This window comes from Balaenoptera acutorostrata, chromosome 5 (genome assembly GCF_949987535.1).
Source record: "Balaenoptera acutorostrata chromosome 5, mBalAcu1.1, whole genome shotgun sequence".
Taxonomy (NCBI): Eukaryota; Metazoa; Chordata; class Mammalia; order Artiodactyla; family Balaenopteridae; genus Balaenoptera; species Balaenoptera acutorostrata.
Window position 1 is genome coordinate 29,758,431 of NC_080068.1, and position 121,896 is coordinate 29,880,326.

At 39.1% G+C, this 121,896-nt stretch overlaps 1 protein-coding gene and 1 non-coding gene across 2 annotated transcripts; one reads left to right on the plus strand and one right to left on the minus strand.

Annotated features, from left to right (window-relative positions):
• The first annotated feature begins 49,926 nt into the window (after positions 1 to 49,926).
• Positions 49,927 to 120,029, plus strand: EDNRA (endothelin receptor type A). The gene is made up of 8 exons (XM_007189385.2): positions 49,927 to 50,322; positions 54,502 to 54,991; positions 92,288 to 92,415; positions 105,417 to 105,615; positions 109,827 to 109,979; positions 114,513 to 114,646; positions 115,073 to 115,181; positions 117,506 to 120,029. Exons 2-8 carry the CDS (start codon positions 54,572 to 54,574, stop codon positions 117,644 to 117,646), a joined length of 1,284 nt encoding a protein of 427 aa, XP_007189447.2. The 5' UTR covers positions 49,927 to 50,322; positions 54,502 to 54,571; the 3' UTR covers positions 117,647 to 120,029.
• On the minus strand, positions 60,475 to 60,581 carry LOC114238756 (U6 spliceosomal RNA). The gene has a single exon (XR_003624041.1). It is a non-coding gene; the product is annotated as a U6 spliceosomal RNA (small nuclear RNA).
• Positions 120,030 to 121,896: the final 1,867 nt, after the last annotated feature.

Genomic DNA, 121,896 nt, shown 5'->3' on the forward strand with positions numbered 1-121,896 from the left:
CTTACAATGTTCTAGACACTGTGAAAAATAGTACATATGCATTGGATCATTTGATGATAATTCTGTGAGGTAGATACTATTATGATCATCTACATTTTAAGGATAAGAAACATAATTTGTAATCCTTGTAACAACCGGACTAAGGTATTAACTACAGCAATGGCCTGCTCCAAGAGCCATGTCTCCCTGTGTCCATGCCCTGGCATCGTCCCTCCCACAGTGACTCTGGGTTTGGCCATGTCACTTCTTTTGGAGAATGAGATATAAAGCACACACCGCAAATAGAGGATTTCCCTCTCTCTGCTTTTGAAATCTTGCCACAATGTTAAGAAACCTTCACCCGCTGAAGATTTCAAGGTCAGCCAACAGCCAGTACCAACCACCAGACATGGTGGGGAGGGGAGGCCAGTTGAGACCATCCAGCCACTGCTGAGCTCTCACATGATTTTAGCCACATGAGTGACCCCGGGTGAGAGAAGCAGAAGACCCACCAAGCTGAGCCCAGCCCCAGTGCTCACCCACAGACTCATGAGCAAATGAAATGGTTGTTTCAAACCACCAAGTCTGGGGCTAGTTTGTTCTGCAGAAATAGATAATAACCTTATGAGAGTTTTGTTACATCTAATTTATACATGAGGATTCTTAGGCTTAGCTAAGTAGTTTGTCTAGTGGCAGAGCCGGGATTCACAGGGATATAGTAATTTTAAGAGCCAGCATTCTTCCACTCTGTGCCTCTCCACTCACCATTCATCATTGTAAAGTTTAAAAATGAGAAATTACAAACAACCGAAAAGTACTTTAAACAATCCAGGGGATTGTTTCGGTAAATTATCATACAGATACAAAAGAGGATACAATCAAATACCACCAATGATAGAATAGAATGCAATTATCCTCCTAGCCATCATCTATTGTTGAGATGAGAAGTTAATAAAAGTTCACTTGGGTGTTACTATGTGTCAGGCATTGTTCTGGGTGTTTTTTACATGCTCTATTTCATTTGCTGTTGATGACAACTCTGTGAATAGATTGTAAATTATTTTCATTGATGATTATCTCAGTTATTCCCAGTGCCCATTTCCTTACAAATAAGGAAACGAATGCAGAGTAATTAAACAACTTGTTCAAGGTCACATAGCTTATAAGTGGCAAAACTGAGATGCCAACCCAGGGAGTTGAACTTCCAAAGCCAGGTTCCTAACCACACCAGGCTGTCGGTTTTTCCCACAATATATTTTTCTGTGAGAAAGATCAGATTACAAAAACAGTACCTGCTTCCATTTTGGTGACAGAAAAGAAAGTGGAGATGGTTGCGGCATGGGTTTATGTCGGCACAGAAAAGAATATGAAGGGTCTTCTAGGCATTAGTGTCAACTGAAGTTACTCCTGAGTGAGTGGATTATAAGTGACTTATTTACTTCTATATTGTTTTCTGCGTTTTCTGATTTTCTGCAATGAACATTTGTAACTCTGATTATGGGAAATAGACAACTCTATTTAAACAAAAACTTCAACACTGCAATATTTTAAAATAAATTCCCACGTGACCATGCAAAGAAGTACAAATTGTTTTGTAACTTTGGTGACAGATCTTAACCAGACTTATTTTGGTGAACACTTTGCAATATATACAAATATTGAATCACTGTGCTCGACACCTGAAACTAATATAAAGTTAGATACCAATTATACTCCAGTTTAAAAAAAGAAAAAAGTACAAACTAAAACAATCAACTAAAACAATTCAACAGTTAAAACAATTCATCTTTTTCACCAAATGGGCATCTTTTAAATGTTAATCCTCAGTGCTTGCTAGGGTCCTGGGATGCTATTTTCAGCTACTGCCACTGGGAACATTATTGACACAGCCTTTCAGGAATTAAATTTAGCAATATGTATCAAGAAAGAATTCATATCATGTGAAACAGTAGCAATGAAGTACTATTTATAATGCAACAAATTGAAAAACCCCAAGTCCAACAATAAGAAGATGGTTCAAAAGGTAATGCAACATCCATCTAATAGGAAAGAATACAGCCATTAAAAATCCTGTTTTCAGAAAATATTTAATAACATTCATTATCCCATATTACTTTATTTCTCATACTAAAGAGTAGAATATTAGTAAATACCAATATAATTCATATGGAAGTGAATATGTGTGTGTATATGTGTAAACGCCCCCCCCCAAAGACCTTTGAAATTAAATACACAAAAATTTAAACCATTATCTCTGAGTAGTGGCATTTTAGATAACTTCAATTTTCTGCTGCATAGTTGTCAAGCGCCTAGGATAAGTATGTTGAAATCAGTTGATACTAAGAGGCATAGAGGTTACTCACATTCCAGGTCAGGCTCTCTGGGCCAGTTCTTGGTCTGGGCAGCCATTGCATATTTGAATCATGGTACATTGAAGGCCACCACAGGTGCAAGCGCTGGGAGAAGTTTTGTGGGTATGAGTAGAACCACACTACAGTTAAAGAACCTATATCACTGAAATTCTCAAGGAAAGGAGCTCACAAGGAAATCTACAGGTACTTCAGGGGAGTCAGATATATACTGGACCCCCAGTCAGAGCACAGGAGAGTCTTTTTAAGCTCCTTCCATGTTGTTAAGTCATTTTGGAATTGGGCCTATTAAAGAATATCGCCCACAACACCTGCCACTGATAAATGCTTATATGAAACATCTGAAAGCAGAAACTAGCACACCATTGTAAAGCAATTTACTCCAATAAAGATGTTAAAAAAAAAAAAGAAACATCTGGGGCCAGATCACCCCCAAATCATAACATTTCACCTTGAATGTGGCTACAATAATCAGAATCTTACATTATGGGTGCTTGTAACCTGCCAAGCCACCTCCTAGGAGGAGAATAGGAGACCTCATCCTTTCTGAGAGACAGCTACTTCTGAGTCAGTGTTGTTATCTCGTCTGTAAAAATACATGAACAACCCGGGATTCAAAATGTCAGACTGCAAACCTCAGGCTAAATTTTAACCTAGGCTTTCAGTCTTCTCCCCATCTGCTCCCTATTAAGATTATGGAAGGAAAGCATTGTACTAATATTTGCATACAGAGTGTGCTTAACCTAATGGAGTGGATGAAGCCATGGGCCTGATGGCAATTCCTAATTTTGATCCAAATTAACTAAATCTTGACTTGTAATCCAAACAATCATTTGTTAATTTTTAGCCCCACTTTGTTACCAAAAAATAGCTTACAAAGATGCATAAAGTGTAGCAAAATAATATGAATTAGAAGTAGGTGAGAAAGAAAAGTGAACACAGGTAGGGACACAAAAAGGTACCAAGACTGAGGCCAAGACAAAATCACAGCACAACATCCTTCTATGTTCTTGGGCGTTCGTTCTTTTATAAACTTACAGTGGCGTTTTAGAGTTGTGCCAGTAAAACTCGAAGTCAGCATGATTTACTACCTAGTATCTCGTTATGTCCTAAAAAGACAGGACAGCTTTGGTATAAGTTGCTTTACATGACACCCATCATAGGTCAGAAAAGTTTAGTAGTTCAGAATAGTTTTTAGAACCTAACTAATACATTAACATGGCTTGTGGACCAAAAGACCGTGCGGGACTCCTAACAGCAGTTATCTGACTTTTCTATCACACTGGCTGTGGTTACCAGTGCCTACAGGGGATAAAGATTTAATTTAAAATCAAGTAAATGTTAAATTCACCACCTCCAGCCTCGATTATATGCTACAATTTTCACTCCCCAAAATAATGATAGAACAGTACAAACATATAGCATTCAACATGTATTGTATGTAATGCTATTAGTAAGATATAATTGATTTGATTGATAGTAAACAGAAAACCAATGCAGATGTTGATTTGTACTTTGGAGAGTTCTTTTATCAATGAACTACTGATACATTGCATAAGAGATCACATAGCACAAGTAGGAACTTATTCAGAAGCAATGATTTTTCACTTTAGGAAAGTCCTAAGATTCAAACATGCTACCCACTCCCTACTCCAAGACAGCAAGAAAAAAAATTGTTTGTGAGCAGGTGTAGCATCTTGAAAAATCAAAAACATGTGTAGAGAGATTCTAATACTTCCCCTTAAAAGGTCATGCCAGAACCAGGGTTGGAGGTGCCTGAACTCCAAAATCGAGTTTGGGAGGAATGTAGAGAGGGTCCTCAGAAGAAGTCACACAAATGATTTGGGTAAAATCTTCACCACTTTCCCCCCACCTCCATCTGTGAACTAAGACTATGTGGTTGGTTTAAATCAGTAATTCTCAAACTTTAATGAGCTCATAAACTGAGGGTCTTGTTAAAATGCAGATTCTGATTCAGAAGGTCTAGGGTGGGGCTAGTTTCTACAGAAACTGATAGACGGTGCTGACACTGCGGGTCCGAGGACCTCAATTACAGGAGTAAGGCTATTTATTATATTTTTGTCAATAATTTGATATGTAGAAGGAGACTTGATTTTAGTTGGTATGATGGTTAATTTTATGTGTCAACTCGACTGGACAAAGGGATGTCCAGAAAGCTAGAAAAACATGACTTTGGGGTGTGTCTGTGGGAATTTTTCCAGAAGTGATTATCATTTGAAGCAGTAAGACCGAATGAAGATCACCCCTCACCCCTGGCAGGTGGGCATCATCCAATCCATTGAGGACTTGGATAGAACAAAAAGGTGGAGGAAGGACAAATTTGCTCTCTCTGCTTATGCCGGGACATTCATATCCTCCTGCCCTTGGACATCAGCCTCTCAATTCCCAGGTCTTTGGACTCAGACTGTATTACAAGCACTGGCTTTCCTGGTTCTCCAACTTGCAGACAGCAGATTATGAGACTTCTCAGCCTCCATAACCACATGAGCGAATTCCTATAATAATCTCCTCTTACCTGTATCTATCTCTATCTCTATCTCTATATCTCCTATTGGTTCTGTTTCTCTGGAGAACCCTAACTAATACACGAGTAAAAACAAACCGAGTCTTGTATGTATAACTGACTCACCTTGCTGTACAGCAGCAACTAACACAACATTGTAAATCAACTATACTCCACTTTTTAAAAATTAATTAAAAAAAAAAAAACTGGATCTCACAACTTTCCAAGATGCTCTTCCCTGGTTAAAATCCTCAAATTTGGCTCAAATAAAATTTTCCAATTCTTTCTTTAAAAAAAATACTGGAAATTGATGTACGAAGACTCAATTGGATTTGTGCTGTGCAATATGGTAACTTCTAGCCTTGTGTGGCTATTTCATTTTAAATTTAAATGACTTTAAATGAAATAAAATTTAAATTTTATTTCCTCAGCCACATTAGCCACATTTTAAGTACTCAACAGCCACATATGGCTAGTGGCTACCATATCAGAGAGCATGGAAGTATATTTCCATTACCATAGAAAGTTCTATCAAACAGTGAGATGGTTCAGTTACCAAGCAAAAATTTAAAGAATAAACTATAAAGTTTACTCCATTTTAAAACAAATCAAAAAGTGAAATCTTGAACTGTCATCTGTAAAAGTCCAGCCACCTTTGCTCAGAAAAAAAAAAAAAAAAAAAAAGGAAGGATAGGTCAGGACAACATGATACCCATTAATAAAAGCAGCTTACATTCTTTCTTCCCAGCAAAGAGCAGTACAGCTCAACCTCAAATGGAACGTGACATTCATGGGCTAAAAGGGAAAGATGGGTAACAGAGAGCAGCTGAAGCTTAACAGAATAGGCCCCATACTCTGCATGCTTCATTCCAAAGCCGTTCTCATTACCCTTAACTTTTATCAGTCTATCTCATGACCTGATGAGGAAACTAATACCGTTGAGAAAAAAAGTCTAGGTATGTGGAGCACCACATTATGTTCAGCTCTCTCTGAAATACTCAACTCTTGACTATTTAATACAAGTAACAACCACCAAAAAAAAAAAAAAAAAGACTGTATTAGTCAGGGTTCTCCAGAGAACCAGAACAAATAGGAGATAGATAGATAGATAGATAGGGTGCTAGAATTATATATATGAAATTTAAATTTTATATTCTAATATGTATTAATGAATAATTGATTTATTATTAGAGAGAGGGGATTTCTTTTGAGGAGTTGGTGCATGTGATGGTGTGGACTAGCATGTCTGAATCCACAAGGTAGACCAGCAGGCTAGAACCCCAGGGAGAGTTGATAATGTAGTTTTGAGTCTGCAGGCAGTTGGAAGGCAAAATTCCTTCCTCTGTGGCAAGCCTCAGGCTCTACTCTTAAGACCTTCAACTGATTTGATGAGGCCCACTCACATTATGGAGATATCTACTTGACTCAAAGGCTATTGATTTAAACGTCCTATGTAAAAAATACCTTCACAGAAATATCTAGACTCGTGTTTGACCAAACAACTGGGCACCATAGCCTAGCCAAGTTGACACAGAAAATTAACCAGTACAGGGGCACAGAGGTTATATAAAATCTTTAGCTCTGGGTGCCTAGCATTTGAGGCTTCCCTACCAGCTCCCTTTCTTGCTTCTTTTCTCCAACTCAACAGCAACACCAGTGGAAACTGTAATGATAATGATGCTGTAATCAAGGCAGACTCAGCTCTGGGGGCTGCCTGTCACCTGTCCAGTTCAGTTTGTGGGCAATCGCAAAGTCGCCATGAGCTTTCAGGTGGGGACACCTGATGTCAGCACTGAGACTGCTCTAGGACAAGGGGAGAATGGAAAGTGTTGGCCTTTCTCCTTTCCCCAAACTCTCCCTTGCCAAAGCCCACCCAAGACACTGAAAATTGAAATTACATTTTGCTGATTATATGATCACTTGGGAAATCTGGAAAATAAATGTTTGTCAACTACTCTGAGCATCTCAAAACACAAGCACTGATGAAAGGAAAAAAGGGTTTTCATTAAAAGAGCCTTTCCAGCCTGCTAAACTTGAATTTTTCCCTGGCTTTGGTATATGGAAGAGAAGGGAATTTGCTCATCTTCTAGAAAAAAAAAAATAATTCTTTCAGACCATGGAATTCATGGTCTATGAAAGATATGTTTATACTCCCACTACAAAGTTCCTTCTACCTTTATTCCTAATTTTTTTTTCAGAACTGATGAATATATAGACTGCAGTGGTATTATCTGAGAAGAGGAAATTAGTTATAAATCTATAGAAATCCTTCCTCCTCACGATGATATTAAATATTGAGTGAGCAGGTTTCTGGACTGATTTCCTTTACCACTTATTTCAAAGTCTAACCATAAACTTTGTGAATCACAGGTTCTAATATCCAACTTGCAATCCAACTGCAGTTTTTTTGCCATGCCTTGGCATAATCCTTGGGGCGTTTTTTTTTTTTTTTTATTCTAAGCATTTTGGTCAGATACAGAGCCTCACTTGGAATATTACAAGCCACATTCCTTGCATCTGCTTATTCCACAAGACACCACTAAAATCCATGATTACCAGTTACTCTCAGTTGCTAATGAGAAAAGATTAGCAAAAGCACAATTATTTAAAATCATAAAAGCATCGGTTTGTTTCCACTCCATGCAGACTTTGAAAGATTCCATGGACCAAATGCCACCATAATTGGGTTTCATAGGAAGTATAAGAATTGTATATGATTAAAGGGACTTAGTTTCCAATGGTCAATGTAAATTCACTGAAATGAAACAAGTAGTAAATTCATTCATATGGGGTGAAAAAAAAAAATAGAATATGCCCATGCTACAACTTGGCCCTCTATCCACCTTTCTATATTCTAGACTTATCTCCTGCTACCTTCACCTACCCTCTCAAATTCATCCTTCCCTTTGAATTAATCTAACTCATTCCCATTTTTAGACCCATCAAAAGTCCTGTCTGCTACGTACTTACCACTCAAATCCCGTATCTTCCATAAGCCTTCTAGATCATTTCCCTATCATGTCTCTAATCACTGAGAATTTAATCTCTCCTCCTCTGTACTCTCAGAATGCACTGTCTTTACCCAAATTAGAGCCTTTATCACATTTCAGATTGGAGTTCCTTGTATCCTTCTCATTATTTGTGAGCTCTGACTCAAAAAATTTACTGTGTGTCAGTTTTTTTCAACATCTAACGACCCACGCCCAAATAAATGTTTAAGATGTCATGAGATGGAAAAGGCAATAGCTCCAAAGAAGGACAGTTTCAAAAGCCCAGGTTAAGTTTCTAAAGCAACTTTTCTGAAGGCTCAGGGATTCCATAACATAGCACAATGTCATTAGCCCATGGGACCCTAAAGACCAGGGAGAAAATGTCCTTAGGGAAATGACATAGAGAAGTAGAAAAGAACAGGGGTCCAGTGAAGGGGATAATTTAGCAAGAACCAAGGTGTACTCACTCTCCCGGAATTGCCTCAAATTCCTTATTCTTGCAAGAAGAATCTCCTAACTCTGCTACTGAATCTTCCCCAGCCAAGTGCAGTGGTCAACTATGAGTCCCCACCTGCCCCATCACAGACTATAATAAAAGAATAAATTGAGTTTAAAGCTCTTCTGCACACACTTCCACATTCCATTCTTATGTACCTTGTGAGGGTAGTTCTTACTCATTTTATAGATGAAGAAAGAGAATCTCAGAGATTCAGTAATTTTCCTGAGGTTCCATAAGTAGTTTATGGCAGAGCAGGGACTGTAAGTCAGGGCTCCTTTATCTCTGTTTTAGAATTGGAGGTGCTATCTACACTCCCACTTTTGTAGAAGTAAGATTTCCAAGCCTTGACTACCACTGAACATTTGGGGGTTGCAGAGAGGAGCAAGCAGCTCCAGCTGTGGAAGCAGGAAAGGCTCAGGCAAGGCAAGAAGGGGGGAGGAGGGAAGAGGGTGAGCCCCGAGATTTGGGTTTATTCTATCAGGGAAGTTCAGATAGTCTGTTGGATCTTTTCCTCTAGAAGCAGAAGCTTTGTTCTTTTAAGTTAAGATAAACCCTTTAAAGAGAATCAGTCATCAAAATTATCCAAGTCAAGTTAAAGTAAAGGACTCTATTCCAGCTGGTGGGCTGGAATGAGAGAGCTCCTGGGACCCATCCAGGAGTCATTGCTCCAGAGAAGGAGGAAAAGGGACTGTCCACTTCTCAAGAAGAAAGAAAAGGTCAGGGTCCCTTGATCTCTCAAAATATGCAATCTTGAGACATTCGATCTTGAGAGAGAGTGCAAGTATCTCCTTGACTAAAGTCCACGACAGTCAGCCACAGCCAGCAGACACTTCTTGTGGACAAGAGCTGCTGACAAGGATGCCGAATTCAATGCTGTGTCATTTGATGGGAATTAGCCCAATACCACGGTTATCTGCTAGTGATAGGCTGGGTAGGAAAGGTGTTCCACAATGCAAGGCAAGGTTATTTATCAAAACTTTTTGACTTTGGCATTTGGTATGAAGCCAACATTAACATATACATTAAGCCAACGTGGAACAAATGTAAATGATACAGCTGATAACAAGAGAGAAAAATAGCTAACCAAGATGACGGAAAGGGGTGAAAACTGAGACAGAAAAAAAGCAAGGCTCTATAAATATGAACATCTGGTCATCAAAAAAAGATTTTTCTCTTTAACATAGATTGTAAGAATACTATTTCATAAATTTATTTAAATATAATTCCATTTTGCTTCAGTAGGTTTAAAGTATGCAAAAAGTTTGGCTTTTTAAATAGAAATATTGAAATATAGTATAATCTACTGAGATGGTAGGACTGGGAACACTTTTTAAGTTTAAATAATTCTAATATTGTTTGGAATATGTATGTGTGAATATGTATAAGTGTGTGTGTAATATATATAATTACACCTATATTATATGCATTTTGTATATTATGTATAATAAAATATAAAAGTATATATATATATATATATACTTTTCTTGAAGAATACTGGCGAAGACTCAGAGATTGTAAGCAGGTTGTGAACTTTGGGTTCACTAGGCTAAACAGAATAATAATTTAGCTAAAGAAACAAATTTTGGGAAGAATAAATGACTACACTGATAGGGGAATTTTCTCCTGGCTGGTCCAGAAAGATAGCTAAAGGGAAAGATTGAAAGAGGGAACTTGCCCTCACCCACTCGCATACCCACCACCCCCAGATGTCAGCCACTAGGAAGTGAAGCAGAAAAGAGCGTCACCCTTCAACTCAGAAGAGGGGTCTTTGAAAAGCTAGAGGCCATGGCTAATTCAAAGAGCTAAACAGAAAAACCTCTTCCTCCTTTCCTGATCAAGAAGAAGAAACTTAAGACTTGGTTACAGGGTTGTTGTATAGTGTGTGCATATGTGTGTTATACTGCAAAGTTAAATCAAGTTCTAAATGACTGTCAGACACGTAGAACGTAGAAGCACAGTTTTGACTCTGAAAGAAAAATCCAAATGGACTGTATTTTATCTGAAGAGGTAAATCCATTATTATTTATGTATTATTACTTCTTACCTAGTCAAAAGAGGGTGGGGGGATTTGATATAGCTTTTTGTTAAAGTCGGGCATAAATACTGTTGGAATAGAAATTAAAACCAGAAAAGGAGAAGGAAACAAATATCCTAACCACAAAGGATAATACAGTTACTGTGATTGAACTCCACGCCTGGCCCCAAGCTTCTTGGCAGTCAAGACCAAAAGGAAAACACAGTGATTTATACAAGGCCGATGAAAGAAAGCATACAAATGCTTCAAGGGAGAAAACCTTTGTTTCTGGTAATAAATTTTCCAAAAGGCATTCGTCACTAGATTAAACAATAATTGATAACAGTTGAGGTCTCGTGGAAGGAGCCTGCATTTGTATTTCTGAAAGAGTGCTATTTTTTTATCTTGGCATAAATGTATAATTCATCTCTTACTTATGAGAGGTTAATATGTCTGTGACTGATGCGACAATTGTATTATTGTAGAAAAGTGTATAAGAACGTGGACAATATCTTAAAGTCTTTCCTTCTTTTAGTTTTTTATAAGCAAACTTTACCATTTTCATCAAAGCCAGATGCCAGTCCATGGTGGCACCTGGCAGAACTGGTTTTCATCTTCAAATCTACTAAGGGATACAAGGAACCATCTCTAGCTTCATAAATAAGTGAGCATTCTCCAGAGAATAATAGTTCCAATGGAATTTTAAAATAGCTTAGATATTTTACTACAGTCCAAAGCTTTTTGGAGTACAGTGGGTTTGTTTCCATTTTAATGTCAGAAGTAGAGGAATGGCTTTACTCTTCTTCCTTGGAATGATGGAGAAAAGTGTCTCCATCAAAGCCTAACACTGGCACATGGAAAAGCATTATAGAAAAGATTAAGAAGTGAAAAATAAAGGCTTATAGCAAGAGACAAAACAAGGGAGTGCAGATATCAAGGGAAAGGGTGCCAGCTATGAGGGACACAAGAAACATATGCAGGTAGATTTTCAAGGAAAAGGTAAATTTTAGAAATGAAAGTTGCTGAAAATCCTGCTTTAAAAGCAGAACTCAAGAACCAATAGGAAGAAAAACTTACAAAGACTACAGATATTCTGGAGATCCAAGGGGTTACTTAGAGTTTAGGGGCATAATTCTAGAATATATAATAGATCAAGTGTGTGTTGTGTAAGAACAGGAATAATTACATCCACATGAGGATTTAAAGCCTGTCACTATTGCTAACACAGCCAAAGTGGAAATAAAAGGGATAGACAGGATAGGTGATTCGGTACAGAAATAAGGAAAGAAGAGAGAAAGACAACGTGCAGAGCAGCAGCATAGAAAAGCAGATAGAAAGAGCCTGGATTTGGAGTTGGATGCACTTGGATGTGAATCCCCTTTTACCACTCACTGTTCTGTGATATGGGACAAGTTACAAAACTTTTCCAAGCTTCACATTCCTCATTCGTAAAATAAGGATAACAACAGAGTTCTGAGGAGAGGTAAGTGGCATAATACGAAAAAATACCTAGCACAGTGCCTTCCACAAAGCCTACTGAGGCAGGGACTTCACTGTTGGTCCAGTGGTTAAGACTCCATGCTCCCAATGCATGGGGCTTGGGTTCGATCCCTGGTCAGGCAACTAGATCCCGCGTGCTGCAACTAAGACCTGGTGCAGCCAAATAAATAAATATTAAAAAAAAAAAAAAGACTACTTAGGCATTTACAGGGACTGGGGGTCAGGGAGGACAGAGAAAGAGTTAGAGAAGGAAAAAAGGAAGGAAGGGTGGGGGGAGAGGAGTGATGGAGAAGAAAGAGAGGGAGGAAGGAAGAAAAAGGGAAAGGAAGGAAGGGAGGAAGGAAAGGAGGGAGGGAAGGGAAGGAAAGAAAGAGAGAAAGGGAAAGAAAGAAACAAAGAAAGGGAGAGAAAGAAACAGAGAAAGACCAGGGGACAGAAGGAAGGAAGCAAAGAAAGAAAGGAATCTCTACTTAGGGAGCTCGAAAAGAAATATAGATAGCCAAATAAAATAGCAAAGAAAGCCCCTGCTGTTATATACTATTGGACATGGTATAACGGAGTAGCCATGCCCCTCAGAAATTATTGAATTCAACTCCAGTTTTATAGATAGTTAAACTGAGGCCCAAAGTGGTTCAAACTCAAGACCACACTGTGTGTTTGCAATAGACCTCTTCTCTGGAAAAAAAAAACCCAAAATAATCTATTATAGTCATTTTAGAAAAGAAAATTCATGTCAGGCAAGGCTGGGTGATTACTTATAACCATAAACAGGGGATAAGCACAGCCCTGGCTGACCTAAATTTCCAAAATGTATTACCTGAATTTTTTACTTGTTTTTGGCCTAGTCACTTGAAGACTTTCTCCTAAATGTAAGGAATAGTGTTTCAGATTCTATTTAAATATAAACCTAAAGAATCTCTTGAACATTTTATTCATTATAAGACTGCCAAGACTGAGCATGTTACTCTTTGAAGTAAATAAGTATTACCTCTTTGTTACTGTAACCACTGTCTCTGAAGACAATTTAGCCCAGACATGACAATTAATACCAGAATCATTAGTTCCTGGCAACCAGTGCTTCTTGATACATTTTCCCTTATTCTAGCCAAATCCTAGCAGCTATAATAACATAGATCCTTTTCAATGCTTTATACTCTTGGTTGTTATTTTTAAATTGCAGCCAGGAAGTGTATTTCTCAAATGAAAAAAAAAAAAAAAAAAAAAAAAACCTTTTTTTGTGAAAAAAAAAAATTATATGTTCCAGCCAATGAGGCCTATTGTTGAATACTTGCAGGGAATATAAGGATATGTTTCAGTTCTTTCTTTCATTGTTTCAAAGTTCAAACTAAAAAGTCACTAAAAGTCACTAAAAAATACCTGGAATGGGATTTTGGTTTATGTTTATTTTTGACATCAGCATATGCCCCAAGATCTACTTAGGAAAATGGCAGAGGTACTTGGTTCTATTTTTTAACCAGATTTCTTGACTTTTCACTAGGTGACCACTATCAATCTCCTTTCAGTCCTCAAACACTAGCTATAAGATGTTTTTAGACCCTTTTAAATCTTTACAGAGTAGTGTCAGGCAGATTCTTCCATTTTCTTGAAGGAGTTTAGCATCTAAAAGAGGAGATAATACTTAAATAGTTTAAAAGATAATTACCAACACAAGAAAAGACATCATTCTGCCAATTACTAAATGAGTAATTTAGTCAGTAAATGCTGAGTTAAGAGGGGTGACGTAAGATGCTCAAAGAAGACTTGTTTGTCATCGTGTCATCGTCATCCTCATCAAACTCGCCATCACCACCATATATATATCTAACATGTGAAAAGTGTTTATCATGTGCACTGGCTAGTTTAAGTACTTCATACATATTAACTCATTTAATATTTACAACAACTTGTGAGACAGGTGATATTATCCTCATTTACAGCTGAGGAAATTGAAGCTCAGAAAAGTTAAGTGACTTGTCCAAGATCACACAGTTAGTAAGTACTATACCAAAGCTGAGATTTGAATCCACACATTCTGGCTTCAAAGTACAAACCCAAAGAAAGTAAGGTTTCATCTGGGCCTTGAAGGACTGATAAGATTTCACTAAATGGAGAGGAGATTGGTGGGGAAAGGGATGAGCAAAAGCAAAAAGGTGAGAAAAGTCACAGTTTGCCAGAAGTGGAGAAATATAAGACTGGAAAGATTAGCTATTGGTAACAACAACAAAACCTCTGAGACTTTTAAGCAAGAAACAGAAAAATCAAAATGACATTTTAGAAAGATGACTGACAATTATGTGCAAGATGGATTCAAACAGCTAAAGGACTAGTTAGCAGACCTTCATTATAAGTCAGGTTTGCAGATATAAAGATTTGGACAAGCAGTAATGAGAAGGAAGAAATGAATGAGAAACATTACAAAAAGAAGTGTCAGATCTCACTGAATGAACCTGAGGGGTCAGAAAAAAAATGAAGAACAAAAGATGACTCTGAACTCAACCTGGACAAATAGGAATATGGTGTCAGAGTGACAAATTGGAGAGTTGATTTTACAAAGACAATGATGAATTAAATTGACCATTTGCCTGAAGTCACTGGTTCTTCTACACAAATGATTTCTTCGTTATATTACTTCTGTCTCCGACACTCCATGTTTCTATTTCCCAAGGCTTAGTCTTTGACCCTCTTTTCTTCTTTTCCATCCTTTACCCTACAGACAGCTCATCCATTCTCATAGCTTCAATGTTAATTTGTATGTTCATAATTCCTTAATTCCACATCTCTATCCAGCCTCAGTCTGTCTCCTGACTTCATCTCCTCTAATGGGCTAAGGTTTCCACTTGGAGACACTTGAGACATCACATATTAATATGTTCTCTGATAAGTAAACTAATGGCACAGCAGGCAACAAAGCGAAAAATGCAAGCCTTTACTGCCAAACCATATGGTCAGTGAATCTTGATCCTTGCTACACGTTAGAATGAACTATGAAGCATTTAATATTCACACATGTCCAGTCCACACCCCAGAATCTCTAGGAGAGAATCTGAACATATATCTATGGAAAGGTCTTTCTATTGTGAAATGAGGGTTGGAAATTATTAACCCATGATGAGATTGATCAGCAGAGCTACCGCTCAAGGTCTGGAAAAAGGGAACGGAACAATCAGAAGTTGGAGTCAGGTTGTAGCACAGAGCTCAGTTTCTTGGGTGAAACAGTCCCAGCAAACACGTGGAGTTGTTAGTATAGCAAACATCAAAAATGAGTTGTCAGCTGAACATCAGGGGTAGTGGACAACAAAGTAATGAGAAATAGAGGAGGCATTATGGTCTGTACCAACCGTTCTGTGAGTGTGGTCCCAAGACCAGCAGCTTCAGCATCGCCTGGAAACTTAAAAATGCAAGGTTCTCAACCACACATGACCTACTGAATGCAAAACTCTGCATTGGGGCCCAGCAATATGTGTTTTAACAAGTCATCCAAGTGGTGCAGATGTACACTAAAGTTTGAGAACCACTGGTCAAGAATCTCATAGAATAGACAGAAAGAAAGGACCTAAGTAGAGAAGATGTCTGGAGGCCTTAAATGTTTCCAGGATCTCATGGAAATCTTAATTAACCATGCCCTATACTACAAAGGAAGTTTCATCTAGTACAAAAGAATTGATATTACAGAGATAGTATTCTCTGACAGCAATGCAACAAAGTTAAAAATTAATAACAAAAAGCCTGTAAAAAATACAATGAGAAACTAAAAACCATACTTCTAAATAATTAATTGAAGAAATACAAAGTTTACTGGAAATTACAGAATACTTAGAACTGAATGTTGACAAAAATACTACATATAAAACTTGCACAATGCCAATAAAGTGATACTTAAAGTGGCAATTATAATCTTAAATATGTATGTTAGAAAAGATTGGGATTAAGTTAATGAATTGAGATTCCAAAGATAGATGAAATATACCATTTTCTAAGTTTACCAAATGAACTTGAGAAGAAATACTGAAATGGAATAGACTTGCAAACATAATATCAAGGGTTCTCAAACTGAGAACCCCAGACCAGAAATAACATCACTTGGGAACTTGTTAGAAATGCAAATTCTCGGACTACACACATACTTGCTGAATCAGAAACTTAGGGCGGGGCCTAGGAAACTGTGTTTTAACAAATTCTCCAGGTGATTCTGATGCAGCTAAAACTATAAAGCCCACACTACAAAGGAAGCTACTAAAATCATTTCAGTTACTTTTATCCCTGATTAACACCAGAGAGCTTGCTTATGATCATCATGAAGGTTTGGATAGGTTTTCGTAGGTGAAATTAGCAATAGTCATGATAATGTGGATTGCACAAAATATCTTGCTCCCACTTTGCATGAAGATGGTATAAAAGAGTGGTCCCCAACCCCCGGTCCGTGGCCTGTTAGGAACCAGGCCGCACAGCAGGAGGTGAGCGGTGGGCAAGCAGGCGAAGCTTCATCTGTATTTAGAGCTGCTCCCCATCGCTCGCATTACTGCCTGAGCTCCGCCTCCTGTCAGATCAGCGACGGCATTAGATTCTCATAGGAGCACAAACCTTACTGTGAACCACACATGTGAGGGATCTGGGTTGCGTGCTGCTTATGAGAATCTAATGCCTGATGATCTGAGGTGGAGCTGAGGTGATGCTAGTGCTGGGGAGCAGCTGCAAATACAGATTATCGTTAGCAGAGAGGTTTGACTGCACAGAGACCATAATCAGTTGCTGCAGACTCATATTAAAACCCTATCAGTGAGTGGCAAGTGACAATTAAGCTGCATCTGGTGGCAGGCTTTATAGTGGCAAGTGAGTTGATGTACTTCAATTGTACAGCTGCATGTGGTGGAGGCTTTAAGTCAGAATCCAACACTTCTTTTAGCCCACGTGTGGCCCATCCATTATTTTATTTACCACTTCCATCCACACCTCTTTTCTGCACTGCGCACTTATCTCAGTCACGGTTTTGGTAAGCCCACAAGCTAACCCTAGCCAAAATGAATAAAAAATAAACATCGCTGGAGAGCTTCTTTGAAAAGGGGGAAAGACCCAATGATGATGAGACAGCAGAAGACTCTAAGACTGCCAACAAAAAGAAAGTTGCATTTAAAAGAAAATACCAAGAGTTCTACTTAAGTTATTGGTTCATTGCAACAGGTGATTCACATTCTCCAAGCCCACTTTGTATAATATGTGGTGACCAGCTATCCAACAAATCCATGAAACCTTCAAAACTGCTTCAGTGCATGGAGACCAAGCACCCTGCATTAAAACACAAGCCTTTGGAGTTTTTCAAAAGAAAAAAAAAATGTGAACATGAAGAACAGATGCAATTATTGAAGGCCACCACTTCATCAAATATGTCTGTACTGAGAGCATCATTCTTAGTGGCTAACCACATTGCTAAAGCTAAGAAGCCCTTTACTGTTGGTGAAGAGTTGATCCTTCCTGCTGCTAAGGACATTTGTTGTGAACTTTTAGCAGAGGCTGCAGTTTAAAAGGTGGCACGTGTTCCTCTTTCGTCTAGCACCATAACTAGACAAATTGATGAAATAGCAGAGGATATTGAGGCACAATTGTTATAGAGAATTAATGAGTCCCCGTGGTACGCAATCCAGTTTGACGAGTCTACCAAAGTTGACAACAAGGCAACAATGCTTGTTTTTGTGCGATATATTTTTCAGGAGGATGTGCATGAGGATATGTTATGTGCACTTTTGTTGCCAGCCAACACCACAGCTGCAGAACTATTCAAGTCTTTGAATGATTACACATCAGGAAAACTGAATTGGTTATTTTGTGTCAGTATATTACAGTCAGAGAGGCTGCCATGACTGGATGGCTTTCTGGTCTCACTACTCAGGTCAAAGAGGTCGCATCTGAATGCGTCTATGCACTATGTCATCCATAGAGAAATGTCAAAAAATGTCACCTGAACTCAACAACATTTTGCAGGATGTAATTAAAATTATCAACCCCATTAAAGTACATGCCCTTAACTCATGCCTGTTTGCGCAGCTCTGTGAGGAGATGGACACAGAGCACACACGTCTTCTCTTATACACAGAGTAAGATGGCTTTCTAAAGGTAGATCCTGGCCAGAGTTTTTGAGTCATGAGAGACGCTCCAGAGGTTTCTTTTAGAAAAACAGTCACCACTGGCAGCACATTTCAGTGACACAGAATGGGTTTCAAAACTTGCTTATTTGCGTGACATAGTGAACCTGATCAATGAACTCAATCTGTCACTTCAGGGGAGAACGACAACTGTGTCCAAGTCGGCAGATAAAGTGGCTGCATTCAAAGCCAAACTGGAATTATGGGGGCGACGAGTGAACATTGGGATTTTTGACATGTTTCAAACATTAGCAGAGATTTTGAAAGAGACTGAGCCAGGGCCTTTTTTCTCCCAGCTGGTGCATGATCACCTATCTCAGCTTTCAAAAGAGTTTGAGCATTACTTCCCAACCACAAAAGACCCCCGAACTGGGAAGGAATGGATCCACGACCCATTTGTGAATAACCCAGCTGAATAGACTTTGTCTGTGCTAGAAGAGGATCAACCACTTGAGATCGCAAATGACGGTGGCCTTAAAAGTATGTCTGAGACAACTTCAAATCTCCATACATTCTGGATTAAAGTCAGGGCGGAATATCCTGAGATTGACACAAAGGCACTGAAAAGCTTGCTTCCATTTCCAACATCCTATCTTTGTGAAGCAGGGTTTTCTGCAGTGACAGCAACCAAAACGAGATTATGGAGTAGACTGGACATAAGCAACACACCTCGGGAGTCACTGTCTCCCATTGCCCCCGGATGGGACCATCTAGTTGCAGGAAAACAAGCTCGGGGCTCCCACTGATTCTGCATTATGGTGAATTGTATAATTATTTCATTATGTATTACAATGTAATAATAATAGAAATGAAGTGCACAATAAATGTAATGGGCTTGAATCATCCCAAAACCATCCCCCCACCCCAGTCCATGGAAAAACTGTCTTCCACGAGACAGGTCCCTGGTGCCAATAAGGTTGGGGAATGCTGGTATAAAAGTCTGGCATGCCCTGTAGCCTGTACACTTCAGGATATTACCCTCGCCAAGATCTCTAATTGGTCCTGTGTCCAGCTTTGAGTTCGGGGGATTCTAGTTGTCTGAACAGTACCTCTAGAATACTGTCGTGTTTGCCTTAATGATATTTCCAAACAAGCTGTGATCATAACACCTAAAAGTGGACAAAGATTTGAGATTTATGTACCCTTTTTGTGCCTGCTTGCTAATAAGTGTTGCACATGTGTTAGGATTTGTTCTGAAATTTGTTTTCATTGTAACCTGGTAGTGAGGTGGTGGAGGAATGCAAAACCCTTCTTGCCTGTCTTGATGGTTGCCATTATGTCCCAAAAAGAAGCGAATCATCATATATAACCAATTAGTCTGGGCTAGTTCACATTATGTGGATTTAAGAGAGAATAGAGAAAGAGAAATTGGAGACAGTGAGTACAGACAATTCTTTCAAGACATTTTGTAAATGGAACAGAGATTTAGGGCTATGATTGGGGGGTGCTGGGGGAGTTAAGTCAAGAAGGGTTATTGCATTCTTTCTGATTAGTCAATAAAGTAATCCTCCTTTTTTTCCTTTTTTTAAAAAAAAATTCCCCCAATACATTAAAAGTATCGCAAAGAAAAAAAAATTGAGAGCTTGTGATGCTCAAAAACGCATGAAGGTGTTCTAAGTTAATTCACATTCTTAATCTATTATTTTCTACATTTGAATGTGCACATATGCAATCTATTTATTATCCCAAAGAGTTCGGCAAATTAAGAAGTTTATTTAGACCAATAAAATCCGTTTTTAAACTTTTAACATTTTAGCCACTGAGAAAGAGGACAGTCTTGGACTTTCCATAAGGCATCTGTTATTGTTCCATTTCTGTGGCATACCATTCCCCTTCAACCACCACAAACAAACTTTCAACAGTATTTGTTCTTTGGAGCATTTTGTTTCCATAACTTCAGGTCACAGGAAGGTTGGCTAGGAGAGAGAGACTTTTTGTTAATGAACCCCTCTCTTTTTCCAAAGGCTTGATCCTGACCCATTAGAATGCTTAATTTTCTTCTACAATAAATATACCCCAAGGTTATTTTCCCTGGCGAATTAGCTGGGTACAAATGAATCCTGAGTTTTCATGGCCTGACTTCAATTCTTTTTCTTTTACAAGTCTCTGCCTGGCAGAATTCTCAAATTGAAGACTGACTCACGTGGGCTGCCAGACTGGGCATTCTGATTAAAAGAATGAGTCTTTTCAGATGACACTAGTTATTAGGAGAAAGTAACCAAGGAAAGGTGAGTCCTAAATATCTATTCGAGAGAAAAGGCTTAGCCAGCCAAAATAAGTACACTTAGACAAGGCACATTCTAAACATTTCTAACCCACTATCCAGATGTGTCTATGAAAACATCTCCAAATTGGTTCCTTTTGGGAAACATAACTTTGAAACACTGATGAAACCTCTATTAGAAATGAAACCTCTATTTTTCAGCAGATCTAATGAATTGTTCTACTTTATTAAACAAAAAACTTACTATTCTGCATTTGTCTTTTTCCCAGAAAAAAAGGTCTCATTTTCATAATAAAAAATAATAAATGTTTGAATTCAAGTTGTCCTTACCTCGAAGGAAGTCAAGAATTCTATTGATTTTAAAAAACATCTTTGAAGCTAGTCATTGGTAAGGTATAAGAACATTTAATAACTGACTCACATTTACTTAACTTTGTTTTCTTAAAGGAGCTTCACCTTCATTTTCTCAAAACCTTCGAGATAAGGATGAGCAGATATTATCGTTACCATTTTGCAGATGGGGAAACTGAGGTTCAGAAATTTAAGGGACTTGCTCGAGGTCCCAAAATTCAGAATGCTAGAGGCAAAACCCAATTATATGACTTCAAACACCAACTCAACAGCCTTTCATGACATCACTTATGTCCCCTTTGTGTATCTGAGTAGAAGACAGTGGGATCCACCTGTACAGTCCCTGTTTCCAATGGGTTATATATCAATCCTCTCTCAGCTGATTTAGTAATTGAATTCCATACTGGCCTTACTGAATGGACTACTGCAAAGACCATAGCATTTATAATTTTTTTTTTAAATGTTTAAACCACAAAACTTGTATTGCTCAAATAAATTCATGGTTCAAACATAATAAGGAGTCTAAAGATTTAGAAGTGATTAAAAGAAATATCTCTAGTCAATACTTCATTCATACCATAATGTTAAACCATAAAAAAAAAACTCTATCTAATATTAACTTCCCAACAGTTAGAGAAAAAAAGTGTATGTTTGTTAGAAAAGAGACTGAATAAAAGTCTAATAAAGTAATAAGCAATTATACAGAACTCACAAAGCTTTCAGTTCAAGGTGACAGAAGAAACACATATGTTTACTTTTCATTCCTTCCCAAAACCCATTTGAAAATATAAAAAGATTTTTTTTTAAAGAATAAACCCCTAACAACGCTGGAAATAAGAAAAAATACAATCAGTAGACCAGAAACTTTGAGGAAATAAAAAGCAGATGAGATCAGACTGATGGAAATCCAAACCAGAGAAAACTGAAACACAAAATAGGTGTGGGAAAGACAACCATGAAAGAGACATTCATATCTAAGGCCTCGTCACAGAGAAATTGTAAGTTCTGAATCCAGAAATGTGAGGGGCAGAGTGGATGATGAGGAGATTATCAAGGTAAGCAATTAAAGAAATACCTATAGAATACGTGAGCCAGCTCTGTCCCTGAATCTTCCTGTCTATGGAAATCTTCTGGCTGGATATTTGCTTCCAGAAGATCTAACTGAGCAGGGCTATTTGCATAGGGCAAGAAACAGAAGCACAGCCAAGGCTGAGGTAACTCCAGACACCCACAATCAACACACACACACACACACACACACACACACACACACACACACAGGAAAGGGAGCAACTTCCTCACCCAAACATTTCTTGCACTGGCAAGCCTGGGGTCTCAGCTTGCACAGCTGCTCCCAGCTAACTTAGTCTAAAAGAAAGCACGTCTGCTTACACAGAAATTTTAAAATTCTGGATGAAACACTATGTTCCTAGAAAACATAAATATACAGAGTTCCAGAAGAAGTTGTAAACCCAAATTAGATAATAACTTTAGGACAAATTAAATAAATGTGTTTGCCCCCAAAAGGGCTCTGGGTCCAGACCATTTTATGTGTGAATTTGTCTCAATAAAACCAATAAACTCTATTTAATTCAAATTGTTTCTATACATTTTTTAAAAAGCCTCCTAACTCATTCCGTAAAGCTAGCACAAACGCATACACAAATACTAAATGCTACTAGCTGAGTTCTATGGGCCATACCTGTCTTGCCAATGATTATGTTTAGATAGCATTTTTTAATGCTGAATACACATGTTATGAGACACAACATCCATTCTCCTATTACTACAGTCTCCACTTCTCTTTGTGAGCCTCATCTACTCAATTTTTTTAGACAAATTTGGCTCCTCTAGGCATCTGAGATTACAGCTCTTACCATAAACCATAAACCAATTTCACTTGTGAATGTAAATTTTAAAATTCTTACTAAAATATTAGCAAATCAAATCTAGCATATATTTAAAAGAACAAAGCATCATAATTAAGTATGGCTTATATAAGGACTGGTATATCATTAGAAAATTAATTCACAGAATTCAGTATGTTAACATATTAAAGAACCATTTGATAGATGGACACACACACACACACACACACACACACACACACATACTTTATATCCATTCCTGATTCTTTTGTAACTCTTAGTAAGCTAAGAATAGAAGGAAACTATTTGGAAACTATTAATTTCATAAAGAGAATATATCTGAAACATAAAGCAAAGGATGTTCTTAAGGGTAAAAGATAAGAATTAAGAAAAAGACAAATCTTCACTATTATTCAAACTTATTTTGAAGGTCCTAGATAATGCAATAAGACAAGAAAGGAAATGAAGCAGAAATATTAGAAAGAAAATAGACAATGCTTTGAATTGTTATAGTTCAAGATAATCAATTAAAAATTATTGGAACTAATGAGAGAGTTTCCTGAAGGATCAATATATAAGATACATATACCAAAATAATTACATTGTCATAAATCAATAATACCATTAAATGAAATAAAAAATCATATTCTTACATTTATTCTTATTTTTAAGAATAACCAAACCAAAAGGTGTAAGAAAATTATTAAATATTTATGAGAAACTTTTTGAAAAATCTGAATCAATATCAAAATAATTTATTCTTTTACACATAGGAATATTCTATTGGTAAATGTATCCATTTTGGCCAAATGGATAGCTACAAATTCAGTATGATTCTGACAAAAATCCAAACTATTTTCAATGACACTTGAAAGATCGATTTTAAAGTTTATTTGTAAAGTAAATGTGACCAGAAAAAGAGCTTAACATTGAAAAAGAATAACTATGAGAGACTTTTCCCTAGCAACTATTAAAACAAACTATAAAACCGTATTAATTAAAACAGCAAATTCTTAACCACTAGACCGCCAGGGAAGTCCTCAAGATACTATCTTATTCCAGTTGTAGTACTGCTGTGCTAATGCTCTAGTTTTTATTTCTGATCTTATAGCCTGGTAACAGTATTTATAGATGTCAATAAAGGGTGAGGAGTCTTGATATCTGATAGCTGTCAGTGAAGTGTTAGGAGGTCCAGTGTTTCTCAAGGATGGATGCCTCCAGCACCTGCTATCAAGCAACCACACTTATAACTTTGAATAAATTGAGGAAGTTGAAGAGAGTAAAGGTGAAAGTCACTGGGTGTTATTTTTAAGAACAATTCGCTGCGAAAAAAATATGAAAGCATTTTGTCAGGTTTTTTATTGAGAACCTACTCTACGGTTTTTAGAATAGCTCTAAGATATGTGGGAGTTTTTAGTAAGGTAAGCAATCTCAAAAGTTAACATTTTCTTTTTTGGGGAAATAGGACGTCCTTACAATGATTCATCTTATGATACAGTTTCCAGAGAAACTCTGGTAAGAAAATAAGATTTGCCTATACCTGCCCTATTTTTCTGATAGGAATGCTATGAGGCTTAAAAATGTTGGCTATAAATGCAATTTGAAAAAGTTAAGTGAATTCAATGCAAACTATTACCCCCCTCAAAAAAAAAAAATTCCAATCCCTACCCTGGAAATATTCCATCCTAAGGTAGGCAGCATGATTGTTATGCATGGTCATCCTTTTAGCTTTTAAAATGTGTGTGTGGGAGGACCTTCAAGATGGCAGAGGAGTAAGACTTGGAGATCACCTTCCTCTCCACAAATACATCAAAAATACATCTACATGTGGAACAACTCCTACAAAACACCTACGGAAGGCTGGCAGAAGACGTCAGACTTCCCAAGAGGCAAGAAACTCCCCACGTACCTGGGTAGGGTAAAAGAGAAAAGAAAAAACAGAGACAAAAGAATAGGGACAGGACCTGCACCTCTGGGAGGGAGCTGTGAAGGAGGAAAGGTTTCCACACACTAGGAAGCCCCTTCACTGATGGAGATGGGGGCATGGGATGGTGGGGGAGCTTTGGAGCCATGGAGGAGAGCGCAGCAACAGGGGTGCAGAGGGCAAAGCGGAGAGACTCCCACACAGAGGATCGGTGCCGACCAGCACTCACCAGCCTGAGACGCTTGTCTGCTCACCCGTCGGGGCAGGTGGGGCTGGGAAATGAGGCTCAGGCTTCAGAGGTCAGATCCCAGGGAGAGGACTGGGGTTGGCTGCGTGAACACAGCCTGAAGGGGGCTAGTGAGCCACAGCTAGCCGGAAGGGAATCCGGGAAAAAGTCTGGAACTGCCTAAGAGTCGAGACCATTGTTTTGGGGTGAGCGAGGAGAGGGGATTCCTCTCCACTGCCTGAACGAGCTCCAGAGACGGGCGCGAGGCGCAGCTATCAGCACGGACCCCAGAGACGGGCATGAGATGCTAAGGCTGCTGCTGCAGCCACCAAGAATCCTGTGTGCGAGCAAAGGTCACTATCCACACCTCCCCTCCCGGGAGCCTGTGCAGACTTCCACTGCCAGGGTCCCGTGATCCAGGGACACCTTCCCCGTGAGAACACACAGCACACCTCAGGCTGTTGCAACATCACGCTGGCCTCTGCCGCCGCAGGCTCGCCCTGCAATCCGTATCCCTCCCTCCCCCCAGCCAGAGTGAGCCAGAGCCCCCTAATCAGCTGCTACTTTAACCCCCTCCTGTCGGGGCAAAGAAAAGATGCCAGAGGGCGACCTACATGCAGAGGCGGGACCAAATCCAAAGCTGAACCCCAGGAACTGTGCAAACAAAGAAGAAAAAGGGAAATTTCTCCCAGCAGCTTCAGGAGCAGCAGATTAAATCTCCACAATAAACTTGATGTACCCTACATCTGTGGAATACTTGAATAGACAATGTATCATCCCAAAATTGAGGCTGTGGACTTTGGGAGCAACTGTAGACTTAGGGTTTGCTGTATGTGACTGACTACTTTCTTTTTTTTTTTTTTTTTTTCAATCACTCATCAATTTTATACACATCAGTGTATACATGTCAATCCCAATTGCCCAATTCAGCACACCACCATCCCCACCCCACTGCGGTTATCCTCCCTTGGTGTCCATACATTTATTCTCTACATCTGTGTCTCAACTTCTGCCCTGCAAACCGGTTCATCTGTCCCATTTTTCTAGGTTCCACATACATGCGTTAATATACGATATTTGTTTTTCTTTTTCTGACTTACTTCACTCTGTATGACAGTCTCTAGATACATCCACGTCTCAACAAATGACTCAATTTCGTTCCTTTCTTTGGCTGAGTAATATTCCATTGTATATATGTACCACATCTTCTTTATCCATTCGTCTGTCGATGGGCATTTAGGTTGCTTCCATGACCTGGCTATTGTAAATAGTGCTGCAATGAACATTCAGGTGCATGTGTCTTTTTGAATTATGGTTTTCTCTGGGTATATGCCCAGTAGTGGGATTGCTGGGTCATATGGTAATTCTATTTTTAGTTTTTTAAGGAACCTCCATATTGTTCTCCATAGTGGCTGTACCAACTTACATTCCCACCAACAGTGCAAGAGGGTTCCCTTTTCTCCACACCCTCTCCAGCATTTGTTGTTTGTAGATTTTCTGATGATGCCCATTCAAACTGCTGTGAGGTGATACCTCATTGTAGTTTTGATTTGCATTTCTCTAATAATTAGTGATGTTGAGCAGCTTTTCATGTGCTTCTTGGCCATCTGTATGTCTTCTTTGGAGAAATGCCTATTTAGGTCTTCTGCCCATTTTTGGATTGGGTTTTTTGTTTCTTTAATATTGAGCTGAATGAGCTATTTATATATTTTGGAGATTAATCCTTTGTCTGTTGATTCATTTGCAAATATTTTCTCCCATTCTGAGGGTTGTCTTTTGGTCTTGTTTATGGTTTCCTTTGCTGTGCAAAAGCTTTTAAGTTTCATTAGGTCCCATTTGTTTATTTTTGTTTTTATTTCCATTACTCTAGGAGGTGGATCAAAAAAGATCTTGCTGTGATTTATGTCAAAGAGTGTTCTTCCTATGTTTTCTTCTAAGAGTTTTATAGTGTCCAGTCTTACATTTAGGTCTCAAATCCATTTTGAGTTTATTTTTGTGGATGGTGTTAGGGAGTATTCTAATTTCATTCTTTTACATGGAGCTGTCCAGTTTTCCCAGCACCACTTATTGAAGAGGCTGTCTTTTCTCCACTGTATATGCTTGCCTCCTTTATCAAAGACAAGTTGACCATATGTGTGTGGGTTTATCTCTGGGCTTTCTATCCTGTTCCATTGATCTATATTTCTGTTTTTGTGCCAGTACCATATTGTCTTGATTACTGTAGCTTTGTAGTATAGTCTGAAGTCAGGGAGTCTTATTCCTCCAGCTCCGTTTTTTTCCCTCAAGACTGTTTTGGCTATTTGGGGTCTTTTGTGTCTCCATACAAATTTTAAGATGATTTGTTCTAGTTCCATAAAAAATGCCATTGGTAATTTGATAGGGATTGCATTGAATCTGTAGATTGCTTTGGGTAGTAGAGTCATTTTCACAATATTGATTCTTCCAGTCCAAGAACATGGTATATCTCTCCATCTGTTGGTATCATCTTTAATTTCTTTCATCAATGTCTTACAGTTTTCTGCATACAGGTCTTTTGTCTCCCTAGGTAGGTTTATTCCTAGATATTTTATTCTTTTTGTTGCAATGGTAAATGGGAGTGTTTCCTTAATTTCTCTTTCAGATTTTTCATCATTAGTGTATAGGAATGCAAGAGATTTCTGTGCATTAATTTTGTATCCTGCAACTTTACCAAATTGATTAGCTCTAGTAGTTTTCTGGTGGCATTTTTAGGATTCTCTATGTATAGTATCATGTCATCTGCAAACAGTGACAGTTTTACTTCTTCTTTTCCAATTTGTATTCCTTTTATTTCTTTTTCTTCTCTGATTGCCATGGCTAGGACTTCCAAAACTATGTTGAATAATAGTGGTGAGAGTGGACATCCTTGTCTCGTTCCTGATCTTAGAGGAAATGCTTTCAGTTTTTCACCATTGAGAATGATGTTTGCTGTGGGTTTGTCATATATGGCCTTTATTATGTTGAGGTAGGTTCCCTCTATGCCCACTTTCTTGAGAGTTTTTTATCATAAATGGGTGTTGAATTTTGTCAAAAGCTTTTTCTGCATCTATTGAGAGGATCATATGGTTTTTATTCTTCAATTTGTTAATATGGTGTATCACATTGATTGATTTGCATATATTGAAGAATCCTTGCATCCCTAGGATAAATCCCACTTGATCATGGTGTATGATCCTTTTAATGTGTTGTTGGATTCTGTTTGCTAGTATTTTGTTGAGGATTTTTGCATCTATATTCATCAGTGATATTGGTCTGTAATTTTCTTTTTTTGTAGTATCTTTGTCTGGTTTTGGTATCAGGGTGACGGTGGCCTCATAGAATGACTTTGGGAGTGTTCCTTCCTCTGCAATTTTTTGGAAGAGTTTGAGAAGGATGGGTGTTAGCTCTTCTCTAAATGTTTGATAGAATTCATCTGTGAAGCCATCTGGTCCTGGACATCTGTTTGTTGGAAGATTTTTAATCACAGTTTCAATTTCATTACTTGTGATTGGTCTGTTCATATTTTCTGTTTCTTCCTGGTTCAGTCTTGGAAGGTTATACCTTTCTAAGAATTTGTCCATTTCTTCCAGGTTGTCCATTTTATTGACATAGAGTTGCTTGTAGTGCGACTGACTACTTTCTGATTTATATGTTTATCTTAGTTTAGTTTTTAGCGCTTGTTATCTTGGTGGATTTATTTATTGGTTTCGTTGCTCTCTTTTATTAAATTACTTTTTTATTTTAATAATATATTTTTTTAATAAATTTATTTATTTTATTTTTCTTTCTTTCTTTCTTTCTTTTTTTCCTTTTCTTCTGAGCTGTGTGGCTGACATGGTCTTGGTGCTCCGACCAGGTGTCAGGCCTGAGCCTCTAAGGCAGGAGAGCCAAGTTCAGGACATTGGACAGCCAGAGACCTCCCGGCCCCATGTAATATCAATTGGCAAGAGCTCTCCCAGAGATGTCCATTTCAAAGCTAACACCCAGCTCCAAACAACGGCCAACAAGTTCCAGTACTAGACACCCCATGCCAGAAAATTAGCAAGACAGGAACATGGGGCTTCCCTGGTGGCGCAGTGGTTAAGAATCCACCTGCCAGTGCAGGGGACACGGGTTCGAGCCATGGTCTGGGAAGATCCCACATGCCGCGGAGCAACTAAGCCCGTGTGCCACAACTACTGACCTGTGCTCTAGAGCCCACGAGCCACAACTACTGAGCACACATGCCACAACTACTGAAGCCCGTGCCTAGAGCCCATGCTCCACAACAAGAGAAGCCACCGCAGTGAGAAGCCGGCACTCCACAACAAAGAGTAGCCCCCGCTGGCTGCATCTAGACAAAGCCTGTGTGCAGCAAAAAAGACCCAATGCAGCCAAAAATAAATAAACACATAAAATTTTTTTTTAATAAAAGGACAGGAACACAATGCCACCCATTAGCAGAGAGGCTGCCTAAAATCATAATAAGCTCACAGACACCCCCAAACACACCACCAGATGCAGTCCTGCCCACCACAAAGACAAGATCCAGCCTCATTCATCAGAACACAGGTACCAGTCCCTTCCACCAGGAAGCGTACACAACCCGCTGAACCAACCTTACCCACTAGGGGCAGACACCAAAAACAATAGGAACTATGAACCTACAGCCTGCAGAAAGGAGACCCCAAACACAGTAAGTTAAGCAAAATGAGAAGACAGAGAAATATGCAGCAGATGAAGAAGCAAGGTAAAAAACTCACCAGACCAAACAAATGAGGAGAAAATAGGCAGTGTACCTGAAAAAGAATTCAGAATAATGATAGTAAAGATGATCCAAAATCTTGGAAATACAGTGGAGAAAATAAAAGAAACGTTTAACAAGGAACTAGAAGAACTAAAGAGCAAACAAACAATGATGAACAACACAATAAATGAAATTAAAAATTCTCTGGAAGGAATCAATAGCATAATAACTGAGGCATAATAACGGATAAGTGACCTGGAAGATAAAATAGTGGAAATAACTACCACAGAGCAAAATAAACAGAAGAGAATGAAAAGAATTGAGGCCAGTATCAGAGGCCTCTTGGACAACATTAAATGCACCAACATTCGAATTATAGGGGTCTCAGAAGAAGAAGAGAAAAAGAAAGGGAGTGAGAAAATATTTGAATAGATTATAGTTGAAAACTTCCCTAATACGGGAAAGGAAATAGTCAATCAAGTCCAGGAAGTGCAGAGAGTCCCATACAGGATAAATCTAAGGAGAAACACACCAAGAAACATATTAATCAAAGTATCAAAAATTAGATACAAAAAAAATATTAAAAGCAGCAAGGGAAAAGCAACAACATACAAGGGAATCCCCAAAAGGTTAACAGCTGATCTTTCACCAGAAACTCTGCAAGGCAGAAGGGAATGGCAGGACATATTTAAAGTGATGAAAGGGAAACACCTACAACCAAGACTACTCTACCCAGCAAGGATCTCATTCAGATTCAACAGAGAAATGAAAAACCTTTACAGACAAGCAAAATCTGAGAGAATTCAGCACCACCAAACCAGCTTTACAACAAATGCTAAAGGAACTTCTCTACGCAAGAAACACTAGAGAAGGAAAAGACCTACAATAACAAACACAAAACAATTAAGAAAATGGTTATAGGAACATACATATCGATAATTACCTTAAATGTAAATGGATTAAATGCTCCCACCAAAAGACATAGACTGGCTGAATGGATACAAAAACAAGACCCGTATATATGCTGTCCAGAAGAGACCCACTTCAGACCTAGGGACACATACAGACTGAAAGTGAGGGGATGGAAAAAGATATTCTATGCAAATGGAAATCAAAAGAAAGCTGGAGTAGTAATTCTCATATCAGATGAAATAGACTTTAAAATAAAGACTATTACAAGAGACAAAGAAGGACACTACATAATGATCAAGGGATCAATCCAAGAAGAAGATATAACAACTAAATATTTATGCACCCAACATAACAGCACCTCAATACATAAGGCAAATGCTAACAGCCATAAAAGGGGAAATCGACAGTAACAAAATAATAGTAGGGGACTTTAACACCCCACTTTCACCAATGGACACATCAGCCAAAATGAAAATAAATAAGGAAACACAAGCTTAAATGATACATTAAACAAGATGGACTTAATTGACATTTATAGGACATTCTATCCAAAAACAACACAATACACTTTCTTCTCAAGTGCTCACGGAACATTCTCCAGGATAGATCATATCCTGGGTCACAAATCAAGCCTTGGTAAATTTAAGAAAATTGAAATCATATCAAGTATCTTTTCTGAGCACAGTGCTATGAGACTACGTATCAACTACAGGAAAAAAATCTGTAAGAAACACAAACGCATGGAGGCTAAACAATACACTACTTAATAACCAAGAGATCACTGAAGAAATCAAAGAGGAAATCAAAAAATACCTGGAAACAAATGACAATGAAAACACAATGACCCAAAACCTATGGGATGCAGCAAAAGCGGTTCTAAGAGGGAAGTTTATAGCAATACAATCCTACCTCAAGAAACAAGAAACATCTCAAATAAACAACCTAACCTTACACCTAAAGCAATTAGAGAAAGAAGAAAAAAAAAACCCCAAAGTTAGCACAAGGAAAGAAATCATAAAGATCAGATCAGAAATAAATGAAAAAGAAATGAAGGAAACAATATCAAAGATCAATAAAACTAAAGGTGGTTCTTTGAGAAGATAAACAAAATTGATAAACCATTAGCCAGACTCATCAAGAAAAAAAGGGAAAAGACTCAAATCAATGGAATTAGAAATGAAAAAGGAGAAGTAACAATGGACACTGCAGAAATACAAAGGATCGTGAGAGATTACTACAAGCAGCTATCTGTCAATAAAATGGACAACCTGGAATAAATGGACAAATTTTACAAAAAGCACAACCTTCTGAGACAGAACCAGGAAGAAATAGAAAATATAAACAGACCAATCACAAGCACTGAAATTGAGACTGTGATTAAAAGTCTTCCAAAAAACAAAAGCCCAGGAAAGATGGCTTCACAGGTGAATTCTATCAAACATTTAGGGAAGAGCTAACATCTATCCTTCTCAAACTCTTCCAAAATATAGCAGAGGGAGTAACACTCCCACACTCATTCTACAAGGCCACCATCACCCTGATACCAAAACGAGACAAAGATGTCACAAAAAAGAAAACTACAGGCCAATCTCACCGATGAACATAGATGCAAAAATCCTCAACAAAATACTAGCAAACAGAATCCAGCAGCACATTAAAAGGATCATGCACCATGATCAAGTGGGGTTTATTCCAGGAATGCAAGGATTCTTCAATATATGCAAATCAATCAGTGTGATAAACCATATTAACAAATTGAAGGATAAAAACCATATGATCCTCTCAATAGATGCAGAGAAAGCTTTCGACAACATTCAACACCAATTTATGATAAAAACTCTCCAGAAAGTAGGCATAGAGGGAACTTATCTCAACACAATAAAGGCCATATATGACAAACCCACAGCCAACATCATTCTCAATGGTGAAAAACTGAAACTATTTCCACTAAGATCAGGAACAAGACAAGCTTGCCCACTCTCACTACTATTATTCAACATAGTTTTGGAAGTTTTAGCCACAGCAATCAGAGAAGAAAAAGAAATAAAAGGAATCCAAATCAGACAGGAAGAAGTAAGACTGTCACTGTTTGCAGATGACATGGTACTATTCATAGAGAATCCTAAAGATGAAACCAGAAAACTACTAGAGCTAATCAATGAATTTGGTAAAGTAGCAGGATACAAAATTAATGCACAGAAATCTCTTGCATTCCTATACACTAATGATGAAAAATCTGAAAGAGAAATTAAGGAAACACTCCCATTTACCATTGCAACAGAAAGAATAAAATATCTAGGAATAAACCTACCTAAGGAGACAAAAGACCTGTATGCAGAAAACTATAAGACATTGATGAAAGAAACTAAAGATGATACAAAGAGAGGGAGAGATATACCATGTTCTTGGATTGGGAAGATCAACATTGTGAAGATGACTATACTAGCCAAAGCAATCTACAGATTCAATGCAATCCCTATCAAACTACCACTGGCATTTTTCACAGAACTAGAACAAAAAATTTCACAATTTGTATGCAAACACAGAAGACCCCGAATAGCCAAAGCAATCTTGAGAAAGAAAAACGGAGCTGGAGGAATCAGCCTCTCTGACTTCAGACTATACTACAAAGCTACAGTAATCAAGACAGTATGGTACTGGCACAAAAACAGAAATATAGATCAATGGAACATGATAGAAAGCCCAGAGATAAACCCACGCATATATGGTCACCTTATCTTTGATAAAGGAGGTGAGAATATACAACGGAGAAAAGACAGCCTCTTTAATAAGTGGTGCTCAGAAAACTGGACAGCTACATGTAAAAGAATTAAATTAGAACACTTCCTAACACCATACACAAAAATAAACTCAAAATAGATTAAAGACCTACGTGTAAGGCCAGACACTATAAAACTCTTAGAGGAAAACATAGGCAGAACACTCTATGACATAAATCACAGCAAGATCCTTTTTGACCCACCTCCTAGAGAAATGGAAATAAAAACAAAAATAAACAAATGGGACTTAATGAAACTTAAAAGCTTTTGCACAGCAAAGGATACCATAAACAAGACGAAAAGACAACCCTCAGAATGGGAGAAAATATTTTCAAATGAATCAACTGACAAAGGATTAATCTCCAAAATATACAAGCAGCTCACGTAGCTCAATATCAACAAAACAAACAACCCAAACCAAAAATGGGCAGAAGACCTAAATAGACATTTCTCCAAAGAACATATACAGATTGCCATCAAACACATGAAAGGATGCTCAACATCACTAATCATTAGAGAAATGCAAATCAAAACTACAGTGAGATATCACCTCACACTTGTCAGAATGGCCATCATCAAAAAATCTACAAACAATAAATGCTGGAGTGGTGTGGAGAAAAGGGAACCCTCTTGCACTGTTGGTGGGAATGTAAATTGATACAGCCACTATGGAGAACAGTACGGAGGTTCCTTAAAAAACTAAAAATAGAACTACCATATGACCCAGCAATCCCACTACTGGGCATATACCCTGAGAAAACCATAATTCAAAAAGAGTCATGTACCACAATGTTCATTGCAGCTCTATTTACAATAGCCAGGACATGGAAGCAACCTAAGTGTCCACCAACAGATGAATGGATAAAGAAGATGTGGCACATATATACAATTGAATATTACTCAGCCATAAAAAGAAACGAAATTGAGTTATTTATAGTGAGGTGGATGGACCTAGAATCTGTCATACAGAGTGAAGTAAGGCAGAAAGAGAAAAGCAAATACTGTATGCTAACACATATATATGGAATCTAAAAAAAAGGAAAAATGGTTCTGAAGAACCTAGGGGCAGGACAGGAATAAAGACGCAGACGTAGAGAATGCACTTGAGGCCACGTGGAGGGGGAAGGGTAAGCTGGGACAAAGTGAGAGTGGCATGGACATATATACACTACCAAATGTAAAATAGATAGCTAGTGGGAAGCAGCCGCACAGCACAGGGAGATTAGCTTGGTGCTTTGTGACCACCTAGAGGGGTGGGATAGGGAAGGTGGGAGGGAGATGCAAGAGGGAGGGGATATGGGGATATATGTATACGTATAGCTGATTCACTTTGTTATACAGCAGTAAGTAAGACAACAATGTAAAGCCGTTATACTCCAATAAAGATGTTAAAATAAATAAATAAATTAAATAAAATGAAATGAAATAAAATTTGTGGGACCAGGGACTGTATCTGTTATATTCTTTTCCATTATAAAGCCTAAATAAGAAAAACCAAAAAAAAGGGGGGGGGGCAATAAATAAGCATTTAAGTAATCTAGAAGACAGAGAAAATGGATACATTCTAATCCCTGCAGTAGTAAGTGTAAGTGGACTCAGCTGGCCACATGTGGAAAGAGCTCACAGGTGAGGTGAGTCAGAGGTTGCAGTGGAAGAATGAGTGTGCTTCTGAAAGGACCTGGGAGAGCACTCTGGTCAGAGTGGGTGGTAAGTGCCAAGGCTAGACGGCAAGAGAAGGCGGAAATGGAGAGCCTTGCTTGAGAGTTGTCAAATATATTTGTCTGACGAAATTCAGAGAACATGTAGTCTCAAAAGTAGGCCCAGGGTTTATCATATTAAGTGAAGTAAGTCAGACAGAGAAAGACAAATATCATATGATATCACATATGTGGGATATTAAAAAATGAACTTATTTACAAAACAGACTCACAGACATAGAAAACAAACTTATGGTGACCAAAGGGGAAAGAGGAAGTAAGGGAGGGAAGAGATACATTAGGAGTTTGGGATTAACATATACACACTACTATATGTAAAACAGATAACCAACAAGGACCTACTGTATAGCACAAGGAACTCTACTCAATGTTTTGTAATAACCTATAAGGGGAAAGAATCTGAAAAAGAATATATAGATATAGATATAGATATAGATATAATGTATAACTGAATCAATTTGCTGTACACCTGAAAATAGCATAACATTGTAAATCAACTATACTTCAGTTTTTAAGAAATGGTTTAAAATAAATAATAAATGTTAAAAAAAGAAAAAAGAAAAAAAGTTAGGGTCTGACCTGTAACAAATGATAAATACAGACTAGTAGGATTTCAATTTGCAATGCTATGGAGAGATAAGACCAGAGATAAGGTGTTTTAGTTTCGCGTAGTTCAAGGTAGAAGACAGTGAAAATCCTCACAGGGTCCTGGGATGAGAGTGTAGATGGAAGTTAACTATATGTGGGTCTAAGGATGTAGAGCTGGCTCTGAATAAAGACAGGAAGAGGGGATGGGGTGGAGTCGTTTATATGACTCCTTTTTTTTTTTAATTTATTTATCTATTTATTCATTCTTGGCTGTGTTGGGTCTTCGTTTCTGTGCGAGGACTTTCTCTAGTTGCAGCAAGCGGGGGCCACTCTTCATCACGGTGCGCAGGCCTCTCACTATCGCTGCCTCTCCCATTGCGGAGCACAGGCTCCAGACGCGCAGGCTCAGTAGTTGTGGCTCACGGGCCTAGCCGCTCCGCGCATGTGGGATCTTCCCAGACCAGGGCTCGAACCCGTGTCCCCTGCATTGGCAGGCAGATTCTCAACCACTGCGCCACCAGGGAAGCCCTATATGACTCTTAAGTTAGTTCCTACCAGGTATCAAAAAAAAAAAATGTTTTAATGTTCTGGGGAAATATTACCACAGCCCAGAAATGAAAAACAAAAGAGTATCTCCAAGGAATAAAGTAGGCAAGGGCTCAATATAAAAGAGCTTAAAATGCTGTTTAAAAAAGCAATGTCTAAAATGCAATATCCTCCAGGCATAATTTTTTTAAAATCTCACATGGACAGAAATCACAAAATTATAGCATGAATAAACTTTCCCTGTAGTGACTACCAGCCACATAGTATGACTAAAATGGTGACTAATGACATCACCACATCCTTGAGACTCACCTAACACCAGCATTTCCGAATGCGACTTAACCACAGAACACTTTGCCAATGATAAAATGTTGATGAAACACCCACCTAGAAGATACTCTGCACACTTGACTAAAAGGGGACAGCAAAAAATAAGTGCATCAGGAAAATATCAAAATTGAATTCATATGTTTGAGAAGAAATAAACATTTAATAAAATTGCAAATAAATTCTTCCAATAACAGGAAAAGATTCTTATAGTTGAGATAATCAAATATTTAGAAGTGAAGGTTATGATGTCTATAATTTACTTTAAAATACTTCCGCAGAAATATATACATTTGTGAAGCACATAAAGCAAACTGTGAACATTTTTCTTTAAATCACTCACACCCAAAGGGCAGTACATGAAGCAGCAAGTGGGAGCAAGACCTGGAACGTAGGGGTTCCATGGCTGCAAAATCATGCTGCCATTCCAAGACACAGAGTGCAAGCATTAGATGCATTTATGGACTGAATTTTGTCCCCTCTAAAATTCATATGTTGAACTCCTAACCCCCAACAACTGTATTTGGAGATAGGGCCTTTAAAGAGGTAATTAAGGCAAAATGAGATCATATGGTGGGCCCTTATCCAATAGGACCAGTGTCCTTGTACGAAGATAAGACTAAGACATACACGTACTCACAGAAGGAAAGACCATGTGAAGACACAGCAAGAAGGCTGCCATCTGCAAGCCAAAGAGAGAGGCCTCAGAGGAAATCAAACCTACCAAGACCTTGATCTCAGACTAACAGCTTCCTGAACTGTGAGAAATAAATTTCTGTTGCTGAAGCCACCCAGTCTGCGGTATTTTGTTATTGCAGCCCTAGCAAACAAATACAGATGTCCGCCCAAAAATATTCAAATCAGAAAGCTGTCGACAAATGTCCTTGAGATGCTGTCTAATCCATCCACCCTCCTTTAGGCAGAGCCACCTCTAAGTCTTCCAGTTGAGGGATAACAAGAGAGCCTGAGAAGGAGACCTCATCCATGAGAGATGACTGAGCTGCTGGTAATGGCACATTGAGAGAATTCTGAAATCTGAATTCTAAATTCTTTACAGCACAAAACCCATCACCCAGTTTTCGACATCTATTTCTAACTAGTAGTCCTAAAGCCTTGCTTGACAAATTAAGATGAAAAAAAATGGAAAGCTTTGTGACAGAATACACTCTGCACTAAAGATTACTTAAATGTCATCAATAAATATACATGAAAGCCTCAAAGAAGTCTCAATTATTGGTTTTTTTCTTGTAGTATTTTTTATGGTTTCATTCTTTACATTTAAACTCTTGATTCATCCAGTGTTTATTTAACAAATGAAATAGATGTAAAGCATGTCCCCAATGTTTAGTCATTCCTCAGTTAGTCTTTTTCCCACTGACCAATGATTTGTAGCAGATAATTTATTGATACCACTGAGACTTCTGGAGTCAGACTGCCTGGTTTCAACACTTACCAGTAATGGCTCTGGGTAATGCTGTAAAATCAAGATAGTCATCGTGCCTAACTTACAGCGACTTAAATAAGATAACCTGAGAAATGGCTCCAGTAGCTGACACATAAGCACTCAGCAAATGTGAGCTACTATGATTATTTAAACACTTACACATACACAGCAATTTCTGGATTCAATATTCTGTTCACTGGTAAATCCCCCACATCTATTTGATCCAGCCATTAACACTCCATAACCCAACTCACTGTCCCATCTAATGGCTCCTTTTTCCTCATTTTGAAACCAAGCAGGACCCTGTGGGGCTCCTGGGCACAAAAGTCTTCCTGTGTTCCCATTTCTTTCTTTCTTCCTTTTTTTTTCCTACTCTGCGCAGCTTGCAGGATCTTAGTTCCCTGAGCAGGGATTGAACCCAGGCCCCCCAATGAAAGCACTGAGTCCTAACCACTGGACCACCAGGGAATCCCATCCCCCCCATTTCTTGATTACAGGAAATAGGCTTCATTCAGTCTCCATGACCTTCCCTGCATTCCAATGTGCAGGTTCGAACAGTTGCTAATCAGGGAAGGGAGGAGATGCGGAGACAAGGGAGGAACAGTCAAGAAACAATAGTGCAGCCTTGGGGCAAGGCCCTGGCTCCCCCTCAAGGGATATACATAATATCTTTGAGCTGTTTTGCAGATACTGAAACCCCTACCAGGTAAGAGAAGTAATGGTATGCTGCCCACAGTCACGTAGACCCCTGACCAGTTGGAACCAGCAGGTTGATGATGCTGACTCCCGCTTACCTCCCCACCAACCAATCAGGAGAATGTCCACGAGCTGATCATACCTTCCTTTTTGAACCATTACTATAAAACTCCTCACTACCCCCTCCAGGTAGGGACACACAGTTTTGAGGGCATTAGCCTGCTGTGGCCCCCTTTGCCTGGCAAAGCAATAAAGCTATCCTTTTCTACTTCACCCAAAACTCTGTCTCGGAGATTTATTTCCGTGTCGGGGTATGGAGGCCAGATTCGGCATCAATTTCAACAAAAAAGGTCCTATCTCAGTTGCCTTTCTAATCATAACTGGAGACTGAAACTGCTAACCTTGGTGGGGCGTGCTGGCTGGGAACAAGCCCCAGCTGCACGTTTCACTGAGAATCAAAATCCAACCAAGGCACCAAACACACGTCGGGGAAGGCAGGGTGTCCAGTTCTCCCACCTCCTTTTCTGAGGGTTGAAACCTCTTTTCAGCCCTTGGCATATAAGTGAGGTTCTCAAAGACTAGGACCTGTCTTACAACTCTGGTTTACAGCCTACAGACAGATGGTTCACCCTGTTACCCACCGGGGCCCTGAACTTGAGGTCACACTTTGGAGATTTGGAGAGGGCAGCACGGGGAAGGATTCACGCCTGAGCTCTGGTCCTGACCTGGCGGGTTCCTCTGGGCTGACGGTGGGTGGCAGACTTCAGAACCCATGAAATCTGCAGTCTGGCACGAGGGCAGGCAGGGGTGGTGGCAGAACCTCCATTGGAGCCCTCACAGAAGAAAGCGGGAGGAGCCGGAAACGGAAAGGAGATGCGAGAAATGGAGGGAAACCCGAGGAGATGGTGCGTGGGGAAGGGACGAGGGAGAGCCACTTCCCTGCTCAACCGCGCACGCGCGTCCCTCTGGCTCCCTGAAGCCCGTGCAGGTCCGGACCTTGCGTCCTCTTTCGATCAGGGCATCCCTGTGGCTCTCCCAGGGCCCTTTCTCATCACTGCTGGGGCCCCAGCCTTCCCACCTTCGTTGGCTGCTTCTCCCGCCTCTGCCTGCTGGCCTTCTCCCTCTCTCAGTTATTGTTTCTTTCTTTTTTTTTTAATTTTTAATTTTATATTGGAGTATAATTGATTTACCATGTTGTGTTAGTGTCAGGTGTATAGCAAAGTGATTCAGTTGTACATATACGTATATCACTTCTTTTTCAAATTCTTTTCCCATTTAGGTTGTCACAGGATATTGAGTAGAGTTCCCTATGTGCTATTCAGGAGGTCCTTGTTGATTATCTATTTCATATACAGTAGTGTATACATGTTCAGCCCAAACTCCTAATTTATGCCTCCCCCCCCCACCCTTCCCCTTTGGTAACCATAAATTTGTTTTCTTAGTCCATGGCTCTGTTTCTGTTTTGTAAATAAGTTCATTTGTATCCTTTTTTTAGATTCCACATATAAGTGATATCATATGATATGTCTTTGTCTGATTTACTTCACTGAGTATGATAATCTCTAGGTCCATCCATGTTACTGCAAATGGCATTATTTCATTCTTTTTTATGGCTGATTAATATTCCATTGTATAGATGTACCACATCTTCTTTATCCATTCATCTGTTGATGGACATGTAGGTTGTTTTAACTTAGCATTCAGATAAAGCCATGGAAAACATATTCACCTTTTAAAAATGTAAATTAGAAATTAGCATCAATAAAAGGCTTTACCTGACATGCAAGCTTCCTTGTCATTGTTCACCTCCATGTAAAAATAGAAATAGAATTATTTCCCAAGAAAATAATTTTCCTTTTCCAAAAGTTACCAAGAGATCTTGAAAAAAAGGCTAATGTAGCACATGCTAATTATAGATGGTGTTGATTTTTCTTCCACCTATTATGAAAGTAAACTTAGCAAAAAGATTTATACTCACTACTTAGCAATGTTTCTGCATGTCTTTTTGCACTGTTTCTAATTACTAAGCTATTTTGAATGTGTGTAAAGCAGAAAAGTTTGCCTAAAGGCTCAGCTTGACAGCCTTAGAACAATATCCCCCTTATTGCCGATCTCCGTGACCCATTCCCACTCTTCATTCCCTTTGACCTCTCTTGACCATTCATTCATTCCTGAAACTCTCTTCTTTCTTTGTGTCACAGACACTGCCCTTCTTCTCTGGTCCTTTCTCAGATGATTCTCTCTGTTTGACAAGCTTCTAACTGAATGCTTTGTACAAAGCTCATCCTCGTTTCTTTGCCCTTTTCTTTTTCACATTCTGTCTCCAAATGAAATGCATCCAACTCTTGGCTTCAGTTACTGATCTCTACATGCTTTAATTTCAAGCCTGAAGCCCTCATATGCCCTTAGATTCAAGCTATTTAAAAACTGAATTCTTCTTCTTCCCACATAAACCCCTCTTGCCCCCCAAACCTGGCTTCCCTTTCTAGGCACCCTAACGGATTCACTGCCCATCTTTCTCACCTGGTCACTTTGCTTACATATTGTCTAGGGCTCCTTTTGTGCGATCACAGCAGAGTTCACTGGTTGTGATAGAGGCTGTAGGGTCCACAGAGCCAAAAATACTTACTAGATATCCCTTTACAGAAAATGTTTCCCAGCCCCTTATCTAGCAAATAGGTCTATCCTAACACTTACTGTGTTGTTTTTAAGCTCTTGATTATCTTTTCCCCATTAGACCCGAGGCTTCTTTAGGATAGGGTCATGCCTTATTTGTTGTTGCTTTTTCAAATCTCTATTCCTAGCACAGAACCTGATACACAGGTTTTACTAAATAAATATTGATGAACCGTTCTGAGCTCACTCCAGGAAATGTTAGAGTCATTTTTTAGTCTCTTCTAACTTCATCCCATAGATCCAATCTGTTCCTCACACCCCCCCACCCCCCACAAAAAAAAAAAAAAATTCTGGGTTGCATTAGATTGTTTGCACAAATGATTGCAATAATTGTCTCTGTCTCTTTTCATGCCCTTGGCTAGTCTCCTCCAATACTGACTCTGGGCTTGACCATGTTACTTGCTTTGGCCAACAGGATAATAGCAAACATGATGCCAGTACTTGAAAAGTACATGATCATTGGGGCTTGCTCTTTCTTGCTGCACTTGAAACACTGATACCACCAGGCGAATGAGCCAGGATAACATGCTGGATGATGAAAGACACATGACACTGATAACTAACCCCTTACTCCAGCCAAGAGCCAAATATGTTAGCAAGGCCATAGAATGCTGGGTGACTGCAGATACATGAGGACACTCTACTGCATGAATGAGCCTGGCTAAGACCAGCAAAAAACCCACCCAGATGAGCCTAGCCCAAATTGCTGACCTACAAAATCATGAGCTAGTAAAAAAATTGTTGTTTTAAGCCAACAGGTTGTTTTGGGGTGATTTGTTATACAGCATAAGCTAGCTGCTACATCAGTCTTCTTCATTTTAAATGTCTCTAGGATTTGTGCCTTAAACATTACCCACAAACCACCAAAGCAGTGTTCATCACCACTTTATTCTCTACCGCATGCTTCATACTAAAATAATACACCAACCTAACCTGTCTTCTTGCCACTAGTTACTATTCAGATATGTGAAACACTTCTGACAAATTAATCTTCCAAAAACTTTTCTTTCACATATCCTGATCAATAATAAAGACATCTTATTTCCTAAATATAAAGTCTATTTTATATCCTAAATACCCATTTTGATCCTAAAGTCATTATAAGATAATCATAGAATTATAAAGCATTAAAAACACCTATAGTTAATATGATCTTACAACTTCCCCTTACATATGAGTAAACTGTCTATCCTATGCCTATCTCCCCACTGTATTTTGGAAATACATAACTTGTCTGGTTTCACACATTCACAGCAGGAGAGGAATTTTGTCTCAGGGCAAATCATACCTTAAGTCTCACCCATATCTGATTTAGATAACGTTTAAGTGAAACTTTGGACCTTAGACTTTAGAATTGATGCTGGAATGAGTTAAGTCTTTGGGGGCTGTTGGAATGGAAGGAATGTATTTTGCATGTGAGAAGAACATGAATTTTGGGGTGGAATGATATGGGCTTTATGTCTGTGTCACCCCCATTTTCATATGTTATAGCCTTAACCTCCTATGTAATGGTATTTGCAGATGGCACTTTGGGAGGTAATTCAGATTAGATGAGGTCATGAGGGTGGGACCCTGAGGATGGAATTAGTGTCCTCATAAGAAGAGACACCAGGGCTTCCCTGGTGGCACAGTGGTAGGGAATCCACCTGCCAATGCAGAGGACACAGGTTCAAGCCCTGGTCCAGGAAGATCCCACATGGCGCGGAGCAGCTGAGCCCGCGAGCCACAACTGGAGCCCGTGTGCCACAACTACTGAAGTCCATGTGCCTAGAGCCCATGCTCTGCAACAAGAGAAGCCACTGCAATGAGAAGCCCACGCATCGCAACGAAGAGTAGCCCCCACTCTCTGCAACTAGAGAAAGCCCTCACACAGCAACGAAGACCCAATGCTGCCAAAAATAAATAAATAAATTTATTTAAAAAAAAGAAGAAGAAGAAGAGATACCAGAGTACTCTATCTATCTATCTCTCTCACTTTTCTTCCCTCTGCCATGTGAGGGCACAGCAAGAAGGCAACAATCTGTAAGCCAGGAAGAGGGCTCTCACCACATCTTGAGCATAATGGTCCCCTGATTTCAGACTTCCAGGTCTCCAAAACTGTGACAAAATAAATTTCTGTTGTTTTAGCCACCCAGTTCGTGGGTATTTTATTGTGGCAGCCCAGCTGACAACATCAATATCCACAAGACAAGAATCACATCTCTACCAGTCAAAATTAATTTTCATTTCTACGGACAAGAACCACTTGCATTTCTGTCAGTTTTCTACAATTAACAGAGTCATAAAATAGCTCAAAGATGAGGAAAGGCATAGATAACACAGAAGAGTGCACTAGACAGGACACCTACCAATCTTTTCTGCCAATGTCAAGGTCTATCATGTTTCCCTGACATATCTAAACAAAAGTTATAAGCTAATTGCCTTTCCCTCTCCTGATCTGAAGTTACTACACATGAGACCTGCTGTCACCTTGTATGGCCAGGCCATTCAAGACGGCTGTTCTCTTGCTCTCTGTACATCCCCTGCTCGACCCATCCCTGTTTCATTTACACTCTACTCACATAACTGAACTTCCCTCTTAATCATAGAGCCTAATCAGTAAATACCTACATACTTGCCCCCAGCCTGAGCTAGTGACTGTTCTAGTCTTTAGATCAGAATGGCTCCCCTACAATAGTTTACCAAGGGACTTCCCTGGTGGTCCAGTGGTTAAGACTCTGCCTTCCAATGCAGGAGACACAGGTTCAATCCCTAGTTGGGGAACTAAGATCCCACATGCCGCAGGGCAACTAAACCCGTGTGCCACAACTACTGAGCCTGCGTTCTAGAGCCCTCACCACAACTAGAGAGAAGCCCTCGCCCCGCAATAAGGAACACTCGCGCTGCAAGAAAGGATCCCGAATCCTGCAATGAAGATCCCATGTGCTTTAACTAAGACCCGACGCAGCCAAATAAATAAATATTTAAAATTTTTTTAAAGTTTATCAAAAGGAAGACCTCTGCCCATGAAGGTACTTAGCCCGAGGGTCTAAGAGGGCCATGCCCCTCTGCTGATTTACCTGGTAACCGATGAGTCAATTCCCCCTATAAGTAGTAGTCTCCCTATTCCTCCCAGGAGTGAAGATTGCTGCCGTGTCCTGACTGCTGTCTGCTGTCCACAGTGGCGTATCACTCCAGGACCCTTTCACTCAGACATGTAAGATTCCCATCTATTAAACTATTGATGTCTCTGTCGCTGACTCCAGGCTCTGTCTTCGGTCTCAAGGCTGGGCAAGTACAGGGCTTGCAGGCCTGGCGGGAGCAGCCCAATGCATCTCTTTTCACTGTCTCCTTCATTCAAGATCAGGCTTTTTGTTTGTTTGTCTTCTTCGATTGCAAGTGCAACCCACAGTTCCCAAGCCCACATCAGCCTAAGGAACATTCAAGAGTCAGAGTCATAATGACCTCATGATAGTATGCATTTTGGCCTGTCCTCACTAGCAGACCTTGGAACCCTCAGGCCCCTTCCTTTTTTTTTTTCTTTTTTTTTTTTGCCTCACCGCGCAGTGTGCAGGATCTCAGTTCCCCAGCCAGGGATCGAACCCGCACCCCCTACAGTGGCAGCACAGAGTCTTAACCACTGGACTGCCAGGGAAGTCCCAGGCCCCTTCCATCCTGTTAAGGATTCCTGCTGCAGCATCGACATTAAACTCTGCTGTGTATGGTTGGTCTCCTCTGGGCCAATGCAAGGCATCAGATCCCCTTCCAGCTTTTACCTTGTAGCTCCTCGGATGCCACTGGTCTCCTTGGCCTTAGCCCTACTGCTGAGACACCTTCCTGAAGTCAGCCGGGTTGTCACGTCATGCTGCTTATTCTGCTTTACCAGCCACCTCACAGACAAACAAGAAAGGAAGAAATGAAAGTGAAAAGATCTATCATTTACTGAGCTCCTGTTATGTGCCAAGACTTCAGGTACTTTTTTACTCTTTATTTTTAACTCCTGTCATTTTTGTTTCTGCTTTGGTAGTTAAAAGTAAATTATATCTCCCCTAAAAGAATCTCAAAAAGATAAGACCATTCTTCTATATGCCCCAAATAATGACATTTAATTAAATTAGTAATTTCTTAATAACATCTAATACCTAGTCCAAATCTAAATTTTCCCAGTTCTCAAAAAAAATGTCCTTTATAATTGGTTTCTCCAAACCAGGATCCAATCCAGGATGGTGTAACTGGTTGTCGTGCTCCTTTAAGTCTCTTATAATCTAGAAAAATATCCCTTTTTTATTGATTAATTCACTGAAGAGTAAAATGTCATACTTTCTGGATTTATCTATTTGCTTCTTCATGGTATTTGTTTAACTTGTGTGTTTATCTCCTATCTTTCCTGGAAACAAGAATAGCTAAAGTCTTGATTCAAGTTAAACATTTTGGGCCAGATGGAATATGTCATCAGAGGACACCTAATATCTGCTCATCCAGTCATTAGTGATGCTAAGATTGACTGATTTTTCAGCCCTCCTATGAGGCCACCAGCAGTTTACAAAACACTGGGCTACATAGTTATGCCTTCGGCATATTTTGATGAGATACCCTGCAGTCTTGACCACCAGGTGCAACATTGTTGCAGTGAGAAAACTTTTAGAATCTTCAGCAACCCCTCTACAACCTAGTATTTTGGAATACTTCCTTTTGGAAACAAACTGCCTATGGTGAATTTTAATTAAAAATGGACCTTCAAATCACAAGGCTTGCTTTTTCTCCTCCGGGTCAGTGATGTTCTCTGCCAATAGTGAGTCTCAGCCATGATACTGCCCAGTGCTGCAGTGACAGGTTCAGGATTTGGTGTACACTTCCCCAATCTCTCCACCTTTCTTCTCACAACCGGCTGTCCAGTCTTTCTTTATCTCTGTGGTTCTTCCCTGAACCCGGCATGTTTTATTGCCCCCAGGGAGCCTTAAAGTGAACACAACATTCCTAGCAAATACTGTGCGATTCAGATCCTTTATTGCAGTTCAGATATGAGGAGCTAAGGAATTAGCAATTGTGAAATGGATCTGCACATTTGAATGAAGAAACTTAAATTCATAAGAACATTTACCCCCAAGGACACATGAAAAGTTGGCTTTTAAGTGGTATCTTGAGTACTTCTTAATCTTCTGCAATTATTGTTCAGGAAATCAATAATGATAATGTGATGCTGATTGTAAGTACCATTACAGTAATGCTTCACTTAATGAGCTTCACGAACTAGAAGTCAAGTGTGATTGAGAAAGTCTCCCTGAAACCCAGAAGACCTGCAGATTGCTTCCAACCCACCTTTCAGGGAAAAGAAATAACCTTTGGAAGCTGAGTTGAGAAACTTAGTCAAATATGTGAATTATATGTTCATTAAAAGTACAAAGCAGGGAATACAATAGTGAGGCAAGTATTTAAAGTCTTGGCTATAGGGAGAGGGGTTACTGGAGGTAGTTAATTTGAATGACAACTGGTTTAAATCCGCTGGAGTCATTTTCCCGAAAATAAAGCGGAGAAGATGAGAAAATAAATCTTCAACAACTAAAGTTCATGTTGTTCTCACCTAGAATGAGGCAACCCCAATGTCTTACAAAGGCAGATCTATGCTGGTGATGCACATAAACATATTTGTTTATATCTGAAGATCTTTCTCAGAAGAGACAGAAAACTTTTTATGAACTTATAGGGCCGATCAAAAGGTAATATTATGGGGAGGCAGATTTCATCTTAATGTCAGGAAGAATATCTTTTATTGTGGTAAAATATACTTAAAATAAACTTATTATTTTAACCATTTTTCAGTGTATGGTTGTGACAGTAAGTACATTCACATTGTTGTGCAACCATCCTTACCATCCACCTCCAGAACTTTTTCATCACCCGCAACTGAAATTCTGAAACCCATTAAACAATATACCCTCATTCCTCCCCCCCTCAAGTCCCTGGTAACCATCATTCTACTTTCTGTCTCTAAGATATTGACTATTATTCTAACTACCTCATATAAGTGGACTCATACAATAGCTCTCCTTTTGTATCTGGCTTACTTTACCTAGCATAATGTCTTCAAGTTTCACCTATGTTGTAGCGTGTATCAGAATTTTTTTCCTTTATAAGGCTGAATAATATTTCAGGTTACATATATATACCACATTTTATTTGTCCATTCATCCATAGATGGACATTTGGGTTGTTTCCACCTTTTGGCTATTGTAAATAATGCTGCTATGAATATGAGTATATGAATATCTGTTCAAGTCCCTGCATTCAGTTATTTTGGGTATTTACTCAAAAATGGAACTGCTGGATCACACAGTAATTTTCTGTTTAATTTTTTGAGGAACTGCCAAACTGTTTTCCACAGCTGCCGCACTATTTTACATTCCCACCGGCGACACACATGGGTTCCAATTTCTCCACATCCTTACCAGCACTTGTTTTCTGCTTTTTGATAATAGCCATCCTAATGAGTGTGAAGAAAAGACTTTGAATAATTAGACCTGCACCACAGTGGGATGGGCTGTCCCGGGAGGTAGAGGCTGATGGATGTGCTCTACCAAAGACTGAATAGACTGCCATGTTCAATTGTGCAAGTTGTACTGTCCAAGTGTGTCTGGTCATAGGGTGAATGGGGGCTAAAAACCAGCACATGTTTCACATGCCAAGGTTTGAACCCTGGTATAGGACTTTTTCTTCCCTGAAAATATTGTCAGCTTGCCAAGCCATGTGCCTAAAGGGGCACCTTTTTTAAAATGCAAACAAAGGCACTTATAAAAGCTATTAATTATTCTGGCTGACTCTTCAACCTGAGGAAGCTGTAGATAGAACAGATTAATGCACAGGGTAATACCCAGTCCATTGGACTAGGTGACTATTAAGGTCCCTTTCAACAGTGGTATTCTGTGGATCTCTTTGATAGTATTACAAAATGCCCCTCCAATCCTCTGACACGCCTTGCATTGACAGGTGAAGTCTGTATCGCCTCACCTTGAATCTAGGATCTGTGACTGCTTCACTAATAGAATTCGCAGAAGTGACACTATATCAGTTTCTAGGCCCAGACTTTAAGAAACTGGCAGCTACCATTTCCTGTCTCTTGGGACACTCCTTCTTGGAACCCAGCCACCATGCTGTGAGGAAACATAAACCACTTTGTAGGCAGACACACATAGAGAAAACCCAACACTCATTACCAGGAAAGCAAACTATCTTGGAAGTGGAGCCTCCAGGCCCAGCAAAGATGACGAGCTGTCCCAGCCAAATCCCGCCCAAATTGCAGATTGATGACTAAGGTATGTTGTTTTAAACCACTACCATTTTAGGGTGATTTTCTTTAGCTGCAGCTGATAATCAGAACAGTCTGTAATATAATGTGACCAGTGCTCCAAATTCACATTTCCACAGTATGCCTCATACCAACAATGCATTGAAGGACTCCTGGGCAAGGCCTTCTCTAAGGAGCCCTTGATTATATTTTTCCATATAATGTTTTATTTTTATTCTTTTCTTGATATTGAACATTTACTCAGGTTATTAAATATTGTCTCATATTGTGATTTTATCAAGGTATAGTTAATTTACAATATTATATAAGTTAGAGGTGTACAACATAGTGATTCACAATTTTTAAAGATTATACTCCATTTAAAGTTATTATAAAATACTGGCTATGTTCCCTGTGCTATATAATATATCCTTGTAGCTTATTTATTTTATACGTAGTAGTTTATACTTAATCCCCTACCTCTATCTTGTCCCTCCCCTCTTCCCTCTCCCCACTGGTAAGCACTAGTTTGTTCTCTATTTCTGTGTGTTTCCTTTTTGTTATATTCATTAGTTTTTTTTATTTTTTAGATTCTACATATAAGTGATTACCTACAGTATTTGTCTTTCTCTGTCTGACTTATTTCACTAAGCATAATACCCTCCAAGTCCATCCATGCTGCAAATGGCAAATTTTTGTTCTTGTTTATGGCTGAGTAGTATTCCATAATATATATATATACCACATCTTCTTTATCCATTCATCTATTGAGGGACACTGGGTTGCTTCCATATCTTGGTGACTGTAAGTAACACTGCTATGAACACTGGGGTGCATGTATCTTTTCGAATTAGTGTTTTCCGTTTTCTTCAGATATATACCCAGGAGTGGGATTGCTGGATCATATGGTAGTTCTATTTTTTCGTTTTCTGAGGAACCTCCATACTGTTTTCCACAGTGGCTGCACCAATTTACATTCCCACCGACAGTGTACAAGGGTTTCCTTTTCAAGGAGCCTTGAATTTTTGTCACCTGTCACAGGCAATGGCCTTTGTCCCTCATCTCCTCTCCCACGACCCCATTTAGGATAAACTCTCTATGGTATAGACATGCTGAAACCCACCTTCTGCAGCACCTGCATCCTCCCTGTTTGGATTTCTTGAGGAATCATAGGTTTCTCAGAGCCACATACTGGACCCTTCCACAATCTCTCCAGGGGCTCCTGCTTTGCCCTGGGCCAGTAGTAGGTAGCCCTGGGGTGCTGGCTTCAAGGGACAAGATAGAAACAAAACGTCCTTGATCCAGTAAACTGCTGTCCACGTTGGCTCTTTCACTTGCTATAAGCTTAAGAGGGAACGTACAAGACAAGCAAAGGGGCAGGGAACGCAAAGCAGAAACCACGCTCGGACCCTGACTCTGCAGTCGCTCCCTCCGGATCAAATCTGCCTGCACTTAACTGGGAAAGGAAAGTTTTCTCTGCAAGACCTTCCTCAGTTCTGAGTCTTGTCTGTTAAACTACCCTCCTCCTCGATCACCGTCCCCTCACCACCACTTTCATTTCAGGAAGGAAATAGTTAAAAAGACTCCTACCCTTCAGGGCCTGGGAGGGGGCGGCAGCCTAGTGCTTTATAGTGGCGGCATCCCTGGAGGGCTGGAAGGTTTGGACATTCTTGCCGCCCTAGAGTGGAGTAGAAGGTCTGGGAGCTTTGGGAGAAGGGGAGGACAGACGGGAGGCGTGTTCCTCCGGAGTTTTCCTTTTCTTGCGAGCCCTCGTGCGCGCGCACAGTCACCCCTTTGGTCTGGCGATTGCGGACGGGAGGTGGAGACGCTCCATCCCACCGGGTGGCCGGAGGCGGGCGGCTCGGGGAGGACCTCCCCAGAGAAGCCGTGCCCAGGAAGTTTTGCGAAGCGGAGGCAGCGGTGCAGCCGGGGCCGCTGCCGCGCCGGAGCCCGGGACACTCGCCACCCACCCTCGCCGTCTCGGCTTCCTCTCGCCCAGGCGCCGCGCGCGGACCGGGCAGCCGTCCGCGCCCGCCGAGCTCCACGGTCGGTGCAACTCTTTTCTTTTAGGGGTCCCGAGCTGGGTAGGGGAGACGCCGGCGGGCCCTTCGGTCGCGAGGAGAGGCGAGCCTGGAGCGTTGTAGCCCGGCGCCTGCACCTCCTGCACCGGGGCTGGCATCACCTGCCCGAGGGCGCGAGGCGGCGCGGGCGCCTTCCTGGGCGGGGTGCGCTCCGGGCACGTTGCGGGTTTGGGAAACTGATCCAAAGCGCCTCAGCCTCCCCAGGCGGGCGTCGGATTTTTAGTCAAAAGAAGACCAGCAGTTCTCCGCGGGTCTCCCTTTCCCCCAGGCTTGCGAGAACTTTGTGGAACCTCACGCCCTTGTTGTTGGCTCAAGAGCCTACTTGTGAAGTTTGCCCCGCAGCCTGCTTCTCCTCCCGCACGCCCGGGGCATGCCAAGGGTAGCCAAGGGCACTGGGTGTGAGGAACAGATGTGTCTGGAAAAACCCCAGGGCAGCTAGTTTGGAAACCTGCCCGTGGAGGTCTGGGCGTTTTGTTCTGTGCCCTCCTTTCGTGAACACTTGTTGCCCTTCACGTGCCGAGAACAAGGGCTGTTTCCCGATAATCAGCCTCCATTTACACCATCTTAATGGCGTTCCGGGATAGACCTGACGGCGGAGGGGGGTGAGCTGGGAGGCATATTAAAGTCAGGCGTTGTCAGTCAGGAGAGTTACTAATTTCTTACCCACCGAGCAAAACCCACCAAAAAAACTTATTTCGAAGTTCCTAGTTTATTTGGTTTTTTCCTCCTCTTGTAGATATTTATGACTCCTCCCACTCCCTCTGTTTTGTATTAAGTAATTGAGAAACACCTTGGCAGTCATTTCATGTAAATTACCTGCTGTAAACTCTTGCCTTGTGGGTAAGGTCGGAATTTCCAAATTGCTAATTACGAGTGAACTTTGATCCTGAGAGTCTGAGATGTTAAACTGTTAAACCACAAAGGATTCAGTCCTCTTGCTTAATAATAGCTTTTTTTTTAAATAAATTTATTTATTTTTGGCTGTATTGGGTCTTTGCTGCTGCGTACGGGCGGGTGGGGGGCTACTCTTCACTGTGGTGCAGGCTTCTCATTGTTGTGGCTTCTCTTGTTGCAGAGCACGGGCTCTAGGTTTCAGGAGTTGCAGCATGCGGGCTCAGGAGTTGTGGCTCGTGGGCTCTAGAGTACAGGCTCAGTAGTTGCGGTGCACAGGCTTAGTTGCTCCGTGGCATGTGGGATTTTCCCGGACCAGGGCTCGAACCTGTGTCCCCAGCATTGGCAGGCAGATTCTCAACCACTGTGCCACCAGGGAAGCCCTTAATGATAGCTTTTGAACTCCAGCAAATCCTTAGACCCCAAATATGAAGAATGCTGAATCTATAAACCATGTCCTTCAGGTCTGAACCTGACGTGCTTCACTAGAGCTATGACTGATTATGACTGATAGTCTGAAGCACAGCGTGACTTAGAGAAATGAGCTCCAGACTCGTCCTTGGAGGAACATGCATTTGAAAGGGTTTTTTCCTTTGGTTTTGTATTTTTCACCCAATGATGACATGGCAGCCACGTGCCTTTGCCAGGTATCCCTTAGTTCTGCAGCTTCATATGTGTAGAGAGCTGAAAGAGATGTCTTCAGAAATGATTTCTGTGGTGGCGTCATTGTTGGAGGAGAAAGAAAGTGGTTTTCATGGTAGCTGGCGCACACTTTGATAAGAACCCACAGATTTGATAAGACTTCTCAGCTCCTGCGGTAATCAGCTCACCAAGCTAACCAATGTGCTGACGTTCAAACACCGAGTGGTACTTTTGTGAGTGGTGTCAACCCACCGTAGATAGCCAGGTCAGTTCACGAAATAGCCTCCTAGCAGACTCTGATGGGCAAAGAGCCATTCCATTTCTGGAAAAGGCCTTCTCTCTTTTACTTTTAAGAAAACTCTTTCTGAAGGTTCATTCCTGTTGGGCAACTGGGAGGCTTTAGTCATTAAACAGCACAAAACACTGAAGGATTTCCTTTTTCCCATCTCTGATCTGAAGGGGAGGATGACAATATGCTTTGTTCTTAGAGTTCTGGTCTCCACGGCGGAATGGAAATAGCGGCATTTCGTAGGTCTGTCAACATTTGGTCAAATACTCCAAACTGTAAGAAGCAGAAAAAAAAAAAAAAAAAACCGCAAACTATTTATAATTAAGTCTAGGCAGAACTGTATGCCCAGTATGCCCCTAGCTTAGAAAAATTGATATTTTAAGACTTGACTGAGTCAAGTCTTATGAGCAAAGTAGAGGGAGGTGTTTTACCTGTCCTGCCATTTCTTGGCCACAAAAATGTGACAACTTCTTCAAGGCTCAGTTTCCTCATGATATTGTCCCTGCCTACCTAGAGCTGTAAAGCTCAAGTCAGACAACAAATACTGTATATAATAGATTACTACTATACGTAAAATGTTATTATTAATTCAAGTTCCTGGGGGGAAATCTCTGGGGAAGGTAGAAGTATGCAGTATTTGCACCTTATATTTATTTTAGACCTTCTGTACAACTTGAATAAATCTTATTTCATCCATATATCGACTAAGCCCTAAACTTTGTTGATAACCAAGATAACTGTCAAAATTCCTAAAAGTTCATATCAAAATTCATATCAACTGTGAATAGACTCAAAAGGACACAATTCTTAAAACTTAAATTGTGACCTGGGTGTATTCATCATACATACACACTACGTCATAAATGAGCTTATGGCCTTCATTTAAAGATTCACAAAAATTCACAGAAAATATACAAAATATTAACATGGGAAGAGCCATTTTTATTTACCTTTAATTGTTGTGTTACCACCAACCTCCCTCATTTTCCCAGCATCTTTTCTTCAAGTAGAAACCTAGGCTTCCTGAACAAGAAGGACCACTTGCTCTCTGCAAGTGACTAAAACAAAACAAAACAAAACAATGAAATGGTCTTCTGAAAATATCTAACCAACCTCCAAAGTCTATTGCTTCTTCAAAATGCTGGAAACATTGTTAAAACACTTTAGATGCTAAGAAGTCATGAGAATGAGAGACAGTACGGTCTAGTGGATAAGAGCTCAGGCTCAAAGTCAGACTAACCTGCCTTTGAATCACAGCAGCACCACACCAGCTATGGCCTTGACAAGCTACTTGACCTTGTGTTTCCCTGTGTTTATAATGGAACCATGTATCTGCTTGATTAGAGGGCATCACGCATGTGAAGTGCTCAGCACGGTGACTGGTCATAATCAACGCAGCTATAAAGGATGTTTAAAGGATGTTTGGAAAACCAAATAGTATGCCTGGCCTGAGAAAGTCTATTACTCCTAGTTTCATTCATTGGCAAATATCCTGATAATAATTTCTGACGAATGGAAAAGCAAAAAAACTCCTGTCAGAAGATGTTGATTGTACACAGTAATCATCCAGGTTTTCAATAAAATAAATATTTTGTCTTTATCAACTATCTCAATTTTAAATGACTAAGACTATTAAATGTATTGATGGTGTTAATCAGAGTTCTGTTTTTAAATGAACATTTCATGACACTTCAAATGGCTGCCTGAGCTGCATGTTATTCTCATGTTCATTATTTGCCATTGGCAAAACAGCACACATGTTGGAATACTGAATTGTTAATTACAGAATTTGGTGATTTTATGCCTTAATACTATATAACTTTCACTCAGCATATAATGTTTTTTCTCTTCCATTAATAACTAAAATATTGTTATCTCAACTCGTGAAGATTTTTTGTAATTCAGGCTATTGGCCTAGGTGTAATGGAGAAAAAAAAAAAAACTAAAATATTGTTATCTCAACTCGTGAAGATATTTTGTAATTCAGGCTATCAGCCTAGGTGTAATGTAACTTCTTCTCTACTACTTGAAGGAAAAACTGCCATGTCCTCATATTATAATCTACGTGTAAGTATAACTATGGACAAAAGTGAGAGAGACAGAGACAGAGACAGAGGCAGGATACAGAGATATAACTTGCCCTAGTAGAGCTTTGATCTTTTCTTCTTTTGTTCTGCCATGGGGTAACCTGATACAGATATATCTTATCTAATTACCAGATACATCCTGCTTTTTAATTGAAGCAGTAATTATCATTGACTACAATCTTATTGGCAGCTGGATTTTGTAACCAAAATTATTTTTTCTCTTTTCTCTTTTCAGGTAGAAAAAAAAAAAAAAAGAGGGTGTCAAAGCCAAAGAATAAGAGACCTTTCCTCAAATTTGCGTCAAGATGGAAACCTTTTGCCTCAGGGTGTTGTTTGGGTTGGCGCTGGTTGGATGTGTCATCAGTGATAATCCTGAGAGCTACAGCACAAATCTCAGCACCCATGTGGACGATTTCACCACTTTTCGTGGGACAGAACTCAGCTTTGTGGTTACCACACATAGACCCACGAATCTGGCCCTCCCCAACAATGGCTCAATGCACAACTATTGCCCACAGCAGACTAAGATTACTTCAGCTTTCAAATACATTAACACTGTGATATCGTGTACTATTTTCATCGTGGGAATGGTGGGGAATGCCACCCTGCTGAGGATCATTTACCAGAACAAGTGCATGAGGAATGGCCCCAACGCACTGATAGCCAGCCTTGCCCTCGGAGACCTTATCTATGTGGTCATTGATCTCCCTATCAATGTATTTAAGGTAGGAAGTAACCACAAATGCATTTGCAGGTTGGAACATACGCTCTGATTCCACAGTTGAGAGAGGTGCTGCAGACTTTTCTGTCCTTTGGAATTTCAGTCTGTGTTTTGACTGAGAGCCATTTCTGCTCTCTTAAAACTGGGTGACATCTGAAATGTTTATTGTTTGTTAAATGTGACACTGATTTTCTAACTTAATTGTTAACAAAACAGTATTTCAGGGATGACTCTTCAAAGTCATGGTCTTGCATGAATGGGATTCTCGTGCCAGCCGTGAGCTTGCTGGGTAGATGGGCAATCTGGGGGAAGATCACTGGATTTTTCAGACATTCCATTTCCAGGGTAAGACCTGCTGAGCCCAAAAAGTACTTAAAATAAATTTATCTTCAGTTTCGGTTACCTTTTCAATGTGATGCTCTTCGGAAGCCCGATATCCATAGTATGGCTTGAAATGAGAAGGGCTTATTTTATTTCGACTGTCTGGATGATTGAAGGCAAAGGTCATGCTGGCTTCCGCAGTTAGGGCAACTGCAACTTAGGGATAACGGGTGCATGAGATGGCAGGCCAGTGGTGACCTCATTGAGCAGCATTACTAAAACTGTTTAAAACGGGCATCAGTTTACCGTTGCCTCCCTCATTGCTTCAGCGTACATTCATGGAGCACCTACTGTATGCCTGCTGCAGAGCTAGGCAACAAGGATCCAAAGACAATCAAAGTTAGAGCCTGAGTGGGAGAGGAAGAGAACTCACCCACTGTTGGTGTGATCACCTTGCTCTAGGGACTAGTTAGTACCAAAACATCTAAAACCAAAAGGAATTAGTTATTCCATATTTGGTCTAGTGGTTGTGTGGGGGAAATTGCTGCAAGAATTCAAGTGAGCTAAAATTCAAATGAAATTTCATCATCTGCATCAGATGTTTTAGAATGTCTTTATTCCTAGCCCAGGGAAAGCACTTTCCTCAGCCTTTAGTTTTTTGTCTTCTATGTATTATCTGTAGAAACAAAACTATTCTGAGCAAAAATATTCTGAAATATGACTTGAAATGGAAAGTTTGTCAGTTGAAGACATGATTAGTTTTAAGTGAAATAATAGCATCTTGGTTTCAAGTAGATACACTCCAACTGTGGTGAAATGATACTAGCCTACCAGAAAAAGCAGTGGTCTAACCATAAAGATGAAAACAATGATGAAAATTTTGAACATTACAAGGAAAAATCATCTCAAAATTACTCCAGTACACTGTTTGCAAAATTGGGGAAATTAGACAACAAATAAAAATTTAAGGGACTTCCCCGGCGGTCCAGTGGTTAAGATTCCACCTTCCAATGCAGGGGGCATGAGTTCATTCCCTGGTCGGTGAACTAAGATCCCACATGCCGTGCAGTATGGCCAAAAAATTTTAAAAAAGAAAAAATTTTTAAATCACATACCATCTCTTTCCACAGAAGAGCATGAATACATGTGTTTTCTATTTGAACTCAAAGCAGGATTTCAGAACCAAATTAGGAGGCAAAATTGAAAATATGTAAATAATTTTAAATATTTAGCATATGCTACAGAACTTTTTTTCTTTTCAAAAATTTTTGATTTTCTCTTTGTGAAATATTACACGTACTCAACACAACTTCCTTGGGACATCTCTCTTAAATAAGAGATTTGAAAATGTTGACATGACTCATTCACAATCACGGTGCAGAGTATTAAACATTGATTGTTTACACTTACACAACTAGTTAACCAACCCATTATGGCTCAGGAAAATAACATAACCATCTCTGATTAATAATTCCCATTTGGCCATGTGCAAAAGCAGCTTTTGACATAACCATATCTGCTGAGAAGGAGACTTGCTTATCTCTTTGAGGTGCTACCTGCTATTCACGAGACTAAACTTCATTTCTATTCCGTAGCAACATTTTAAGTCAGATCATCTGAAATATCTCCAAATTCGGTGAAAATTCCAATAAAACTTTGTTTTACATTCATGCAGCAATGGGCAAAAACTGACACTTCCTTATTTGACCTTACGATTCTTCCGTCTTGGGAATCCAATACTTTATATACCTTGTTGTAGTTCTCAACAATGTGGACAGTTTGATGTGTTTTTTCATAGTGGGAGTACATTTGTATAATTCCTGTTTTTCTAAAACTCATGTAATGAGTCCTTTAACCAACATTAATTTTAGAAAGTAAACCTTTGGGGTTAAAAAAAGAAATACTGTTTAGTCATTTCAATCTTCTTCCAGAGGAAAAGAGAAAAGCATTGGAGCGAACAGAAAAGCCTCACAATATTTGAGCGTTATTTCTACTTCCTTCTGGCAGTCCATTCCTCTAGGTTAGGAAACCATAAGATGTTACTGTTTCTCTGACTTCTGCCCAGGAGAGTCAAGAGAATTCCTTCTAAGCAATGTGTGCTCTAGGTCCTCATGCCTTTTCTGCACAGCTGCCTCCTGCTCTAAGAGTCTGATGCTTTGGAGTCTCATATATCAGACCTGTGGATTCCTCTGACCATGTCAAGCTACCTCTGCATTGCAGGGCAAAGTAGTAGCCATCCAGTCTCACTTTACCATTATGTTTAGGTACTGATGAAAAATGCATAGACTTGAAGAACATTCTATTAAAGGGATGCATGAAGCTTCTTTATCTCCCCTATTATTAGAATTAGGTTGAAAGAAGAATGGTTTAAAGGATCTACTATGTTCGTCAAAGAAAGATAAGTTTTCAGGTCGTTGTGTTTAACAATTCTATCAATTGCTTTTAGACTCAGTTTTAAGGTGTCTCCAGAGGGAGAACGTTGCACTGAGCTAGGTTAGAGTCAGAGTGAGTGAAAGTAGTGTGAAGATTGCATCTTGGGGCAAGTGAGACTTGCTGATTGGACTGTAGTAATATTACAAGAAAAAAGAGAGCACATGATAAAGTGTTCTTTCTATTCACATTTTATTATCTTTCACTTTGAAAGAGTTGTACTGAAACTGTTTCATATATTGATATGCTGTAAAACACAACTGAAAATCAATGCAGCAAGTATATCAGACGGCTAGGCTGTTTCTGTTCTGTCATTATCCCATGCAGCTAGTGCTAGGTAGCTTTGGATCGTCTGTGGGCATGGAAGAGGGGTTCACTACACATCTGAATTTCCAAGTTTCCTAGTTGATCTCTATAGCTTCAGGATTTCTTCTGCCAGGCTGTACTGGACTTTGCTTGTACTTATTGAGTGCTGCTGTGCTCAGAAACCCCCAAGAGCTCCTGCTTCTTACTGGTTCCTAACACGCATGTGCAGCTCTTGTCCGAATGTCATCACTACCCCTAAGTAACATTCTCTGCCCTAAATGTCATTCTCAGAGAGGCTGGATATAGACACCGAATTGCTGCTGCTGAAGCATGTACAGATCCTAAATTTAAAAATGAATTAGGTCTGGAGTTATATACATTTCATAGAGAAGAAATAACCCAGAAAGTGGAGAGAAATTCCTCTAGCCCTTGCTTACACTTGTGCACATGCACACACACACACACACACACACACACACACACACACTACCTGGTGATAAAAATCGGACAGTCTGAGACAATAAAATGTAAAACAGAAGGAACCAAAAGATGCAAATAAATGCCAATTACCTTCTTGGTTTTCAAATGGCAATGTTAAAGAAATGGTATTATTTATCAAAGGATTACTCTAATTTGGAATTGTGCAAAAAACATATCATTAATTTCATGAGCAGACTGACAAAACCAGGAGAGAGGAAGGAAAAGGAGTTAGTAGACCCTTTCAAATGTTCACACTTGTAACCTAAACTGATGATAGATTCAGTTTGTCAAGAAATTACACTATCTGATATCCTGAATTTTCAAGGAATGCAAAAAGTTAGGCAAGTAGATTAATCTGTATATAAAATATTTACACTCATTACAATGGCAAAATAATTAAAGCATTGTATCTGTGTTTAGAATCCAAAAATGCCCCCCAATGACTAAATGCCAATATAGATTAGAAGTATAGAATTTAATAATCATATTCTTTAATGATTTATTTATGCCCTAGAGTGTCATCTATAGGGAGATGGGTTTTAATTTTGAATAGGGTGGAAACCCTAAAAGTGATGTTTGTGCATGGGTGGGCCAAAGCTTGGTGTCATGTGCTTTCAAGATAACCGTCACCCAGATGTGCACACGGATATGCCCATAAACCACTGCACCTTAGCCTCTTAAGTAGAAACAGAAGTGTGGAGAAATGTATGTAGGAGAGAAGTAGAATGGAGAGGATGAGAAGGATGGCCATGGGAAAAGAGAGGCAGTTGAGTCCAATGACTTGGCATAGAAATGTCGGCACAGCAGGGAGTTGGAACCAGTGACGTCATAGATAATACTGTAGATGAATAATGTCTCCACTTAGTGTGTGGGGTAAAGCAGATCTCTGAGAACAAATGAAGCAGCCAGTGATACATCCAGTAATCAGCTGTTGACTACTTTAGTCCACTCTAAGCAACCACCTCTTCCTGAGGACAACGATGAAAAATAAACAAAATTTCTGTATGAAATTATCAGGAATATTTTGCAAAGAAAAGCCAAGATTCCCAATATGTTGCTCTGGCAGAGGATCTGAGCAATGTGGAAACCAGAGACATTCACACAAAGCCAGTTTATCTCCATATTCACACAGCCTTTGACATCTTGTGCAACTGGGATCCGTCCTGTTGGGGCAGCCATACAAAAGTTGTTTCTTGACACATCAAATCACAACATATCAGTTGTATGCCTCAAACATAGTAGCTGTTCAATTAATGCTTTTTTTTTTTTTAAAGAATCCTTTTCTTTTTTTTTTTTTAATTTTAATTTTATTTATTTATGGCTGTGTTGGGTCTTCGTTTCTGTGCGAGGGCTTTCTCTAGTTGTGGCAAGGGGGGGCCACTCTTCATCGCGGTGCGCGGGCCTCTCACTATCGCGGCCTCTCTTGTTGCGGAGCACAGGCTCCAGACGCGCAGGCTCAGTAATTTTACTCACGGGCTCAGTTGCTCCGCGGCATGTGGGATCCTCCCAGACCAGGGCTCGAACCCGTGTCCCCTGCATTGGCAGGCAGATTCTCAACCACTGCGCCACCAGGGAAGCCCCTCAATTAATGCTTTTTGATATGATTTAATAAAATCATATCAAAAATATATGATTAAAATTAACTTCTTTTTTTTAATTGAAGTAGAGTTGATTTACAATGTTTTGTTAGTTTCTGGTGTACGGAAAAGTGATTCATTTATATATATATATTCTTTTTCATATTCTTTTCCATTATAGGTTATTACAGGATATTGAATATAGTTCCCTGTGCTATACAGTAGAAACTTGTTTATCTCATTCTGTATATAATAGTTTGCGTCTGCTAACCCCAAACTCCCGGTGCATCCCTCCCCCACTCACCCTCCCCCTTGGCAACCACAAGTCTGTCCTCTATGTCTGTAAGTCTGTTTCTGTTTCATAGATAAGTAAAAAATATGGGAACACTTCACAAATTTGCATGTCATCCTTGCCCAGGAGCCATGCCAATCTTCTCTGTATCATTCCAATTTTAGTATATATGCTCCTGAAGGGAGCACTAAAATATACTTGTAATCAGATTTTTCTGAGACCTTCAAATTAAAATATTGATGATGATGATGATGATGTTGATTTGTCAGAGGGATTCTTTGTTTACAGACAAGGCACAGGGTATTATCTGTGGTCTGCATATACTACTCCCCCAAGCTGATCCAATTACACACCGTTGCATATGTGATAGATATTTGCCTTTTACTCATCATCAAGCAAATAAAAACAGGCCTTTCTCAGGTATTCCAGTAATAGCACTATAATCGTAAAATTAGGTATAGAAACTGTATTCCCTGAATTTTAAGAGAGAAAATGTGTCCCTTCACCAAGCTCTCTGTCCCTTGAAGGTGCATTGCACTCCAGCTCATCGTGTCTTGTTAGATAGCTCTGACCCTGCCTCATCTCCAGGCACCTCTCTCTTCATGTTTTTCATCTACCCCTCTTCACTCCAGCTAACCAAGAGTACCAAGATGATCCTTCTACCTTGAATATTTTCCCTCATGCCTTCTCTGGCTTATTCCACTTTATTCTTCAGATCTCAGCTGAAGCATCTCTTTGTCTGGCAAGTATCCCTAACGTAGACTAGGTCAGTGCCTTTCTCATGTGCTCCCATGACACACTCTAGTAACCCCGTAAGAGCATCTAACACACGCTCTGTTGTCCCTGCCAATTCGCTTGCCTGTCTGCCCCACTAGACTGCAAGTCCCCTGAGGCACGCTGCCATGATTCTCATTTATCATTGTATCTCCACATCCAGCACTGTGCCCAGCTTTCAAAATATTTGATGCATGAGCAAAATACTCATTTTGCTCAAATACTCTATTTGCCTCTATAAGAATGTTTTTCTCCCATGCAATTCCAGATCTAAAGGCAGACTTGCTTTTTGAATTTACTGAATCTCTACTTTTTTCCTGCAAACCAGGGATGTCTCAGGGTCCATAAATCTGTTAAAAATCTGTCAACCTACAGTGACACATAACAGGATTGTTTTCCCCTTGTCCCTTTGTCTTTAGAAGTCAAGAGTTCTTGTTCTATGGTTCCGGAATTATATTGTTTAATTTCCTCTCTCTGTGGTACATATAACCAATTGAAGAGTCACTTTTCAAGATTTCTGTGCAATATGCATTCTTTGAGCATAGTTGTAATTGTGGTTTTGATTGAAATATTAAACCTACAAGTGATTTGGAATATCAAAATGAGCATTCATATCACAAAAGATTTTAGTTACTCTTTAGAGAACAGGAAATATGTTGATTTTCTAGCATGGCTAAAACACAAGCACATTGCAAAAGTTCATTATGCTAACCAGCTGACTTAAGGATATATGTACATATAAAATAACAGAGTGATACATTTATTACCCAACTTGCTGTTTGTTATAAGGAAGTTGCTGTCTGGAAAGGCTTCAGAACCCTCTCCAACTCTACCTCCCCTCTGACTTTTCGTTTCCTGTGTCTGGGAACCTCATTGCTTTCTCTCATGGTCCTGTTAAGTAATTATTCTCATGTGAGGTTACTGGGCTAACCCTCAGCATTTGGTTCACAGCACAGTTATTCCCGTTTCAGTGATGGGGGATGGAAACCATCCGTAACTGCAAGATCGTTCCCATGGCTGAGGAGGGAGAGATGGTTTCAGTCCCCTTCTCATTAGGAAGGTGTTGGGCTGTATAAAGCATCGTGGCTGATGATATTCCTCCATCAAACAGTTCAGATCACAGAAGAGGTTGCTGTATTCTAAACTTCACTTAAATAGTGATGCATAAATGTTTTACTTTTGAGAAAAGAATTTTCACATATACACTGTGTGTGTGTGTGTGTAATGTTACAGTAATTCCAGCATTCTGTGCAGTAAAAGCAGATGTCCTGGCTATTTTATTCTGAAATATTTCTGTAGTGTCTTTATCTTTTGAGTTGCTAGCATGTGAGTGTTATTTTTTTATTATCATACAAAGTTTATACAGTTCGTATAAAGCGTGTGTGAACTAAAATGAAAGAGGTATGAAGTTTACTGTCTCTGAAGTTGATTTGAAGACTAGAGTGGTTAGATAAGGAATGTTCTAAGAAATTCTGTCAAAATAAATTTGATATACAGCCAGAAATTCTACAACTGCTTTCTGGGGCTACCGTATTCTCTTGAGAGCTAGAGAAACTGCTTTCTATAGCTACAGTTTTATTTTTAACTAGGTCTAGTTTTTCTTGGAAAAACTTTCCTACAATATAAAGTTAATAGATGAAATTAAACTCAATAATAGAACTGAACGTATCATTCAATGTTAATATTTGATAGCCTTATTTTTATTTTTATTTTTTTATTTTATTTTTTTTTTCCACACACACACACTGTATTTTATTTTTACAAGAGATAGATAGACTGACACCAAGCATTGTACATGGATGACCACAACAAAAGCAACAATGATTGCAATTACCAAACATGAAACACACTTATACTATGTCATAATATTGACATTCAGTCCAGTAATCCTCCACTGTAACAGCTCCTTTACTTTGCAGTGAAAATTGATTTGTATATTCTTTTCCTCTGAGTCCTTGTGGGATTTTTTTTTTTTAATTCAGACAGAAAGTCACAAAAATTATACTCATCCTCATCAGTTCACTCAGTCCCATGTAATTAATTTCTTTTTTTTCATCTTGATCTTTTGTTAGCAGTTTTATGAGTTCATCAGTTTTTCATTAGAGTTCTGAAAATGCTTATTCATTCAGTTCAGCAGTACAGTCAGTTACCAGAAACCTGTACTTGTCAGAGTCTTTTCCATGAATTTCTTGAAGATGAAACTCTTTTATAGGAACATATTTGCAAAATCATCAGAGTACACCCAGAACTGTCTGTAAATGACAAAAGACTTAAAAATGACCATGGTTAAAGATTTGATGAAAGTTCATAATAATGCAGTTGACAAGAAAATTAGTTATTTCTGAGATATACATTTTAAAGTAATAACTAGGATTATTACTTATAACATTATACCAGAACATATAAGATTTTTAGAAGTTTCCTGTAATGTCTGAAACATTTATATTAACATATTTCCATACATATTTCCATACAAATACAAATATAAGATTTTTAGAAATTTCATGTAATGTCTGAAACATTTATATTAACATATTTCCATACATATTTCCATACAAATACAAATATAAGATTTTTAGAAATTTCATGTAATGTCTGAAACATTTATATTAACATATTTCCATACATATTTCCATACAAATACAAATATAAGATTTTTAGAAATTTCATGTAATGTCTGAAACATTTATATTAACATATTTTCATACATATTTCCATACAAATACAAGATTTTTAGAAATTTCATGTAATGTCTGAAACATTTATATTAACATATTTCCATACATATTTCCATACAAATACAAATATAAGATTTTTAGAAATTTCATGTAATGTCTGAAACATTTATATTAACATATTTCCATACAAATAACCCAATGAAAGTTTAGTATTAGTTGTTTTGTTTGTTTTTTTATACTGCAGGTTCTTATTAGGCATCAGTTTTATACACATCAGTGTATACATGTCAATCCCAATCGCCCAATTCAGCACATCACCATCCCCACCTCATCGCAGTTTTCCCCCCTTGGTGTCCATATGTCCATTCTCTACATCTGTGTCTCAACTTCTGCCCTGCAAACTGGCTCATCTGTACCATTTTTCTACGTTCCACATACATGCATTAACATACGATATTTGTTTTTCTCTTTCTGACTTACTTCACTCTGTATGACAGTCTCTAGATCCATCCACTTCTCAACAAATGACTCAATTTCGTTCCTTTTTATGGCTGAATAATATTCCATCGTATATATGTACCACAACTTCTTTATCCATTCGTCTGTTGATGGGCATTTAGGTTGCTTCCATGACCTGGCTATTGTAAATAGTGCTGCAATGAACATTCGGGTGCACGTGTCTTTTTGAATTATGGTTTTCTCTGGGTATATGCCCAGTAGTGGGATTGCTGGGTCATATGGTAATTCTATTTTTAGTTTTTTAAGGAACCTCCATATTGTTCTCCATAGTGGCTGTATCAATTTACATTCCCACCAACAGTGTAAGAGGGTTCCCTTTTCTCCACACCCTCTCCAGCATTTGTTGTTTGTAGATTTTCTGATGATGCCCATTCTAACAGGAGTGAGGTGATACCTCATTGTAGTTTTGATTTGCATTTCTCTAATAATTAGTGATGTTGAGCATCTTTTCATGTGCTTCGTGGCCGTCTGTATGTCTTCTTTGGAGAAATGTCTATTTAGGTCTTCTGCCCATTTTTGGATTGGGGTGTTTGTTTCTTTGATATTGAGCTGAATGAGCTGTTTATATATTTTGGAGATTAATCCTTTGTCCGTTGATTCATTTGCAAATATTTTCTCCCATTCTGAGGGTTGTCTTTTCGTCTTGTTTATGGTTTCCTTTGCTGTGCAAAAGCTTTGAAGTTTCATTAGGTCCCACTTGTTTATTTTTGTTTTTATTTCCATTACTCTAGGAGGTGGATCGAAAAAGATCTTGCTGTGATTTATGTCAAAGAGTGTTCTTCCTATGTTTTCCTCTAAGAGTTTTATAGTGTCCAGTCTTATATTTAGGTCTCTAATCCATTTTGAGTTTATTTTTGTGTATGGTGTTAGGGAGTATTCTAATTTCATTCTTTTACATGTGGCTGTCCAGTTTTCCCAGCACCACTTATTGAAGAGACTGTCTTTTCTCCATTGTATATCTTTGCCTCCTTTGTCATAGATTAGTTGACCATAGGTGCGTGGGTTAATCTCTGGGCTTTCTATCTTGTTCCATTGATCTATGTTTCTGTTTTTGTGCCAGTACCATATTGTCTTGATTACTGTAGCTTTGTAGTATAGTCTGAAGTCAGGGAGTCTGATTCCCCCAGCTCCATTTTTTTGCCTCAAGACTGCTTTGGCTATTCGGGGTCTTTTGTGTCTCCATACAAATTTTAAGATGATTTGTTCTAGCTCCGTAAAAAATGCCATTGGTAATTTGATAGGGATTGCATTGAATCTGTAGATTGCTTTGGGTAGTATACTCATTTTCACAATGTTAATTCTTCCAATCCAAGAACATGGTATATCTCTCCATCTGTTGGTATCATCTTTAATTTCTTTCATCAGTGTCTTATAGTTTTCTGCATACAGGTCTTTTGCCTCCCTAGGTAGGTTTATTCCTAGGTATTTTATTCTTTTTGTTGCAATGGTAAATGGGAGTGTTTCCATAATTTCTCTTTCAGATTTTTCATCATTAGTGTATAGGAATGCAAGAGATTTCTGTGCATTAATTTTGTAACCTGCAACTTTACCATATTCATTAATTAGCTCTAGCAGTTTTCTGGTGGCAGTTTTAGGATTCTCTATGTATAGTATCATGTCATCCGCAAACAGTGACAGTTTTACTTCTTCTTTTCCAATTTGTATTCCTTTTATTTCTTTTTCTTCTCTGATTGCCGTGGCTAGGACTTCCAGAACTATGTTGAATAATAGTGGTGAGAGTGGACATCCTTGTCTCGTTCCTGATCTTAGAGGAAATGCTTTCAGTTTTTCACCATTGAGAATGATGTTTGCTGTGGGTTTGTCATATATGGCCTTTATTATGTTGAGGTAGGTTCCCTCTATGCCCACTTTCTGGAGAGTTTTTATCATAAATGGGTGTTGAATTTTGTCAAAAGCTTTTTCTGCATCTATTGAGATGATCATATGGTTTTTATTCTTCAATTTGTTAATATGGTGTATCACATTGATTGATTTGCGTATATTGAAGAATCCTTGCATCCCTGGGATAAATCCCACTTGATCGTGGTGTATGATCCTTTTAATGTGTTGTTGGATTCTGTTTGCTAGTATTTTGTTGAGGATTTTTGCATCTATATTCATCAGTGATATTGGTCTGTAATTTTCTTTTTTTGTAGTGTCTTTGTCTGGTTTTGGTATCAGGGTGATGGTGGCCTCATAGAATGAGTTTGGGAGAGTTCCTTCCTCTGCAATTTTTTGGAAGAGTTTGAGAAGGATGGGTGTTAGCTCTTCTCTAAATGTTTGATAGAATTCACCTGTGAAGCCATCTGGTCCTGGACTTTTGTTTGTTGGAAGATTTTTAATCACAGTTTCAATTTCATTACTTGTGATTGGTCTGTTGATATTTTCTGTTTCTTCCTGATTCAGTCTTGGAAGGTTATACCTTTCTAAGAATTTGTCCATTTCTTGCAGGTTGTCCATTTTATTGGCATAAAGTTGCTTGTAGTAGTCTCTTAGGATGTTTTGTATTTCTGCAGTGTCTGTTGTAACTTCTCCTTTTTCATTTCTGATTTTATTGATTTGAGTCCTCTCCCTCTTTTTCTTGATGAGTCTGGCTAATGGCTTATCAATTTTGTTTATCTTCTCAAAGAACCAACTTTTAGTTCTATTGATCTTTGCTATTGTTTTCTTTGTTTCTATTTCATTTATTTCTGCTCTGATCTTTATGATTTCTTTCCTTCTGCTAACTTTGGGTTTTGTTTGTTCTTCTTTCTCTAGTTTCTTTAGGTGTAAAGTTAGATTGTTTACTTGAGATTTTTCTTGTTTCTTTAGGTAGGCTTGTATAGCTATAAACTTCCCTCTTAGAACCGCTTTTGCTGCATCCCATAGGTTTTGGGTCGTCGTGTTTTCATTGTCATTTGTCTCTAGGTATTTTTTTATTTCCTGTTTGATTCCTTCAGTGATCTCTTGGTTATTTAGTAACGTATTGTTTAGCCTCCATGTGTTTGTCTTTTTTACGTTTTTTTCCCTGTGATTCATTTCTAATCTCATAGCGTTGTGGTCAGAAAAGATGCTTGATATGATTTCAATTTTCTTAAATTTACTGAGGCTTGATTTGTGACCCAAGATGTGATCTATCCTGGAGAATGTTCCGTGTGCACTTGAGAAGAACGTGTAATCTGCCGTTTTTGGATGGAATGTCCTATATATATCAATTAAATCTATCTGGGCTATTGTGTCATTTAAAGCTTCTGTTTCCTTATTTATTTTCATTTTGGATGATCTGTCCATTGGTGTAAGTGAGGTGTTAAAGTCCCCCACTATTATTGTGTTACTGTCGATTTCCTCTTTTATAGCTGTTAGCAGTTGCCTTATGTATTGAGGTGCTCCTATGTTGGGTGCATATATATTTATAATTGTTATATCTTCTTCTTGGATTGATCCCTGGATCATTATGTAGTGTCCTTCCTTGTCTCTTGTAACATTCTTTATTTTAAAGTCTATTTTATCTGATATGAGTATAGCTACTCCAGCTTTCTTTTGATTTCCATTTGCATGGAATATCTTTTTCCATCCCCTCACTTTCAGTCTGTATGTGTCCCTAGGTCTGAAGTGGGTCTCTTGTAGACAGCATACATATGGGTCTTGTTTTTGTATCCATTCAGCCAGTCTATGTCTTTTGGTTGGGGCATTTAATCCATTCACGTTTAAGGTAATTATCGATATGTATGTTCCTATGACCATTTTCTTAATTGTTTTGGGTTTGTTTTTGTAGGTCCTTTTCTTCTCTTGTGTTTCCCACTTAGAGAAGTTCCTTTAGCATTTGTTGTAGAGCTGGTTTGGTGGTGCTGAATTCTCTTAGCTTTTGCTTGTCTGTAAAGCTTTTGATTTCTCCATCAAATCTAAATGAGATCCTTGCTGGGTAGAGTAATCTTGGTTGTAGGTTCTTCCCTTTCATCACTTTAAGTATTTCATGCCACTCCCTTCTGGCTTGCAGAGTTTCTGCTGAGAAATCAGCTGTTAACCTTATGGGGGTTCCCTTGTATGTTATTTGTCGTTTTTCCCTTGCTGCTTTCAATAATTTTTCTTTGTCTTTAATTTTTGCCACTTTGATTACTATGTGTCTCGGCGTGTTTCTCCTTGGGTTTATTCTGTATGGGACTCTCTGCGCTTCCTGGACTTGGGTGGCTATTTCCTTTCCCATGTTAGGGAAGTTTTCGATTATAATCTCTTCAAATATTTTCTCTGGTCCTTTCTCTCTCTCTTCTCCTTCTGGGACCCCTATAATGCAAATGTTGTTGCGTTTAATGTTGTCCCAGAGGTCTCTTAGGCTGTCTTCATTTCTTTTTAGTCTTTTTTCTTTAGTCTGTTCCGCAGCAGTGAATTCCACCATTCTGTCTTCCAGGTCACTTATCCGTTCTTCTGCCTCAGTTATTCTGCTATTGATTCCTTCTAGTGTAGTTTTCATTTCAGTTATTGTATTGGTCATCTCTGTTTGTTTGTTCTTTAATTCTTCTAGGTCTTTGTTAATCATTTCTTGCATCTTCTCAATCTTTGCCTCCATTCTTATTCCGAGGTCCTGGATCATCTTCACCATCATTATTCTGAATTCTTTTTCTGGAAGGTTGCCTATCTCCACTTCATTTAGTTGTTTTTCTGGGGTTTTTTCTTGTTCCTTCATCTGGTACATAGCCCTCTGCCTTTTCATCTTCTCTGTCTTTCTGTAACTGTGGTTTTTGGTCCACAGGCTGCAGGATTGTAGTTTTTCTTGCTTCTGTTGTCTGCCCTCTGGTGGTTGAGGCTATCTAAGAGGCTTGATGGGAGGCTCTGGTGGTGGGTAGAGCTGACTGTTGCTGTGGTGGTCAGAGCTCAGTAAAACCTTAATCCACTTGACTGTTGATGGGTGGGGCTGGGTTCCCTCCCTGTTGCTGTGGCGATCAGAGCCCAGTAAAACCTTAATCCACTTGACTGTTGATGGGTGGGGCTGGGTTCCCTCCCTGTTGGTTGTTTTGCCTGAGGCAACCCAACACTGGAGCCTACCCGTGCTCTTTGGTGGGGTTAATGGCAGACTCTGGGAGGGCTCACGCCAAGGAGAACTTCCCAGGACCTCTGCTGCCAGTGTCCTTATCCCCACGGTGAAACAGAGCCACCACTCGCCTCTGCAGGAGACCCCCCAACACCAGCAGGTACGTCTGGTTCAGTCTCCCCCAGGGTCACTGCTCCTTCCCCTGGGTCCCGATGCACACATTACTTTGTGTGTGCCCTCCAAGAGTGGGGTCTCTGTTTCCCCCAGTCCTGTCACAGTCCTGCAATCAATTCCCACTAGACTTCAAAGTCTGATTCTCTAGGAATTCCTCCTCCCTTTGCCGGACCCCCAGGTTGGGAAGCCTGAGGTGGGGCTCAGAACCTTCACTCCAGTGGGTGGACTTCTGTGGTATAAGTGTTCGCCAGTCTGTGAGTCACCCACCCAGCAGTTATGGGATTTGATTTTACTCTGATTGCGCCCCTCCTACCGTCTCACTGTGGCTTCTCCTCTTTCCTTGGACGTGGGGTGTCCTCCTTGGTGAAGTCCAGGGTCTTCCTGTCAATGATTGTCCAGCAGCCAGTTGTGATTCTGGTGCTCTCGCAAGAGGGAGTGAGAGCACGTCCTTCTACTCCGCCATCTTGGTTAATCTCGATAGCCTTATTTTTAAATTTGAACATCAAACATTTTACAAAACCACATGCTCTAAAATGTTTATTTAAATTTGGAAGGTTTGAAATCCCCAGTGTTCTTGAACTCAAGAAGAAAAATCAAGTGTGCCCTCAGATTTAATACCATTTTTGTGGATGTGCAAATTTAGAGGTTACTTTGTATAATTTAAACTTCTCTAAAAGTTTCATCCACATTTTTTGCCATCACGACTTACTTGGAGACTAGGATAGATAACAGAATCTACTCAAATCATGCTTCTCATAACACTTATCTTAAACACGGGAGTCCTATTATTGGGTTGGCCAAAAAGTTCATTTTGGTTTTTCATAACATCTCACGGAAAAACCCAACTGAACTTTTTGGCCAACCCAATATTCGTTAGATCAAATTTTATACTAGAAAGTAATGCGGATGGTCAACTGATTGGCCATTTGGTTACTCAGTTACATCAGGTCTCTCTTCTCTGAATGTTCTTCATTTATTCATTCATAAATATTTATTGAGCTCCTACTATATACCAGTTACTGGGGAAATAGCAGTGAAGAAAAACTATCATCCTTGTCTTCGTGGAGTTTGCATTCTAGTAGAAGAACAAGACAACAGGCAGGTTAATAACTAAATATATAGTATGTGATATAACTGCTAAGGAGAAAAGTAAAATAGGGAAGAGAAATAAAAGAAGAGGAAGAGGGTATTCATCTTAGTGTGAGTGGCTGAAGAAGAACTCAGTACAAGGTGACATTGAATAAAAACTAGAACTTAAAAGGAGCAAACCATGCTACTATCCAAAGTGAGAGCATCCAGCCAGAGGAAATGGCAAGTGCAAAGGCCCAGGGGCAGGAATGTGACTGGAGGGTTAAAGGAGCAGCAAGGAAACCATGGTGGTTGAGTGGAAGGAAGAGAATAGTAACAGATGAGGTCACAGGGATACTGAGGTAGGGCAGGTGATGGGGAGAAGCAGATAACGTGGGGCCTAACAATAGGTGACCATATAATTTATTGTCCAAACCAAGATGCTTTGAGAGTGAAAGTAGACACTATCAATAATTGCATCTGGACAATAGGCATAAACCAAGACTCCCAGAAAAAATAGGAAGCGTGGTCACCCTATGTATACACCTTTATAAAGCCTTTAGCCTTTTTCTCTGAGTGAGATAGGAAGCTTTTAGAAGGTTATGAGCAGGACTACCCTGGTGGCGCAGTGGTCAAGAATCCATCTGCCAATGCAGGGGACACAGGTTCGAGCCCTGGTCTGGGAAGATCCCACATGCCGCGGAGCAACTAAGCCTGTGTGCCACAACTACTGAGCCTGCACTCTAGAGCCCGTGAGCCACAACTACTGAGCCCACGTGCCACAACTACTGAGCCCGTGTGCCTAGAGCCCGTGCTCCGCAACGAGAAGCCACCACAATGAGAAGCCTGTGCACCACAATGAAGAGTAGCACCTGCTCGCCACAACTAGAGAAAGCCCGCATGCAGCAATGAAGACCCAAAGCAGCCAAAAATAAATAAATTAATTTTTTTAAAAAAGGAAGGTTATGGGGAGATGAGTGACATGATCTGGTTTACATTTTAACAAAAACATGCTGGCTACTGTTCTGAGAAGCATTTCCTGAATCGATGAAGGATAAATATGCAGTCTTAAAGTATGTTATGTATACCAATTTTTAACATGACCTAAAGCCTGATTAGTGTTTACTCTGTACCAAGCTAACTCATTTGATCCTCACAGTAAACTTATCCTATATGACTGTTGCCTGAAAATGAATAAACTGAGGCATGGTGTTTAAGGAATGTCCTCAAGGCTACACAGTTAGTGAGTTGCACAGCCAGGATTTGGATCCAGTCTGATCCCAGAGGCCATGCTGTTAGCTAAGCTGCCACACTGCTTCTCTTCCATATGCCTCATTAGGCAAACTTGATAGTCATCCAGATGTCCTCCCTAGTACAGAAATATATTTTCAAAGACTGTGTTCAAAAATAGTCATCCCCTTTTCTCTCCTGCATTAAACCCAATACTTCTTTAGTTGCTTATTTAAGACAGAAGTGACACACTATAAAGGAAGATGTGTATGAAACAGAGGTTGTTCTCCAGAATAGCATGTATGTTGTAAGTCTTGAAGATTGCATGGGAACATCTGTCAAACAGATTTTTGTATTCCATACTCATTGTCATGTTGGTGAGATCAACTGACAGAAGGGAGCCAGAAAATAAAGTTTTTAAAAAATGAAAAGAAATGTTAAGTTCTTTGATGGACTGATTGCCTAGACATATACATCTACTTATCTGCTCAGAGGAACACTTTTTGCCAAACTGGTGTCTCATCCAGTTATCATTGGAAAGGCTAGGCAATTTGTTGGCATGAGACAGAAAAATGAGTGCCTATGTCTATCCTAAGGTTTCAGTTGGGGTACAAACACCTGGTTATATTGATAAAACTAAATGTTGCATTTCTAGATCTTCCTCCTTAGGAGTTGACCAGATGCATAGGAATTAAAAGGGTAATGTGAAAGCATAATGGATGACATTTGGGAATATGTCTCAAATGATATTTAAAAAGAAGCAAGAAATAAAATACCTAGGAATAAACTTAACCAAGGAGGTGAAAGACCTATACTCTGAAAACTATAAAACACTGATGAAGGAAACTTAAGATGATATAAAGAAAGGGAAAGATACCCCATGCTCTTGGATTGGAAGAATTAATATTGTTAAAATGGTCATACTACCCAAAGCAATCTACAGATTTAGTGTAATCCCTATCTAAATACTCATGACATTTCTCACAGAAGTAGGACAAATAATTCTAAAATTTATATGGAACCACAAAAGACCCTGAATTGCCAAAACAATCTTGAGAAAAAAGAGCAAAGCTGGAGGTATCACCCTCCCTGACTGCAGACTGTACTATTGTACAAAGCTACAGTAATCAAAACAGTATGGTACTGGCACAAAAACAGAAATACAAATCAGTGGAACAGGATAGAGAGCCCAGAAATAAACCCACACACATATTCAGTCAATTAATCTTTGACAAAGGAGGAGGCAAGAGTACAAAGTGGGAAAAAGACAGTCTCTTCAATAAGTGGTGCTGAGAAAACTGGGCAGCTATTAATATATGTAAAACAATGAGATTAGGACATTTCCTCACACCATATACAAAAATAAACTCAAAATGGATTAAAGACCTAAATGTAAGACCTGAAACAATAAAATTCCTAGAATAGAACATAGAATATTCTTTGACATAAATCATAGCAATATGTTTTTGGATTTATCTCCTAAGGCAAAAGAAATAAAAGCAAAAATAAATAAATGAGATCAATTAAACTTAAAAGCTTTTGCGCAGCAAAGGAAACTATCAGCAAAATGAAAAGACAACCTACGAAATGGGACAAAAGAGTTGCAAATGATATGACTAACAAGCGGTTAATATTCAAAATATATAAACAGTTTGTACAACTCAATATCAAAAAAATAAACAACCCAGTCAAAAAATGGGCCAAAGACCTGAATAGACATTTTTCTGAAGACAACATACATATGTTAACAGGCACATAAAAAGATATTCAGCTTCGCAATTATTAGAGAAATGCAAATCAAAACAACAATGAGATCACCTCACACCTGTCAGAATGGCCATCATCAAAAAGTCTACACATAACAAATACTGGCAAGGATGTGGAGGAAAGGGAACACTTGTGCACTGTTGGTGGGAATGTAAATTGGTGCAGCCACTATGGAAAACAGTATAGAGGTTCCTCAAAAACCTAAAAATAGAACTACCATTTGATCCATCCCTGGGTTTATATCTGGAAAAAATGAAAATACTAATTTGAAAAGATACATGCAACCCCAATGTTCATAGCAGCACTATTTACAATAGCCAAGTTATGGAAGCAGATAAATGGATAAAAAAGATGTTATATGTATATATACAATGGATTATTACTCAGCAATAAACAAAGAATGAGATTCTGCCATTTGTGGCAACATGGATGGACCTAGAGAATATTATGCTTTGTGAAGTAAGACAGAGAAAGGCAAATACTGTATGATATCACTTATTTGTGGAATCTAAAAAATAAAACAAATGAATGTATATAGCAAAACAGAAACAGGCTCACTGATACAGAAAACAAACTAGTGGTCATCAGTGGTTTGGGGGGAGATAGGGGCATTGGATTAAGAGATACAAACTACTATGTATAAAATAGATAAGCAACAAGGATATATTGTATAGCACAAGGAATTATAGCTATTATTTTGTAATAACTTTTAATGGAGTATAATCTATAAAAATACTGAATCACTATGCTGTACACCTTAAACCAATGTAATATTGTAAATTAACTATACTTCAATAAAATAAAATAAGCTAGAAATCCTCAATTCAAAAAAAATTTACAATGAAATTTAATGAAATGGTTTCATTAAATCTGAAGCTATTTGAATAAGGAACTTTATTAACATCCCTAATTTTTTTTTTTTTTTTTTTTTTGGCCATGCCACACGGCATGTGTGATCTTAGTTCCCCGACCAGGGGTCAAACCCATGCCCCCTGCATTGGAAGCATGGAGTCTTAACCACTGGACCACCAGGGAAGTCCCTAATATCCCTAATTTTAAAAGCAAACTATATTGAGCATGTTCAAAATATCCAAAATCATTCCTTTCAAAATATAAAAGGTAATGGGCACACATCTCTTTGCCAAATATTGAATAACATACTATGCCCCATCCCACATGAGTTTTATGTCAGATAAAGTAATTCTGTAGAATGTCTGTATATTTTTAAAAATCTGGCCACTGTGAACTTTTAGCTTAGTTTCACAAAACAAAAATGTTTAGAATACTCCAGCATTTCTCTTTCAAAATGATGTCATATATGTCACAAATGCTGTGTTTCTCTGCCTATTTCCTTTGTTTCCACAAATTTAATGTTCTTATAGAAGCTAAATCTATGAAAATTTAGTGTAGTGTTACAACATTTAAGAGCCATAATACTTTGTAAACATTTTCGACATTTTATTGAGGTGTAATATACATGCAAAAAAAAAAAAATGTACGCTAAGTGTCAGGTCTATGAATTTTCACCAAATGAACACATCTGTGTAACCAGGATCAAGAATCAGAACATTACCTGCACCCAGAAGTCCCTCAGTCACTAATTACCCAAACTCCCAAGGCAACCACTTTCCTGACTTCTAACAGCATGAATTTGTTTGCCTACTTTTGTGTTTTATGTAAATGGAACCATATGACATATAATCTTTTCTGTCTGGCTTCCTTTGATCAGCACTATGTTTGTGAGAGTAACCCATGCTGTTGAGTTTAGTTGTAGCTTATTCATTCTCATTATTGTATAGCACTTCACTGTCTGAATATGCCACAATGTGTTTATTCATTCTACTTAGGTAGGCATTTAAATAGTTTCCAATTTTGAGCTCATATGAATAGTGCATCTATGGACATTCTCACATGCATCTTTTTGTGTGCATATATATTGCTGAAAAAAATAAATATATACAGATATATAAAACTTAACATGTATATATAAATATATATAACACTTAAATATCAACATATATACCTATATACTAAATAAATGCTTTTAATATAAATCTTGATCATGAATACTTAAATATCAACATATATATGTATATACTAAATATATGCTTTTAACATAAATCTTGATCATAATCCTTTCATATTTTGATCAGTAACTTTGGAGAACCACCAGGGCATGGTACAGTACTGGGAACTAGGCAGAATTTCCTAGACGGAATTCTTTTCTAAAAGCTCTAAAGGCTTGTGTGGCATATGTCTGAACTTTGTTCATTATAATTCTTCTTGGCCTTTCAAGCAAATCTATTATCTGCCTTCATATTGGATAATCCCCAAATCAACTCACACATTTACTAAGTGTCTGTAGAAAACACAAAGAAATCTAGGACAGCGGTGCCTCTGAGTGGCTTGCATTCTGTGTGAGGATACATATATTCCATCAAGTTAGTCTGAATGCCAGGGGAATTTTATAGTCCAGTGTTCTGTTGAAATTTTTGAGACCATTGAACACAATTTTACTGAAAAAAATAACATTTTCAATGTAAAACACCTATTAACATTTTCTTTAAAAACAGAAAAACTGTCATCTCTCCTTCTCCTAAAGTAATATATACAGCTAAACCAAAATTAATCAAATTAATCTCAAGAGACACAGAAATAAAATTAGGTTTCAGCATTTTCCATTACTGCCGCAGTAAATGGCCATTTATTTTAAAACTTTAAAACACCCCATGAAACACCGATTAAAAAGCACTGATTTCAGACAGTAAATGTTCTGAGAGTTTAAGTTGGATTGATGAAATTTTCCAGACAATCTCTCTGAGGTTATTTTTGTTAAATGACATATTTTGGGATGCCAGTTGCTAGGTAAAACTTGGAGGTTTAGTTGTAATCTGGTTACTACATTAGTCTAAGACAAAATGGTAAGGGAGGGTTGTTATAGAAATTTACCAAATTGTAGCATATGAAGACAGATCTAAAAGAAAATCCTTCCTAACATCAACACCAAAATTTGCACTGCAACATCACTAAAAAGAAATTTTATGTATCAAAACCACTGAGTAGATTTTAAATGGAATTCAATGGCGGTCTTACAAGGCCCTGAATACATACTGCCAAGAAGGTATTCAGAACTTTGTGAAATGTGTGAACACTGGGCTTTGCAGTCCTATGATTGTGCCTTTAAACTTAGAGGATTTGTTGAAATTTTTCCTGCTTTTTGTTCTGAGGAAATAGTTACCTTCACAGTAATATTTTTATTGGTTTCATGGTGTGACCTTAAAATGCCTCCAGCTCCGGGGTTACCATAAAGGAGGGGAAGTAAATCCAGGGGGAAGTTGTGCACATTAAGGTAATATTCCAGGGCCTAATTTGCAAGCACTGAGTACTCACCACTTCGGCTTGATCCTGTCTGATTCTCTGACCCAGGGGTGGGCAAACTACAGCCATGAGCCAAATCTGGCCCAAAGCCTATTTTTATAAATGAAGTTCTATTGGAACACAGCCATACCCATTGCTTACATAAATGGTTTCGACAGATACCAGATGGTCTGCAAAGCCCAAAATATTTACTATCTGGCCATTTACAGAAAAAGTTTATCCACCCCTTTGGCATCTCACCCACTGCCCTGGCCCTGCTTTACTTTTTTTTTTTAAAGTTTATTTTTTATTTATTTATTTATTTTTGGCTGCCTTGGGTCTTCATTGCTGTGCTCGGGCTTTGTCTAGTTGCAGCGAGCAGGGGCTACTCTTCGTTGAGGTGTGCGCGCTTCTCATCGCAGTGGCTTCTCTTGTTGCGGAGCACGGGCTCTAGGCGTGTGGGCTTCAGTAGTTGTGGCCTGCTGGCTCTAGAGCACAGGCTCAGTAGTTGTGGCACACGGGCGTAGTTGCTCCGCGGCACATGGGATCTTCCCAGACCAGGGCTCGAACCCGTGTCCGCTGCATTGGCAGGCAGATTCTTAACCACTGTGCCACCAGGGAAGTCCCCTGGCCCTGCTTTTCATCCTCGCCTCTCATTCTCCTCTATTTTGTCCTATAGGAGGTCAGCGCTCAAGATCTGAGCTTCAAAAATATGAATAAGGCTTCATAACCTTCATTGTTCTTAAGTGGCTTATACCCACAATGCCCAAAATAGTAAATGGGCATAATCCCAAGAAATCAAAGTATGTTTCTTTTTTAAAATGGTTTGCGACTGATCTTGAATAAATCACTTGATCTTTCAAGTCATTATCTTTGTATGAAAAAATAAAGAAGGGCCATCTCATGGAATCCCATTAGGCACAGTGACACATAGTAAGCCTGTTCCTGAGGTGACTCCTGACATAAATGAGACGAACAGCCCAGGGCTATTACCCTCCCTCTATCTTCTGCATTTATGTTAGCAAACATCCGAACTTGGCCTCCTTGAAGGTCGTAGCAACTGGGTATCCTTGAAACCTGCTGGACAAAATCATGCATTTTCTGATCAGAATTGAAGAAGTTTTAAATTCTTTGTTGTGTGCTTAGAGACACCCATAACATTGTCTTTCAAGCAATTAATAGCAGCACTGAACCAGGAGGCTAGATCTTTGAGCAGCCATTCATGTTGCAGTTAAACAAGAAAAAGAACAAGGTAAAGATGACATTTCCATTTATTTTAGGGAAATCCCAAACAAAAGAAAAAATATAGAGAGAGAGGTACTCCCCAGAGATCTTAAAGATAAAAGATTTACATACTTGAAATTATTTGATCAGAAAATCACTACATTTTATATTTCTTTGATAGACCAATTAAATTATACAGTCATAACTAAAGATAGATGAATTTTTATCTCTGGGCTATAAAATTCAAGGAATATATATTTGGTAATGGACAGAAAGGCCATGTCATAGACAAAGGGGGAGGTGGGGAAAAATATGAGATAGTCCATGTTCCTTCTTTTTTAACAGTATGTGTATGTGTGTATGTGATTTTGTGGCACAGGTATTACTTGTATACATCAGACCTTTTAAAATTGTTGGTGAAGGAAGGGGGAGCTGCAGGGATGGGAGAAAGAAGACAAAGTTGGGTGATGGAGATCCATCCTTGGGACTCTACTTTTAGCCACTCTGTAATTCAGCAGGCACACCCAAGACAGTTCATATATATTTAAGAAAGGGGGGGAAGGGAAGGAAGGAGGAAGGGAGAGAGGGAGGGAACCTAGACTCTCAGAATGTGAGGAGTCAACATTTGTAGTTCCAATTATGTGAACCAGAACTTGGAGCTATTTATAATTTTACAGAGACACTAATTCAAATTGGCCCTGCTTGCAGGCTGATATAATAAAGGCAGTCTCTCAGCTGATAGACCCGATTCTACCTCTACTGTGGTTTGGAAATTTTTACTTGTTTGCCACAACTCTGATTAACTCTCATGAAGTGATAAATATTTGGTTTGTGGAAATGGCCCAGAAGAAAAAGCTGGTACTAGAATTGAACATGTCTAACAAAGTATTATTTCTTAGCCAGAAACTTTGGATAATTGAACAACTGGAGAGAAGCAAGTGCCTTAGGGCTTAATATCTATTATTTGATCACTTTTTAGGTTCTGTGACCCTCAGTGGATCTCCACATTCTGTTTAGACTACTTCTTCTTTGCTAAAGACATACATGGTCCATGACTAATGGTTAAGGTGGTAAATTTTATGTTATGTATACTTTACCACAGTTGAAATTTTTTTAAATCTTAAACTTTGCACTTAAATGAAAATGTAGAAGTATAAAACTTTAGGGACAAAAAGGGAGAAAATCTTTGAGATCTAGGACTAAGTAAAGAGTTCTTACACTTGACACCAAAAGCGCAATCTATAGAAAACTGATAAATAGGACCTCATCAAAATTTAAATCTTTTACTCTGCAAAGGACCCTCTTAAGAGGATGAAAAAACATGCTACAGACTGTGAGAAAGTATTTGCAATCAACAGGATGAAACAACAAGCTACAGATTGGGAGAAAATATTTGCAATCAACATGTCTAACCAAAGGAGTAGTTTCTAGAACATATTAAAAACTCTCAAAATTCAACAGAAAAAAACCCAAACAATCCAGGCAGAAAATGGGCAAAAAAACATGAACAGAAATTTTGCTGAAGAGGATATAAAGCTGGTCGATAAACACATGAAAAGATGTTCATCATTATTAGCCACTAGCGAAATGCAGAACTGAAACCTCGGTGAGATATCACTACACACCTATCAGAATGGGTAAAATTAAAAAATAGTGACAACACTTAATACTGGCAAGGATAAGAAGAAACTGGATCATCATACATCACTGGTGAGACTGAGAAATTGTAGAAGCACTCTAGAAAAGACTTTGGAAGTTTATTATAAAACTAGACATGCAATTACCATAAGACCCAGCAATTGCAATCTTGGGCATTTATGCCAAAGAAATGAAAATTATGTTCATGCAAAAACCTGTTCAGGCATGTTCATAGTAGCTATATTTGTAATAGCCTGAACCTGGAAGCAACCCAGATGTTCTTTAGTGGGTGAGTGGTTAAATAAACTATGGTACATCCATTCCATAGAGTACTACTCAGTGACAAAAAGGAACAAGCTATTGATACACACAACAACTTGGATGAATCTCAAGGGAATCATGGTGAGTGGAAAAAAAAAAAGCCTATCTCAAAAGATTACATACTATAATTCCATTTATATAACATCCTTGAACTGACGGAGTTATTGAGATGGAGGACAGATTAATGGTTGCCAGGGGCTAGGGAGTTCAAGGGAGAAGGGAAGGGAGTGTGGTTAAGGGGTCCTTGTGGTGATGGACCTATTCCATGTCTTGCCTGGAGGTCGATACACAAACCTACACATGTGATAAAATTGCATAAATACAAACAAATCAATGAGTAACACGGGAGAAATCTGAATAATATCACTGGATCATATCAATGTCAAAGAAATGGTTGTACCAGTTTACATTCCCACCAGCATTATATGAGGGTTCCAATTTCTCCACATCCTCACCAACTTATTATTGTCAATCGTTTTTATTATAGCTATTCTAATGATGTGTAGTGGTAGCTCATTGTGGCTTTAATGTACATTTCCCTTAATGATGAATGATACTGAGCATTTTTCATTTTCATGTACTTAGCTATTTGTATTTCTACTTTGGTGAAATGTCTATTTAAATCTTTTACTCTTTTTAATTATGTTATTTCTCTTTATATTTTTTAATTGTAGGAGTTCTTTACGTATTCTGGATGGAAATCCTTCATCAGATATATGATTTGCAAATATTTTTTCCCACTCCGTAGCTTTTCTTTTCATTTTCTAAATGGTGTCTTTTGAAGAGCAAAATTTTAAAATTTTTGATGAAATCCAATTTATCAATTTTTTTTCTTTTATGGACATGTTTCTGTGTCATATGTATGAAATCTTTGCCTAAGCCAAAATCACAAAAAAATTCTCTTATTTTTTTAACAGTTTTATAATTTTAGCCCTTACATTTAGATCTACGATCACAGTTAATTTTTGTGTAGTATATGAGGTAAGCATCTAAGTTCACTTTTTTGCATACACATATCCAATTGTCCCAACACCATTTATTGAAAAGACTATCGTCTCCTCAAAGAACTGCCTTGGCACCTTTGTTAAAACTTAATTGATGATAAATATAAGGGTTTATTTCTGTCTTTTCTTTTCTAGTCCAATGACTTATGTGTCTATTGTTATGCCAATACCATTCTGCCTTGATTACTGTAGTTTATAGTAAGTTTTTAAACAGGTACTATAAGTCCTACTTTGTTGGATTTTTTTTTTCAAGAAAATTTTGGCTATTCTGGGTCCTTTACATTTCTATATAAATTTTAAGATCAACTTGCTAATTTCCTTGAATTTACATAGGAATTGTATTGACTCTTTGCATGAATTTAGAGAAAATTGCCATCTTAACAATACTCATCCTTCCAATGCAAAAACATTTATTTAGGTCTTTGATTTCTCCAGTATTTGGTAGCTTTCAGCAAACATGTCTTATACTTCTTTAGTTAAATTTATTCCTAAGTATTTTATTCTTTTTTTGATGCTATTTTGAATGGAATTGTCTCAATTTCATTTTTGTATTTTTCATTTCTAGTATATACAAATGCAACCAATGTTTGTATATTGCTTTTGTAGCCTATGACCTTGCTGAAGTCCTCACCATTACTCTTGCAGCATCAACTTTTTTCCACAGCTAGTGTGTGATGGCGAAGAATGCAATGACTTAGAAGAGTTTTGTGCCACTGCTTGATTCATGCTAAGGCACTGGTAGTTTTAACCACTGTTGCTTTTGCACCAATAGTGCAAATGTCAACCAGTAGAAAAGGCAGTCATCTCAGTGTTATCTTGATCTTGCAGGTCCTATGAAAGGTTCTCCTGAACCATGAAAATGGATCTCCAGGGGTCCTCAGGCAACACTTAGAGAACCACTGATCTATATGGTCTCTAAGCACCTGTCCAAAGTCTAAAATGCTATAATTTTTCAGATCTAAGATAAATGTCGTTTACCAAACTTGTCTTAATAACATTTGCTTAAGTCGCTGATTTTCATGGCAGTCAATATTCCTTAGACAATTGCTGCATGTAAAACAATGTACCAAGTGTCCTGAGAGAGATGAAAAGGAAATAGAACATTGGCCCTAATCTCAAGGAAATGGTACAAGTTTCTCTCAATACTCAAGTGTCTAGGAAAGGAAGCCCAGCTAATTAGTAAGCTAATTACATTAGACCCCAAATTTGTATGTTTTCTGTTCTAGGTAGCACTAAAACAAAATACTTATAATGGAGATATAGTATGTGTCGAATATCAAGACTGAGAAGTAAAACTAGGTTAAAATCTATTATTCTTGACTTATACAATTTAATGTTATCTCATTTCCAAATGACTGGAAATAAGACAAGGTAGGATCAAACTAATTTTCAAATTTTTTAATTCTTAATTTTACACTATGATTTATAACAGACCCTTGACTGGAAGCTTAAAATAGCCACTTACCTACTGTTTTTTCCTGCATTTTACTTATAGTCAGGATTTACAGTATGGTGCTTATAGCTCACTGGGCAAATTTTCTGTATATTTTAGCTTCTCCCTGGAGAGGAATAAAATACTGTTCATACATTCGAGGTAAATAAATAGTCTCAAGACTTCATCTATGGGATTCCACAGGTACTAACATCCTTCATCCTTTTGGGTAGAAAAAAGAAAGGCAAAAAGGACTAAAATACTCATAGTTGGGAAGAATAAAAGAGAAATTGGGAAGACAAAATTATTCATATAAAATGAAGGGAGGGATTGAAGTTAAGCGAGTTTAGGGATAAATGGAGTTGATAATAGTTTCAGAGAAGCCAGCTACAGACTGGAGTTCTGATATGAAAAAAAATATATCATGCAATTTAAGAGCTGGCAGAGAATTTAGAGATAAGAAATGTTGGGCCAGAACGAGATTATATGGCAGAGGAGGAAGGCAAAGCCCAAAGATTTCTGACAGGGCTAGAGCTGGAAGCCAGAATTTCTAACTTCCCTGCAGTATATTACATCCTTCCTTCTTCTAAAACTTTAGTGGGTGAATTGTTTACATGCATGTCATTCGTATGTGAAGCATCATTACATGACTAGTAACTCAGCCATCTTGAGCATGTCTTCCTAATTCACTTTTTACGTCAGCTATTGCAAATTGTCTTATTTCCTAATGAATTTCTGTTATTAAATATTCAAAATCACCTCAACCTTATTTACTGTAACACATCAGCTTCAGCATCAATAGTGTTCTTTTTTCCCCAAAAGACACATATGGTATCATTTTCTTCATGCCACATACCGTATCCTAGTTGGGTCATCGTTTCCATCAACACAGGATAATTGTGACCACATGACGTACTTTACAATGAAGAACTAACCTCAGTTCTTAAGATTTCACACATTACATCATTAAATAGGCAGCATGCTTTCAAATATGCTGTTGGCTTTTGCTTTTTTCTACTTATTACCACCTTCCTGATAAGTTTTTTGGGGCTACTACCTAAATCTACATGTGGAAATCTCTACCAGTTTATTTTTTGTTTTGTTTTGTTCTGCTTTGTTTTCACCTGCATGTTTCTTTTAAATAAGTACTAGCATGTACTACCATAGAGAGTGCTGATTAAAATAAACAGTAACATTTTTTCAACAGGTTTTGGGTCTTATTGTGTGTCCAGGTCAGAGCACTTATTTTCTATAATTAACTATCTTTTCTCCATCCAGGAAAAGCCAGGTTCATTCTTTCCAACGTAAATCTTCTCTCCATTATGAATTAAATCCTAAAATACTGACACATATATTTGGCACTAACCTATACAATTTTGATACTGAGTGCTTCTAACTTTTCTTTTTTAAAAACATTTAATTCTTCTCCATCCAATGATCCTTTGGTTTTAGGCATACCAAAAAAGTAGAAGTCATAAATCCCTTGATTCTAGATTGGCATCCTTACAGCAGCTTTATCAGAGACATTTCTTTTCATTCCCAGCCTTCAGGTGACTGAGATTCTTGGGGATAATAAGCCCATATCTTGGGTGAACCATCTTTCCTCTAATGAAATAACCTTCCTGGGTTTGGAACTTGGTTTTAAAAAGTATTTTTTTGGGACTTCCCTGGTGGTGCAGAGGTTAAGAATCTGCCTGCCAATGCAGCGGACACGGGTTCGAGCCCTGGTCCGGGAAGATCCCACATGCCACGGAGCAACTAAGCCTGTGAGCCACAACTACTGAGCCTGTGCTCTAGAGCCGGCGAGCCACAACTAATGAGCCCGGTCGCCTAGAGCCCGTGCTCCGCAACAAGAGAAGCCACTGCAACGAGAAGCTTGTGCACCGCAACAAAGAGTAGCCCCCGCTCGCCAAACTAAAGAAAGCCCATGCACAGCAACAAAGACCCAACACAGCCAAAAATAGATAATAAATAAATTTTTAAAAAATTAAAAGTATTTTTTCCTCTTTTTTGTTTTTTCTCTCTTTCACCTGGTTGTTATTAACATCTATATATTTCAGATTCTAAAAAGTTAAGACCTCAGCCGACACCAAAACACTGAATATTCAATGGTGAAATAGATGGATAGTGGGGTAGTAGCAACAACCTCAAGTTTTCTAATCTAAGTGCAGAGTAGCTGGAGCAGTTCCTCAAAACCCATCTCTTACAGGAACTAACATTTACAACCTGTGATGGGTCAGGCCCTGTTCTAAGGACTTTGCCTGGATTAATTCATTTCACACTCACGTCAACCATATGGCATAGTTTTCACCTCCAGTTTTCACTGAGGCACAGTTCACTTGAGTAAGTCATGTAGGGTACAAGGCAGCCGGGTTCCAGAGCCTTCTTTGGCTGAGTTCCCACAGAATGTTGCTTGCAGCTTCTTTAGGGTCACATCTGTTCATCTTCTGGGCAGTCATTTCCTTGTGAATGGGGCCCTTTGTACCTGTGGGGTCTGCCACCCCCCTGGACCTGGTAACCTGGATGACCGTCCTTCACAATCTCACTGGAAAAAACAGACAGAAAGTAGAGACTGATAACCACACACCGTGCAAATAGCTCACATTTCCAGATGCTTACTTCTGCTAACTGCTTTCTATGGATGGTCTCTTCTGTCACCCACAGTAACCCTGTGAGGTAGCTGCCATCACCATTTCCATTTTCTAGAGGAGGAAACTGAGAAGCAGCGAGGTTAACCAACATGCCAAGGTCACATGGTCTGAAACATAGCAGAGCTGGGATTCAGTCCAACCCAGGAAGTCGAGCTTCAGGGCCCACGCTCTTTACTACACCAAGCCACTTGCTTTCATTAAAAGGAGTGCTTCTCCATCCCCCCAGGTCACAGAGGGCACCCAGAGTCGAGAACATCTGTGGAGTGTCTGCTCTGCTCTAAGGATGTCATGCTTTCCAAATTCTTGGGCTGGTCGGGAAGCAGGGGGAGCCTGTCAAAGGAAAAAGTGTATGGGTAGGGTGGAAGCCATGGGTTTTGTTTTATTTATTTGATTTGATTTCTGTGAAAACTCTGCCTCAATCCGGAAGCAATTAAAGCATAAGGGAAAGGCAAAATTCATTCTCAGTCACGCAAAGTGACTTATTTTATTGTAACCAATTTGAGATTTGCAACAGCCAGAAAACATGTCCTCATGGAAGGCCTGTCCTGGGCATCACAGGCTTTATTACCATCCCAGTCTGTACTGTCAGGAGACGTAGAACATCTTTACTGCTGATTCGACTATGTACCAACTTCTACATCCCCGCCCCTGCCCCAGAAAGAAAGAAAACCTCAGAACCCCACTTTCTGAAGACTGGTACCTGGTCCGTCATGCCCAGCTTCAAGTGACCCAACAATAATCCATGTTGAGGGGAAGAGAACATTTTATTTACTTTGAGGTTTCCAGCTATTACAGACTATATTCATAAATCCCTCATTCCTTCCTGAGATGGGTGGGTTGGGATGAAGGGAAGGAGGAGAAGCCCTCATCCTCACTGGATGGGCTGGAATGAAAATTAGCACAAAGAAAAATGCACTGCTGGTTTTACTTATCCCATTATTAAGATGCCATGACAATAACAAAGATAATATCCAAGTAATGGCATTAGCATCTGGAATGGATAAAAAGAGGGGGTAAATTCATTTATATTATCCTTTTCTTCATGGTCATGAATAATTGGTACATTTCAGTTTATGATTACAAACTATAGCAGTTCAAAATAACTAACGTCTGTGCAGTGTACATTCAGTTTGTGGATTCTCTCATAAGCATTGTCCCATTTGAGCCTCCCAGATGGTCATCATACCATTGTGGCAGGTATGAGAACCACCCCATTTAACAAATACAGGAATGAGACATAACAATGGGTAAGTGGCTTACCCAAGGTCACTGTTGCTAACAGATAAATCTTGTATTTGAACCTAAGTCTTATGAATTGACAGTCTAAGTTGATTTTAAGGAAAGAACAGCCTTATTTCATAATGCCAAGCTGGTGAGGCCTGGGACATTAGGCCTGGGACATGAGAGTCATGCATACCAGTTAGGTCACCTGCTATTGAGCTGTACCTTTCTATACTGATGGCTTTAGGCACTATCGGCATGAGAGGGGTGCAAACTACGTGGCCCCAAGCCATTATGATTTTTTATTTATGTCTATATTATATTCTGTTTTCTGCTCATCCTGCACTATCTGGCTGTCAACTATCTATCAGTTTTTTACTGATCATGGCATCTCTAGAGCAGAGGTTCTCAGGGCAGAGGTTGACGGAGTAGCAGCATCAGCATCACCTGGGAACTCCTTAGAAGTGCAAAGGCACGGGCTTCCCTGGTGGCACAGTGGTTAAGACTCCGCCTACCAATGCAGGGGACACAGGTTCGAGCCCTGGTCCGGGAAGATCCCACATGCCGCGGAGGCACTAAGCCTGTGCGCCACAACTACTGCGCCTGCCCTCTAGAGCCCACGAGCCACAACTCCTGAAGCCCGCGCGCCTAGAGCCGGTGCTCCGCAACAAGAGAAGCCACCGCGATGAGAAGCCCGCACACCACAACGAAGAGTAGCTGCCGCGCATAGCAGTAAAGACCCAACGCAGCCAAAACAAGTGCAAAGTCTCAGGCCCCACCTCAGACCTACTGAATCAGGAACTCGGGGTGGGGGGCGCGCAGCAGTGTGGTTTAATAGGCCCTCAGATGATGCTGAACCTGCTGAAGCTTGACAACAAGTGTGCTAAAGCAGTGATTCTCAACCTTGGCTGTACATTGGAATCACCTGGAAGCTTTAAAAACGTCCAGGCTTGTGCCCCAACTCCAGAGATCCTGATTTAATTGGCCTAGGACAGGGTTTTTCACCTCAGCGCTACTGACATTTTGGGCTAGATAATTGTTCATTAGAGGGCCTGGCCTGTGCATTGCAAGATATTTAACAGCATCCCTGGCCTCTACCTACCAGATGTTAGTAGCCTCCCAACAATTTGTAATAACGAAAAATGTCTCCAGACGTTGCCAAATGTCCCCTGGGAGACAAAGCACCCCACAATGAAAAGCAGTCATCTAGGGGCATGGCCTGGGCATTGGTATTTTTAAAAGCTCCCTCAATCATTCTAATGTACAGCCAAGGCTGAGAACCATTACTCAGGAGGGTTTGTATTGATGAGTAACTTTGGATGTGCAATGCACAAATAACAGAACCATTTAAAAAGAACAAGAAAAATGGGTGTAAAGTAAAAACAAATCAACCTGCGGGGAAGACTCAGACCATTCGCCCGTAAGTCAAGGACGTGAACTTCAGGGCATAAATTTCACAGCAACCATTTGGCGCCTTACATTTTTGCTTACTTTCTGGTTGTCAGGTATGTTCCAGAAAGCTGACATAAGCAGGTACGTTGTACATACTACCAATAAAAGATCACAACGAAGTAGAAATTGCTTTGTACCAAATATAGTAGTGGCCAGACATCCTGCTTTTGGATCTAGTCATTCTAAAAACAGGGTGCTTATTGGTGGATCATGTGGTACAAGTCCTTACGTAAATCTCTTTCGACAGGTTAAAAAATGCAGCCTAGGGCTTCCCTGGTGGCGCAGTGGTTGAGAGTCTGCCTGCTAGTGCAGGGGACACGGGTTCGAGCCCTGGTCTGGGAGGATCCCACGTGCCGCGGAGCGGCTGGGCCCATGAGCCACAGCTGCTGAGCCTGCGCGTCTGGAGCCTGTGCCCCGCAACGGGAGGGGCCGCGATAGTGAAAGGCCCGCGCACCGCGATGAAGAGCGGTCCCCGCACCGCGATGAGGAGTGGCCCCCACTTGCCGTAACCGGAGAAGGCCCTCGCACGAACCGCAGACCCAACACAGCCAAAAATAAATAAATAAATAAATAAAGTAGCTATAAAAAAAAAAAAAAAAATTAAAAAAAAAAAAATGCAGCCTATCAATTTTATGTTGATTTTTCCACAATCCGAATCAGCCACACAAATACAGAATTTCTACGTTAATTTGTGCCATTTAGTAGTGCTTTAGTTTTCAGGTGGAGATCAGGACTTTAATTATGTTTCAGCTGAAGAAAAGTCCCCTCAGAAAAGTCCTAAAGCAAAATCCATGCTCAGCAGATGACCCTCTGCTGCCTAGGTTGCCCTGGGCTGTTCCTCTGTGGTCCACTTGAGAACCCGATTGGACCATAGGACGGGCGTCATCTTCAGGTGCCTGCTCTGTGGCTCTTATCAAGCTGGACAGTCTCAGCACAAAGGGAGGGCTCTCCGAGCAAAGTGTTTGGCAGCCCCTCTTTACCGTGGACTTTTCAACAGAACTATATTCTCCCACCTCCTCCAACAACTAGTTGAACGGTGCATTGTTTGTTTCAACATAAAGAGTGGAAATACTACTTTCAGATACTGTTAAATGACTTTTAAATAGAAAGTAAATTATAAGGTGAATGTGTTCTCTGTGGAAAATCGGTGCTATCAAATTTCAAAATGTGAAAACATTTCCCTGAATTAGTGAGTTGAAATCATTAATTTGTTCAGCACCTACTACATACAAGGTACGGTGTGATGCCCTTGGAAGTTATAAATATGAGGGTTACATAAAAGCACAGACCCTCTTAGGGCAAAAATAAGCTATGACTGCTCCAAGGTGCCAGATTTACCCTTGAACCAATCCGACTTGTTAGTCTGTCAGACTGGTTTGGTTTTTCTTTCAGTGAATTGATATTAGCTTGTTAACAATAATGAAATCAACTAGTTCTTTTACCATGGTCTGTTTATGCTAAGCAGTTCTTTATCTTTTCCTATCCTAGTCTAAGTGGTTTTCCTCAACGTGCTTTTAAAAAATCAAAACATTTTAATTAGGCAATAGAACTGCTTCCCAGAAGTCTGCTCTAGGAAACAAAATCATAAAAGACTGCTGAAAGGTATTATTTCCATAATGTTCTGATTTTTAAAAAAACAAACAAACAAACAGGATTTATGTACATAGGGAGTTTTCCAGAAGAAAACACAATTTATAATTAACAGTGGTTGCCTTTGGGCAGGGAATCAAGGGGTCTTGAATAGAAGGGAGACTTAACTTTTCATTATACAAGTTTTTATACAGCTTAACTTTTACCATTTTAAATATTGTATTTTCCATTTTAAATGCTAATAAATAACAGAAAGGATACATTTCCCATAGTCTTTCATAAGCTCCAAAATGCCTCTTCTAAATAAGAGAAAAATAGGTGAGCTATATACTCTATGTCTCTTTGATGTCTTCCTTTTGCATATGTTTTCTTGCTAAGACAGAGTGGGCTGAAAGGAGTCTTTGAATCTAAGATTACTCCAATATTGGTTCCATGAAAGAGGTTAACAATCAGGTCCTACTTGAGATTGGGTAGTTAAGCAGGGCCTCTTTGAGGAAGCCAGCTTTAACCAGAAAGAGAAGTTGCCTGCAGGTAGGACCCCAATTTCCTGCTGGCAGCATGAGAACGGTTACTATCCATACATCCCTTGAGAATGAAATGGATATACGTCAGGGATGTCTACACTGTGATTGTACCTTAAATTTTTTTCCAATGATTTCTTTCATTCTCCTTTGTCAGTAATTCCCAAGAAGAATCAATGCTGGCAAAGAAAAAAAAAAAAAAAAAAGAACAAAAATAACCAAACACCTATTTGTGTCAAAGAAAGACAATTCTGTGATCTATTTGGTGCTCACCAATTCCATGATATCTTTCTCTTGAGTGCTCCCTTTACACCTAATCCTAATTAAAAGTTTAAGCAAGCATGAAAAAAAAATATTTCAATTGAGATTGGAAGGGCCTGAAACAATACATGCTCTGTTGTGGGTTCTCCCAGATCATTTTTCTTAGCACTTGTTACTTAGACCTGCACGGGATTTCAGAGTCTCCCTTGTTAAGCCAGAAACATCCTTTTCTTTTCTCTCATTGTTGGATGTGTGAATTGGGAAATCCATCCACGTAGATTTCAGGATCCTCTGTCTCCGGGAATGAACCAACCATAACAATTCAACTGTTCCAAAACTTATCCTATAACAATCCTTACACATTTTAATTACATCTCTCTAGTCTTTAGTGGAGAATTACAGTTCTGGGACAAAATACTAAATTCTCACTGTGTAAAAAAGTAATATTCAGGTTTTCTTTTTAGGGGGTGATTCATCTCAGAAATAATGTTTTATGTGTTTACTTGCATCAGGCATTCATAACTAGCAATCAGCAATGGTATAATTATTTTATAGCTTCGTGCGAACTGTCAGAGTTTAGGGCAGTACTTCTGTGAAGAGCCTACTGGTTGTCCTTGGACAAAGGGATTTATGGAAATTCTGAGAAGACACCAATCAAGACCAGTTAGAGTGAGAGGAAGAAGAGACCAGCGGTAGGGCTGGATTGAAGGAAAAGGTCTTTTAGAAAACTACTCAGAAGAAGGGAAATATGTTTGAAAACCCAAAAGAGAGAACATCAGAAATTAAGTCAAACAGGATCTTAGCCATAAAAAATAGAATTATAGATAGCCCTATGTTACTAAACTCTCAAAATGCATAAGTTCTAATTTTGTATTAGAACTCGGGTAATAGTTTCCTATCCTCTTTCCATGGGCTCATATTAATGACCACGCCAACCATGAAATTAAACCTTACTCTTTTAGAAATGGTAGAACGAAATTGGAGGGTCAACTTAGAGTTACTATGGCGATAGGTACTCTGCAAAAAAAAGAAGTTGGTCAAGTTAGTACAATATTATTTCCTATTGAGTGGAGTAAGTTTAAATTCTGAGTCACTAAGCAAACATAAGAAAGGACATCAATACCATTTTTACTCATGAAAAGGCATCATAGATATTCAGCAGAGACTTCCTCCTTTTAGGTAGCTGAGCTATTATTTAAGGCCATGCTTCTAGTACGATACCTAATCAGATATCTCTAATTAGATATCAGCAATTCACAGAGCATTTATGTTCTTGCTACTCACCACAGCCACTAGAGGGTCATCACCCTCTCCCTGGAACAAAAATTTCAAATGTCAACGTAGAAGAATAGATGTCCCTGCAAATGCTACAAACAGGTCACAGTAACCACATTTTCTTGTATGATAAAGGAAAATCTGAGCCTAAATATAGGCCACTGGTGGCACACCTGCTGAAGCAGGGCAGCAAGTTAAGCATGGAGGAAAAGGTGAGTTTCAAGTGGCTTTAGCTGTTAACCAGCTGGCAAAGCCAGTACATTCTAAACCACTTCATTGTCCCAGTATTCTCCAGAACATCTTATTCAGAGCATTGGCTGATTGTCAGGAGATAATATAATCTCCCAATGCCACTAGCTGAAAATGATTCATTTTACTCATGATTTAGTAAGACTTGATCAGAGATGACTCCCTGCTTCTCAGTTAAGCTGTCATCCAAACCCCCAAATTTTGCTCCTCTTTGAAAATTAGGCGGCGTGACTACTTCCTATAAGATCAAAGTTTTATCTCTTGTTATTATATTTATCACTCTCCACATTGTTCAGGATTAAAAAATTGCTGAGGCTTTAAAATATGAAAAAAAATGATGATAATACTCTATTGCTACCACACTAACTGAAAAGCATAGTGAACAATAAAATTTAGAAGTTTGGAAGCCTAATTAGAAATATAAGTGTCCATGTATCCTATGCTGGCTCTGCCATTTCTTACCATGCTCTTTCCTTTTTTCAGCTGCTGGCTGGGCGCTGGCCTTTTGATCACAATGACTTTGGCGTATTTCTCTGCAAGTTGTTCCCCTTTTTGCAGAAGTCCTCAGTGGGGATCACCGTCCTCAATCTCTGCGCTCTCAGCGTTGACAGGTAACGTGGTTCTTTCCCTTATACCCTGTTGTTGGGTTTAGAAAAGCAGTTTTCTCAGAAAGAAGAGAACTCGAGGAGTCTTGAGAATTGGTGTTCAAGACAGTTGTTCATTAGTTCCCAGGAATGAAAATACTAGCAATCTTGCTCTACTGTTTAGAATTGCTTTCCACAGTTGCTGATTACCAGCCATCTTTGGTTCAGGCAACTTGTACCGAGAGCATTTCACCAACTATATCCATTTGACATCCTTATGGCAACGAAGGAAAAAGGAACATGTTAGATGGAATGAATGTTGGAAAAGGAAATTCTAGGACATCCAAATTCTGTATTTTCAATGGTAGATTTCTCATTAGAAAAAAGAAGATACTGTTCAATTGTATTTCTAATGCTTGATTAGTAGAACTGAGTGGTGAGTACTCAGAATTATGTTCTAATCTATGCTTTTCTGAATACCTGAAATGCTTCCTAATTTTTAAAAAGAGGACAACAGAAGCACCCCTTGATCCAACTCTGAAAAAAACCATCAAGTATCTCAGAGTCTTTCCAGAATTCTTCTCAAACATGGATGTCAAGGCGTCAAGAAAGAAGTCCTTCTGAATTCCATGAACTTCTAGAAGGTATTTTCTATACCTTCTAATTTTCATAGCAGGAATTATAAAAAATGAAGTTAGGAACTCTATAACACGTTTTGTGGTGCTTTTTTATATTGAAAATAATCCTTTGCAAATGCTGTTTAATGTCCTATTTAGGTGGTTTACCTACAATTTAGAAGAGGTTTTCATTTTTCCTTTCAGACTCTGACAATCACTTTATCAGAGCACCTAAGTCCCATCATCATAGAAATAAAAGGCCCACTTTCTTAAAGAACATTTTAGTGTTTACAGATATTCTATTATTTATCATTAACAATTAATTTTCAGGGCCAAAAGTGTTATTGTTAAAACATAAAAATACTCATTACATTGGTAGTAGAGAATTATAATGGTATCCTTGTTATAAATTTATGGTTATAATAATTGTGAAACACTAAACAAAATGTTTAGTAGTGTTATTAAAAATAAATTTATTGCTGAAATTAAAACAAAAAAATTCCATTAGTAGTTTAAACTGCAGTAATGCTATTGACAAAAATGCTACCACTGCAGTGGTAAACACAAAGATCAGAAATAATTTTATCACCTATTAGTAGGATTCACAGTGATTCCCAGGAAAACCTGAGGTCTACATAGGTTTCTTCTGCATCATGTCAGATGTTAAGGGCTGCTGCATAAAAATATTTACATACAATAGATGGCCACTGTATCACTTTCACTTGACAAATAATAGATTATGCTACTTGTGACCATGTCCTAAAAACTTGAGCAAGCATTTATAATCTGGATTTTATTCACTAATGAATTCTCATTCTGCTGTTCCCACTCCTAGCACCCCAATAATATCATTTCCTCTTGTATCTAAAGTATTGTATTATCTAAAAATTAAAGTCATTAAATTATATTACTAATACATGAAAAATTTTTCCTACCTGTATTTATCAAGTTGTATATTTAGAGATGTAGCTAGGTATTTTCATTACAATATCCAATTAAATTTTAAATTATAATATAACTCTAAAACCCATATGGGGAAAAGAAATAAGAAAATAATCATGACAATTTTAAAAAGAATTATGTTTCCTATACGCATATTCTTCCTATATGATATTCTTAAATGTTATAAAGCTACAGTTTTAAAACAATGTGGTACACACACATAAACACATTGACAAATCAATGGGAAAAACAGAAACAGGTGTCAGAGTGTACAAGAACATAATATAGGCTGAAATCACTTTAATGGGGAAAGGAAAGATTCATCAATAAACAGTGCTATGTACCATCTGGGGGAAAAAACATGTTAAAGTCTTATTTTGTACTATATATCAGTAATAATATTTATAATTATTACCATTTATTGAGTATTAGTATGTACCAGGCCCTGTTAAAAATACTTTCCAGAAATTATTTTATTTAATCCTTATAACAACACCTGTGATGGTGCTATAATTATCCCCATTTTACAGATGAGGAAGCTGAGGTCGAAAGGGCTTAATCAAGGCCACTTGGCTACTAAGTTTTGGAGCCATAATCAAATAAAAGTAGTGTGTGTTCTTAACCACTATGCACAAGCATGCAAAAACTCAAACCATAGAGCAATAGAAGAAAATAAACCAATATGTTTTTGATCTCTAGAAAAGGAAGACTTTTTGAACCTAAAGTGGATGGTAGAAAATCTGAATAAAACTATAAATGCATTTCAGGACATAAAATTTTAAAACGTGAATATCAAACATTCATAAAATTAAAAAACAAATAAATAAAGCAGTAATCCAGGGAAAATATTTGCAAAAAAACAAATAAATAAAGCAGTAATCCAGGGAAAATATTTGCAGCAAAACTACAACATGTTAATATTCTTGGTATTTAAAGAAGCCATACAAATAGTAATTAAAATCTTATTACTTCCATATGAAAAGGGCATGAGTGTAAAAATCACCAAAGAAGAAATTAAAATGACTAACATATGAATCATGTTCACGTTATCAAAGAAATTCTCATTAAAAGGCATGTTTCTCAAAATCTGGTGGTAGTAGGGAATTGAACAGCCCTTCCAGAAACTAAAGTCCTACAAATGTTTTTGCCTTCTGACCCCGTAATTACAATTTTTACAATCAATTCTATGGAAATGATCCAAAATTTGAACAAAGAAGTCAGGTACAAAGATGTTCCTTACAACAGCGGTCCCCAACCTTTTTGGCACCAGGGACCGGTTTCATGGAAGACAATTTTTCCATGGACCGGGGTGGGTGGGGGATGGTTTCGGGATGATTCAAGTGCATGACATTTATTGTGCACTTTACTTCTATTATTATTACATTACAATATATAATGAAATAATTATACAGCTCACCTTAATGCAGAATCAGTGGGAGCCCTGGGCTTGTTTTCACTTGCCACTCACTGATAGGGTTTTGATATGAGTCTGCAAGCAATTGATTTATTATGGTCTCTGTGCAGTCAAACCTCTCTACTAATGATCATCTGTATTTGCAGCCGCTCCCCAGCGCTAGCATCACAGCCTCAGCTCCACCTCAGATCATCAGGCATTAGATTCTCATAAGGAACACGCAACCTAGATCCCTCGCATGCACAGTTCACAGTAGGGTTTGCACTCCTATGAGAATCTAATGCCACCACTGATCTGACAGTAGGCAGAGCTCAGGCAGTAATACGAGCAATGGGGAGCGGCTGTAAATACAGACGAAGCTTTTCTCGCTCACCTGCCGCTCACCTCCTGCTGTGCAGCCCTCTTCCTAACTGGCCATGGGCTGGTACCCGTCCATGGCCCAGGTGTTGTGAACCCCTGCTTTACAAGATCATTTAAAGAAAAAGTTGAAAGCAGCCTTGTATTAGGGAAATGGATAGGGATGAAATGCAATTTATATGTATAAGTATATGAATATAAAATTCCTTGAAAGGAATATGATAAATATTAGTAGTAGTTATGTCAAAGGATAGAGTAACAGGCATAACATTCTTCTGCAAACAGAAAAAAACTTATGAGAGTTAATTTTATTTTCTGTGACCCATTTTCCTTATTTACTTCATGCTATTCCCTACATTTTATGTTTCTCATTTGCCCAGCTCATTCCTATGACCTTTATTTTAAATTAACACTAATTTCCTATGACTAGGTAGCTCTAAAACACAAGCATACGTAGGCCTGTGTGTGTGTGGAGAAATACATGTACATGCCAGCTCACAGTTACTTCCATGCCTACTCTTGTCTTTAGAAAAGCACCATCAAATTTGGGAAAACAGCATTTTATTTAAAAAATTAAACTTTGTCCCAAAGTTTAGGTAAAAATAGGATGATAATGAGTTTTAGGAAAGGGCCACTCAGTGTTCTAAGAAAACTGCACCTCCGAGGAAACATCTAACCAAACCCAGACAAGGACAGCCCATGACAAACAAGAATGAAAAACAGGAGAAGGAAGACAAGGAAGATGCTTGGCTCCTATAAATAGTAAAACCTTTTTTAAGGCAGCTGGGTATAATCCCCTGAGAAGAGAGGCATTGATGAAAAGAGAGGCCAAGGAGAGGAAAGAATTTGCTTGGTTTGATAAGAAATATAGGCAACTTTTCATCCCTGCAATATATTTTCTTGTTACAAAAATTGGAGTATATGCTCTGAATAGTGTTATGTGCCATGGTAGAGTGGTCCCTTTTGTAGTTCGTATGAATCAATTTAATAAATTTTTTTCTTGATTGAATAATACTTTAGGGCACTTATTCCTCAGTGATATGCTGTATCATGAATTATCCCTAGATTAAGAAGCATAATTCATAATTTAGTTCAACAGAGAGACTCGGCAAGAAGGGTATGATGTACAGACATGAAGAATCAGTCCTGGCTGCTGTTCTTTAGGAGTTTCCATGGTTGTGAAGACAATGACCTGGGAACCAGGGAGAAAGAAGTGCAGAAGGGAAGTGCTCAGGCAGTTGGATTCCCCAGCCACCTAAATCATCAAAACCCTCCATTCCTTCTCTAGCTCACCTTGTTCTGTTGCCTCTTTCTTCCTTGGGGGAACCTCAGAGGACGATCTTGCTGAGCTTCAATATCCCCAGTATAAACCTTACCTGTAGGCAGGGAGAAGGGGGTGGTGGGAGATGATGGGATGGAGAAATGGAGGGATTAGGTCACAGATTCCTGTTTCTGGTGTAGGAATACCTCACCTACACCACGTCCTCCCCTACCTCATGCATGGAGAAAAATTAACTCAGTGTTCAATCACAAGCCGTCAGTTATGTAGCACATGAAATGTTCTTGGTTTGAAAAAAGAAAGAAAGAAAAAAGAATGTCAAGCATTTATTTCATTAAGACTTAACCTCAGTTTTAGATCAAGGAGAAGAACCGTTTTAAAATTCCACTTTCGCCAAAATCTGCCTGAATCCAGGAGGTTTTTTCTGGGTAATCAACTCACCGTCCTTTGTTCCCTGGGTCCTTTCTTTATTATTTTTACATTTCATTTGGTACTGACTCTCAACTTTGGGACCGGTATGTAGGGAATCTATTTTGACATTTCTATTTCAAAAGCTTTCACACTAGAGAATGAATCATTCACACTTGATTTCTGAAGATAAGATACAATTTGCTTTGAATCTTGATTCGGTTGCATTATATTCTTCTAAAAATAAGAAAATGCCTTTATTTAAAAACAAAAACAAAAACAAAGCAAGGAGTAAAAAGAGGGAAATTGGAACCTGTTACGAAACAATTTGCAACTTGGGAATCCCTGCTTTCATTCTATGAGCTGAATCAAATTACAGCCCAGGAAGAGTTCCCGTGATTTTTTTGGTTTTGTTTTTTAAATATGATGATTATCTCTCAATTCAGAGTTGTTGTTTTGGAGGGAAAATAATGAACGTAACTATTCATCCAAGTTTTATACAATTTCTCCATTACTTCATTGATTGCTCAGTGAATACTAATACTTTAGGATCAAAGAAAAAGTCTAGCTTCCTCACTCCAGGCTTTTAATCTGAATAAGGTAAACAAGACAGAGAAAGTGCATCCCTTGTACCAGAATGGATGACTTCCCATTGTTCATTTCAACTATGGACTTGTCTTACTAAAGCTTTTCACTAATTCTTCCTCAAATCTATTATTTATTTTTATTTCACATCATTAGTTACTTAAGAATAAGATAAAACAGGAATTTCAGAAAAAGACTAGGGCAATCTAGAAACAAATTTTGACCTCTATCCAAGCTTTATCAGTGAAATAGTTTTGTCTAATGCTAAAGCAGTATACTTCTAAAATGAATGAATTTTTCCCAACAAAACATGAATAACCAGCCATTACCAATAGTGCAAATAGGTATTCTTACCTGCCATAAGTGACACGCTTTACAAGTTACTCTGAGTTTGTTTCAGGGGGAAAAAAAGAAGGGGCAGGGATTGGGAAGAGGAATTCAATGCTATTCTTTGTGAGGTTAACAGTCATGTTTAAAGTAGAAAATGATGGGGGTCAGACCAGTAAAAAAGGTCTGGGTACAGCTCCAGATTGTACTTAAAAGTTGCCTAGGGAAAGAGGCTGTAAAAAGATATAACTCTTTTAACAACTACTCCAGATGATGTGTAATTAGATACCTGGGAAAGTTGTAAGGATCCATTACTAACGCACTTTGATTTGCCTCAAACTCAAAGCCAGTTCTTCATCCCTCATTTCCAGTAATTGCTTAGTGGTCTCTATGATATTCTCAAAGGTTTATCCTAACTCAAGAAAGCATGGAAGTAATTTTCTAAAAAACTTCATTTTTACTTAGACTTGGGCTTGGTTTCTCCTTATTCTCCTGGTGTTATGATTTTCCTTTCACGCTGGGTGTAGGGCAACTTGTGATCTCATTTGGGGGTCTGTTCCCTGTCGCACATAGTTATTCGTTCTTTTCTCTTATTTCTATTGTCAAGATCAGGTGACTGGTTAATCTTGCTACCTCATTTTTCTTTGATAACAAACTACCCCCAAACTTAGTGGTTTAGGACAACCACCATTTTCTTATTATCTGACCATGTTGTGGGTCACGGACTTGGGCGGTTCTTCCGCTCCTGGTTACTTCGACTGCGGTCTCACGGTGGAGTTCAGCTGGCCGCTGAGCTTGCTTCATGGGTCCAAGACTCACATGACTGGCCCCTTGGCAAGAACAGCTGGACATCTGAGCTCAGCGGAGCCCATCCCCCTCTCCGTGAAGTCCAGGGCTGTTCAGCACCCCTCCAGCGGGCTCAGGGCTCCAGGGTGGGACCTGCTGCTCCATTCAGAGGCCAGGCATGAAACTGACAAAGCATCATTCCAGCTGTGCTCAGCTGGTCAAAGGAGCCACAGGCCAGCCCAGCTGAAGGACCCAACTGAAGAAATGTCCAAATATCTGCAGCTATCTTTCTTTTTTATTATTATTAATTTTTCTTTTGTTGTTGTTGAAGTATAGTTGATTTATAATGTTGTGTTCGTTTCTGGTGTAGAGCAAGGTGGTTCAGTTATACATATACAAATATATATTCTTTTTCAGATTCTTTTCCATTATAGGTTATTACAAGATATTGAATATAGTTCCCTGTGCTATACAGTAGGACCTTGTTGTTTATATATTTTATATATGGTAGTTTGTATTGGCTAATCCCAAGCTCCTAAATTATCCCTCCCCCCCCTTTCCCCTTTGGTAACCATAAATATGTTTTCTATGTCTGTGAGTCTGTCTCTGTTTTGTAAATAAATTCATTTGTATCATTTTTTTTTAGATTCCACATATAAATGATAGCATATGATATTTGTCTTTCTCTGACTTACTTCACTTAGTAATCTCTAGGTCCATCCATGTTGCTGCAAATGGCATTATTTCATTCTCTGCAGCTATCTTTTATTTTTTTTAACATCTTTATTGAAGTATAATTGCTTTACAATGTTGTGTTAGTTGCTGCTGCATAACAAAGTGAATCAGCTATACATATACATATATCCCCATATCTCCTCCCTCTAGCGTCTCCCTCCTACCCTCCCTATCCCACCCCTCTAGGTGGACACAAAGCACCGAGCTGATCTCCCTGTGCTATGCAGCTGCTTCTCACTAGCTATCTATTTTACATTTGGTAGTGGATATATGTCCATGCCACTCTCTCACTTCATCCCAGCTTACCTTTCCCCCTCCCCGTGTCCTCAAGTCCATTCTCTACATCTGCGTCTTTATTCCTGTCCTGCCCCTAGGTTCTTCAGAACCATTTTTTTTTTTTTAGATTCCATATATTATGTGTTAGCATACAGTATTTGTTTTTCTCTTTCTGACTTACTTCACTCTGTATGACAGACTCTAGGTCCATCCACCTCACTACAAATAACTCAATTTCGTTTCTTTTTATGGCTGAGTAATATTCCATTGTATATATGTGCCACATCTTCTTTATCCATTCATCTGTCAATGGACACTTAGGTTGCTTCCATGTCCTGGCTATTGTAAATAGAGCTGCAATGAACATTGTGGTACATGACTCTTTTTGAATTATGGTTTTCTCAGGGGATATTTCCAGTAGTGGGATTGCTGGGTCATATGGTAGTTCTATTTTTACTTTTTTAAGGAACCTCCATACTGTTCTCCATAGTGGCTGTTTCAATTTACATTCCTACCAACAGTGCAAGAGGGTTCCCTTTTCTCCACACCCTCTCCAGCATTTATTGTTTGTAGATTTTTTGATGATGGCCATTCTGACCAGTGTGAGGTGATACCTCACTGTAGTTGTGATTTGCATTTCTCTAATGATTAGTGATGTTGAGCATCCTTTCATGTGTTTGTTGGCAATCTGTATATTTTCTTTGGAGAAATGTCTATTTAGGTCTTCTGCCCACTTTTGGATTGGGTTGTTTGTTTTTTTGATATTGAGCTTCATGAGCTATTTGTATATTTGGGAGATTAATCCTTTGTCAGTTGCTTTGTCTGCAGATATTTTCTCCCATTCTGAGGGTTGTCTTTTCGTCTTGTTTATGGTTTCCTTCCTGCAGCTATCTTTTAATCCACTTCACCTGGCTTCTCTTTAAAGTTCTTCCTGCTGGCGTTTTGCCCCCACACCTCTGTATGGCAATTGGTTTGCCTAACACATAGGAGACACAAATCATAAACTAACATTACAAAGGGTCACATTTGCTCAATTAAAGATGTGCAGACATAAAGATATAAGTGCCACTTTACCTTATGGAAGTGGCAAAACTGAAGAAAAATAAATTTTAATGAAGGCAAGCATTGACAGGCACTTAGGAGAAACATTTTTTAAAGGTACTTAAGCTACTTTTTCATTCCCTTGATTTAGTAATGTCACTCAAGATAATTAACCCAGGAAAATCATTCAAAAAGAAAAAAAAAATCTGTATGTGCAAACATATTTATAGGCATGTTATCCACAACCTTGAAACACTAGAAATGATGTGACCATAGGAGGAAGATTTAGGTAAATTGTATCAATATCTTGTTATACTGGGTAGCCATGAAATTAATAAATGCCATGCCTATGTAGAAACATGAAAAGCAAATAAAGCCAAAAACAAAATTGCAACTGACAAGATTATAATATAATTATATTCAAACGATACTTATGAGAATAGAAATGGGCAAAGAATAAGAAGAAATGAAAATAGATTTTGCTGAAGTGATCTTTTGAAGTTTTCTTTTGCACTGTTTTAAAGTGCATTCAACAATATTTATTTTCAGTTTAATGAGTTTCCCAGATCATACCTTAAAGATTCAAAGACATGCATTAAATGCCTCTAGCCTTGAAAACATGTAAAAATCTATTTATAGCCATATACAGTAACAAACATCTTTACATAAACAAAACATGTAATTTATTCTTGTATTTTGGCATGTCACATGACAGAGTTCACAGTGGTGTCATGGGAAAAGACTCCCCTGGGACTTGGCAGACCAGAGCCCCGGCCCAGGTGCCCCACATTCACTGGAGACCAGGCAGAGGACTTGGTGACACACCCTTCCTCAGGTTCCCAACGAGAACACAAAGGGAGAAAGATCAGCCCAGAGGTCCTGCTTGGTTTTAAATTATTGTGTTCTAGGATTCTGAAAGTATTAGCTCTTTATCTGTTGCCTAATTCAGGACTGGCTTGAAAAATAAGAAACTCTTTGGAATGTATATTGGCTTTGGCCAATAAAGACAAATGCATGGTAAGGAAACGAACAAAGAAAGATGCTTAATTCAACAGATATTTATTCAGCACCTATTGTTGTAGGTCTTGTGACCAACATGCAAGATATCTGCCCTATGGAGCTTATATTCAAAAGGGAGAGGTGGGCATAGACCATAAACAAAATAAATAAGTAAAATATTTGATTGGTCCCATAGTAGTAAGTGCTATGGAGAAAAATAATCAGGCTGAGTGGGACAGGGTACATCTGGAGGGGAATCTGGCAGTTTTAAATAGGGTATTCAGGGAAGGCCTCTGTGAAAAGACACCATTGCGTAAAGATCTGAAGGAAGTGAGGAGGCAGCTCTGAGGACACCTGTAGGCATCCCCATTGGGGTGGGAACCCATTGGGGGATCTGAGCAGAGGGGTGACATGATTGGCTTACATTTTAACAGGCTCACTCCGGTTGCTGTGTTCAGGGCAGACTGCAGGAGGGCGAAGTGGACACGGGGAGACCAGTTAGGAAGCTATTACAATAATCCAGGCAGGTGGTAACTGGCGAGATGGTGAGAAGTGGTTGCATCTGGATACATTTTGAAGGAAAAGGTTGCAAGGTTTGCTAAAGAATTGGATGTGTGGTGGAAGAGAAAAAGAGGAGGGAAGGCTAACTTCAAAGTTCTGGGCCTGAGATGGTAAAGACTAGAGAGAAGGCAAGGAAGGGGGCAAGGAAGAAGACCAGGAGTCTGGTTTGGGTGAGTTTCAGTGCCTATTAGATATCCGAGTGGAAACCTCAAGTAGGCAGGTGGATATACAAGTCTAGAGTTAGAGGTGAGGCTCTAGGCTAGAGTTATAAATTTGAGAATTAATTATCAGCATATAGAGAGTTTAAATGATACTAAAGCCATGAGACTAGATGAGATCACAAAGAGAGAGGGTGTAGATAGAAAAGAAAAGAGGTGCGAGGACTAAGGAGAAATCCAACACTAAGAATTTGAGGCATGGCCATGATCCAGCCAAGGAGATGAGATGGAATGGTCAATCCCATCAGCAGAATGTGGTCAAAGCCAAGTGAGGAAAGCATTTCAAAGAGGAGGGATTATTTCCGGAATAGTTTCTGTTGGCAGGCTGTTCATAATCACACCTAGTAAGGAGAACATATTGTGTATTATCTGTTGTGTCATTATCACCCAAATAGAAATCATTTTGGGAACATCCAGTATTTCTTATTTTCCACACCTTTCTGCACCTCCATCATCACAAGGGAGTGTTTCTAATCGCTCTTATGGTTGTTTTCTCATCTCATGGAGATGTTATCAAGATCAGTGTGATTACAAATGGGAAATATTCTAATTCTCAGTCATGTGGGTTAATGAAGGAGCAGACTGATTATGAATCATTTGCTCAACTAGGCACTAAAAATTACTTCTATTTATTTTTAAATGTTGAATTCACATTGGATTATAGATATGTAATATTCTGGGAACTCATGGGCACATTATAAAATGAAGCTGGTCTGTGAATATATTCATCATTAGAACATGTAGATCACATTTTCTTTCTAAACCACCTTCTATCTCCAATCCTGCCTAAGAAATCTGGCTTTCTCTCTTAAGAGATAAAGTGTTTTATTTACATCACCTTTCCTGATAAGAGGAGGGGAGAAGAAACAGATATAACTCACCGACAGCCTTGGGATATAGACATTCTGTCTCCGTTCCTTTTAGCTTTTACTGGATATCAGGCTGCCAGTCTAATAGGCAGCAAAGAAAAGTAAACAGAAATAGAAAGCAGAATATATAGCAGTCTTCATCCCACTGGTAATAACCATAAATTTTAAAATGCAATGTTGGCTACATCGTAAAAGGATTTTCTTGGTCTGTTTGCATAGCTGTATTTTATTCCATTCTGAACTAATCTGGACTTTTTCAGAGATTCTTATTGTACACCAATCTTATTTACCCTAAAAATCTTTTGCAAAACATTTCTCCAGCAAAGTGTGCTGTATATATGCCACGTGGCATCATTGTGCATACCAAAACTATAGGTTCTAATCTACAGTGAAGAACAAGGTAGCATAATTCCTAGGACTTGTGTTTTCACAGGTGTACCTTTTAGTTGTACTGAGACAGAACACTAACTATAAATGATAGGGACTCATTTTGATGGCCATAGGTAGCTTGTATCTTGCCTTGGCGTTGCTGACTAATCTTTCCCATTAAGCTGCCTGGCCTGCAAACCCATGTGCACCTGTCTCAATGCCTCGGTCTGTTTTACAGCCTTCTTCTGGCACTATCTAATGAAAGCTATTAAAAGAGAATGTTTCCTTTCCATTACAACAGCAGCAAAAATTTCAAGAATGAAGTCACAAAAATACTGTACCACAGGTCCCTTCTTAATAGTAAGTCTGAAAGCAGTTAGCACCAGACCATCACCTCAGGTCAAAGAGCATAGAGTTTCTGAAACCAAACGTTCTTCAGACTTAACATTTAAATGTGATTATTATCATAAAATATTAATGTAAAATATAAGGCAAACACAATTTCTTAATGCCAGTCAGTGCTTTGATTGGCATGATTGTTCAGTTATATTTATATCCTATGCTTCTGTTTGAACCATTCTTTTCTATTAAACTGTAAACCCTAAAGTTTAGGAACCAAGCTATCTTTAGCTCAGTTTTATATAGTCTAGCACAGGGCCATATGGGAGAGATATAGTTATTCTTTGACATTTTCAAATATAATTATTATAAATATTTATTTACTAAAACAGGCACCTGGTACAAGCCCACTGTGATCATATTTTGAGGGTAGAGGAAGGGGGAAAACAATGGAACATCTATGGTCACTATTCACTTAAGGATATCTAGATCCACTTCATAGATAATATTTCAAGTTTTTTTAATATAGAAACAGAAATAAGACATTACCATAACAAGTACCAGCAGCTTTCACTACCCCTTCCATCATCCAATTTTCCCCCCAGCTTAATAAACATAGCACACCCATCTCTGCTGCCACATCCTAAATTCTCATGAGATTTCGATAGGCCCCAAGTGAAGATCTCAGACTCAGGCCTGCCAGCCAGTTGAACTCCAAATGGGTAGAACTTTTAATAGCCCCACTTGTTTTTCACACCAGGACTCATAGAAAATTCCTAAAAAGCTAATGGTTGGTCACTGGCCAAAGGAAGGATCTTTCCAGCATTTATAATTTTCATTTAATTGAAATAAACTTAAAATTTCCTAACCACTTGGTGCCATCACCCCCCCCCCCCTTTTTTTTAGGTACCGAGCAGTTGCCTCCTGGAGTCGTGTTCAGGGAATTGGGATTCCCTTGGTCACAGCCATTGAGATTGTCTCCATCTGGATCCTTTCTTTTATCCTGGCCATCCCCGAAGCAATCGGCTTCGTCATGGTGCCCTTTGAATACAAGGGTGAACAGCACAAAACCTGTATGCTCAATGCCACGTCAAAATTCATGGAGGTATGAAAAGTTTAAAGGAAATTAATTGGGGAGGGGAGAAGGTCTTCATTTACCATCACCAAGATTTGTTGATATCTCTACACTGCCGAGTGTGGTTTACTCTGTTAGTTCAGTCAGATATTCTTTAATTGCATGAAAAGCAGATGTGAAACCAGGGCTTAGCTTCTTCAATAAGACAACTATTTTGTTTTGACTCTTGTATTATAGCACAACTGTAGACACAACTATTGCTCTGCACCAAACAACTCAGAATTCTGAAACAGATGTACTAAGAAAGAGAGATTGATGTGTATGCATGTAGTGCTATTTGTTTTGATAATAAGGAATACGGCACAATTTCCATCTGACAGACACGCTGATGCTTATTTGATGTTACTTGGGGAAGTGCGCATTGCTCACACAGTTTTTAAAGACAGATTTACTAATTCAAAGTAGGAAGTCATTCTCATGTGTGCTTATGTTAGTACAGATTCTGTCTAATATACAAATAATATAAAATTTTTATTTTATTTTATTTGGATTCTTTTCTCTTTTTTAAAAATATTTTTTTATTTATTTTTGGCTGCATTGGGTCTTCGTTGCTGCACACGGGCTTTCTCTAGGTGCAGAGAGCAGGGGCTACTCTGCGTTGTGGCGCCCGGGCTTCTCATTGCAGTGGCTTCTCTTGCTGCGGAGCACGGGCTCTAGCCGCGTGGGCTTCAGTAGTTGTGGCACGCGGGCTTCAGTAGTTGTGGCTCACAGGCTTAGTTGCTCCACGGCATGTGGGATCTTCCTGCACCAGGGCTCGAACCCGTGTCCCCTGCACTGGCAGGCGGATTCTTAACCACTGCGCCACCAGGGAAGCCCCAAATAATACAAATTTGCAGAACTTTTTTAAAAAGCATTTTAATGTAACAAATTCAATTGTTGCTTAATACACCTGACCTCATTAATGTTTCTGAAAAGCTTAATTACATAACTGAGAGTATTAAGAAACACATTTAAAATGCATATTTCCTCTGCAAAACTAGTCACATGTAGAACGAGGAAAACCAAGAATAATTATTTCTCTTAAATCAGCATAATTTAGTACTTTGATGTAAGTTTCATGCAGTTCAGATTCCACATTTAATCATTTACAGACATCTTAAGGTATGTTTTCCTTCCATGGAAATTCACAAAATTAGTGGTTTTACAGTTGACCAGTTATCCTGCTCGGAAATTCTTGTTTCCAAATTAAAAGTGCTCATGAACACAGCCAAACTAGCAATCTTAAAATTAAAGTCTTCTGCTGATCTACTGACTTTTTTATGAAGTCAGCCTCCCCAGTGAAAAGCAAAGTAGTAGGAGGCTATCAGAATTTGGGCAGTGTGAATGAGCAATCTAGAAAACCCTGACTAAAACATTAGAGAGAAGAGGCTCAACATAAGAAGGAACTCACTGGGAATTTCCTGGTGGTCCAGTGGTTAGGACTCATGGAAGTCATGGGTTCAATCCCTGGTCAAGGAACTAAGATCCTGCAAGCCGCACAGTGTGGCCAAAAAAAAAAAAAAAGAAGAAGAACTTACTGACCATTCCAGCTGGACAAAATGAAATGGGTTTCTTCACAAGGACGCATCTCCTTTCTAGACATGAAGCTAAGAGTAGCTGCCCTTCAGGCTGGCGGGGGCGTTGTGGCCGGTGGGCACCCAGAGGGTTGCAGTATAGGGTACGAGTTTGAACTGATGATTTTGAAGATTTCATTCCAAGTCTAAAGTTTTAGGATTCTCTTTCCCCTCCCGTTCTCTTTTTCTAATGTGATTCCCCCTCTTTTTCCACTCTTTCCTCCTCAACTTTGCTCTAACCTAGACTGGAGGGAGGTCCCTCCATACCCTTGCTGGTGACATCAGTTCAAAAGAAATGCGTGACCCCATTCTCGACAGGCCTCTACCATGGAAGGGGCAGGGACCTCCATCCAGTCCCCTCCAGGTAGGGTCAGCTTCCAGGCCCTCCGCAGCTGCTTCAGGCAATCACACCCAGCCAGCAATGCACCCAGAAGAAGGGGGTACAAAGGAAGGGGGTCCTCCAAGGAGTGTTTGTGTTGCACTTAAATGAAGAGAGAGTCCTTCTGATTTTTTAAGTTCACTACTAAAATCTTTCTACAGTGTGATGTGAATAGGAAAATATTTGTATAAACAGATTTGAATAAACCAACTCCTTTGGGAGTCTGCAGTTAACCTGAGGCTAGAATTCAGAGGTTTGTAAACTTGAATGGAAAGGAAATTACATGTTTATTTTCATTAACTTCTAACTGAAATTTATCATTTCCTTCTAATATGAAAGTAGGCAACAAACCACAGTAGTATTTAGCGGTACCATGCTTTTTTCACTAATAGAAATAACAGACATTTCATACCACATAACAGTTGTATAATCTCGAAATATCGTTTACATTCATCATTGCTTCTACATTCTGATAGAACCACCATTAGATCTGTGATTTAATTTGTTAATAAACACATATATTACTACATCAGAATTTTCTTTTTCATATTTTGATATCTGTGTTTTGATGTAATTGGTTTCCATTGTAATCTTACATATTTTATTTCATGCACATAAAAGTATTATTCTCAGAAAGAATTATAGTCTACACCAGAAGGCGATCTATGGCATAAAAATATTTAAGAACCCCTGCCCAGAACTTTTTTTCCTCAGGAACCATTTAAAGAATATTTTAATAGACATGTTATAAATGCAGCCCACTGGGCCTCTTTCTATATTCAGAAACTCTCCAGTTTTTCACAGAGCAGTGTGATTATTTTTTACTGTGGGAACTGAGATATTACAGGAGGCTGCATTATCCTTAGTAAATAAACAATCTGGAGAAACAGCATAAGAAAAGGAACAGCATTTCTTCCCAAGCTGGTGATTAATTTAATGGGACGAAGAATTTAGATGTAATTTTCTAATTTCCATTTTTACTGGGTATTATATTTTCTCTTTCAAGAACACATAAAATTGAGTAATCCTGGTATTTACAAATCCTGTCCTCAGGGAGATAATGCTCAGTATGCCTTCAGATAAGCTACACTGCCTCAATAGTTTCCAGGTGGTAAGTATTAAAAGAGAGCGAGAAAGGGCACAGTTATTGATGGCTCAAACTGGCTGGCTGCGAGGTCACATAGCAGACATACCAGAAAAAGGGTTAATTCCCAGTAACCAAAACTCCACAGATAAGCCATTCATAACCCTCAACTGTTTCCAAAGTAGATAGGCACATTAAGTACACTCTAACCAAAATAGTCAGAAGCAAACCAGGCACTAGCAAAATGTTGAGAATCACCAACAAAGATAAGAGTCTGTATGTCTCAAAATCATGTTTTATGAGCTTTGGAAGGGAACCCTTTTTATTGATTAGGGCCCTTGCACTGTGTCATTAAAACCAACTTCAGTTTATTCAAAATATCTTTGTTGGGATAATTTTTTAAATTTATTTTATTGAAGTATAGTCGATTTACAATGTTGTGTTAATTTCTGCTGTACAGCAAAGTGATTCAGTTATCCATATATATACATTCTTTTTCATATTCTTTTCCATTATGTTTTATCACAGGATATTGAATATTGTTCTCTGTGCTATACAGTAGGACCTTATTGTTTATCCATTCTATATATATAATAGTTTGCATCTGCTAATCCCAAACTCTTAATCCATCCCTCCCTCCCCACCCCCGCTGATAACCACAAGTCTGTTCTCTATGTCTGTGAATCTGTTTCTGTTTCATAGATAAGTTCATTTGTATCATATTTTAGATTCCACATGTGAGATCATATGATATTTGTCTTTCTCTTTCTGACTTACTTTACTTAGTATGATAATCTCTAGGTCCATCCTTGTTGCTGCAAATGGCTTTATTTCATCCTTTTTATGGCTGAGCAATATTCCATTGTATATTCATCTGTCAATGGACATTTAGTTTGCTTCTATGTCTTGGCTACGGTGAATAGCGCTGTTTGTCAGGATAATTTTTAATGCAATTTCTTTGTGTGCTATTATAATGCCAAGATAATGTCTGGAGTTTCCAATTTAGTTGTTTTGACTACCACCTCCAAGCCCATTACCACAACCAGAGAGCATGAATATACAAACATATCTGCAAGCATGAAAATGTTGAAGCCACCAGAGGCGCTGTACAGCTAATTTTCATTATAATGCTCCTCTTCCTCTCTCCCTTCTCTTCTCTTTCCAGTTCTACCAAGATGTTAAGGACTGGTGGCTGTTTGGGTTCTACTTCTGCATGCCCCTGGTGTGCACCGCGATCTTCTACACCCTCATGACTTGTGAGATGCTAAACAGAAGGAACGGCAGCCTGAGAATCGCCCTCAGTGAACACCTGAAACAGGTAAATCTAATAAGATCATGAAGATGTGGTCAAGACTGTTTTGTCCTTGACAACAAAAGGCCTATGAATACTGTATTTCGCAGGTTTAGTCTGATTTCCTAAAAATAAAAATACTGACTTGTTTGTCTGTATGTCTTGTTTTCTTTAGAGTATTAGGCATTTCTTCTGTGAAGTAGGGATCTGACCTGTGAAACAGGTGGCCCTGCGGGCAGGGCCCAAACAGAGAGAAACTATTCATTTATTTTGCCAAGAGTGTATCAAACATGCGTGTTTGTGATTAGCAGTTCGTTGAACTGGGGTTGGAACTGTGCCAGGACAAAAAAAGAAGTATATGACTTTCTCCACTAGCAGGCTTTGCAGTCTTGTTGTGGAAATAAAACACAAACATGAAAAAATTGGAAAATAGAATCACAAGTTGTGGTAAAAAGTAGCCTTTGCTATAGAAAGCCAAGGAGGATATGAGATAAAGTCAGGGAGCAATTGTATGAGGGGGATTGAACTGTTCATGGAGGATAAATGGGTTCCATGGGGAAGAAGAAGAGGACAGAGGGCATTTCAAGTGGGTGGACAGGGGTCTAGTAGAACACAGCATGGGCACCATGCATTTGGGGAACTGGAAAAAAAGATGGACCTCATTAGAGCAACATCTAAGGTAAGACTCGTGATAGGAAACGGGATTGGGTACATAAGAAGCCACATTTTGGAGGGCCCAAAGTTCTAGAAGAAATCTGAAAGTGTCATTAGGACGCTATTGGTCCTTCCCAGGCAGGAAACAGAACAGATAAAACTGTGACGCTTATATTTGCTGGCTCTGTGACATTGGGCAAATTGCTTAATCTCTCTGAACTTCTAGTTCTTCAGAAAATGTATATAATAATACCTGCACTTTTCTGTATAAATACCAACTTAATTTTGGGTCTTAAAAATTTTAAATGAAATGTATATAATAATACATCAAAGGGATGACCTAATGCATATGCGGTGTCTAATAGAACCCAACTCATAGTTTAGTCAGAAAATGTTGATATATATTAATTCAAAGAGTAAAACTAGGACTGTGGGTAAGTTTTCAGTTTCAACAGACAAGTATGTAAGGACGACGAACCACACCAAAAGTTAATGTGAGTTGTTGATGGAGCCTGGAAATCTGCCCTGTATGATGACCATACAACAAGCATCATTCTTCATCGGCAACTCTTTTCAGCTAGAGGACTGATTTTTTTTGAGCGTCAGCTCCCTATCTGTAAATTGGACATAATAATATATGAATCAGTGTTATTATGAGAATCAAAGGAATTAATGTGCATACACATACTTTATAAAATCTAACATGTTATACGAATGGTAGCTATTATCTTCTATTATAATTTAACAGGAAAATTATCTTGAGACACTTTAGTATGTATGACATCATCCAGGCATGAATGTTTCAAGTACTCCAGATGTGAAACATATTAAGCAATTATTATGGCTCATTCCTGCAATGAAGATAACTAATTAGAATAGATTTGTGAAAAACAGTGTTTTAAAATGTTGACTTTGCACTAGCACCACGATTGAGCCTATTTAAGGTATGAGTGGCAACTGCTCTGAAAATAATTGAAGCGGGTTTGGGAGCAGTAATAAGATGCTGCTGCTTCACATTTTCACAGCGTTTTTTAAAGTTTTTAAAGAGCATTTCCATGTCCTTTTGGTATTTGATTCCTCCAAACACCCTGTGAGATAAGCTGGACAGGCATTACCCTTATTATACAGATGTTTAAGAGATTGACTCAACCAAATGGAGATTAGAACCCAAGACTTGGTCCCCATGCAATAGACATTCCCTCGTGTCTCACTCAAAGCTAGAGCAGGTTCTAACAGCAGGAGAGCAAGCCCGGCTGGAAGGCCTTCACGTGGGATGGCAGGGGAGCTAGCTCAGAGTGAAAGAAAGACCTGCCAACCTGTCCAATATCCAATATGGCTTTTGGTCTTGCTTCTTGTGTGGTTTTCTCGAATTTCTCTTCATTATACCAACAATACCTTTTATCAGTTAGGGATTGTGTTTGGATGCTGGTAGCAGAAAACCCAAATTAACAGGGAGTAGACCAAGTCGGGGTTTATCTTTCTCCCATGGCAAGAAGTTCAGATGTCATTGGCTCAGTGGTCAAGGGACTCAGAAGCCAGGGTTCTGCTGGTGTACTGACCTTTCCGTTTTTATTGGAAGACAGCCGCTATAGCTCTACCATTATATCTTCTATCCAGGCAGCAAGAAAGGGAAGAATACAGATCACATTAGTGTGTGTGCACCAAAGGAGTACACCCCACTTTTTTTTTGGCCAACGCCCCGCGGCATGTGGGATCTTAGTTCCCCGACCAGGGATTGAACCCATGCCCCATGCACTGGAAGATCAGAGTCTTAACCACTGGACCACCAGGGAAGTCCTATCCCCCACTTTTAAGTAGCTTTTCCAGAAACTCCACACAACGATTTCTACTTAATGTAATTGGTAAGAACTATGCAGATGAGGAGGCCAGGCTCTCGTGCTGCCAAGACAAAATCAAGGATCTGACTGATAGTAATAAGGAAAACAGAAGAATGGATATTGATTAACCAAATAGACTGTCATGGCAACGTATTTTTTTTTAAGTTTTTTCTTTTTTTATAAATTTATTTATTTATTTATATTTATTTTTAGCTGTGTTGGGTCTTCGTTTCTGTGCGAGGGCTTTCTCCAGTTGCGGCGAGCGGGGGCCACTCTTCATCGCGGTGCGCGGGCCTCTCACCGTCGCGGCCTCTCCCGTTGCGGAGCACAGGCTCCAGATGCGTCAGGCTCAGTAGTTGTGGCTCACGGGCTTAGTTGCTCCGCGGCATGTGGGATCTTCCCAGACCAGGGCTTGAACCCGTGTCCCCTGCATTGGCAGGCAGATTCTTAACCACTGCGCCACCAGGGAAGCCCATGGCAACGTATTAATATTACCTTTTAAAAAGTTATCCTCTTTGAGGATGTGCACAGGGGATATAACCTCTCCCCAGTACCCTCCTTTTCTATTTTTCTGGGCACACTGTCTTTCTGTGTACACAAAATTGGCCCTTTAAAATGATCCCCCATTCCTGTAGATTAATAAATAAAGGAATCCTTTATTTCTCTCAATCATCGTTCAGTTTATACATTCTCTGAAGCCATAGCCCAGCTAACTAGCCAGCTAACTCTGAAAGATTAAAGAACTCCCAGTTCTTGGGACTACAGCCACAATTTGTGACAACTGCCCTGAAATTTTTATAAATGGCTCTATTAATCATGTGGGTTTACTGTAGGCTTCCCATACTTAACGCTATATGCTTCGGGTTGAACCAGCATTACCCTTCCAAACCCTGTTTTCAATCAGTTTTATTTTGACATTAAGTGATTCCAGTTACAGACAAGTTGCATTTTACGTTCCCAGTTGGGCTTCCAAACGCATGCCCTGTAATACTCAAGTACAATGCACACAAATGACTGGTTGCAGATAATTCTTAGCCTATGGTTTTGCTGATCCTATGCAGACCCCAAAGCATGTAAACCTGCCATTGGAGTCAAGCCAGGGTCAACATGTCCCAGTTTTTCTAATCGTCATTGCTGATAATCCTTTACCCTCATCCCTCTATTTGCAAACAATATATCTTTGGAAACTACATGTCCGTGTCATTAATGAAAGAATTTTAAAAGCAAAAAAAATCCCAATGCCAGGTTTCTCCAAGATCAAGAAATGGAGAAAACACGTTGTTCTTCCTTTTTCTTTTCTGTTTCCTACTCCTGTTTTGTTTTCCAAATATCTTTTTAGACTCGTCCTTTTTTTCTTTCCCCCATACTGCACGGCTTGCGGGATCTTAGTTCCCCAACCAGGGATTGAACCCAGCCCTCGGCAGTGAAAGCACACAATCCTAACCGCTGGACCACCAGGGAATTCCCCAGATTTGTCCATTCTTTATCGCACTAGGGTCAGTCACCTTGACTGCCATGCTGTCATTAATGCTGGCGAATTAACTGCTGTTGAGACTTTTAACTAACCCTCACCCCACATATTCAACATACACACACACACAGACCCAGCCACAGTGTTGGCTCAAGCCCAGCCAGTCCTTCACCTCTGCCCACCATCGAACCTCTGTCTTGGCCCTGATGACCAGCCTGAGACCAACATCCTTCCTGGCAGCTGCCCCCAAAAGAATCACTAGCAACTCCTTGCTTAGAAATTGGACTCCAAATGTTTTCTTCTTTTTTTTTTTTTTTTTTCTGGCCACACTGTGCTGCATGAAGGATCTTAGTTCCCCGACCAGGGATGGAACCCGTGCCCCCTGCAGTGGAAGCACGGAGTCCTAAACACTGGATCTCCAGGGAATTCCCTGGACTCCAAATCTTGAAGAGGTGGAGGCATGGTGAGGGGCAGGCTGCTCTGGCATTTCTTCGAGCTACTCTTCCCCAATTTACTACTTCCTTTTGTGCAGCTCTTTCCTCTAGCAGGAAAACACTAAACTTATTGTCTTTTTTTTTTTTTCTCACTTTCCTTTAGCGTCGAGAAGTGGCAAAAACAGTTTTCTGTTTGGTCGTAATTTTCGCTCTGTGCTGGTTCCCTCTTCATTTAAGCCGTATTTTGAAGAAAACCGTGTATGATGAAATGGACACGAACCGATGTGAATTACTTAGGTATGATCCTCTGTACTCAGGAGGAAATTGGAGTTTCTCTGATTTCATATTTATCAGACTTTTACAAAACCACCTACTCTACATTCTCAATAGCCCTGAAAATTAACACTGCAAAGTTGATTGTTTTTCTTTAGCTGACATAGCCCATAACTGATCTCAAAATTTGTGCAAGCCATATCAGTAATTCTGCTGCTCCCCTCTTGGGGCTGTGCATAATAGTTTGGGTTAACCAAGTGCTGGGTATATGTGTAAATGTTCTGCAGAACTGAAATTACCATTTAAACAAAGACTTTAAACAAAAAATTCTGACTGCCACCTATAAGAAATGGCTTCTGGGCAAGAAAAATGCTTATTCTAGAGATAAATGCTAGTTAGCAGATTTGAAAACATGTTCTAATTTATCTCCTCTATTTTCTTTTGCTCTAGTTTCTTGCTGCTCATGGATTACATTGGTATTAACTTGGCAACCATGAATTCATGTATAAACCCAATAGCTCTATATTTTGTGAGCAAGAAATTTAAAAATTGTTTCCAGGTAAGACGTTTTGCAAGCATTTTTTAAGAACAACCAAATGAGTATATTAAGTAACCAACAGGCATGGTTCATTTCAGTTGTAAATATCACTCTCATTAGCTGTACTTTTCAGTAGAGAAGTGAAAAATCACATTTTGTTACCCAGAAAGAGGGTCAAATTGTCAGCATAACAGAAAAGCAATATCTATTCAGACAACAACATATTCAGAGGTTAAAGCAAAAAGAACTAACTTAATAACATGCCAATTTAGTATACTGCTTTAAAAAGAAATACTCCAACTTGAACTCTAGGCCAACAGAATAGATAAAACTTATTCATGCCTTACATGATCTCAACAAAACATAAACTCATTGTTACGAAATCTCTTGCTAAAGGCTATTTAATAGTACACTTAATAATAGCCTTTTCAAGGAAAGTAAATGTTTATGGCTCTGGAAATCTGAACTAATGTAATTTAATTGGAAATCAGTTTCCTTCCATTCTTCAAAGCTCCTTGTAGCTAAGCCAACCCATGTCCTCCCGAATCTCCAAGCACTTCTTATTGAGGTGTCATTTTTCCAGTTCCTAGAATGATTTTAGCATAGAGTTAATGCTAACTGGATTCTGTTATCTTTGGCCAGGATGTTTAACTTCAGTTTATGGTACGTATTAGAAAGAGTAGCATAGAGTTCAAGGGTGCAGGATCTGGAAGCCAACAATCTTGATTTAGATAACAGCTCTGCACTAGCTAACGGTCTTATCAGTTCCAAGTGGTACCCCTCCTGCTTCCTCAGTTTGCTCATCTGTAAAGTCAGATGCTCACTGTATCTGTCTCATAAGGTGGAATGCAGTGGGTTGATATATGTTAAGCGCTTGAGACAACAGAGAGTGATCAGTATGAGTTTCTTATTATTAGGGATAGAAGAGAGGAAAAAACACAAGCGACTGCCCTTGTGGAACTTAAAATCTAGAAGGAAACAGACAAATATTTTTTTAAAAATCATAGAAATCGATAAAACCTGGTGTGGAAGTTCTTGTTGCCACACTTTTGAAGTCTACTGGGTCATGTTTACAAGTCATGAAATGCCCTAAGAAAGATTCTGCCCTAAGAAAGATTGACTAAAATGCAGGTCATTAACAAATACATGATGTAATCTGGAGGTAATATCAGTTGCTAATTAGTTTACATATTAACTAGAGGGGAAGGGAAAAAATCAAGGTGCAAACTCTCGGACATTAAACACAGTTTTGACTGATCTTCATAAAAAGGCAGCATACCCAGGGGAAAGAACCCAATAGAGAGAGTCCTGGGTTCTAAGTTCAGTTCTGCCTCTTATTATCCTCTCTAAGCCTCCCTGTTCTCATTCATAAAATGAGGAAAATAGCACCTACCCCCAAAAGTTGTTAAGAGCATCAGATGAGGTGGCCAATGCAGAGAGCCAAGTAGGTGGTACACACTGAAGAAATGCCAGGCCTGAGACTTCCCTGGTGGTCCAGTGGCTAAGGCTCCACACTCCCAATGCAGGGGGCCTGGGTTCGACCCCTGGTCGGGGAGCTAGTTCCCACATGCCGCAACTGAAAGATCCTGTGTGCCGCAACTAAGACCCAGCACAACCAAATAAATAGATTTTTTTTTAAATAATAATAATTTTAAAAAACACTTTAAAAAAGAAAATGAAATGCCAGGACCCTCCCAGCCCTTTCCACCCATGCCCACCCCAAATCATTGAACACTCTCCCTCCACCAACACTGCCTTCCCTTCCTCTTTGACTTGGTGAATAAATTAAAACAAGAAACAGGGGATCTGTTGCTTTGCACTAGAATAAACTGCTTAACTTCTCCCTAGAGGTTACAAACTCTCTACCCTACATTACTAGTAAGGCTCACACTCTGTCCTCAAATGCCTACAGACATTCACCCCTTGTTGGTAGGCCTCCAGGTTCTGCAGGGAATAGGTTGGTGGCCTCATCTTTTTTTTTCTTTTTTTTTTTTTTAATTATTTTTGGCTGCGTTGGGTCTTCATTGCTGAGCGCGGGCTTTCTCTAGTTGCGGTGAGCGGGAGCTGCTCTTCTTCGCGGTGCGCGGGCTTCTCGTTGCAGTGACCTCTCTCGTTGTGGAGCACGCGCTCTAGGTGCACGGGCTTCAGTAGTTGTTGCTCGCGGGCTCTAGAGCGCAGGCTCAGTAGTTGTGGCGCACGGGCTTAGTTGCTCCGTGGCATGTGGGACTTTCCCGGACCAGGGCTCGAACCCGTGTGCCCTGCATTGGCAAGTGGATTCTTAACCACTGCGCCACCAGGGAAGCCCTGGTGGCCTCGTCTTAATTCGAGTCTATTCCTTCTCCCAGTCTTGCCTCTGCTGCTGCTGTTACCAGTCCAAGAGTCTGATGACCTCAGTCCCCATGAATGGAACAAGCATCCAATGGAAGAACCATGAACAAAACAACCATAACACAGAGAGGAGCAGCCATAAGGACAGTATAAACTAAACATCTTAAGGAACATTCATCAATATACTTCAAATCCTATTGGAGAAAAAAAAAAAATCAACACAGCAACTGCATCTCCAGAAATCTCTTCTTCCATCCTTCTCCCATGACTCAGTACCACCCCCTGGAAAAATGTTTTCCAAAACATTGACGGGTTGACTGGTTTATACCCACAAATTCAACGAATCTTACTTTGATTTATCTGATTTACATAGTCTGCATGTTATATTCAGCCCTAAAAAATGGTGGGAGTTGGTGGGGGAAAGGAGATTGTTCAGTTAAACCAGAAGGATATATACTATCTTTGCATGAAAATAGAGTTTTCGAGTATGTGGCTAGCTTTCGTGGCGGTTCTGTAGAATGTTCCGTAAGAACTGGTCACCATGAAAAGCTTAGAAATTATAACAAGGTTTTCTATTTTTTTAAAGTAATTTTGTTTTTTTGGCCAAACACGGTATGGGTTTAAGTCTCCTGTATTTGAAATGTCATTCAGTGCCAGTATTTTTTAACTGCATAGTTGCCTATACAAATGATGATTTGAGCTTATTTACACATATTTTGCCCCCCAAAAAGAAGAAGACATAAAATGGACTTCAGGTGAGCAATTAGGTTAATGTTTCTCATGTCACTGGCTTATTTTTAAAACATAAATTCTCAAGCTGCAAGAGCTTACAAGAACTTAAAGCACAGACCGATATCCACATATGGCAGTTTAATAGCTGCTATTCAAACAATTTTTAAGAATCTATATTTTCTTTTTTAATGGTGTTTCATTACAGGAGACCTTGTGCATATTTTTATGTTAAATTTAAAAATAATGCTTGAATGAAATAGTTCTATTTTTCATAAGCCCAATTTTTTTAATGGAAGCATGTTATGTAAAATCAATACCATATACTAAAATTTAAATGTATGTGTCATTTAACTATGCCCAAGACTTTCAGTGCAATGCACAGAAGTCCACAGCACAGCCAGGAGAAAAGGACTGAGTATTTTTAGAAGATTTGGAAATTTTCATTGAGGTTTATTTTTGGTTTTAGTAACATGTATACGTGTGTATATGTATGCAAATGTACATACATATATACATATATATGTATACAAATCACCTCATAGTCTCTTGATTGCTTTTAAAATGTTAACTGGCAGTAAGACTTTTTTGGTCATTCCCTTTTTCATATAGGAATATAGGAAACATAATTTCAAAGAGGCCAGCTGAGTTTGTCATGTCAGTGAAATATAATTGCCACCATGAACTTAAGGTTCTCTGGATTTCCAGGATGCACCTAAACACCTCCCTCAACCCAACTCCTCACATAGTCACCATTTCAAAAGGCCCACAGTGATTTCTGCTGGGCGTTTTCCACGATGTTTACAGACTGTGAGTACAGCAGAAAATCTTTTACTGTGTGTATATAAACATATATATATATATATAAACAACCATACAGTTCTTTTAGCCAATTTTTCTGTGATTGTCTCTATGGAATGCACTCATGGGTGTGGTATTTGCACGTGGTGGGACGGTTGTATGGACTTCACGTAATCTAATACTAATGCCCAGCAGTTGTGCCAAAGCACACACTCTAAGTGGAATCTAGGTAGATGTTCCTCTCGACCACCAGCCTCAGTCAGTTTTAATCTATCTGTGTTCATAAATCTTGTGACAGTGTTACCATTACAAATGGAACGTGGCAGGCATCATGAAAAAGGACAAGCCATGGGTAGACAATGGGGTTTTGGTTCGTTGGTTGGTTGGTTAGAAAAAAGCAGTATTTGGGGTTATATTTTTTTCCTGTGCTGGAGCAAAAGTCATTAACATTTGAAGTATGATATTGTCCCAATTCCCAACTCAACGTGGTGATGAGACTGACAAGTGGGCAGATGTTTCTATCAGACTTCGCCAGAAAGATTGCTGATAATAAATTAGCTCAGCTGATCCTTTGGGCTGTATTTTAGCACAGTCATGTATAAAATGATATCAGGTTCCAGTCATCCAATTGCAGGGCTCCTTTACGTGTTAGCAGTCAAATTCTATTAGCCCACTGGTGTGTCACATGCAGTGATAATATCCCTATAATGTAAGCCATACGTTCACACCATTTTGTTTAGACAGTTGTCTTTTTTTAAAGATGCTTTGTCTCTTGCATATTAAAAATGCATTTTACAAGTTCAAAAAGTCATAGATTTCTGAATAACCACACAGGCTTCCATGTGCATTTTGTTTATGGACCAGTAAGTGACCGTGGTTGACTAGTAGGAATATTTCCAATTTCTACCTTTATCACATCTTTTCAAGTAAATCTGTAGAAATGAGCCAGAAGCCAAGGCCCTGCACTGGCAGTGGCCCATAAATATAAAATAAAAGTTTACAGAAGCCTTGCAGGTGTCTCTTCATTTGTATATAGTTCTATGTAGGAAATGTTTGTTACACAATACCTATTGCAAACCTCTCCCTAGTAATAGCCAGGTGAGCAGTTTTACTTTCAAACAGATGCTTCCTAACTGTACTCTACTCTCAACCAACTTTGTTGTATTGAACACTTAACTCTCCCATTCATTCCTTCCTTCATCTTTCCTGTAAATTTTACTGAGCATCTACTATGCACCAGGAGTTCTTCTAGGTATTGGGGATATAGCAGGGAACAAAACAGGCAAAATGCCTGCTCTCATGGAGCTTGCGTTCTAGAAGAAGGAGTTGGACAATAAACCATCAGGATCAATAAACAATACGTCAGGTGGATACCTGGAGGAAAGACTCGTCTACATACAACTGCTTATTTGACATTTCCAACTGGATGACTAATAGACTTACTATATCTGAAACTAAGGTCCTTATATCCTTCTAACCTGTGCTGCTGTAATATTCCTCTGCTCATGTATTAGTCAAGGTTCTCCAGAGAAACAGAACCAATAGGATAGACAGATGAATAGACAGATAGATACATACATACATACATAGAAGATTCTTTGTGAGAATTGGCTCGCATGATTATGGAGGCTGAGATATGTATGCCATGATGTGCTATCTACAAGCTAGAGAACCAGGAAAGCCAGGAATATAATTCAGTCCAAATCCTAAAGCCTGAAGAACAAGAGAGCCGATGGTATAACTCCCCGTCTGAGGGCAAAAGCCTGAGAACCGTGAACAGCTCGCTGGTGTAAGTCCCAGGGTCCAAAGGCCGGAGAACCAGGAGCACCAGTGTCCACAGGCAGGAGAAGATGGATGTCCCAGCCCAAGAAGAGACAGAGGAAATTCATTCTTCCTCCTCCTTTTGTTCTTTGCAGGCCGTCTACCGATGGGGGATGCCTGCCCATGCTGGTGAGAGCAGATCTGCTTTACTCAGTCTCCTGATTCAAATGCTAATCTCTTCCAGAAACACCCTCACAGACACACCCAGAAAGAATGTATTCCTAGCTATAGAGTGTCTGTCCCTTAGCCCAGGCAAGTTACACAGAAAATGAACCATCACAGTCCATCTTTTGAGGTGTCAGGACAAAAGCCTGGAAGTCCTGTCCCACTTCTTTCTCTCACAGCTTATACCCAACTCCTCAATAAATTGTGACAGGCGCATCCTCAGACTGTCTCCAGAGTCTGACTCTCCGTCTCCCTCCCTCTCTCTCTCTCCCCCGCCCCCACCCGCCACACACACACACACACACACACACACACCCCACCTCCCTTTTCTGAGCCACCAACAGCTCTTGCCAGGATAACTGCAATCAGATCCTACGTGCCTACTTGTTTCCAGCCTTGGAAACACCATACTCTAGCTGGGGCCTCTCTCTCAACCCCCATAAGTGGTCTAAAGGTGTCCACATTTCCAAGCTAGGCTGATCAGCAACCCCTGGGGAGTTTTCTACTAACAACTAAAGTAAGAGAGAGCCCTTTCTCACTGTTGCAAGCCTGGGAGGGTGGGCATTGTGGAGAAAGTCAGTCTAGAGTGTAACAGAGATGAAAAAGCACATTTAAACCCCTGGGTCTACTTTGCCCCGATGCTTTTCCGTGGCTTGAGTAAGCCAACAAACACATTTACCTTTGTGCCCATGCTAGTTAAATTTGGTTTTCTGTTGCTTACAATCACATGGTCTAAGAACATCTCATCTAAGTTATTTTTATTTATCTCTTCTTATTGCTGTTGTTTAAATTAATAGACTCTGTTTTTTAGAGTAGTCTTAGGTTTACAAAAAAAAATTGATTGGAAAGTCCAGAGAGTTCCCATATGCCCTCTTTTCCCTGCTTCCTCATA

Excerpts from the sequence above, each read along its gene's own strand:
- EDNRA (XM_007189385.2), top strand. The coding sequence starts at position 54,572 with ATGGAAACCTTTTGCCTCAGGGTGTTGTTTGGGTTGGCGCTGGTTGGA. Across the intron at positions 92,416-105,416 it reads TGCGCTCTCAGCGTTGACAG|GTACCGAGCAGTTGCCTCCT; the intron begins GTAACGTGGTTC and ends CCTTTTTTTTAG. Across the intron at positions 114,647-115,072 it reads AACCGATGTGAATTACTTAG|TTTCTTGCTGCTCATGGATT; the intron begins GTATGATCCTCT and ends CTTTTGCTCTAG.